At 40.6% G+C, this 142,375-nt stretch overlaps 6 protein-coding genes across 7 annotated transcripts in view; 4 read left to right on the top strand and 2 right to left on the bottom strand.

The window, feature by feature from the left end:
• The window catches only part of SH3BGR (SH3 domain binding glutamate rich protein), a 29,419-nt gene extending 23,785 nt beyond the window's left edge, over window positions 1-5,634 (bottom strand). The window contains exon 1 of the mRNA XM_076354177.1: window positions 5,366-5,634. Within this exon, the coding sequence (XP_076210292.1) occupies window positions 5,366-5,410 (45 nt within the window). The 5' untranslated portion in view covers window positions 5,411-5,634. The remainder of the gene's footprint in view (window positions 1-5,365) is intronic.
• Window positions 5,635-15,115: 9,481 nt separating this feature from the next.
• Window positions 15,116-26,246, top strand: LCA5L (lebercilin LCA5 like). The gene is made up of 6 exons (XM_076328559.1): window positions 15,116-15,622; window positions 17,137-17,274; window positions 19,203-19,320; window positions 22,896-23,005; window positions 23,307-23,439; window positions 25,136-26,246. The coding sequence occupies exons 1-6, from the start codon at window positions 15,176-15,178 to the stop codon at window positions 25,714-25,716; spliced, it is 1,527 nt and encodes a 508-aa protein (XP_076184674.1). The 5' UTR covers window positions 15,116-15,175; the 3' UTR covers window positions 25,717-26,246.
• Window positions 26,247-27,406: 1,160 nt separating this feature from the next.
• On the bottom strand, window positions 27,407-35,747 carry GET1 (guided entry of tail-anchored proteins factor 1). 2 transcript variants are annotated; one of them, XM_076354190.1, is made up of 5 exons: window positions 35,623-35,747; window positions 33,247-33,412; window positions 31,789-31,856; window positions 30,806-30,920; window positions 27,407-29,123 (listed from the first exon to the last, which is right to left on the bottom strand). In XM_076354190.1, exons 1-5 carry the CDS (start codon window positions 35,710-35,712, stop codon window positions 29,050-29,052), a joined length of 513 nt encoding a protein of 170 aa, XP_076210305.1. In that variant the 5' UTR covers window positions 35,713-35,747; the 3' UTR covers window positions 27,407-29,049. The 2 variants fall into 2 exon arrangements, with proteins under 2 accessions (XP_076210305.1, XP_076210313.1); XM_076354198.1 differs by lacking the exon at window positions 35,623-35,747 and adding an exon at window positions 35,056-35,070.
• A 465-nt stretch (window positions 35,748-36,212) lies between these two features.
• On the top strand, window positions 36,213-43,759 carry HMGN1 (high mobility group nucleosome binding domain 1). Its single transcript, XM_076354162.1, has 6 exons — window positions 36,213-36,362; window positions 36,842-36,874; window positions 36,978-37,007; window positions 37,137-37,187; window positions 40,286-40,417; window positions 42,920-43,759. The coding sequence occupies exons 1-6, from the start codon at window positions 36,348-36,350 to the stop codon at window positions 42,965-42,967; spliced, it is 309 nt and encodes a 102-aa protein (XP_076210277.1). The 5' UTR covers window positions 36,213-36,347; the 3' UTR covers window positions 42,968-43,759.
• A 4,415-nt stretch (window positions 43,760-48,174) lies between these two features.
• BRWD1 (bromodomain and WD repeat domain containing 1) lies at window positions 48,175-111,244 on the top strand. Its single transcript, XM_076354210.1, has 41 exons — window positions 48,175-48,285; window positions 48,461-48,519; window positions 48,726-48,755; window positions 48,946-49,005; window positions 52,185-52,335; window positions 53,616-53,714; window positions 54,281-54,441; window positions 55,060-55,281; window positions 58,025-58,125; window positions 59,696-59,766; window positions 60,942-61,042; window positions 62,416-62,456; window positions 64,024-64,122; window positions 65,608-65,758; window positions 66,350-66,484; window positions 67,898-68,026; window positions 69,342-69,567; window positions 70,015-70,200; window positions 70,990-71,173; window positions 72,005-72,095; window positions 73,044-73,184; window positions 75,281-75,366; window positions 76,291-76,486; window positions 77,493-77,609; window positions 77,736-77,843; window positions 78,225-78,349; window positions 78,465-78,547; window positions 79,003-79,114; window positions 85,000-85,061; window positions 88,963-89,118; window positions 89,407-89,527; window positions 91,139-91,264; window positions 91,930-92,005; window positions 93,257-93,301; window positions 93,885-94,031; window positions 95,186-95,338; window positions 95,619-95,788; window positions 97,455-97,690; window positions 98,856-99,047; window positions 99,533-100,513; window positions 108,091-111,244. The coding sequence occupies exons 1-41, from the start codon at window positions 48,216-48,218 to the stop codon at window positions 109,239-109,241; spliced, it is 6,951 nt and encodes a 2,316-aa protein (XP_076210325.1). The 5' UTR covers window positions 48,175-48,215; the 3' UTR covers window positions 109,242-111,244.
• A 1,482-nt stretch (window positions 111,245-112,726) lies between these two features.
• On the top strand, window positions 112,727-122,245 carry PSMG1 (proteasome assembly chaperone 1). Its single transcript, XM_076354148.1, has 7 exons — window positions 112,727-112,881; window positions 113,058-113,167; window positions 114,595-114,746; window positions 115,136-115,198; window positions 117,695-117,893; window positions 119,078-119,214; window positions 120,291-122,245. The coding sequence occupies exons 1-7, from the start codon at window positions 112,751-112,753 to the stop codon at window positions 120,363-120,365; spliced, it is 867 nt and encodes a 288-aa protein (XP_076210263.1). The 5' UTR covers window positions 112,727-112,750; the 3' UTR covers window positions 120,366-122,245.
• Window positions 122,246-142,375: the final 20,130 nt, after the last annotated feature.

Raw genomic sequence — 142,375 nt, 5'->3', positions numbered from 1 at the left:
AATGCAAAGTGTTCAAAAGTCATGCAGCTGACAGATCTCAAAGGTGCTTATTTATATTCTTATTTTCACTTTTTAAACAGAGGTCATTTTCTTAATGGCTATTTAGCTGCACAGTTATTTGCAGAACACATTCAGGTGGCAGAAAGGATTGCTTGAGGGACACTTCATTGGAGGAAGTGGCAGGATAACGTTTGTATAAATGGTTAATAAAATCTGCATGAGCCAGTACTAAGAGTTTCACCACGTGCTCTGAAAGCCAGTGTACTCAAGTGCTGTCAGCTGCAATTTCAGCGTCAGCTTGTCTCTTTGGACACAGGCCCTGAAGTAGATACGGCTCCTGGAATAGCTAGCGCCCCAGACAGATAGTGCCTCTGAGGAGATAATGGAAACTGAGCTATAGATTCTGTGCTCCCTTGCTTATGGCTGTAGCTGTAACTTTTAGAATGAAACCTGGATAAACAATTTTTCTTCAGCTTGAGGTTCATAATACACAGGAGGCTCAGACGGCACGAGGACTGAAAGCAAAAATTAGGAGAGGGTTGTGTGAAAAATGAATGCTGAGGAAAACTAAAAAGTTACATGCAATTATGCCTGCATAAGGAAAAGGCAAGATGTTTCTCATTATGAAAACAACGCTAAACTATGCAGAAGATATTGTGTGTCTTAAGGCTTACAATTACTAGGGTTTAGGCAGAGCAAAAAGTTGGGACACACACTAAGTATGAAACCATAAAGCAAGCCTCTGCTGTGGCTGATACTAGGTAGCTGGGCAACCAAAAGAATCTCTCCAGCAAACAGCACTCAGAGAGGGAAATCTTCCAGGACGTAACAACACAGAGGACATGCAAAGGTTTTCCCAAAATGGATGAGATTGCAGGAGCTTGTTTGTGCCCTCACTTGTGTCTGATAGCACGGGAAGAATTCAGATTACTTGGGCATAGATTCCTGATAGCATGGGAAGAATTCAGATTACTTGGGCATAGATTCCCTGGAAAGTGGTGGTGAGCGGGATGTTATTTCATCAATGTCATTTTCCCTTTCAACAAAGCTTAAGTTCCACCACTCCTAGCTGCTACTCCCTTAAAAAACTGTTTTAAATAAATATTATCTAGCTAGAGTGTAAAAGCTACAGATAACATTAGTTTCACCTGATGCATAATTAAATATTATCATCTATATCCTCACAATCCAGAGCATTCATGTTGACCAGCTGCCTATGGCAGAAGCAAACGGTACATGGTCAACAACTTACTGCAGAGTTGCTGCAGCTTCTGGTTCTAACACTGCAGGGACAACCTATTCCTGATAACTATTCTTATTTATCACACTCAAACCTCTGATTTGACTTGAAATTGATTTGAAATTTGAGCTCAGGTTTATATATGGCTAGATTCACAGTCATGGACGACAAAGCCCTACCCTGTATTTTAGAGGGCATAATTCAAATAGTCTACATCTTCCTCAGTCTTTCTGAGACCTATAGATTTGAAGGTGGGCAAGTTCATAACATGTCACCAAAAGCACGGGGAATAAAAGGATTTTAGAGGTGCCCTAACCATGAGCAGCAGTAAGCAAGACTTTGGAAGACTTCCTCTGTGTAACACACGAACCCCCTTTCTCCCGTGATTCATGGTACCCTAGAACCTTGCAGGATATTACCCATTTCTAAACACCTCTGTGGCTAGTAACAAAATTATGTTATTTTTTTACTGCTTGCTTCCAGCCAAGCATTTAGTACTTTTTAGCGCTATAAATAAGTGTCTCCACTTTTGCTTGCCTTAATGAATAGTTCAATATCAGCTAAGTTTGAAGCAGAAAGATAATAAAGCTGAAGTTATTTAAAATAAGTTTCTGAATCATTGAGGGGAAAAATACAGACTGCAGATTTGCTCTAGAGCCACAGTCATAGAATCATAGAATCATAGAATAGTTTGGGTTGGAAGGGACCTTTAAAGGTCATCTAGTCCAACCCCCCTGCCGTGGGCAGAGACATCTTCAACTAGATCAGGTTGCTCAGAGCCCCGTCCAGCCTGACCTGGAACGTTTCCAGGGATGGGGCATCCACCACCTCTCTGGGCAATCTGTGCCAGTGTTTCACCACCTTCAGTGTAAAAAATCTCTATTATCTAGTCTGAATCTATCCTCTTTTAGTTTAAAACCATTCCCCCTTGTCCTGTCACAACAGGCCCTGCTAAAAAGTTAGTCCCCATCTTTCTTAGAAGCCCCCTTTAAGTACTGATAGGCTGCAGTAAGGTCTCCCCGAAGCCTTCTCTTCTCCAGGCTGAACAACCCCAACTCTCTCAGCCTTTCCTCATAGGAGAGGTGTTCCAGTCCCCTGATCATTTTCGTGGCCCCCTTCTGGACCCGCTCCAACAGGTCCGTGTCTTTCTTATGCTGAGGGCTCCAGAGCTGGACGCAGCACTCCAGGTGGGGTCTCACCAGAGCAGAGCAGAGGGGCAGAATCACCTCCCTCGACCTGCTGGCCACGCTGCTTTTGATGCAGCCCAGGATACGATTGGCCTTCTGGGCTGCGAGCGCACATTGCTGGCTCATGTCCAGCTTTTCACCCACCAGTACCCCCAAGTCCTTCTCAGCAGGGCTGCTCTCAATCCCTTCATCCCCCAGCCTGTATTGATACTGGGGGTTGCCCCGACCCAGGGGCAGGACCTTGCACTTGGCCTTGTTAAACCTCATGAGGTTCACTGGGGCCCACTTCTCGAGCTTGTCCAGGTCCCTCTGGATGGCATCCCGTCCCTCAGGCATGTCAGCCGCACCACTCAGCTTGGTGTCATCTGCAAACTTGCTGAGGGTGCGCTCGATCCCACTGTCTATGTCACTGATGAAGATATTAAACAGTATTAAACCAGTCCCAATACGGACCTCTGCAGGACACCACTTGTCACAGTGAATTATATCATTCAAGCATCTGATCCAGAGCACCAGAATGTTACTGGGTTCACTGCATTCACTTTTAAAAAGTATTTATTAACATGAAAACCAGTTGCAATTAGTAGTGTGACTGTGTAGTACATAGAATAGAAATGTTTTTCATTCTTTACCAATGATCCTCTGCTGATTTACACCAGGGGAGGCTGGGCCCATCTTATTTTGAAATTCAAAATGAACAACTCGCATGTGATGGAGATTGGCCACATTGAAGAGAGCACCAGTGCTACTAGGAGAATTTGGACTTCCAATTTAAGCTCTTTAGGGATTAAATTCATTCTTCTCAGGAAAAGCTGTACAAGGCTGATACAAAATTTGTTTTTAATGGGATTTTAGTGATATATTGGGGTTTGTGCTGGCTCCTTGCATGAGTGAGTTTTATTTTATATATACCAAAACTCATTAAAGGTTCATTGAAAACATACCTTCCATCCATTCTCGTCAGTAAATGTGGAAAACGACTCCAGCTGAACATTGTGTTTACTTGGCATTGCAATTATGTGTCAGTAATCTGAACACATGCTGCCTCTGAGATTGCTACAGCTACATGTACCCCCAACACACCAGGAAGGACGACATACAGAGCCATATTGCCGTGTAAAGATGCCATACCCTTCCTTCCAGTGTATGTCTGGGATCTCACTAACAGCTTTTGTGGGCTGCTAACATACGATGGAGATTGGCATTTATAAGCTTAAAACCTATACAGTTCACTGGCATTAGCGATCTTTCTTAGCAGTAACAAGCCACAATAGCAATGCTTAACAGCTCAAAATGGCTGGATAAAGCTTGCATGTTGCTCAGTGTTCAGGGTAGCATACACATCCCTTCACTGCAGTCCAAGAGGAAAGGAGTTAGTTACAGCTGCTAGCTGGGAGAAGATACAAGGAATGTGTCTAGCAGAGGAAAGATCTTAGTTCAGCTAGTGCTAAATATATGATACGCTCAGTTTTAATTGCGTAAGTGATCTCTGAATGTCAGTGTTTAATCAAAGCACTCGTACAACTGCCTTGCTGAACTACAGCCCCAATCCTATAGCTGGAGTGGCAACAGTGCGTGCCTGAGGCACGCGAGATGATGATGGGCCCAACACACACATACTGAGTGTCTGCAATGGGGTTTCAGTCACAGTCACAACTTTCCCCAGAAAATGGATGAGTGGCAAAGGAGGTAGGGACAACTCTTCTTTGGTCAACCAAAGAGACCAAAACAGGAGACCAAAAAGGAGCAAAAAGACTGCCAACGCACAGCGTATGGCAATTTATAAACCCACTTGAGCAGTAACTGCTAGATTACAAATTACCAAACCTGCAGTTTCCAACCCCCTCTTCTTTTTTTCCCTTGCATCTGAGGTTTCTCATAAAAAAAGGAATGCTAAAATGTCAATAGTAAATTTAGAGTGTCAGGCTTAGCGATAGGCTGGCGAGACAAGCTGATGAGAGAACTGCAAACTTCCTCAGCTGTATTCCAATTTGAATTTTAGTGAATGACCCCCCCGGTTCATTGTCTAGAGATGATGGCCCCGTGAACAGGGTGTGGTTTTTGGAGCTTTTCAACTCTGGAAGCTTCTTAAAGACACGGAGCTGGTGTCAGAGAGACAGAGATGTAGTTACAGCTATGCACAAGCACCAGCCAGTTTGTTTAGCCATGTCACTGGGAGTGAGTGACTGCCAAAGGAAAACTGCAATCTGAGCTCATCTGGGAACTGGATATAAAAGGAAACAGTCCTTTCCCGGTTCCCACCTCCCACGGACTTCCAACCTCCCTACTATTCACATGCCCTTCCCTTCAGCTGATACACTATGCTGACAGCTACAGCAGTAGATCTCAATACTAAAAATCATCAGTAGAGCATTTCAAGACACACACACACACACACACACACAAAACACCAAGGAAAAACAAAAAAAAACCCAGAACAAAACCTAGGAAAAGGGATGGGGGTGGGGAAGAATTTTTTTCTGCATAACTTTATTCAGCTTACTTTGGCTCCAGGCTCTTTCTTAGACAGAATTCCCCTTTTGCAGGAGCAGTGTCCTAAAGTCTCTTTTAAAAAGACATGCATAAATTTCTACTGTAAACAATCTACCTTAGCTTTTGTACAAATACAATATCCACTTTTTCCTTCTTCAGTGAATATATATTGCATATACTTTTTAAAACAGAAGTAAATCTATTAAATGACAGATAATTTATATGTAAATGTTATACCTGTAGTAAAAACTCGCATGCAAGCAAGCCTGCATTAATAGGAATTCTCTACATCTTGAATAGCTTTCAAGAATAAGATGCGCAATGCAGACTAGAAGAAATCCAGTGTTTTTTTCGCCGTGCAAACTCAGGTTGTCCTGGGATCATCTAGGCTAATTTACCAACCTGACCCCAGCAGAAAGAGGAGTATGTTAAATGAGACACCTACCGCTGTAGACCCTGAAGATGTGGCTACAAAGACTTTGATCACCATGTTGACGGTGATGAAAATGAATCAGCAGAGCACGCCTGCTATCCACAAGTCACCACAGTCCCAAGAGGAATCCAAGCGTTCAGCAGCTCCTGGGCTAACCCGGGTCCTAAATGGATGCCCCCCGCCCCAGCAATCCAGCAGCTTTAGCCTCTCCCTCTGCCCGGGGTCCCGGGTTTTCCCACTCCATTGGCTTTTAGGTATTTTGGGACGAGGGGCCGGTAGAGGATTGGTTAGTAAGAGGAGACATAGCAAGGGGTTTGCACCTGCCCCTGGCCTTATTGCATTAGATTGACAGGGTGGCAGTCCAAAAAAGGCAAAGGAGAGTAGTGCACCAATGAGGCAGGGCTGGAGAAATATCTGGGAGAGGGGGAAGGGACAACTGAGAAGGGAGAAGGGACAGGGAGCCGACAACTTAGTGCTGGGGGCGATCACAAAGCTGTCAGGTAATGTTTAATGTTGCATGGGCACTGACACAGCTACCTCCTGCATAAAAGGGCTCGTACCCTCTCCCTGACCACAAGGACGCTTCGGAGTTGTAGCTGCAAATTTTACATTATACAAGGGGAAGAAGGAAGGGGAGGGCAAGGGGAGCATAGACGCAGAAGTAATTATAGCAGAGATCATATTGAAATAAGCCTCGGTTACAAACGCTCTCAGCTTTAAAGAATTCAGATCATCATCCACACTGCAGGGCTCAAGGACTTCTCTGAAATAAATATGTGTCAGTACATTTCCTAATGCTGAGGAGGGTGATTTGGCTGATTCTATGTATCCAGAACCTATTGTCATATTTTTTCCTTCTTTTTGCATCGCCAGTGAAGACTGCCAGGGCACAAGGTGTAAGAGGAGGTCCAGAATACTTGGTAAAAAATATCCCATTCTACTGTGTTATCCAGGATGCTTTTTTTCCATCTGGTTATCACCTTCTACCCCAGAGATGGTCACAATTCAGCGGCTGCCTGCATGCATTTGCTTAAGGAGGTCTCTGAGCATGAGAGGTATTTTAAGAATGTTACGTGGTAACAGATTACTTTCAGATTTTAAGGGCCAAGTTTGTTTCTGCTGTAAGTGAGCAACATGCCACTGAGCTCAGTAAAGCTGACCCAATGTCAGAGGTGAAACTGGCCTAGGTTTTAGAAAGTGCTTACACACATTTCAAATGTTAAGATTGAATATAGCAGTGTCCAATCCTGAAAATACTTAAAATTGAATATAATGCTTCTTTCCAGGATTGATTAGGTAGGACCGAATGCACAATAGTAAAGATGCTCTTGAAAGTATGGTTTTTGTCTGTGCAAACCATTATGTGAAGCTGGAAATGCAGTATTCCATGTATGGAACAGGGATCCTGAAAAACCTCACTGAAAACTAAAAATAACAGTATGGATAGTTTGCACTGTTTACTGTGGCTCACCATCTGTCATTTCTTTCTTCTTTTGAAAGGCAATAGAAGGTCCAGCAAAAAGAAAAGCCTGTTAGAATTGGGTATTTTCAGAGTATTTTCCTGTAAAACAACAACAAAAAAAACCACCTTAGTGCAAAAACATAAATTATTGCCAGACATTATTACACATGCTTGTTTCTCAGGAGATTTTGTATGTGAGTATAGCCTAGTAAATTCAACGGAAATGACTGGCCATTTGGAACATGCTGTTTCCAAATTAATTTAGTGCAAACAAAGGATGCAGTGGTCACTGGCTTCAAAGCATGCTGATAAGACTTGCAAGTATAGCGATACTAATAATAATCAAAGCGGTAATTATTTGCACCATCAAATGTCCAGGGTCAGGACTGGGACAAAATTGCCAATTAACGCTCGCTCCTGTTCTACGTCACACCTGAAATGTCCACTGAACTACACAGGGAAAAAACCAGGATGCGGCCCAAAGCCTCTGCCCACCTAGGGCTTGGCAGGTGGGGACTTCAGGGCACGATTCCCATTGTGTCCAACCTTGAAGAAAAATATTGCTCCAGCTGCTTTCATTCCTAAGGGATTTTTCCCCTTTTTCAACATAAGAATGTTTTGTGCAGCTCCAAACCGTGAGTTTGGAGCCTGTTGGGTTTGGCCTGTGCGCTCCCAGGCCGCGCACCACCCCACACCACACACGACACTCCACGGCGTGAGGTGCCTCCACGGCCACCATGAGGCTCCGCAGCCTATGGCTCATGGCGCAGAGGGACCCGCTGCCTGCACACCGCATTGTCAAATTCCCATTAAGGGTACAGAAATAAGAGGGTGGAAATATATACGCAGACATCTCTGCAGGGTGCGGGGCGAGGGAAGAGGGCGAGGGGGGCGGCGCGGGCGGGCGAGGCCGCCGCGCCGGCTGCGACTACAGCTCCCAGGGTGCCCCGCGGTCGCCGCCTGTCCCCATGGCAACGGCGACGCGCCTGTCGGCCGAGGAGGTCGGTAATGGCGGCGGGGGCCGCCGGGAGGCCGGGAGGGGCCGGGGCGCGCCGGGGTGGGCACTGGGGCAGGGGCAGGGCAGAGGTGGGGAGGGATGGAGAAGATTTCTTGAGAGGGCAGAGGGGAAGGTGGGATCCCCCGCCTGAAGGTGCCCAGTGGCGAGGGGCTGCTCTCCCGCTTTGGACAAGGAGAGCAGAGCAGGGCGGTGTCAGGCCAGGTGCCGGGCCGTGGGGCTGAGTGCCAGGGCCTCGAGGTGGCTGTCAGGGCCTGGGGCTGGGTGTTGAGGTACTGAGTTGGCTGGCGGGGCGGGGCGGGGCGCTGCCTGTCAGGGCGTCGGGGGCGCTGCCAGGGCATCGGGGGGGGGCTGCAGGGCTTCGAGGCCTCTGAGGCGGTTGGGGAGAGCAGGGTGGCGGTTGGACCCCACCAGCACCCTGGGGAACCCTGCAGTCGTGAGGGTGGTGGGGGAGCTCTGGCTTGTGTGGACCACACCAGGGAGCTGTTCGGGGCTCTTGGAGGAGCCCGGAGGCAGGTCTGAGGGCCCTGGATACGCCCTCGCCCTTCCTGCGTGAGCAGGTGGGCTCTGGCATGCAGCTTGGTTCCCCTGGGGCTCAGGGCTCAGCTGTGAGGGCGAGGGACTGCTGGCCTGGGAAGTCAGGCAGTGTTCTCCCACCAGGACTCCCCCTTCATTTACTTACTCTGTTTTTGCATGCAGACTACAATTAATTCTTCCCCGTGACGGTGTTGCAGTTTCTGGATGCTTGAAATGGCATTTTCATCTCTGACAGATAAATTTGGCCCTAATTATCCTTGTTCCTGCATCTCTTCCTTCAACATACATTCTCCCAGTGTTTGTCCATTTCAGTCCCCCTTCAGCTACTGCTTTTTTTTCTTCATTTCTATAGTAATACCTTTAATTTCTTTTCTCTGTTTCTTGTCCGTCACCTTTTGTTTTTGTGTCTTCTCCTTTTCCATTTTATTTACTTCTCAACATCTGCTCTTGAAGCCAGATGGTGAGATTCAGCCCACACTTCTCGTCAAAACAAATTAAAGCAGTAGCTTTAAGTTTAATTTAAGCTAATTTGATTTAAAGACAGTTTGGCCAGAAAGTGTTGACAGCACAAATCAAATTTAAACAGAAATACAGATCTATGTACCAAGCTAGCCTTTGCCTAATCCTCATGTTAAAATACGAGTTCTCACCTCTTGGGGTTATTGCACTGGCTCAAGTTTAGTAGGATCCTGGGCATTCCTCAGTCTTCCACAAGGAAGACTTTTTCATGTAAGGGAATGAAGAGTAACGAAACTGTTTTGATTCAACCTAGAACATTTTGTGCAATCCTTTGCACACTGTTTAATTTTCTTTGCGAGTTATGCAATTCCCCTCTCCCCTTTAAGAAATTAATTTAAAATAAAATGCCACCACAAAGCAAAAATGCCAACAAAGGAGTTAGAATGTTCTAAAAATGTCTTCTCATTTTTTTAGTGAAGGCTACTTGTTAAAATCCATCTGAACTAAAATATCATTTTAACCCCCCTCAAATTTCTTTTACATAATTGCTATGCTCCGTTTAGATGCCCCCAGATATACAACTTATTCTGCTACTGGGTAGAATTCTGCATCTATAAAACTATGGTCTGAATAGTCTTCATGTGATATTAAGAAAATGAAACAGATTGAACCATATCCCAAGAAATAATTTTTACCAGAACCCCAGTGTTTAAATAATGCTGTCAGGAGTATGAAGTAATCTGTTCTACTCTCCAGTAGCCTCAGTAGGGAAAAAAATTGAGGTATAACAGATATTCACAAAGACATAGAAAATTAGTCAGCATTCTATATTTTATGCCAAATATATGTTTTTTAAAAAGCCAAACAATTAGGAGAGTTTGTTTTGCTTGAAAATTGGACTACTGAGAAAAGACAATTCCAGAGGAAGCAGCAATGTTACTTAGAACCTGATCAAACAGAATGAGATCATCATCTCATCAGAGAACAACATCTCTGACAACAACAGTGCATTACAGGTGATATTTTCCGAGCTATATGGGTGCGTAGACATGGAGATAAGTGTCTTGCAGCATTTTCAAAAGTAAACAAATGTGTTAAGTACAATTAGGCTGTGAAGAAATTGTTTTCATTAAAAAAACACTGAAATTTTCCCTAATGTTTCTTCTGAAATTGTGCAGAGACACTTTTATTACATTGTGAGGTTTTATTTAGCAGGCTGTTTTGTTTTTACAAACAATTCTGATTTGAAAAAAAAGAAACAACATCCCAAAAGTTGAAGAAAACCTTTATTTCAGTCTCTAAGTCAGATATTTTGTTGTGCAGCTTTAGGTGTGGCTCTATCCTCTACCTATAATGTTAGTATGGCAGCTAAGATTTTTTTTTTCTATTTTAATGCATAAGTTAATTTTGTGATCTGATTTGTGATCTAATTATTGAAAAATATGACTAAATGATATTTTTATGACATGAATAGAAAGCTAAAAATACTATAAAAACACAGTTAGAAATACCCAGTTTCTAGAGACTTGAACAATTATTTTTTTAATATTGTAAAGCACTTTGTAGGTATTGAGCATAAATGCAATTACATTTCTTTTAAATTTCATTAATCATGGAGAATATGTATACATTACAGGAGACAAACTATGGTATCTATTTACATTTAAATGGTAGTACCTTGTAAATCTTTAGAAAATACCTGCCAATATCATAGTAAATTCTGAGATAAAAACTACTATATTTCATATTGCAGGTCATTCTGGAAACAAACTTACTACAGACCACAAAATTATTTTAATGGGTTTGTCGTGGTTTGACCCCAGCCAGCAACTAAGCACCACCCAGCCGCTCACTCACTCCCCCCCGGTGGGATGGGGGAGAGAATCAGAAGAGTAAAAATGAGAAAATTCGTGGGTTGAGATAAAGACAGTTTAATAGGCAAAGCAAAAGCCGCGCATGCAAGCAAAGCAAAACAAGGAATTCATTCACTCCTTCCCACCGGCAGGCAGGTGTTCAGCCATCTCCAGGAAAGCAGGGCTCCATCACGCGGAACGGTGACTTGGGAAGACAAACGCCATCACTCCGAACATCCCCCCCTTCCTTCTTCTTCCCCCAGCTTTATATACTGAGCATGACGTCATATGGTGTGGGATATCCCTTTGGTCAGTTGGGGTCAGCTGTCCCAGCTGTGTCCCCTCCCAACTTCTTGTGCACCCCCAGCCTACTCGCTGGTGGGGTGGGGTGAGGAGCAGAAAAGGCCTTGACTTTGTGTAAGCCTGCTCAGCAATAGCCAAAACATCTCTGTTGCCAACAGATCAACACTTGCCAGCACAAATCCAAAGCATAGCCCCATACCAGCTACTGTGAAGAAAACTAACTCTATCCCAGCCAAAACCAGCACAGGGTTAAAGAGTAATTACTTTTTTTTTTTAAAGGTAACTTAGTATTTCTTAGCATCGTTTAATATAGTTGAACACTGTTTAGTATTGTTTATGTTAGCTGTAAACAACTCAGTAACATTCTGATTCCTGACAGGTTATGGAGGTCAACTCCTTGAGTCTTCTACCATAACACAGTGGTGAACTCAGATGATTGTTTCCTCCATATTTTAGTGACAGAAGATAATAAGTCAGAATGTGGCACAAAAAGCCGGGATACTAAAGATTCACCGAAGCACAGAAGTATCAGCAGCAGCTGTAGCAGAGGTAATGATTGTAGGTGACGCAGTAGAGAATACAGAAGTGAAAATTCTCACGCTAACTATTCTGAGGGCTTTGTCAGTGACTTGCTCTGAAACAGCTAGAAGCAGCAAACGTTTAGAAATATCAGGAACTGAAGAGAAGAAAACACAGGAAAAGGAAAAAAAGAAAAAGGAAAAGAAGAAAAGAAGACAGGTGATATGCGTTCGGTTTCCCAGGAACACAATTATAACCTACATTTTCACCCTGTATAGACGTGTATAGATTTTACAGTATTTTTGTCAGCTTTTGCAGGAAGGTATTTTCCCATTTCTTTTACATCCTCTCATTCCATTCTGGCAAAATAAAATCATCTTCCTCCAAGATGATAAAAAAGGTACTTTGTTTTCTGGTAGTAGTAAAATGAGACTCTCTTGAGAAATACAGCTGTTCCCTTTCTTTGGCATTTTTTCAGTAATTAGGAAGACAGGGGAAACAGTTTTTCAGTGAAGAAAAGTAATAAATCATATTTCAAACAGTAGGAAGGGGAGGGAAGAGAGACAGAGATTCCCTATTGTGTTATCCCACAATACTCGGTGATCCAAGAGGCAGGATAATCACCTGAGATGTGGGAGTGCCTCTGCAATCCTTATTCCTCAGTTTTAATCTGAGGACTTGAAAATGGCTCTCCCACATATACTGCAATTTCTGGTTTTGACCATGCATCACATGATGAGTCTGAAGAAGCCTTTCCTGAGGAAAGTTACTCAAAAATTATATGTCTGCACAAAAGTGTCAGTTTTGACAAAAAAGACATGTTTTGGCCAGCTTAGTCATGGTGTATCATGTAAAATTAAGTTTGTGCTTCAATGGAATGACCATATAGCACAAATATATTCCCTTTACTTAAATGTTAACAGTGAAGAATCTTTTCATGTCTGCATGTTTTCATATCTAGACCCATACTTTCTTAAATCCCACCATACCACATCAAAAAAATGAGTGTAAAACCAACGACCCTTTTCCTGCTAGGCTTCAAAATTTCATCTAGATCTACCAAATCCACAAGATGCAAATCAACCAAAAGAAGAGAGAGGGACCACTGATTATCTCTTCTATTATATAAGTTATATGCTGCTGTGAAGAAGTCATACGGGCATGAAACTAGCAGACCAGAAAGAATAACCACATTTTTAAAATCTGTTTAGCAGAAGAATCGTTATTGGCTACTAGCTGTGTTGGATATTTTAAGTGGTTATTTTTGCTTGTTCATGGCTACTTGAAATGATTGGTTTCCCAGGAACACAATTATAACCTACATTTTCACCCTGTGTAGACGTGTATAGATTTTACAGTATTTTTGTCAGCTTTTGCAGGAAGGTATTTTCCCATTTCTTTTACATCCTCTCATTCCATTCTGGCAAAATAAAATACTAAGGTAATGGTTGTTCTCATTTTGCAAATATTTGTGTGACAACATTTGTGGTCATATTGTAGTCTTCCTGCAGTGGAATCGTATTACAGAGAACATGCAGGTGTGATGCTTGCATACCTTCCATTTGCTTTGGTTTTTAACTCTGGTGAGTTTTTTTCACAGCACCTGTTAATTTTGCTAACTGCAGAAGGTCTTGAACGTGTCTGACCTCAGCTGACAGCTATAATTTCTTCTCTGTTTACTTGAACCTCCATGATAGTCCATCTTAATCCATTTAAAACATATGTAAACAAAATAACTGCCCCACCCAAATCACAGTCTCTCCCCCTTTTGATTCCTAATCTCAGATTCTTTCTATCCTTTCCTTTTGCTATCACATTGAATTTGATAGTCTATTCTCCTTGTGTGGTTCTGTATGAGCGAGGTCCTACCAGCTTGCCCCCGCTTCCTCTCCTCTATCAGCAGAGCCAGCAGAACAAAGACCGTCTGGTTTGTATCCTGAAACGGTGGAGTACATTGGGTATTTCAGGAGTAAGAGCAAAGGACAGGCAGCGTGGTTGTTCTCCATGCCATTCCAACTTCACCCCATTATCATCAGTCTACCTTTCTGTGTAACTGACCCCCTTCATACTTTCCTCAAACTTGCTGCCTCGCACACCAGGCATGGGTGTCAGGGCCCAGGCCAGACTCCAGGCCCTGCCATGGGAAGGGGAGGAGCAGAGCTGGGCTGAAGCTGTGGAGAACCGGAAGGTTGTTGCAGCTGCTGCCAGCGGGAAAGGGGAGAGAGAGGAATAGGTGCTGCTGCGGCAGGGAAGAGCCATTTCCCCACTGAAACGACTGCCCCACGCATCTCTGTCTTCCTAGATAACACTCTTTCTGTAGCTTTCCACTATTCTGGCTTAGGTCATGGAAGCAGCGAGGCCATGGCGTGGTGGTGCCCTCAGCAGTGTCCTCCTTTCCTTTTCCTACTGCTGATTTGATGTTGCCTCCCATCTGCAATGGAGTGTTCTGGTTGGGGCCTGCTCCTGTAAAGAGTTTGTGTGCAGAACACCCATTGGATTCAACAGAAGTGCTTGAAAAGATCTGTTCTTTTCCTCTGGTGTTTTTTAAGTTAGGGCCTTGCCTATTTTATCCATAAAATGTTATGTGATCTATAAATTATTATAATCAACTTCTAGCAAAATACTCCCTGAAATGTCTTGAGAGCTATAGTGAAATTGAATATATGCCTGAAAAAGGGGAACACGCTCAGATTTACAGTCTTGACTATTTTCAAATTCTAATTATGTTTCAGCAAAGGAAAATGAGAGTAATTCACTTAGAATGCTTCTTTAGAAAGGCAAATGGCAGTAATACACTTAGAATGCTAGCCCATAAAGATTTTTTTCAATTGCTGTATAGAAACAGTGTAAACAGCTGCGTAACTGTTCTAATAAGCATGTAAGGGTTAAAAATGTAGTTCAGTTCAAAGCTGACTTGAAAATTCTAGAAAGCTGGTTAGAAATCCTAGCTGCAGAAAAAATTAACCATGTGCTGTTGTGAGCACCTTGGTTTTTGAGTTCGTGCAGACCTGTAGATTACTATGTTGGGTTTTTTTATCACGCTCCTGTTCAAGGTGTAGGTCCTCCCTCTTGGGAGTATTTCTAGATGGGGTGAATTTGGTTCATCAGTCCCCAGATCATGCCTACATTAGTGAACTGCATGATTTACAGAGAGAAAATTTGTTTCCATTGATACTGGAGTAACATGTTAACATAAACATACTTTACTAAGTTATTCCCAGAGTATTATTGCTGTTTGCCTCAGAAGACACCACCTATGTAGTTACCCTTATTAATGGAAAGTGAGCATGATGGCTGTTCCGAATGGAAATGGCTTCAGAGACTGAAAGGGGGGAACCTTGACCTCCTACAGACCTAGTTAGCTATAGCCCAGTGCAGCCACATAAATGCACACACAGAGATATAATATCTTCAATGGATTTATCTGCGAAATACTTGAACATTGGAGTCTTAGTATAGATCTTGGGCGTTTTATTAAATATACCACAGTTAAGTAGCTTGGATAAGCAGTATATGAGCTTATGTGAGCAGTAAAGGCACACAGTGATGTTGCTGTCTCAAATGATTGCTGTATATCAATGTCAGTTTACTTTGGTCTGAATGCAGGAGGAAAAAAATTGCCAGCTGAGAAGATACCACGTGAGAATTCTTCGTTTTTAAGCCTGCAGAGTAGTATGATTTCCCAGAAAAAAAATGCAGTGGCTCAGCGAATATCATCAGCAAGACTTCACAAAATTAAAGAGCTGAAGAATGAAATATTTGATTTACAACACAAACTAGAAGCATCAAGCTTAGAAAACCACATTTTGAAACAGCTTCAGCGTCGACACTCAAAAGCGATAGGTAGATACGAAAATTCAGAAAGTAACTTGCTGGATCTTTTAGCAAGTCATTATAATGAGGTGAGAGCTTTAAGGAAACTCCTGAGGATGTCTCAGGAGGACGAGAGAAACACATCCAGGAAGCTCAGAAAAGTTGAAGCAGAGCTGCTAAAAACTAAAGATGCTTTGCAGGCCTTGCATATGCTTTCAGAAGACAAAGCTCTTGCAGAGAGTGAGGAACTTGATCACAGATTATCAGTCCTTACAGAAAAAATGGAAGTGAATAATAAGAGAATACAGGTAATATATGCATATCATTGTAATTGTGGAACAATAATAGGGGAGGTTTCTGTGCAAGAGTAGTGGAAAGTTTTTAGCTGCTTCTCGTCACATTAATGATTCTGATACAATCCTGTAACATGGAACTTTCTTTTTAATCCAGAGCTGTCCTGAGTGTAAGGTACTAAAAATGGCAGTAGTATCCCCTTCCAATATTTTAAAATCTGGCAGAAATATATGAGTGGATTAAGTTTGGCAATATAGATCTTTTAGGAATTAAGTCATAGGCCTTAACCCTGTTAGGTCAGAAGCGTAGCGTACAGCCGGAGAGCAATCTTCAGCAGAGCATCTACTCTGCTCCCTGCCAGCAGCATGGGGAACCCAGGCTTGCTTGGGCCATCTAGCCACAATAGCACGGACCCTAATTTACCCTGGCAAAGCACAGGATTAGTCATACATGGAGACCACCAGGCTGCTGCTGATCTACTACCTTGAACAACCAAAGCTGGTTTATCTGGAACTAGCGCTGTTATTTTTACGTGGTGCTGGTGGGCAGTACGGACATACCTACATCTCCGGGTCACTAATTACTGCCACTCACTGTACTCAGCTGTAGGGTGGCTGCTGAATTAGGCAGCAGTCAGGTGTCCTAGATTTTAGGGTTGGTTCTACTGTTGTTTTATTATGCAACTGTAGTAAAAGCCTGATGGGAGTTTAAGAAGAGATAGTTCAGCTCCTTTTAATAGCTCATGCTTCTTCACTCTTATTGAACCTTTCACAAAAAGACAGAGATACAGTTTTTAACACAAAACTGGAAGAGTGAAATTTCCATTCTCCTCCAGGAATTAATTTCTATTTTCTATGGGGTACATTATGCATAGAATTAAATAAAGAGCCAGGTAATCTTAGAGGCATTTCACCGTCTGAACAGCTAGGTCTGAAGTACATTTATTACATGAAAGAAAATGAAAATATAAACAGCTGAATTCAGACTCTCTTTAGAAAACTTTCTATTTACAGAAGTCCTGGTGAGAAGCTATAAAAAGCTTGCAGGATTGGGTGTCCACCTTACAATTTTAGTAACTAATTTCAGTGCATGGCACTGGGTTCTGATGATAAAGTACTTGATAAAGTACTCCATAAATTACCTAGTTTTCATTTACACTAAGCCTCCTTATGCTGCCACAGTTAATAGATCTCAGCGTGAACAGAAATGTTGTCTTAACATTTCTCAAAGATTATTGCATTCATTAGTGCATCAGAAAGGTAATGGACAGCCTCATTTTTCATGTTTGAATGCCAAATATACTTTTTTTGTTTAGTAAAATTAGGTTTTAAACCAGGTTTTCCTCATTTTTAAAGTATTTTTTCAGAAACTTCATCATAATTTCATGCATTGTTTAAAACAGAATATAATTATTAGAAGTTTACTTTTCATTATATTAGCATGCTTATTTTTTAGATCTGGTAAGAACTGAGATTTTCAACAGTCATACTGAGTACCTTCATATTGTAAAATACATAATTTTTTTAAGAGCCTAGAAAAGCAGCTGAAGTTGAACAATAGCACCTTTAGTCATCAGTTGGCAAATGAGAACAAAAAAGCTGTGGAAGCTGGGATAATTACAAAGAACTTGCAAATGGAAATTAACTCTCTTCACCAAAAAATTAAGGTATTCAAGATTTTAAATGGGTTTCTGTTCCTACAAGAAGATTCAAATATTTAATGTTACCCATTCCCTTTTGCCTCTTTTATATTATTTAGCAATGGAATTTTTGTTTCCTAGCTGAGCCTATAGTCTACCAAAAAGAGTCAAAATATAAAATGATTACATTATTGTAGAGTCTATTTGTCAAAAGTTCGAAGTAGTTCAATAACTAATCGAAACAGGGATTAATGCATCACAATTTGAACAAAGAATCCCCACCAACTTGTTACCATTTTGATAGCTCTAGGTCAATATATTCATCTACTAGCTTTAAAAGAGCTCCCTTATAGAAACACTTTCAAATCAAAATGAGTCAAATATTACAATCTGCAAAACTAGAGTTTAACAGAAAGACTTACGTGAACGTTTCAATAGTTTGTTTCAAATTCCAGCTTGGTGTTTAGACAAATATTTTCAGGACAAGTATGTCTGGTTCAACACTTGCAACACTTACTGAATGCTTGTAAACCAAACATACAGGAAAACCTAAAAGTGACACTAAATAGAAATAGAAACAAAACTGCCATGAATGGTATGTCATATGAGTTGTAAACAAGAAAGTTTAAGAATTTAAACTGTGTTTGTAACACAGTTAAAATATACTTTTTTTTTCATTTCTATATGAAGTGACCAATCCATCTGTTGATTCCGCTAGGGAGCTTTCTCTTTCTAAATGGAATCAAGTGTCTGTGAAAGATGTCGTTATGGGGAGTTTTAGCAGACATTGTGAAGGGCAGAACAGGCAACTACTGAGGATTCATGGAGATCTGCATTTCTGTACTGGGCACTGTTTGTCCCTCTTACCTAAGTATCAGGTGCAGAGACTTTCCTCCTCATATTTGGCAGCAGCCAGGCTGCCCAGCTGCAAAAGCCCAGCGAGCTGTTGGGAAAGGGAAAAAGTAGAGTGCTCTTCCGGGGCCCTGTGTCAAAGACCCCCGAGCAGCACTTGCAGTGCTATTTCCCTGCCAGAGCCCCTTCTCCTCCTATATGTGCAGATCTGGGAGACGGGAATAATTATAGTCCCAGGAACACTAATGCAAAACTGTTCCAAAATGCAAATTATTCTAAAGTACAGTTCTCACCTTAACACTTCTCCAAAATATTTCTATTTTGTGTTTTCCACAGTTTTCTATGTGTGTCCAGTTCTCTTAATGTTATATTTAGAGTCAGAAAACCTTCTGTTGTTTTACCACAAAGAAGACCAGACATGCTTATTAACCTTATTTCTGTGCCAGAACAGTTTATTTTTACACAGTCATAGTTTTGGGCACCTGGCTTAGTCAGACCGTTCAAGGTATTGAAACACACAATTCCCTTTCAGATCAACCGGTATCTCCAAATTAAATGCAGCTCCTATTTTTCACACTAAAAATTGATATGGTGAGAGTGTTACTGAAATCTCTCTTCCGTGTTTAAGACAGATTTCAGTAAGGAAAGAGGACTCTTGCTAAATAAATTTTTAAAGTGTGCCTCTGACGTTTATATGTCCTCTCCCAAGCAATAGGTTGTAAACCAGAACTGAACGCATTGTCACCAAGGGCACTGACCAAATAAAAAAATTAAAAAATAGGAAATGAAGCCAAAAATTACTTAGTCTGAAAAAAACCACTAAGAACAACGAATGAAAAAATCCTTAGAGAAGACTTCATCTTTTGACCATTGTGTTATGAAAAAGGTCATGTAGGTGTGCTCCTAGCCTTAAGAAGGGAGAACTTTGATTTGGCTCATGAAAGAAAATGACAGATTCCTATTTATGTAAATGACAAAAGTCACCACATGGCCTGGCACAAAGCAAAACTGCTGACAGTTTTCTCCCAATATGGGAAAATTAAGCTGGTAAAAAGTAATTCTTAATGCATCTTAGAAGTTTAACAGTGTTTATTTCTTCTTAGGAAAAGGATCGGCAGCTTTATGTTAAAAATATCTATGCAAATCGGATGCCGAAAATCCCAAAAGACAAAGGCAATTCAGTACCTCATGAAAAAAGTATGTGTATATTCATTTTCCTTTGTTGTTTAATTATGTGAAACTTACATCGTTTTATAACTGGGACATATATTCCAAAATAAAAGCCAATATGGTACTTTTATATGGGCTAAAAATATTCTGGCACATATAATATAAAGAGAAGTGCTTGGTGTTTTGCTCATTTATTTTATGGATACGTATACATGACCTGTTTTTAATCTTTAACCCAAATCTCATCATGAATAGCATTTAGCATACATAGTTTTACTATACTAACCGTGACACTGAAGTAGTGCTGCTATTTTAAGTGTCTGTTTGCATCAAGAGCTGTTTACCTATTTGTCTTTTAACAAGGTGAAGCTATCAGTCCACAAAGCTTTTGCAGACTAATTTTTGTTTGGGCTGTTCCCTTTGACTGGGCCTGGAGAAGTGGCCACCCTAGACCTAGAATTCCCACAACATGGCTCACTTAACTCAAAGCCCGTCACAAACAGCCCTGCTGTAGCAAGTTCCTAGTTTTAGTACAGACTTTCAAAGTGCTTTTCTATGAGCAAGAATAATGAATTTAATGAATAAACTTTAAAAACAGTTTTCTCATCTTTAAAATCCTTAGACCCCGTAACTTATAGATAGCAGAGATGCTTCAATGTCCATTATTGAAGCTTCTGCAATTGGCATTTTGTTGGGGTGGAAGGAGAGGAGGAGTTTTCCGATACAAGGTTTAGGAAGTTTAAAGGCCAGTCTGATGATCATACTGTCAGCTTACCTGAGAGAAGAGAATGTTTATCCTTAGTAGTCCTTTGGTTTTTAGCGTAAGTAAATTTAAATGCGCAACCAGAGATCGTAATAGCCCAGTTATCATATATCCTCTCAATTAATTCTATTCACAGAATTGATGTTATTTAGAATAATATAGTAGAATGCTAGAAAAGAACAATAGAAAGGTAATTCTATCAAGGAAGGAAGAGAGCTCTTTAGTAAAGAGTATTTCTGTCACATGGATGCTCAGACAGGTATCAGAGAGAAATATCTATTATATGCAATCTTGTCTGTCAACCGTTCCAAGAGCAGCTACCTTGTGTGGCATTCAGCTGCCTAATTATAGGCATCCAGTGCCATCTGAGATACCCTAGCACATTCTGCCTGGCCCTGTCGTCGTTGTTCCAGAAGGACATGGCTGTCCCATCGTCCTGTGTAATACCGGCCAGCCTTATGTGGATACCTTGAATGCTAGAGGGCATCTCAAATAGCATTAGGCGCCTGTGTTCAGACAAGTGGATCCCACCCCTTGAACTGAGGGAGCAACAGCTAAAAACGATGACAAATCATACAAGCCGAGGACGGTTATGTGGCCCATGTGCTCACTGTATTCATCAGGGACAAAAATGTTGAAGACAGTTTTCTTGAAGCACTTATAAATTTCTAATTGTCAGGCGCTTTAGATGTAGTATCTAGAATTTACTAATAAATGTGTTTTATACAGAAACTAATAAACAGATTTCAAGTACTTTCCCCACATTGAAAGTAATATTTTGCCTCCTACTCGGGATTATAAACATTCTGTCAGTATTCTAAAGGAGAGCTTTCTGCACAACAAACTTACACCCTTAATTTTGGATAATGAGCTGAACATTGACCTTCCTGGGTTAAGTATCTCTTTAAAATACTGGTCAGATACTCCTGCTCCTAAACTGAAGGAGGAATTGGAACTTTCTTCGTACGGGTACAGAAGCGCACTTAAAATTTACATGGTAGCAAACATACTTGCTGGAAATATTGCACATGCCCACAGAATTCTTCAAATTACGGTATCAGTACAAACTGAGTACTATGAGTACAAACTCATAGTCAGTTGCTTATTTCTTTCCTCTTCGTTGCCTTTACAAATCCATTACTCTGCCCTAACTACAAGTGAACTACAGGGAAAAGGTTAGTAATTCAAGCTGTAAAATTAAGAAACACAAATTCCTACTTCTCATTCCAAGTCAGACCTGGTTTTTTATGAAGATCTGAATTCCAATTTTAGTTACATCACCTAGCCAGCTGCGGGTTTTTTATTTTACTCACATTTGTGCAATATTGTTATTTAAATTACAGTACTTAAATCACTGTTCACTATTTAAATTCTTCTTTTCTTTAGGCAGGATAAGGGAGCTTAGTCGGAGAGAGACCTGGTATTTTGTAATGAAAAGGTCCCAAGCAAAGTTGTCTGATCTTTCGGTATTTTTGGCCAATAAAGGTTTCATTCTCTGCCAGATAATGGAAACAGATGATTTAGAAATCTAGAGCTGGAATTACTGACAATTGTTTTTCCTTTTCACTATTGACTTGAATCTTCCTATAACAGACTTAGAAAGACCTACTGCTTCAAGTAGTTACTTTCTATTCTGCGTTTGCAAAAATTTTTCCCCGGCCGGAAAGAAAAAAGGAAAGGTGGGGCTGCATTTTTTAACGCTCCTGATGAATAGCTGAAGGTAGGCTTGCTTAGGTTATCAGAAAGCTCTGTGTACATAAATAAAATTGGTTTCTTGAATGAAGCCGTTGATTTCGTAAGCTCTCCAGGAGAGCGCAGTTGGCTCAGCTGTGGGACGATCACACGGGCTCATCTGGAGGTACAGCTCCCCCTAGTCCTGAGTCTGAGGAACGCGCCGCTGAGCTCTGCTGGAAAAGCTGCGGGAGTAACTACTTGCTGGTTCCCTCTCAAAAGGGGAAACGAACTCCCTCCACATCATCAGGGCCACGCCCTCAAGAGTAATCCTCAAATTAGTTATCAACATCCTTTTTACCACCAAACTGCAAACATTTGAAAATCACCGTTTTTATGGATAGTCTTCCTCTGATTTCAGAGATCAAAACTGGGAATGAGGTCGAATGTTCATGTAGGTAAGATCACATTTTTGCTGCTGTGCTAGCAACTTTCTCAGCTACTGTACTCATGTCAAAATTAGTCTAAAAATAGAATGAAAGAACAATATACCTTCCCCATCCCATCGCCATTCAGCTGTTTCTTTAAATGTCTCATTCAGTCACTCCCTTGGAATCTCTTTTCAAAGACCATAGATGTTTCAAATGGTGTTAAGCATTGCCTCTGAAGAGTTTGCTTCCACAAAGCCTTACCTAAGCGCTTAACTTTGAGAAAGGTGAGTAGCCAAGTCAGAAGGCATAAAAGCAAGCATGTTTATTAGGATCTGTAGGATCCGAATTTAGGAACCTGAAAGCTGAGGCCTCATACCAGACCTCTTAAATTTACATTAGAATGTTACCACACAAATTAAGGCCACATGGGCTCTAGGGTACAGACACATTTGTCTGACTTCGCATGTTCTATCTGAACAGGACTTCGTAGACCTAAAACTTAAGTATATTTACGATGTACTGATGTACAGATGAAAACGCTTAAAAGTCCGGGTAGCTATGTTTGTGTTCCAGTTTCAGCATTTATAGATCAGGCAGAACAAAGAATTTCTTTATTAAAGGGCATTAAGACATGCGGCAAAAAAATGTTTCAATCCTAGGCCACATACCAGTATGATCAGTCATCAGAGATATCTTTTGTTTATACCAACAGTACAATTCCAGAAACTACTGTATTACTAATGATTGTCCTTTTTCAATAGGTCTTAGTATAAACAGATCAGTCCAAGTAGATAAACAGAGTTTTAGATCACTGCTGCTGTCAGAGTACCAAACTCAGGAAACAGAAAAAAGTCCAGTTCGGCTAACAAAGGTATGAAAGATCTGGATCCAATCCCTTGTTTAAGCTCCCAACTAAGCTGTATGTTATTCCGTAAGTTTCAGTAATATGCCTGAATAGCCTGATCCGTCATCGTAACTTTCTAGGATGTGGATTTTGTGTGAATGTAACTGTATTACAGAAAATATGTAGGACAAACGTTGTGATACAAAATAAGAATATAACAGTAATAGAAATTACTGATCTTTTTATAAGTATTGTACTGACTGTGTATGTTTAAAAGTCACTAAACAAGTATTCCCTCATTATTTTTACCTTTAATTGCCAATTATAGGAGGAAAAGTCTTCCGAAGATAAGAATCAAAAAGCAAAAGCAAACAAAGCATACACAGATGCCCAATGTAGAACAGAAAGGCAATCAACCGAGAAAATACCAAAGCCAGAAACTTTTAATAGAACACGTAGAGGTATACTTTAACATTTTTCTCAGAAACTCATTTGATCTTTGCAGAAGTTGAATGAACCGATGGTATTGGTAATTTACATGGGTCTGACAGCCATTAGCTGGCACCTGACTGACAGGAACTAGTTCAACAAAATAATATATTAAGCGTCACTGAAATCCAGCTGCTGGCGGTGCTGCACGGGCAGCTGAGCAGCTCCATGGTACAAGGCATCTTCAGACTGCTGCACTTCTAAAAGGAGTTCCTGGTCACGTTGGTAAGAAGTCAGTGCTTTATCTGTAAAAGTGTGCTGCAATTAATAGCGTGTTAATTCCACACTAATCAAATACCGATCTCAAATTGTTGGTTGTGAATCTTCATCGTAGCCGATGTCAACATATGTTTCTGGCTCAGGATCTATTGCCGAGAAAGGAAAAGGACTTCTTCAGGGGCTGGGAGTATCTCCTCATTACAGTGATCACTGTAAATAGATTTTATGTAAGTCTTAGCCATTGATTGTGTTCTCATATAACAGTTATATGCAAGGGACTCATCTATGAACGCCTGTATTTTGCAGAGATTCTATAGAACAGAAGAAACCAATGCATCTATTCCTTTATCTGAGTTTTTCTTTCTAAAAATACCCGTGTTATTTTCATCACAGTGAGGCCTGTAGAAAGAACCAAGGTCTGAACGCCATCATGCTAAATACTTCACAAATGGTAGGAGACAGTACGTGACCTAAAGGTCGCGCATTTACAGAGGTGAAACAGATTGTTGAGGTCACTTACTAGATCAGTTACAGAGCTAGTAATCTGGAACGCGTTAACGCCCGTATTTTGTACTCCGCCTTTTCGGCCTGCAGCCTTTCCAGACCCCACCAGTTAACTGAAGTCAGCATTTGTCTTTGAAATCCCCTTTTAAAATTGACAGAAAACACAGGTCTTCTGATTCTGCCTGTGAATCTCTCTCCTCACTGTTTGCCAGACTCTCTTCTGGCTCTCTCCCACTGCCGATATTAGACTGACTTACGGAAGTCTTATTTAGCTATTTTAATAATTGCAACTTCATGCTTCTCTGTTAAGCTTGGACTCTATCTCATTTTGGCGGCACTCTAAGTCTCTCCAAAGCACAGAACCTAGTGTAATTTGTCCCCTGCGGCAGACAAATGCATTTACTGTAGGCATTCAGCATACACATACCTTTTTCTACTAAAAAGTGGAGCCAACTCATTTATAGGTTAGAGACTTGCAGTATATTCTGCTCCACGCTACAAGCAACTGTGTTGTCAATTAAGGGAGAGAAAATCATACATATATTTAGGTTCCATTTAAAAGCAAGAAAATTACAACTAGAGTTTAGATCTCATGTGGTTTCTCTGTTGCATTGTACGTGACTTTTCTGGCCCTATATTAGCCATTACTGATTATATTTGCGTGCCAATTCATTTAATAAAATTAAACATAATGAAAAAGGTAAAAATAAAGATATTTACCTGGATTCAATGGCACAACGATCATGTTTAAAAACATCTTGCCCTCTCCTGTTATATTTATTAGTAAATAGCATTGTCATAACCCTCAAGACTGAAATACCGTCAATAACAACAACTTAAGCAATGAAATAAGGAAGTAAAACTTGTTCTCATTAATGCTTCGTGACTCTTTACGTTCCTAGGCTATTTAAGAACATTCCTAAAACCCACAATATTTCATTTTAGAGTATTTAAGGGAGGGCAGACTACTGATGGAAGAATACACTTGCTTGGAATTTATGAAAGAAGACAAAGAAGAGACAGGTTTGCTTGAACGGGAGCTGAAAAAACTGATGAAAACTGAACAGACTCCTCTAAGTGACAGTGTAAAAGAGAGCAGTGAAGAGGAAGATGCAGTGGAAGAATATGAGAGAGAAGGAAAAAAGCCAGATGAACAGCTAAATAACAGTGAGAAGGCGGAGAGCAAACATGTAACTCCAGGTCCAAGGAACAAAATGCTCATTAGGCTGAAAAAAAAATACATATTCTCAGAAGCTACTGAGAATTTGCACCACGGGCTTCCTACATCAGGTACAAAATCCAAAAAAGGCAGTCTTTGGAACCACAGGCATGCAGGTCAGGAGTGCGGTGAAACAGCTGGATCAAAAGTGAAAAATTCCTTTGGGCGATACGAACCATCTTTTGGTAAAGTTACCAAAACAGGGTGGAAGGACAGTTCCACTGAAGCGGAAGGCTGCGCCCACAGGACATTCGCTGACAGGAAAAACAGTCTTATGAAAGAACTCTTTGGACCAGGCTGTGTTTGAAGAGACAACCATTCAAGTTCCAACATGAGAGGAATGGAGAAGTGAAAGGGTGCAGGATTACCCAAGCCGAATTTCAAACCACCACTACTAACCAGTTCATAACGTAAAGCCTCTAACACCAATGAAATCGTCATGAGAATACACAAACTAATTACTTTGTTTGGTAGTAGGTTAAGTACATCAACTTACCTTTACTCTAGAAGTATGGATCATTTAAAACGTTTTTTTAAAAACAATGGTTTTACCATCATTAAATGCACATTAAATCTTACAAGTACCGAGAATTTCTTTTGAAGATTTTTCCAAAATGATAGTCAAATCCGCTGTCACAAAAGAACATTCCTCTGTTCCTGGTCTGTGTGCGTGCATGTGCACGCATATGCATCTTAGTAAGGTGCCTTAACAACTACGACATTTTTACCTGCTATCAGGTGTTCAAGTTAGTCCTTGTTTTGTAATTTCCAGTTTTTTTGCATTCTCTCTGCAGTTTGAGTTTTGAAGCTGATGATTATTTGTTAGCTAGCTGAAGTGAGCAATCTGCTTTCATAAGGTTCATTATTGGGTTAGTACCAACAATGCAATAAAAGAAAATAATTTTTTATTTTCTTCACTCCTGAAATAGCTTCCAGAATTCACACATAATAAAAATAACTTGCTATTAGATTGTTTTCACTAGCATTATAAAGCTCTAAAGCTTCATTCTTTTCCACTGTTAGAACTTATCAAAGCAGCGTGCCTGGTAACTTCCACAGCTGACATCCAAAGATGAATGTGCAAGAGTAAACCATTGTTTTGGAGAAGTCAGGCATATCCAGTTCTCAAAAAGCCTTTAAAAATCCTGTGTTTAAGGTTATGTAAGCGAGGGTAGGAGGATTATGTTTTGTTCCTCATAGTAATTCATGAAACGTTTGCTAAAATGTGAAGTTAGGCAAAACTGTGTGTATTCTATTAATTTTAAAAGACAGTAGCACTTAAAAAAACCAAAACTTCAAAAAACTGTACCGCAAAAGGTGATTAAGACATTTAGATCCGAACCTACTTGCGGCATACTTCTTTTCAAAATCTCAAAGGTTTTTCTTGAAGCAGTGCTTGAGCTCTACAGCGGGCAGGTTTCCAAGAATGACTTTGTGTAGTCAGAAGGGTAGGTGTTCTCTTCTACAAACTATTCCTACTTCCACGGTGCCTTTACTGCTGTCCCAAAGCTAAGAGCAAACAAGCATACGTAATCCAGCGCTCCTGCTTGTACTGACTAGATGACCAAAAGCCTTTTTGCCCTCACTCACCCAAGTGTTTGACCACAGCAGCCAACAAACCGCGCCTCTGGTGACCCCATGCTAAGTCTGGATAAACAGCAAATGCCGCTGGGAGGATTTTAAATGCTGCTGCTTTCCTTGACTTCACTGTGTTAAACTCCGCAACAAGCTAAGTAGAAATACCATTAGCCACCTCTTTAGATTCAGAAATACGTCAATGTCATCGTTAAATAATCTGTCCTGAATGCTTCAAAGAAATAATAAATTAGGCCTGTTGATTCCAACAGTATCTCCTTATGCAAGAACATGGGGGGGGGTTGTTGGTTTGGGTTTTCAGGTTTGTTTGTGGTTTTGGGTTGTTTTTGTTTGGTTTTGTTTTTGTTTTTTTTTTTAGGAAAACTGTAATTAACATTGAAAAATGGATTAGAAAACTTGAGATGGGTTGAAAAGCTTTATTTCGTTAATAAAAACACAACTATACCTAACATTCAACCACAACATTTTTTTTCTTGATGATATTTAATGCATCTATTTTCATGTTGGCTAAATGTAATCCCTAATATAAAACCAATTCTTTTTTAGATTTAACATTTAAAAAAAAAAAACCAAAAACATTTCATGCATATATACACACACGCGCATGATGCATCATGACCTTTTGAACTAATTTCTAAAGGCAGCGCTAATTATGGAGGGGCTCTAGCCCCTTCCTGCAGGGAGGCAAAGGACCTGAAATAACGTAACAGATGCATTCTGCTGTACAGCGTGGGAAGCTGAACCAGAACTGCCAAAGCCCAGCAGAAGAGGGAAAGGTGTCCCCTAGAGCTTTGTTCAGGCTCGTGTCAAAAAGAAAAACCCAAAACAGAGGAGGTGTGGAACAAGAACTTTATAAACCACCTATTTGTCTTATGGGGCAGGAATGGCAGGGTTGCAGATACCACTGTAGCATGAAGAGAACGCAACTCTGTCGCTGTTCTACAGGCACGGTCCTAGGAAGAATTCTGTCCGCCTTTACTTTCAAAATATTGTGGCTGTTTCCTGTACCTAAATACAGCAAGAAGGATTTACTCCAAAAGAGAAAATTGTTTTCCCTCCTCCCTCTGCTTGCTACCGTTCTGTTACTACTTCAGACATTTAAATCACCGATTTGCCGTTTTACATTTACATAGCTGTTAAGGGCTATCCTGGACTGTCATTAATATATGCTAAAGCCCTTAGAAATGTACTCCTCCGAAGGAACAGCGCTGTTCCCTACTTTCTCTTTCTTAACATGGAGCTTGAGAAGGTTGGCCAGACCTTCCCTCCCAAAACACGGAAGGAAATAGTTTCAGTGATCCTCACTCAGTTTGGGAAGCACAAAAACTGTCAAGGAAGGAAAGGTCAGTTATCAATAAAAGTAGGAAAAAATTCAAGCGTTCGATGAATTTTAAGTCAGGGAGGAAAAAGTAGCCAGCCATCCTCTACTCGGCAACTGAGTGAGCCTCTTAAGGGTTGATTCTGCGTATATATCAATAACACATTTTCTAAGACAGCCCAAGAACACACCAGTTCTAGTGTAAAACGTAACAAGGAGGAAACTAATTCTGTTTTATGCTAGGCCAACCAAACCACCTACCTCTATCCTCTAGTACCACTTGACACCAAATATAATCCCACCTTTGGGTGAAACTGCCATATTATGCAGCAAAGAAACAGCAAAGCTCCCAAATTAATTCCTAATGCCAGTGCCTTTCCAACTTAAAAAGATAAATCCAGCACTTTTAGGTTTTGGTGAATATATGCTATGACAAAGTCTTATGGTTCTGCCATGAATCAGTGTTCATACTTGTCGAAATAGACACGAGGTTCCATAAACAGCAATGCTATTCTTTGAAAACTGACCACCAAACTGAAAAACTAAGGAAAGGTTAAATAAATCAAAAGGAATACTGACTGATATCCAAATGAAGTAACAAAGAGATTATCTCAGACCTAGTCTCATGGAAGACAACTGTTCCCTTTTTTTTTTTTTTGTTTTAATTCATTTAAAACAGTGATAATGAAAATGTAGTTGAGGACTCCATGGATTACTAGGATTCCTTCAGCTGAAAGGGTGTAGCATGATAGCTACAACTTTATTACAAACCACAAGCCAACATGTAATTCCAACACCACCTGAAAGAGATAAAAAAACCACAGTTTCAGTCATGGCATCAAGAACCCTGAAGAACACAAGCTTCTGAAAACAACTTTGGAAGTGTAAAAAAATGAAACTTAAGAGTTATGAGGTGAACAGGAACAAAACATCTTTCTTTTTAGATACAAATGCATTCAAGGGATGGCAGCTAACTCCACGCTGGTCCCGAGAAAACCTGAAGATTGTCTGGGGAAAAGAGCACCAAATAACACGAATGTGAGCCAAAGTGCGGTATATACAACCCACAGCTTCTAAAAACATTTGCTGTGACCTAATAGAAAATGTCTAAGGCATGGCAAGCAACAGAATACTTTGCTAGAACCTAAATTCAAGATTTGAGATAGGTAAAAAGTAAATTTCCTCCGAAATTTAAATTAGTCTTTTAAAAAGTATTAAGTCCACACTTCTCTCCTTTCCCCTTGCTCCCCATACAGCTATACAGAAAAACTCCACTGAGACCTTCGCTACTGACCCAGACGCCTTGCACTGCTGTTTTAAAGGGTCCCGTCATTCGAACTAGCAGCACAGAAATTTGCATTGGTATGATGGAATAGAGGGTGTGCCCTGACTGCAATATACAGCACATCCATATTGCAGACTATATAGAATCATGCTACATAGTATCACAGAATACATAGCTATTCATAGCACACACGTGAAGAAACTACCTTTTTGGTGATTTTTAGACTTTTTTGTGTTTATCACCTAGAATTCAAAAGCGATCTCTTTACTCTGACTATCAGCCAAGACAAAAAAGGAGATTTGAAGGCAGACATGGATGTCAACCTTTTTAAATCCCTTCAAATGCTATTTAAATAAATGTCTTCCAAGGACTATTCCCCCACCCTGCACAGAAGCAGGCTCCTCTCCGGTCCAGTAAGCTTGCGGGATACAAATCATTCTCTAGCCAGCTATTAAAGAGACAACAACATACAATTCCAACAACATATTTTGGAATTCCTTCTAAGGCAGTTGGGACTTACTAGCCTGACATGAAGATTCACCAGCAGCATTTTAGCTCGATGGCAAATTTCCACACTACATTGTCCTGGCATTCTGCCTGTCTACTTACCCCGTTAGCATAGAACCAGCACGCTTTTCACTCAGAAACAGCTATCTACAACCTGTGATACCGTTCTGATCATTAATTCGTTAAACTGCCCAAAAGAGAAGGATTTAAGTAGGTAAAAATGCAACAGGAGCACGATGGGAGAAAGGCTGGGAACGGACAAGACAAAATGGCAAGAGGGAGCATACCTAAATCGTTCTGGAGTTACACTACTATGAAACCCCAGCAGTTTATAAGAAACACACGTAAGCGATACAGACCTATGAAGTATTTGCCCATTTTTAAACCCAATTCTGCTATTTCAGTGGACTCCTTAATATAAAAATATTTCCGATTCGAAACCTTCTCCAGGGTCTATTTCATACTAAGATAAAGCTGCACTGTTTGAGAAGAAATAAAAATGTCAAATAGGCCATTTCATTGACTACATAGGAAACAGCTGATCAAATGTCTGAAACTCCTCCCTGCATTACGGGAGTTCGAAGAAACGTACAGAAGCAGTGCTTCTAATCTGTGTGTGCTCTTCATCACTACATTGTCAGCATCCACACGGGCTCGGGAAATGTATTTTTTCTACTGTACAGTTCTTACCTGCCACCCCCGTAGGAAAGGCTACCAAGCGCTCCAGCGGAGCGAGCCATTTGCTTGGAAGCACTGTAACGGGCTCAGAATAGTACTTCCAAATGAGAGAGATCATCAAGGCAGCCTAGAATTGAAATTTTTGTTAGCTTGGATAATAATACACATCAAAGTACATTTCCACCACTATTTTGAAGCAGTAAATCACAAATTCTAATTAAAGAGAATAGTTTCTTTGTTATTTTACATTGGTTTACATATTTTTAAACTTAGTATGATCTTAACTTTATACACAATATTAAGAGGTAGCAGTGAGACGCTGGAAAATACTGCTTTCTTTTGAGACCCTGGTTCCAGTCTATCACAGACAAACATAGTGATAGTAACTGTTAAGTTCTGATGATGGTTTTTAGCCATAATCCTTGCCTGCTAGGAATCCAACCAGCTTTAACATTACCCTAAAGACATCTCCAGGTTAACCGCTGTCATCCTTATTAGCAGACAGTTCTTTGGCATCAAGTCTGAACTACAGAGACAATCTGATGAGGCACCGTAGCAAAATGTGTGGCAGCTGTAAGTGGAGATTTGCATCCTCATCAAAAGCACATTTTGTTTTCAAAAACATAAGCAAAATATATTTACAGGTATCAGAACTTTCCTGGGTCCGGTGCCATATATAAATGAAAAAAAAAAAAAACCCAACAAACCAAAACAGTGATGAAAGAGCCAAGACAAACTCCTATCTTGTCATCTCAAAACCAGAAACACATAGCTAAAATGAAAACTCAAAACTCCTTCCACCCACAACTACCAGACCTTACCAGCAACATCTCTCCCTTCTATTTCAAGAAACTGTTTCAGTTTGGCATGCGCTATGTCATTGGAATATCAAACACCTGTGTGACTCACCATCAGCCAATAAATGCAGGAGAGAATTGTAACACTACTGAGGATTTGGTTTAGTAATTTGTATTCATAATAAAATATTTACTTACTTGTAAGATGTAGAACACGATATTTATAACCCACTTTATTTTGGCTAATTGGGCAGTTCGTGCTTTCACTGTTAAAAAAAAAATCACTGCATTATTTATAATAGTGAATTACACTTACATAAAACTATTAACGTATTAATATTTCACTCTTCAAATCAGGCCATTACACTGTTTAAAAATCTCTTTTCAAATGACTCATAGCTATATTGAAAGTACCCTTCTGCAAGAAAATGCTAGGTCCGTACCACACCATAGTTTCCTATTAATGCTACTATGAAAAGTTGCAAAACGCTGATATCCTAGACAAAGAAATGTCACGCATAATCAAGAGCACTATGCCCAAATGAGAACAGTCACCGTGGCTACTAATTTAAGAACCTGCTTCAGATGAAGCGTAAAGTAAATTTTTCCCTTTCCTAAAAGGGGAGAATGACGGCTTTAGCAGATGTACTTTTTGCCTTACTTCATTCAGGAACAAGGTTAAGCCTATTCCTTCACTGAAGGAACCTTGGTCAGGTTCAGTATTCAAACTTCTCATGCCTGTTTTAGTTCTGTTCCAGCACCTCAGAGCAATATAAAGAAGCCCGGCGAAGACAGCACATCTTCAAACGTAACGGTGGCCTCAAGTTTTCTAAAACAACGTTGTTGGTTGTTAAGCAAACCACTCAAATCTAGTTTAATTGCAATTATTGGGTTAAGAATAATACTACTGAAAGCAATCCAAACCTGCCAGTTGTAAATATTGTCCTTTCTCCAAGCAAGGAGCCTATAAACATCCATCCATTCCGCACAGAGGAAGCGGACAAAGCAAGTAGTCTCCTATCCTGTTAGGAGCAGTTAGTGAGTTTGGGCAAAGACAAGAGCAAAAGCTCTGGTGCCAAAGGCTTACGCGTACTTTCTACCACAAGATGATGGACTACGCTACCGTAAAATCCTAATCGAGGCAAAGCACTACAGCTCTATCGCAAAAGCTGCTGCGTAAGATCAAACAGGACTGCAAAATGAGAGGAGAGATCTCATCTGGCCACCTTACAGGCCAACGTTTTTTCTCTCTAGCATTTTGTAGCACACCACCCAAATAGCCCCAACCAAGCAGTGCATCCTTTTGCAGTGAAGATAGGCAGCAGAGGACTTCCTCGGCTTATTCAAAACATGGTTCAGTGATGAGCATCACTGAGAAAGAGTAAATAATTACACACTGAAGCCCAGGAAATTCTTTGTAAGAAAAATTTTACATCTACATCACTCCCTTATCAGTGTATGCAGAACTATGCACAACTGAAAGACAAAAGCAAGCTCTCAAAAAAGTTTAAAGAAAAAAAAGACAGAAAGAAAAAAAGAAGGAAATGGATAAGAGGGGGAAGAAAAAAGCTGAAGGAGAAATATACTTAAAATTGAAAACATTCTTGACAAAACATTTTTCAGAAACTAGAAAAGGAGGTAAACATTGCACCGTACCGTGAGTTTTAAGCTTGTCAGTCATTTTGTTAATCTTTCTTTCCAGACGGGCGTATCTAGCAAACTCATCCATCATACTAATGGTTGAGAGTTCTTGCTTCATGTTCTGAATTTCAGCTCTCATCTGGGACTCCTGCTCTGCATCCTTTTGTAACAATCTGGATATCTAAGAAGTAAAGAAATATTTATTTATCCGGAATTCCACTGATTTTCTTTAATATGTATGAAGTATGACCTCCTGTTTACATACTCAAAAGCCTCCCATAAAAAAAGGCCCTTTCACCAAGACACAGGAGAACCTTGGCTTAACATCTGCAACATGTTCCAAAAGCCAAAGAATTTTTACTCTCTTGTTCTGAGAGTTCTGAAGCAAACCAAAAAGGGTTTTACCATCCCTGCAAGGCAGATTTTTCAGCTTTTCTAACTGTGGTTGCTAACTGCCTTTTCCTTCTCTATTTCTGCTTCCATCTCCTCATCTCCCCACTCTCGATGATGCTGCCTCCCGAGACCTTTCAAACCTCCCGGGCCCCGCCTGCCTGCCGCTGCGTCCTGAGCTGAACCGCTGTCCTCCCTCCTTGCAGTTCTCATCACGCGCTGCTTGGATGACAAGCAGCCGATACGTGCAGGAGAGGAAGGGCCGGGGAAGCACTCCTTTTCATCAGTGCTCTTTCCAGCTCCAGCAATGCCCTTCGCTCATTCATCACTCCCATTTCCAGCTCCAGCAGCCTCAGCAAGGGTCTAAACTAGTTAATGTGGAAACTTTATTCACCGAAGCCCAGTTTGAGGCCTCACCAATAACGCATGGCTCACCAGTCGGGGATCACTCCTCTAGATTACAGATTGCCTAGTCCGGGCTGTTAGAAACACACGAATTGCCATACTGGCCGAGAGTTGTGATCCATCCAGCGCAGTACCTTACCGCTGCCTCAAAACCAGGAACACAAATTTGCATTAGTTATTCTTCTTACGTCTTACCCATGCGTTTAAAGGCAGTTTTCTTATAACATCTTACTGGTTTCTTGGCTAAAAATTATGTCCTACGGACAGAAACGTAAGAAGGTAATCGCATGTCGTGTTAGCAAACATTTTCTCCCCTTCTTTTACTTTCCTACTTTCTTTTCATGAGGCACCACCTGCTTGTTGGTTAATGAACTCCTTTTACCATAGAAATGAAGATACAAAGAACCTAAAATCTTCTTCTTGCTGTTCCTTCGCAAGTCTTTCTAGCTTTCTCAAGACACGTGTAATTTTCTCCCCACAAATGATGTTCTCAGTGCTGCAGTCAATGAGAACATTACACTACTTTGTCACGAACCACAGCTGAAAGTTGAGCAGAGATTTTCGTTAGTCATCTATAGTAACACCGAGTTCAGCTTCCCAAATTGCTAAGAGTAATTTATGTTTTAAAGGATTTTTATCCATTAGCCAACAGTGTGCACTGATCTGTGTGACTGCAAAGTTATTTGCGTGAAAGAGCAGAATGACAGGTATTTTCACGTGCTTGCTCACGTGCAGGTTTATTTGGCAGTCACAGAGTTTATTGGTCCATAATTCTGTTATCCACGCTTCCGCAGAAACGCTTAAGATCAGCCCAGGGGGCACCCTGATTAGCGACTGCGACTTAAGGTTTTCTCCTATGATGCCTAACTCCTTCTTCATCTCTGCATCCGCTGATCTCCCCTCTCAACAGCGGAGATGTCCCTCTGTTGAAAACACACAAGACTGAGCAAAGCTGTCCTTTATATTCCCCGCAACAACCTAAGGGCTGGAGCCTCAGGAGCTTCATTTAAGACACTGATAACTCATTACCCAGAACTTTGCTTCAAAGACCTGCTTAATCGAGGCTGCCGGAGTCACCCACTGTCACGGTGCCGGGCTTCATCATCGCCAGTTCTTCCCAGCATCAGCCTCTCGAGCTTCTCCTCAGGCAAGAGGCAGGACTAGGCCCTGCCTGTCACAGCTGGGGATGCGTTACGGGTACCGCCGGGCACCGGGAGCCCTCCCGAAACGGCATCGCCCCCCCTCCCCGCTTCACCTCATCTCTCGGCTGTCAGGCGGGGGCGACGCCACCTCCGCAAAACACCGGGCGCTCCGCAAGGGCCTCCGTAACGCCCTGTCCCGCGGCCTCACCCCCTCCTCAGCCACCCGAGGGCCGGGCGCCCCCCCCCGCTTTGTCTCGGCGGACGGCGGCAGAGCCCGGGCGGGCAGGGCAAGGCCCGCAGCAGCGCAGAGGCGAGGGCGAGGCCCGCAGCCCCGCTACCAGGGGAGAGGGGAGGAAGGCGGCGGGCGCTCGGCCGCGGCCCCGATTTAGTAACGGCCGCCGCCCCCCTCCCCCGGCCGGCACGGGGGCGGGGCGGGCGCGGTGACGTCACTTACGATGGAGGAGCAGGAGGGCAGGAGGATCTTGAGAGCGTTGCAGAGGAAGACGGAGCTCAGCACCAGCAGCCAGGCGCCGCTCTCCGCCATGCCGCGCGCCTCCGCGGGCGGGCGCGGGCACGCCCCCTCCCTCCTCCGCCTCCTCCTCCCTCCCCCGCCACTAACGAGCCTCCCCGGCGGGCGGCATCGCGTCGGGGTGGCTCCCCCGCGCACGTGGGGTGGCAGGAGGGTGCCGGGGGGGGGGGGGGGGTGGAAGGGGGACAGGTGCGGCCACGTGACGGGGGCTGGCCAATCGAGAGGCCGCCCCCCTTCCCCCGGCAAGGGGAGGCGGTGGTTAGGCGAGAGATCCCGCCTCGCGCGAGACGGGGAGGGGAGGGGGCGCGCGCGGAGCGGGGCCGCTGGCGGCAGCCGGCCCCGCCCCGCCCCGCGGAGGCGCCCCTCGGGCGGGGGGGCGGTGCCGGCGGCCGCCGGAGAGCGGGGAGCGTCCCCCCGCCGTCGCCCCCCTTCCCAGCCCCCGCCTCCCCCCCCCTCCAATCCGGCTGGATCCTGTTGCGGTGCCGCTGGCGCTGCTGGGATGGGGGGGGGGCGGTTTCCCTGCGCAGCGAGGCTGGCTCGCAGGCAGCCGCAGCGGCTCGCCGTGAGGCACCCAGCGCGCGCAGCAACCGGGCGGGAGCCGCCGCAGCTCCGGGGGTCGCGGCCGGGAGCCGCCGCCGCGCAGCCTCGCCATGCCGAAGAGAAAGGTGAAGCGGGTGGGAGCGGGCGGAGCCGCCGACGGGGAACCGCGCCGCCCGGGGCGGCCCCGCGCCACCGCCGCAGGGACGGGCGGGTGGCGGGGGCAGAGGGCGGCCTGACGGCGCGGGGACGGGGCTCGGAGGGAAGCGGCCGCTCCGCGGGCACCGGTACGGCGGCCGCCGGCGCTCGCTGACGGGGGCCGGCGCCTTCCCCTTGCCAGCCGCCCCGTGCCCCCGGACGGAGGCCCCGCTGGGGACGGCGGCGCCGGGCGCGGGCAGCCGGCGGCGGCGGTGTCTGGAAGGTTCGGCGCGGGCTCGACGGGCGCCTCGCCTCTCCGGGACTCGAAATCCGAAAGCGGCGGCGGGAAGGGGCGGGCGGGGGGGCGGGCGGGCGAGCGAGCGGCGTCGTCACGTGCCCGGCCGCCATCCCGCCCCGCCGCCGGCCTGAGGCGCCTGCGCCGCCTGACGCGCGCTGTTTGTGTTGGCAGGTGACGGTGGCGGACGGGGAGGCCCCCGAGGAGGTAGGTGCCCAGGGCAGGGCGGCGGCGGGCCAGGCGGGGCCCGCCCCGGGCCGCTCCCGGCCCGCCCGCTCACGCCGTTTCTCTCTCTTTTCCCCGTCCGTAGCCGAAGAGGCGATCGGCGCGGCTGTCCGCTGTAAGTACGGGAGCGAGAGGGGGGTGTCCCTGCCGGGCCGGGCTGGGCGGGGGCGTGCGTGTGCGCCCCTGTACCGAAAAGGGGATTACCGAGGGCTGGATCTCTCCCTTACTTGTTCTTTCTTCTCAGAAACCTGCTCCTGCCAAAGCGGAGCCGAAACCAAAAAAGTTAGCGGCGAAGGTGAGAGTCGCTGGGAAGAGGGGAGGGAGAGGAGGTGGTCGAGTTTGTTGTGCGAGTGCCTGGTGGCGTCCCATTTCGTGTCGTCGCTGCACGGTGTCTGAACGTTTTTACTCGTCTTCGCGTGTTCCTTGCGGGAACACTCGTTTAGCTGAAGTATCATTTTCAGATGCGTCCGCCGGTATCTACAGGTACATTCCACCACTGTTGGAGCAGATCCTTGTTAAGCGGTCACAGTATTGCGTAGAAATGTGGGCACTGATTCATGGGTGTCGGATGGCAGTTTGGTACTGAGCAGAACGACTTAAATGTCGAAGTAACTGTACGTAGGATTGTACTTCACTGTAACAAAAGGGGATAAAATATACTGACAATTTAAAGTAGTGTGTTAGGGCAGGAAAAAAATATTTGAATTCCTTAGGCAGCCACTGAAAAAGATCTGAGTTTCCATTCACGTAGTCTAGCTTTCAGGTGCCAGTGTGTATGTGTAAGTAAGCGCGGTTTAGTATGATCTTTCAGTTCTTCGATATAGCCTTCGCAGTGCCAATAACTGAGGTGTGAAATTCTTTGTTTCTTGGGAGAAATAAAAGAGGCTGTGTATGTGTTGGCTTGTTGGTGTATGTGTTTTTAAGGGTTCCTTTGTGATTATAAGCTTTTCTTTTTAACGTATGGATTAAGAGCATTTCAAATACAGTAATACAGAACTCCGCTTTGCAGGCTTTTTGATGTTTTCATTTTATTAATCCTACTGAACAGTTACTTATCAATAATGCACCTTCATTTCGATGGTTTGAATATCAGTGCATTGCCATTCTCGAAGTTGTAAGCCTAAAGAATTTGAGGAAGCTTTCCAATTTTACTTCAGTTCTGATTCTCTTTTTTCCCAGTGTCTTTGCGTGGTGCATCTAATTCTTAATGCTGCTAGTTGGTGCTGACTGATACGCGTGATATTGACTTGCCGCCTATAACTACTTTACTTCTAGAAAGAAACATTTCCACAGTTCATAGCTGGGAACATATTCATGCAAACCAAGTACATGACGAACAGTTGTCATCTTAGAATATGAAGTAGAACACCTTGCACGAGGCTCTTGTGGAATGCTGCTGTAATGTGAATATGTGAACAGTTGTTTGTTCTTTTTTTAATTGCTATTACCATTGGCAATTGAAATAAATGTATAACTTGTTTTACGTTTGGTCCTCTTTGTTCTAAAACTCACAGTGTCACTAAAATCTTCTGTCATTTAGAAACGTTCTCATTGTTAATATAAAAATCTCTTCTGATTGAGTTTTACTTCTCCAGCTTCAGTACTTCCTCATTTTAGCTATCTCTGGACTTTCTTTAAATGGGTTGCAGAAATATTTCACTGTTACATACCAGTCAACTGACAGATTTTTAATTTTTTTAAAAATTATTATCTTTTTTCTGTATTTGATCCATCAAAAGATGCTTCTTTGTATCAACTTTGTAACTTTGTAAAACTTCCCTGACAGTATTTTTTGTGGTTGGGAGAAGTTTGCACATTATGGAGTTACTTGGTTGTTTTTTTAAAAATAAGTATTAATGAAGAAAAATACATTTTGACAATCAAAACACAGAAGTCTGCGTGTTGTGAAATTGTCTTTTACCTGGATTTGTAGTAGTGAGTTTAGCCTTTATAACTTTTTAAAAGGAGGGGTTTTTTTCTCCATTAGCATGTTTCAACTGTTTTCTCTGTGCTCTCGAGGATTTAAAAAATTACCTTTTCTAAAAATAGGAGCAAAGAATCTCTGAAGTTTTGTGGACACTGACGATTTAGTTACCTGACATAAGATGCTTCAGCATTGATTTTCTTGGTGTTTTTTTTTACCTTGCATCTCTTGTATATGTAATGTAACTTACTGCATGTTTGTATCCAGTGGTGTAAAACATGTACAACTTCTGCTCAGTAGTTGCAATTGGTTGAGAAAACCGTATTTTCATGAAGACAGTATTTTACAGGAGCGTTTATGTAAAATAGGAAATGTACTCAGATAGCTATTAAAAAGTTGCACGTGTGAAGTAAGGAAGTTGCATGTTTTTTGTAAGGAGGAGCGCTTGGAGCGAAGATAGTATGGAATGCTTCTGACCAAATGGTTTCTAACAGTAATCTGAGATACACGTCTACAGTACTTGAAATATGCAAAAATGAGAACTTTATTTCTTGGAGTGAATTTTTAGGTCAGAGACAACAAATTAGGACATAATTTGAAGGACATGCTTATGAAATGCACACTATTTTTTAATGACATTAGACACATGTTAAGGTAGATCAGCGTAGTGGTCTTCTGCTTAGAGGTGTAAATGCATTATGTTCTCTTGCCACTTACTCACACTGTACCTGCCCAGAAAAAGTGTCACCGTTTCTCATTTATTGAAAATTTTTGTTAGTATCATAAAGTAATGTTTGACAGATGGTGTCAAAACCAGTGCGTTTATGTAATTCTGAATTGATAGAAATATTTTGTAAGTAGGGGGGTCAGCTGGAGGACAGGCAAACTTCGTAGAGTTTGGTTGCTGTAAGGAACATCTGTGAGGATGTATGACGTATTTATATGAAAGTAGCTCTTGAACAAATAGCTGCTTCTCTACCCATTTAACAAGTCATGTAGGTACAGAGGATGTGACTGAGATACTAACAAAGGAGCACTGAAAACGATACTTCTAGGTGATGCATTTATTTAAGTTAGGTTACTGAAATTCCCGCCTATCAATATAAGAGGAAAAAGAGTGTTTGAAGTGCTTTGTATTTACAAAGTGGAAGGACTGCATTGCTATTTTCTTATGCGCCACGAGGTTAAATCATACATTACAAACTGCTCTGTCTAGCCAGTAGAATCTAGTTATCTTCCCATCCCAGTTTGATTCTCTCATTTTACCGACTATCTGAAACTGTGGTGGTTTGTCTATATATAGTTTGGAAAACTTTTTTGGCAGTTGAACTATGTATTGGCTCGTGGGTTGTTGGTAGTAGCTCTTGCTGCTTAGCGAGTCCATCTTGGTTTTGTGTGGTTTTTATTATTTTCAAAGTTTACCTAGTAGGTCATAGGAATTTACTTATTGGAAATTTATGTCATCGTAGGATAAGTCTGAGGACAAGAAAGCTCAATCAAAGGGGAAGAAGGGGCCTAAAGGAAAACAGACAGAAGAGACAAACCAAGAACAGACAAAGGACAACTTGCCTGCGGAAAATGGGGAAGCTAAAAGCGAGGAGGTAAAGTTGTCTGTATTCTTTGGTGCAAAGCAGCTGCATAACTTACTGTACTGGTTTATCCAAACATCTATCAGAAACATACGCGGTTCTTACAATAGAATCTATTTCTGCCAAAAGAAAGATGTAGCTATTGAAACATTGGTAGATACACCTGGAAAATTCTAGTCCCTAAAATTAAGAAAAAAGGTGAGAATTTTACCAAAGTTCCAATACAGGATAATGTCCTTCAGAGAGGGGCCATTTTCCTTGCAGGTAGGTCTTGGCAAAGTAATACATACCGGGTATACAGAGGGGATATTGCTCTGGGGGGCGGGGTGGGAGTCTGTCTTCGGAGGGTTTGGTTTGGGTTTCAGTCTGCCTTCGCTGTTACTGGAAGAGAAGTTCCTTCTTGCTACAGAAGTTCTTTGACAAGTGCAGTATCCATTTTCTTGGGACTGGAAACAGTTTTCACTGAAAACCCAAAGTCGAAATGATTTAACCAAAGTTGAGATAACATTTACAGGAGTCGGCTGCAGACACTGCTGGTGGAAGGGACAGGTTGGTGCAGGAATGGAAGAGAGAGTGCAAGAACTACCAGTAGTTGTTGTTGCTGAAGAAATGAACACGCCAAATCAGTCTTGGCTGTAATACTCTGCTAAAATGGCCGTGTTGCTGAAGTTTGAAGTCGGTGGTCATCTAACTTAAAACATCCTCCACACTGTATTCTTTTTCTGGAATGTGGACACAATTTAGTTTTAAATTTAGGACAAGATCTGTAGGAAGAAGCAGTGCCTCTTACTAGGGCAGCTGTTAACAACTGGATGAAACGCAAGTTTTCGTGTGGTAACAGGCCTAGAATTAGTCTCAGGTTTCTGCAATATTGAATGCCTCACTCATTTTAATTAGTTCAGTGGAGTTTGCTGATCAGATAGTCAGATGATTTTTTTAATTTAAATGTGTGATTCATGCTTCCTGTCTGGTTGTTGCATTGAAAAGTCATTTTTTTTAAGATGGAAAAAAAGTCATATCTGAATTCTATCACACTGATCGATCAGTGTGCAGACAGATCTTCAAGTAGAGGAAAAGAGTATTTTTTTTTTAGGTAGATGATGCGTTTTGGTGGGTGAGGAAGGTACAGGACAGTACTTGAGTGTACAAGACAACTTACTGTGGGGCAACAGTTTTTCATTTGCAAGCTTTGTGGAAAACGTGCTATAACTAGGAATTCTTTAGTTGGTTTAACTTTCTGCGTAGCTCTGGCTCTGTATTACTGTCGCATAATTTCGTCTTTTAATTTGTGCATGTAGTATTTCAGCGATACCAGCGAAAGTTAAATTTGGCAATGTGTCTCCACTGGGGTCTAGTTAGTACACTAGTGCAGAGATGGTGTAAATTTACAAGGAACGGATGGTGACTTCTGGGGCACGTCTTCATGCTGGTCTCATGTTGGTCACACCAGCCAAAATCGCAGGTTTAATATAATACCCAAGTCTAGAAGAGGCAGAGGTATAGTCTGTCCTGTTGGACGTTACTGTTTTCAATCAGGACGATAGTGTCAGTGATGCTGTTGTTAATCCACGATCTGGTGAAGGGCCAGTGACTGCTTCTGGTGACACTCAGAGAGACGAACGCCTCCGAATGGAAATGGCTTCCGTACTTCATCCCTCGACAGCTTCCCCCAGGTGGCAGTAAAGACTGAACGGGTGTTAGGGTTCCTGTTTGCGTACTACTGTGATTAAACAATCTATTCCGCTGGTGGTGCTGCAAAGCTGTGGAATAATTAAGCATAATTTTTATGCTAATGCATAGATTGCATTCCTTTTTTTAACCTACATTGCAAATGCAGCGAGTTTTCCGATCTAAATGGGGTTGAGATTTTAATCAAGTAAGTTTGTATGAACTTGTTCTGAAGTTGAGGTACAGCATATGGAGACTTGACTTGAAGACAGCATAGCTCTGCTGCTACAGTTCAGTTTCACTGAATGTATTTTTACAAAATTACGTTCGATTTAATGCAGTAGTGTGTTTCTAAGTCTTAGTTGCTCTAAAACATGGTAGGATTTGAGAATATATTAACAGTGCCGCACTGAAATTTAAATTCATGAAGTGTATCTAGTGTCTTTTCTAAATACCCTATATGCAGGGATTTTAGCTTCATAGGTTAAAAAGCCCCCTTTTCCTGTCATAAAGGCAGTAATTACTGAAATGGGCTTTGTTCTTTAAAAAAAAAAAAAATCCTTTGCGGTGTGTGTTGAGTAGTAACAGTATTGTGAAATTCATACTGATGCATCTGAGGAGATAGATGCCTTTTCAAGACAGCTTGTTTTTAGTAGGTCATTCTCCAAGAGAAATAAGCAGGTCATGACACCGATTTATTAAGACCGTGAAGTGCAGTATGTAGAAACAAGTCGTGGTCGTCCTGTATGTCAAGTTAGCTAACTTGTGCATTAAAAATACTGCGAACTAAGAGGCTGGGTCACTTAGAAACTTCCTGCATTGAAGTGTTCTCTGTCTTCTTTTCAGACCCCAGCATCCAACGCAGCAGTAGAGAAAGAAGCCAAGTCTGAGTAACATCTGGTACCAAGTCTTCAATTGGTGGTCCTTATACCTTTCTTCTTGTACAATTCAGAGGAATATTTTTATCAACTATTTTGTAAATGCAAGTTTTTTAGTAGTTCTAGAAAACACATTTTTAAAAAGGAGAGAATCCCAAGTCAACCCTTTTTTTTACATATTTAGATAAGTGTAAATGCTTTTTTTAAGTGGTAAAATCATGTACTGGTTGTCTTGTTTTCTATGAAACCAGAAATTAATGGCATATTACATTAAGGAGAGGGCTTTGAAGCCTTGATTAGGCTTCACGTTCCATAGACTATGAGGGACAGTTTTTGTATCCTACTAAATGAAGCATAACACAGATCAGACTTTGGAATTCATAATGATATGTTGAGAATGTCTTAACATTTTAGTTATTTATCTATGGTTGTACCATCAGTAGAATTGCTTACCTAATAAAACTGCTCCCTAGTGTTGGATTTCTTGCTGAGTGATGTATATCTGTGACAGAGTTATTTTTGGTAGTTGCAGCTTTATTTTTTCCAACAACTTTGTAGCTGTGATGGGAAAGATTGGAAACCTTTATTGTATCTTTAAATACTGACTAAGTAAAAGTTTCTGCTTGGCAGACATAACTTGTTATGTCAATATTCGAGATACTGGAACTTCACATCCAGTTTTAAAGGACAGCTTGTCTACAAAGAGCAAACGAAAAATATTTGAAATAGTCTTAGGAAAAAAAACCCACAGAATTAATAGTTTTTAGATTTAAAAAACTATGTGAATAAAAACAATTGTGAAATTGTTCATAGTGTCTGTGATCACCAAACAAAGGCCAAATAAATCTTGATTATGAAAGGATGTTTCTGTAGCTCCTGCATTGACTACGACAACTCACAATCTAAGTGGTGTAATTTTTGATTCTTAACCATGTTCTTGATATTGTTGAAAATACGCTTTTCAAGAGATAGGTGGTAATGCAGGGAGTGAGTAGCAAGTAGAAAACTGTAGTTGCAGTCTTAATCAGGACTTCCAGTTTGAAAGCCGATAGCCTAGTGCTGCTTCTGTTACCTTAAGAAAAAAAAGTCAGTAATTAGTAAGCATCAGATGTTTTCATCTGTGCGATATCTAAGAGTTTGCATATGCACTCTTGTGTAAATGACTGCTTTAAGGAAGATGCACAAAGCGGTCCCCTTGAACATTAACTGATCAGATGGTGTTGCTGTTGTGTTGGAACCGTACTGGAATTTCCCCAAATCCTGCCTTAAAATCAATAAAGCTTCAGATGTTTGGGGAAAAATGAACCTAGGCTGTGAACTTCCCCAGGTAGCTGAGTTTATGTAATGGAACCCGTAAGAGGATGAGCCGTGGAACAGCCTGGGCAGGAGCAGGGAGGGAAGCACAAGAAAACTCCCCTTCTGGTGCTGATGAGCTGTTAGGTGAGCTTACCGTGCCGTGAGCAAGTGTACCCGCTATACAAGGTGGCAGGTTGACAGAGCATTGTTTCAAATAAAACGTACCTGTGCTGAGAGCCAATTCATGTAGTACAAAACTGTCCCGATTCTTCCTTGCTGTGTTTGAGAAAATGAAATCAATCTTGTTGAAAATTTAACAGCCTTTCATCAGAAGGGGGCATATTAAGTATATATTACTTAACCTTAAAATAAAAAAAATCAAATCTAGTACAGCATTACTTCAGTTCTCCCACAGAGCGCAGGGTTGTTTTGGTTTGGTGTTTTTTTTTCCCCATTTCACATTACTTTGCTGAATTGCAGCAGGTAGTAGCATGGTTTTACCAGTCCATTTGATGCCAGTCGGACAACTGTCAACCTTGTCTTGGGAGGAGTCAAGATCAAAATGTAACATTCGTTCTTTGTTTCTCCACCCCCCCGCTCCTTGACCGAGAACTTGTTTATGCTCTTAAGTAACACCTGCAAGCACAGTGTCTGCTTCCTGTAATTTTTGGTGCCTTTTTCAAATTGTCATAGTTATTTCTAAAAAACACTTCAGTTTAACCTCTAACTTACTTTCTTAAACAACGCTTTCATTTGAGAAAGCATTTTACCATTTACCTTTTCAATATTTAAGCAATGTTTACCTTTTCTTTAGCTTATATATAGGATGTCCTCCAACACTGGAGCACAATATGCTTCTCGTCCAATTCCACCACAGCTGTGTTCCTGGCAGAGCGCACCTGGCTTTGTCAGTGCCTTTGGCTTCAAGCTCTTGGATATTCCAAAACTCTGCATTCATGCCACTTTTTCTAACCCCCCTGCCTTCCCCTGCAAATCCCCCCTCCAGTTACCTTATTTGTTGGTTTAATTTAGTAGTAGCATGACATAGCTACATGACATTCTTTACTTTATGTTTTTAGCAAGTCAAAAACACCAGCTAAATGACTAATAAACTTGCAGGTAAATACCCCAAAATAGCCTCTCTTACCTCCTTTTCCTGAATGCCTACTTTTCATGTGGTTTCCCTCTCTGCTGTTGAGATCCTGTTGACTTTCAACATCTTCTAACATCTATTATCCACTGTTTAATTTATTGTAACTGCTCCCTAATATTTACCCTTGGGGACAAAAAGTTATTTCTTACTTTATTATGGAAGTGAAAGGACTCAGCAAGGGTAAATTGGTGACGGCTTCTCTCTCGCAGGATAGAGGAATTTTCACACTGGAAGGACAGGACAGAGGAAGTTGCATCAGGAGCACGGGAGCCCTGGATCTGCTTTCAGCGGTACAGCCCACTTGATGCAGTAAAGAATGAAGTAGGCTTTCCTGACGACATAAAGTATGCCTAGTAAATACGTAGGTGATCAATTATGAATTTTGACTGATTCTGCAGAGGACAGATACCATGGCCGTGACATGCCAACATGTAACTATAAAAAGCCACCAGTTTGGCTGCTGGGAAAAAGGAATTGTGTATATTGGCACTAGATGTCAATTCTACCTGTGGAGAATTGGAGTAGAAGGCATTTAAATTCGTCTGACAAGAATTTCCATGGGCATGCCTCAGAAAAAGCATTCTTTCCTGTACGATACCGGATACATTTGCTCTGTGCAACTAAGGAACGGAGTGACAGCTAATGCAGATTTGCGTACAGCACTACGGAATACGTACATAACAGAGAACCATCCATTTCAAAATACAACATGAAGACAAGAAAACATGTTTCTTTGAAGTTACTCAATCGTATTCATATGCTGCTACTAGATGTTCTGGTTAAGAGCGTGCTGTTTCATACATGTTCACGCTGCACCATTCTGGAATTCATTTTCTAGTGTCAAGTAGATCACAGCTCTTTAAAACGCAAACACAGCCAGGACGCTGAAGTACATCCAAGCTTAGCTAATGAATACGGATTTGTTTGGCAGTGAAATCAGAGGAACGCAGGTGGCCTTTAAGAATGATGTGGCTGAAGCCTGCAACAATACAGGAAGCAGAAAACCACGGATCTCTTTTAAAGAGAGATTTTTAATGGACAGGATACCTGTTTTTTTTCTTGTACCTGAACTGTGGTGCGGGAGCACTAACCAGGCAGGAGGTGGTGAAGAGCAGGAAGCAGAGGCAGCAGTCCACCTTCTAGGATGCCTCTGGGGAAACTGCCTGCTGCTGGGCCTGCGCCTCAGGTGCACAAAAGCTCTTTGTCAAAAGCTGAAAGCACATCTGAGGTAGTGAGAATAGTAAAATATTTCTACAATGATACGTAAAAATATCTTACGTCAAAGGTTCTGAAAGTGCATACCAAGCCACCGCAGGTGGGGAATGGAAAAAGAAAGGAACAACGTGGATTTAAAATACAGCACGACTATACCCATTGCTACATTTACATTAGAATCCGTGCTGGGCAGAGGTGAGAAACAACTATAAGAAGGAAAAAAAAAATAAAATCCCCCATAAATAGGCCCCCAAAGCCGGGGTGGGGTGGAAGTGGCGCTGGCACCCGTTTGCAGAGAGGCAGTGCAGGGCACCGGAGCACAGCTGCTGGTTTTGGAAAGGTGATGCCAGTGAAGTGATGCCTTCCTTGAGACAGGTGGGGAAATACCGCTCCCTGCACTGGGGTTTAGGGTAGCTGAGGTGCCCCCGAGCATCACACCCACGGAGCCTCGGTGGCACAGGAGGAGACCTGTCAGCCCGAGTAGTTGGGAGATCCGCCTGAAGTGGCAAACGGGAGCCAGAAGACCATCGGTCACGGGTGCAAACACTTTTCTGGCGATGCGGTGGTTGCAAACACACTTGTGCTGCTGCCGGAGCCGTTCCCGAGCTCCAACTCGGGAGGAGCACGGCTGTACCCAACTCTCCGGCGGCCCAGGGCACGCCAGGCAACGTGCAAGCCAACGTGCTTTAAGACGAAGGTCTGGGCCCCGCATCACACGGCGCCCGCTTCGTGTGTCCCCCCCCCCCGGCCCCGCATCGCCCCGGCGAACCGCCGGCTCTCGGCGCCTTGCTGCGGGCTGCAGCTTGTCCCCGCCGGTCCCCGGCCGGGCCGCGCCGGGCCGCGCGAGGGCTGGCCTGGGCGGGGCGGAGGCCGCGGCCCCCGCACCTGGGGCGACCGGCAGCGGCTGCGGGGCTCGCGCGCCCCCGCCGCTCAACGGCTAACGAACGGCCGCGCCGCGCGCACCCGAACGCGCCCCGTGACACCGCCCGCACCTCAGAGAGCGGCCCCGCCCACCAGCGCTCCACCAGCGCTCCGTCACCAACCGTCTTCCTCGCGCAATCCTTCCGCGCCCGGGCCTCTCGTTCCCCCACCGGGCGCCTTCTCCGCTCCCCGCCCCGCCCGCCACCTGCCCCGCCGCCCACCCCGCGCATTTTCCGCGGCCGCACGCGCACCCTCTCCCCCCGCCGCGCACCGGCCCTCGGGCGCCCGGGACGGGGACTACTTTTTCCCTCCGCCCTCCCCCGGGCGTGCCCGGCGCAGGTGGCAGCGGCGGCGCCGTGGCCGGTCGCGCGGCGGCGATGGCGGCGGCGCCGAGGCTGCGCTAGCGCCAGCGCAGGGGGAGGGGAGCCGGAGCGCGAGCGCGAGCGAGGCGTCCGGCGGGGGGCGGGGGCGGCTCGCTCCCGCGCGCGGAGGAGAGGGGAGGGGAGGGGGGGCGGTTGGTTGGCGGTGGGGGAGGGGCGGCGCTGACAGGGCTATGCCGAGCCGGGCCCTGCCCGCGCCAGGCGCTGCCTGAGCCTTAATCCCTGCCCGGGCAGCAACGGCCGCCGCCAGCAGCGATTGTGCCGAGCGAGCGAGCGGCAGCCGCCGGGCCGGGGCCGCCATGGCTGAGCCCCCGGCCTCTTCCAACTCCGGCGGCGGCGGCGGCGTGTCCCTGCCGCTCATTGAATCAGGTAAAACCGCCGGGGCGCGAGCGGCCGCGGGCCAGGGCGAGAGCTACTGCCGGTGCCGCCACCGCTCCCTGCCGCCATCTTCCTGACCGTGATTATGAATTACAGTCACCCCGGGGGCTCCCTCCCCCCCCCCCGCCCTGGACTCATCCCCCGTCTCTCCCCGTGTCTCTTGCAGAGCTCTACTTCCTCATAGCTCGGTTCCTGACCACCGGGCCCTGCAGGAGAGCGCTGAAGGTGAGTACGGGGGCGCCGCACACTCACCTGGGCGCACGGGCTCGGACCCCTTGGCCGTTCGCTGCCGCAAAGAGGATTGAAGGGGAGGTGTGAACAGCCGGTCCCCCCGTCCCGTCCGCCCCCCGAGCCCTTTTGCGGCAGCAGCCGCTTCAGAAGCCGGAGGCTTGCTCGTCCCTAATTCAGTATTTTTTCCCTTTTCTCTGCAGGTGCTGGTGCAGGAGCTGGAGCAGCACCAGGTCTGTGTGGGCTCTGATGAAATCATCTCTCTTGCTCTAGTCAAAAGTTTCCTTTACTTTACAACTCATTCAAGTTTCTTCCACTCTCCTGTCTCAACTTTTTCCGCTCAACACACGTTGTTCTGGATGTGATCTGTTCCTCCTTCCCCTTTAATCACTCAGTTTTCTTTTTTTTCCCCCCTCCATTTAGTTGCTTCCTAAAAGGTTGGATTGGCAAGGAAATGAGCATTATAGAAGTTATGAAGAATTGGTGAGACTTTTTTTTCTTTTTTAATTTTAATTAGGATGATAACATTGATGTTAGACTCTTTACCTTTAAAAGTAGGCCCAAAGCTTTACCTTCCAGTTTCATTCCGGCTCTGTTAAGACATTGGAGTTATTTTGGAAAGGGCCTTTAATTTCTTTACATTAGACTAACAAAAACACAAGTGGTGTTTTAAATTGAGGATATTGTTTACATAGCAGAGGTGGAGCTTGGCGTTGTGCATCGGTACATGCCACTGCCTACATATGGGAAAGAACCAATCCAAAGCAAGGTTTCATTTCAGAGTTTCATGAGCAAGTTTGCTAAGTGCGTTTTGATTTGACGGTATTTATTTTCTGGTTGGCTTCCTTCATCAGTCCTCTTCAACAGATTAGGAAATGAAATTGCTGTTCAGAAATCAAGGGCTGGCAGTTCTGGTGCCTATGAGTATGCTCTTTATCTCTGGCTGCCCACTGGTCATGGCTTTGTTTCTAAATATTAGAAAGATAAAGTGATCTCTTAACAGCATGTATTTTATGCCTTCTACGGCTGATGTTGTTTGCTCTAAATGTGTTAACTTATATCCATTTCAGAATGGAAAGCTGTCTTTCTCTTGGTGGTTTATTTTACTGCTTCATAAATGGCAAAGTATATTTGGCAGTTGAATCTTGTGAAGTGATGGCCTGGTGGTGCCTGCTCAGTGTGGATTTATCCTGCTTTATTGCAGTTGATCATGTTTTCTTTAAACAGATGTTTATTCTTGCTTTTTTCCCCCTAAGATTCAGGCATTCCAGGTTGATTGACTGACTTCTCCCTTACCCATCAATTTGTGTATTGTTATAGTTAAATCCCCTTGTCCCTCTTGTGTAACACTTGAAGATCTCAGAATCATATTTGCATAGAGAAGGAAAGAAATTTTGTTTAAAACACTTTCTTAATTATTTAAGTGCTGCTTAAAATGATAAACTGGAATCCATTTCTTCTACTTGTCAGTGTGGTCAGTTGAGCAAATGAGGTTTTAAAGTAATGCTTTAAGTCACTAAAAAGCCTAGTCTTGCTAAACAGGAATACTTTCAAGCTCTGACTTGAATTTAGCAAACATGAATGTAATATTAAGTTTAAAAAGGATTGTTTGGGGTTGTTTTTATTGGTTGGTTGGTTTTTTTGACCCCAGTTCTTCTGGCGAAAAGTGGTGGTGTTGGGAGATGTCATGTGTGAATTCTTTTCACTTCAGTACAGGTTTTTTTAACTGTGTTTATTATGCATGTACAGTTGTCAGATTAATTCTTCAATATGTGCTGCTTCTACCTCTTTTAAAAGAAATCTCTACACAGGGTAATAGTATTTCAGAACATCCAAATCAGTCTCCTGAAGGTTTTAGTTTCTGCTTTTGAGGGGCTTTGGGAACCTCTTGTTGTCCCACTGGTCTCACTCTGAATTTGCAGAGACCACAGACAAATGCAATCATGTGGTGCAATTATTTATTTTCCTCTTTGTTCATCATGGAATTGGAGCAAGACTTTAAAATAACCATTCCTTCCAAAATCTGAGTAAAACTACTTAAAAAGGAAATGAATTGCAAGGTTTTGTATGCATGTTTCTATCAGGGACTGCATTTGGAATATATACTTCCGGATGATGGCATGCAAACAAAATGGTTTATAATGCTTGGCATAAAGTATGCTGAGCTTTCTGTCCTGAATGTCGTGGCTGGTACTGCCCTATACCAATTCAAGAGGCAAAATTTATAATGAAGTGATGAAAAAGTGCATTTTGTAATCTTTGGATTACCAAATATATTTCTCATAATCAACCTTAAGCATCTGATGAGCTGATTTGCTTGGATATATTTGGCTGTGTGGTAACGTTAACTATTTTACTGCTATTACCACCTCTCTGCCCTCCCAGGAATACAACCTATACCCCTGCAAGCTTTATACATTACTTGGATTTTTATTATTAAAACAAGTATTAGGTTGTGGCTTAAATCGTATGTTTGCAATACTCAGTGTGCATTTGGGCAACTTTTTGTTGAACAGATCTTACGTGACAGCATGTGGTATTTTTATTCCCACTGTTCCGATGACGAGATCAGCCTTGTCAGGACTTTCCTCACCTAAGTTCAGTCAGTAGGCTGAGGGAATAGCATCATAAGCACGAGCTAGTTCTGCCTGTGTTCTGAGCTATGTGGGCAAGAGGCTACATACCTGTGTTGGTGTGGCCCTCTGCCTCTCCTGGATGTACTGGCTGGGAATAGTCTGGCTGCTGAAGTAGCACTGTGGCTGCTGGGTCTAACTGGTTTTTACGTGGCCAGATCAGAGTGGAGTAAGCATGGGGCTGTTTGCGCCTGCTGATTCAGACCTCCCCAATAGTTTAAAATTATGACTCTGATGGTTTGGTTTACTCGAGTCTGTGTAAACACTACTTTGCATATTTAACTTCTGCATTATTGTGATTGACTTTATAGTTAGATAAGGATTATTTTCATTGAACTCCCAGAAAAGAGGGGAAAAAAAAATACTCAAAAACCACACACATCTGTTCTTGACTGAGACTTCTGAGTGTGTGTGTGGGTGTATTTTTTTAGATTGTTAGATGTAGATAGTATGGGATCCTTCCTGAATGGATGGATGACTGTTTTGATCCTTTTGGTTTAAGGAAATAGGGCAGTCTTATGCTATGTAGTACTGGTTCTTCAAGGAAACTATTTCCAGAGAGATAGTACCCAAACCTACTAGTTTGCAGTTTACTGAACAAGTACTGCGCGACTGAAGTACTAGCTGCATAAATTCTTGTGCTTGATTACAACAAAATTCTCCATGATCTTGAGTTACGAGGGTTTGAATTTTATTTTTAATAAAAATAATTGGGTGAATTGGGCAAAGACACTCATTGTAGGGTGCCACACAAATGGGTGCCATACGTGTGGATATTGCAGGCTTTCAGTAGTAAAATATTGATGTGCAGTAAGTAATTTTACTGCAGTTATTTTTACTACAGCTCTCCCATTCTTGGAGAGCACTTGCTGAATTTACTAGATCAGAGCTTAACAGAATTGATTTTGTTTTGTAAGTTGAACTTAAAAATATTTAAGTAAAGTTTAATATACCTGTGAATATCGATGCTTTTAGACTCATCTGTTCTGGATGTACCATATATATTTTTAAAATTTAAATTTCTGTCAGGTGCTGTCCAACAAACATGTGGCTCCAGACCATTTGTTACAAATTTGCAAGCGTATCGGCCCTATACTGGATAAGGAGATACCACCCAGCATTTCGAGAGTGAATTCCTTACTTGGTGCAGGGAGACAGTCATTGTTACGTACAGCAAAAGGTATGGTTTGTTTATTATTTGAAATGGGTATGATACATTTTCATAAGTATATGGTGAAGGCTTTTGGCATACTTAAGTCGTGAGCTTTCACCAAAATTGGCCCCCACTTCTTCTGTACTGTGTTTAATCAACCAAAACACCAGGGATCGGTGTATTAGTGGTATAACTATACATTGATTGTTGTGAAGAGAAGGTTTTAAATTGCATCACAAGAATTACTGTAACTCTGAGTGCTGAGGCTGCTGAACATGGCCAGTTTTCAGTGTTACTGCAATATAATGAATCATCAGGACACAGGTGCTACTTCTCTAACATCTCCCAGCACTCCCAGCAGTATATTGGCCCGTGTTGGTTTTGAATGCGGTAGCTGTTGTACTCTGTTCAGTATAAATGTGAGACAGTAACACCAGTTTTCTGAAAGCTTTCTTGGTTAATGCAAATGGCGTCAAAATCGGTACTTGTGAATTGTGTACACACGCAGGAAGAAAGTCCTTGCCCGTAACTTCAAGGGAATGGTTGGCAGTGCATAAGCACACACTTTATTTGATCGGGTAGATTTTAGCTTTAGACTTACCTCTTTGAATGTTTCTGGGAGGGGGGTGTTCATGTGTTTGTATGATGTTCTGTTGGGTAGCTAGATGCTATGATGTGGGACTGGTTTATGGGATACTATTGTGTTTTCAGTTGCCTGTCCTAACTGCTTTAAAGGATGCACGCTGAATGACAGTGACTGTTCTATCCTGAAAATCAGGATTGCAATTATTTCAGCATGAGTGTGTCAAAATAACTGTCGGTGTGGGAATTTTTTTTTAAGAATCACAGAATTGTCAGGTTGGAAGAGACCTCTTGAGATCATCTAGTTAAATAATTTCATACTAATAAATATTCAATAAATACTTATGAATATATATTCATGAAAATGTTAAAAATCTTGAATGCTTTGCACTGGGAACGAGTAGGAAAAATTCAGTTGAAGAGTTAGTTTTGTATTACGGGAACTGCAGGGGCATCACTATTTAGGAGTAATTTCAAAGTTTGGTGGTTGGTTGGGTTGGGTTTTTTTCCTCCTTCTGTTACTATATTAAATGGATTTTTCTCTCCTCTGACGCTACACTGTTCATGAAAAGTTTTGGGGCATTTGGTGTTCCTATTTTTTCAGCTGTTTAAATACTGTGTTTGAGACCACCTATAGATATGTTCTTTACTGTGTTTTGGAACTGCAGCTCTCTTGGCATTTTTAACATGTACTTATGACGAACTTCAACCAATTGGTTTTAAAGATTGCAGGAACACTGTTTGGAAGGGCTCTGCATTTGCTGCTCTTCATAGAGGAAGACCTCCTGAAATCCCTGTGAACTATGGCACACCACCAAATCTTGGTAAGCTCTTTTCAACACTCATCACTGCTGCTGTGAGCATAGGATGCGTATCTTGATACTGGCCTTGCTACAATGCTGAAAATTGCACCTCAGAACTGGATCTGGAGGCTTATCTGGAGAACTTCATATGACTTCACGGGAGTTCTGTGTTGGGTACAAAGGTCTGCTCACAGCACTAGTGAGGCAGTATCCTCTAGATGACATCTTTTTCTTTTATAAAGCCCCTGTATTAAGTAGATAAACTTACAGAAAATACAAATCATTCTCCTTTGGATAGAAGGACTCTTGTACGATTTAAGGTATAGAAAGCCATGGGAAAAGAAAGATAACATTTAGCACTTCTTATTTAGAGACTGAAGTTTTGATTGGAGCGAGTTTAAAATACTGTCTTGGTTTTATACATAGAAAAAATTGCAAATAAAACAAAACCTGACTTTATGAAATCTGAAAGTCACTCCTGGGAAGTCCTTAAGTAATATATTAATGGAAGTTAAATAAAATCATGTTTTAGAATAGACCTGGTTTAAACATCAATATGTTCATTCTTTGATTTCTTTGTGTTCTAGTGGAAGTACATCGAGCAAAACAATTAACTGGATATGCAAAGTTCAGTACTTCATTTCCAGGAAGTATGTATCAGCATGTCAAGATGCACAGACGGATTCTTGGCCATCTTTCTTCTGTATATTGTGTTGCATTCGATAGGACTGGACACAGAATATTTACTGTGAGTTGATTAAATAGATCTGAATATAGTTCTAGATGTATGCAAGGAAGAGAGTTTTGAAATGCATGTTATGATAAAACTTCTGCAGGTGGATATCAGCAGTGGTAAAATGTAGCTGATTAGCGCCATCACAGTGCTTAAGTAGAACAATTTGATGTAATTAAAGGTGGGAAGCATGCAAGAAATTGTTGTACTTAATGTCAACACCTGACCAGATACTGATGTAGGAGCTTTATTCAGTGATGTAGTTTGATGGTAAGCACATCTCATATTCTTTATGAAGTGGCAGAGGAGAGATTGCTCTTACAGAACAATACTTTCATTGGCCCTTGCCATTACTCTAAGGAATCCCCTCAAACTTATTCCAGACTTTTTGCATTATATGGTATAGATCTGTGGTGATTGCAGTGTAATCCTGAACCATAAGTGAACATTTGGTTTTTTTAATGTTGGTCGTATGATTTTATTTCTTTCAGCTTAAGTAGCATACATAGTTTTAAATAGAAGTGTAATTTACCAAGCTGTGGAAAAACATAGTTAGGTTCTTTAAAGGAAACCTAAAACTTTCCTGAATGTCTTTGAAAATCCATGCTGAGCATAATAAATATTTCTTTCTAGGGCTCGGATGACTGTTTGGTAAAGATTTGGTCAACTCATAATGGCAGGTTATTTGCCACATTACGAGGACATTCAGCAGAGATTTCCGATATGGCTGTCAATTATGAAAACACTATGATTGCAGCTGGAAGCTGTGATAAAATGATCAGAGTGTGGTGTCTGAGAACTTGTGCACCAGTCGCGGTCCTCCATGGACACACAGGGTCCATTACCTCATTACAGGTATGGGGTTTTTTAAGTGTTTCTACATATTGAAGCACAAATAATGTAGATGGATTGTAAGAAGCAGCCAGTCTGTGAAACTCAAAGATAAGTTTCACTTGACAGCGTGGTATGGGAAGTTTGAAGGTATTTTAATCAAATAGTAGAAAACAAGCAATAATTTGGGCAAAAAAAAGGTGCTGTTGCACCTGATTTGAAAAGTTAAGAGTCTGCTTTAGTAGTAGGATTTAGACTGATAGGCTACCCTAAGATTAGCTAGTTGTCATATTAGTAAGAAATAACCAGTTGCCTTGGTTGCTTATTGAAATTGAGAAACATAGTTACATGAATGCTCTACACCAATAGAACCTTCTATCTTTGTGTTACGACTTCTTGAAAAGGAAGGTTAGTACCTCATTTTCTGTTTGTGGAGAAAAGTACTTTGTGGTTGCTGTTACTAGGTTAAGAAGTAACTTGCCAAGGTGCATCTTACTTTTTCATGTCCAAGTGCAAGGAACTGATGTTCTGTTTCCCATGAAGGCTGGCACATGAATGGCAAATAACTTTCACTGTGCCTGTCATTGTGGTTTTCACATGACTGAAATTATTTCTGTGTGACTGCCTGTGGAAATACTGAACTCTGAACATTTAAATACTGATGTCAAAAATTAGTCAAAACCACAGGAGAAACCTATTTAAAAAAAAAAAGGGGGGGGGGGGGGGGGCGGGCGGAGTTCCTTGCCTCCCTGAAATTCCTGAGTATTTAACTGAAGATAATGACAGGCATCCTTCTTCACTTAAAAAAGATCACTACCTGTAATATTTGGGCTGTTGGAACCAAAGAGAATTTCTGGGAAATATCGTGTCCTCCTATTGTCTGTTACTGGAGACGTGATATGCTGGTTTATGTGGGTGAGTGTTCTGATCCAGTATGTGATTCTTACAATTTCTGTGATATGGGTATTTGTCTTAATCTCAAAAATGTAAGTTATTTCAAAAGTGCAAAGATGTTCAGTGTAATATGTTGTATATTTAAATTTGAAGGCATTGTGATACTTTATGTGCTGTTGGTAGTCCTTTGGATTCAGTCTCATTTTGGCCTTTGTAATTCCTTATTTCGGCCACAACAACCCCAGGCAGTGCTACAGGCTTGAGGAAGAGTGGCTGGAAAGCTGCCCAGCAGAGAAGGACCTGGGCGTGTTGGTCGACAGCCGGCTGAACATGAGCCGGCAGTGTGCCCAGGGGGCCAAGAAGGCCAACGGCATCCTGGCCTGTATCAGAAATAGTGTGGCCAGCAGGAGTAGGGAAGTGATCGTGCCCCTGTACTCGGCCCTGGTGAGGCCGCACCTTGAATACTGTGTTCAGTTTTGGGCCCCGCACTACAAGACGGACGTTGAGGTGCTGGAGCGTGTCCAGAGAAGGGCAACGAAGCTGGTGAGGGGTCTGGAGAATGTGTCTTATGAGGAGCGGCTGAGGGAACTGGGGTTGTTTAGCCTGAAGAAGAGGAGGCTCAGGGGAGACCTTATCGCTCTCTACAACTCCCTGAAAGGAGGTTGTAGCGAGGTGGGTGTTGGTCTCTTCTCCCAAGTAACTAGCGATTAGGACGAGAGGAAATGGCCTCAAGTTGCGCCAGGGGAGGTTTAGATTGGACATGAGGAAAAATTTCTTTACTGAAAGAGCGGTTAAACATTGGAACAGGCTGCCCAGGGAAGTGGTTGAGTCACCATCCCTGGAAGTATTTAAAAGACGTGTAGATGAGGTGCTTAGGGACATGGTTTAGTGGGCATGGTGGTGTTGGGTTGATGGTTGGACTTGATGATCTTAGAGGTCTTTTCCAACCTTAATGATTCTATGATTACTTAACAGATAAACTAGTAGCTCACTATCCAGATTTCCTGTGTTTTCCAATGAGACAAACAGGCTTATGTTGAGAGGTGAAGAGTGGCTACCTGCCAGCTTGTGACGTTCAGGACAAAAAAAATTTTGCACTTTTCTCAAAAATGCTGCCTCCAAGAGTAATACTCATATTTGAAGAGTTTCTGTGGCATTCATTGCTTTTTTTTCCTGTTTCCTTGTTTTTTAATGGCAAAGCACTTATTCGTGGTGTTTCTTTTATTGTAGTATGGTGGGGTTTTTTTGTTTAAGCATTCTTAATAATACTGTAATTGCAATATGTACAATTTATATGGCCGTTTCCAATGGTAGTAGTAGTAATTGATGAACAATTTAATCAACTTGTGTAACTTGTGTTCTGTAAAGTTTTCTGAAGTGTAGGTCTGTGCATAGCAATAAATCCATGTCTTAAGTATATGTGAGGAGTTTCTACAAATCATATGTGATGCTGGGTTGCATATACTTGGACTATCTCATAACTGATGCTCTGCTTATTTATAGAATTTAAAAAGTAAGCCTGTCTAGTGAAACTTCCTTCCATTTTTTTTTTTCCAGTCTGCTCTGCTCATTGCTTCATTCATTGACAAAATTTTTAGTGAATGATTGTGGTTTAGTTAAGACTTCAAAAACAAAACAGTGAATGAATTGGTTTTATATAATGCAATAATTGAAACGTAGACCACAAACTTATTTTAAAGTGTAGATGTTATTTTGTAAACATTAAAAATGTCAGTTATCAACAACTGCTTTAGCAGTTTTAGTTGAAAAATCCGAAGTAAATCAAGGTTTTACGTTAATGTTTTTAGAAGTTCATAAACAGTTTTTAAGTATCTCTTTTTGTATGTGTCTGATTTTACCTTCTTCTCTTTAGTTTAGTCCAATGGTGAAAGGCTCCATGCGATACATGGTCTCTACTGGTGCAGATGGAACTGTTTGCATTTGGCAATGGGATACAGATTCCATGAAATTCAAGTATGTAAATGGGTTGCTGATTAACTCTATGCCATACTATACTTGATTAAAATAAGCTTTTAACTAGCTAAAAAAAAAATATTTTTTGTGATAATAAAAATGTTGTGGAAATAATCTATTACATAATTATTTTAAAGTACCGTGGTTAACTATAGCGTTTACGAATTTATGTTACTCTGTTGTCCTGGGAGAGTAGTTGGGAAATGTATTAACTTCCTACTACACTAAAAGTACAAATGTAGGACAACTAGAGTGGCTGCAAACATAAATATGTTGGAACAGTATAATGAAGCTTTTTGTTTGTGTTGAATTTTCAACAGTCCTGTAGTTTTAGGATGTCTCTTACAGAATTTGCATGCAGAATATGTTCAGGATAGTTTTTAAATGTTCTATATGTGATTGCTGTTCATTTGTACAAAAAAAAAAAAATTAGATTATTACCGGAAAGAAGAGATCTGGGATGATCAGTCTGTATCTAGTATTGTGCCATATAATGGTAGTTGGTATAAAATGATCCATTTTACATTAGAGCAGCTATTTAAAAAAAAAAAAATCAGTACTTTAGAAAGCAGAAGATTATTGTGCTTTTTAATTCAAACTTGTGATCTTAAGGTAGTAGAATTGCAGTAAAAACTATCAAAGGCACAGTTTCATCTGAAGAACCTTTTAGGGCTGTACGTTATAGGAGGAGCGTGTTTAAACTGGATCCTTAATTGTTCTCCTTCTAAAATGAATTTAGAGGACTGTATAAGATGTGAACATTGTTTAAATTAGTTTAAGCGTGGACTTAAATTGGTTTAAGCATTGGTAGGTCTCAAGCATCATTCTTAGGATTTGAATCTCTACTGTGTGTCATACAAACATGAGAAATACTCTTATACTGAAGGTTGCAACATTTAGTTTGATAAACAGAAAACACTTGAACAGAAAAGCAGTAGAACAAGTAGAAACCTATAATGCTTGTAAGTGGCACAGTTTGCTGGATTTCTCCTTCATGTAGTTCTTAGTAGCTATGTTCTGTGAGATTATGGCCATGTCAACTGGAAGAGTGTGTACATGACTTGCAGAACAGAAAACCAGTCTTTTAAATCACCATGTGCACAGTGTTGCAAAACTTCTATTTACTTCTGTAAAGTTTTTTGATTTTGCACAGCGTTCTGTAGTAATGGTATTTGGTAGGCCTTATTTCATGTACTGTTGGTGGTTTGTAATGTGAGGGCAAGAATTCAGTACTTTGTGGATATGTTATGGAGGGGGTAAATCATACTTACTGAAGGATGAGAGAGAGTAAATGTTCTTTGGCATGTCATGTTATCCTTGCTAGATAATAGCATCTTGCAGAAAAAGTCATAAGCTGTGTGGGCTTCAAATATCATTTGTGTATGTGTGTACAGCAGTTTTGAAAAGTAAACCTTATTGCTTATCCTCCTGCACAAGATTTGCAGATGTTACTGTATCTATTTAAGAAGTACCTGTTACCTAGATGTTTGAAGAAACATACCTTTATGTTTTGAAATGAAAGCCAAGTTTTGTGTGGCATGTCCTGTTTCAAGCATCTTTTCTTTTTAAGCAATCGGCCAGTGAAATTCACAGAGAAACCTAGACCAGGGGTTCAGATGCTTTGTTCTTCATTCAGTGTAGGTAAGTCATATACAGATTGAGTTTAGCATTGTGATTTCTCTTCTTTCCTCACAAGTAGTTATTACAATACTCTGGTTGTGACAGCTTTAAAATATACAAAACCAGCAGCTGTGTAGTAAGTAATTGTATATATGTGTATTGTTAGCCTGTGACATAATTAAATATTGTGACTTGCCTTAGCTAACAGTGAAAGACTGTTGAACTCAGTAATACTATTTTCCTTTTGCCATTGGTGATTTTACAGAAGTAAAAAGTCACCTGATGCTTGCTTACTTTTTATCCATCTTCACTGGATTTTAATTTTTGTTCAATCCCTTAGTATAATGTCAGGGATTTGAAAAATTAGTTCTCGAAGATACCACAGTCCACAGCAGTGGAAGTGGTTACTGCCGATAGTAGGAGCTCCTGATTCTGTGCCAGTTGTATGCAGGGATAGTCATAAAGTTCCCTTCTTTCTTAAGAATCCACAAATGCATCTATAAATGTGCTTCACTCCTGGCTTGTAGTCTTCTTTCATTCTAATCGTGGGTGGCTTGTGGGAAGGCTTACTAGTATCAGACAGCATGAACATCAGAAGAAACTTGGGAATTTCAGAAATAAAATACAAATCAAAGTGTAGCTTGTTAACCTTGTCAGGATATAGCCCTGGGTTGTGTTTGGGTTTTTTTGAGGTTTTGTTTATTTGGGTTGGGGGTTTTTTTGACAGTGCTTACAGGTGCCAAGAGGCAGATCTTAGTATTGCTGCCACCACAGCTGAATACTGGTGTAGTTATACTGGCTTACTTACGCTTCTACCCAGTTTTGAAGCAATTCATATGCCACAAATGAGACACATGCTACAGTGAAAGAGTCATCTAGATAATTCTGATGATGGCTAGCCATATTCTCCATAATAGAAGGCTTCTGTGTGCAATTAGTAGTGTTAGATGTTTCAGCGTTCCCCTAGTTATATTTTTTAAAATCTTTGTAACGCTGAGTATGACTATTTATTTTTACTGTGGCTGAGAGCTTTCTGGTGCAAGAGGGGGATTTCGTTCCACATCTGTATGTCAGTGGAAGAGCATAAAAAATGTGACACTCTTCAGATTATTTTTGTTAAACTAGGCATCTAAGAAATGTTGGTGATCTGTTTTAATTTCTTATACAGTAGCTTAGTTATTGCTTGATTTTTACAGGTGGTATGTTTTTAGCAACTGGCAGCACTGACCATGTCATCAGGATGTATTTTTTTGGCTCTGAAACACCTGAGAAAATAGCTGAATTGGAAAGTCATGCTGTAAGTAAGATTGTTAAATCTAATAACTAGTCACTTCAAGCAGTATTGAAGTTGCAAGTTAATGTTGTTAGTAGGTTTGTAGCAATGTTCTTTTGTTGAACATTTTTAGAACTTATGCAGAATTTCAGCCAGTCACCTCAATGTGACTTGACCATTTTTAAGGCTGGAATCTATCAAGATGATATTTAGAATTCTGTCTTTTCAACTGGATGTCATACATTTCTCTAATTTTAAAGCGTGTGGTTTGCTCAGTTGCTTCCCTCTGATGCAAGTGTGCCTGGTCACCCACATATTGTATGCTGTATACAGGAAGTAGATAGGCTGAGAATGTGGATTTCATTACTCAACTTATTTACCATTCAACACCTTTTGTGTTAAATCTTTAAATGGGATTGAGTTTCCAGAATTTTACTGCTGTTCATCTTGACCTTTATTCACATCTTCAGTGGCTGTGCAAACTACTTTATACTTCCTAAGTAATAAGTCAGCTTGCTGGTTTAGCGTTTTTCCCCCATGTGCTTTGTGTAATGTGTGCTGTCTGTCTTTACTTGCTTTCTTGATATAACTGATACCTGTTAGGAAAAGAACTTCTTGGATAAAATACTCTCATTTTTTATTTGTGTACCTTAGTCTAGCAGACTCTGTCTTCTAAGGAATCTAAGGGAAACTTGGCTTACATTCATGTGCTGAAGGTTGAGTCGGGTTTTTTTCAGCACTTAATGCTCAAAGAATCTGTAGTTTTACTATAGAGAATTTAGATTTTGTTGAACCCTTAAAGCTCTTTCAAGGGCAGCTCTTAAAATACTCATCCTCTTCATTTTGTTTGCCTTAATATGTTTTCTCTAATACTGAATCTGACTGTAACCATTTACGTTATAGTGATAAGGCTTGATCAATACATATTTTGTATGTAGAGAAGACTTTCAGCTCTGAAGATAAACTGATCTGAGTGTGCTATCTACTTTTCCTGTATTTTTTATTGTGATAAAAATGAATAACTAATGGTATATTTCTCTAAGGAATGTGTAAGTACACAACAGATTCCTCTCGGTTGTAGTTGGCTTAGGATACTGGAAATACATATTCAAATATGACTTAATTGGCTGCCAAGTTATTAATGGACACTTATTTCAGATGTCAATCCTTCATATTTAATTGGGACACTTTTTTAAAGCTTGCATTTTTAATGCATTAACGGTTAGTGAATTCTGGTAAGTATTTGTTGGACTTGGTTCACCTTGCAGTTAAAACTGTTAGAAATCATACAATATGCAGTTTTTTCATTGTTTCAGATTTTACTAAGCTCAGATTTGTCAAAACCGTATTTCCTGTTTAAAAATACAGTTTCTAACAAATTATATTTTTTCTTACAGGACAAAGTTGACAGCATTCAGTTTTCTAACAGTGGTGATAGGTATGTTGAAAGATGCTCAAATGTGAACAAACAATACACTATTTTGGAATTAAGAATGTATTATTGTTCTCACCTGGAGGTTTCCAGTAAGAAAATTCTACTTACTTTGAACTCAAAGGGGAAATTTGGACTAATCCAGGAGACCATGGTTAAGTTTCAGCTGTCTATCTCAGCTTTCTATTAATCTTTGTTAGACAGCGTCTTTGGACTGGCTAGGTTTTTATTTACTTGGAGGAATGTTACCACTTTTTAACATACCTGATGTATTCATGGCTTCATAAACCTCCTCTTCCCCCTTCTTTCCTTTCAGTTTCAGAAAGTATTGGATCAAAATAGGAAATGGGAAAATGCAATGAAAATGGTCTAAAATAAGTTTCAATCCTTTCCACTTTTTTCTAGCTTACTATTATTTTTTTAAGGAAATGGATTTAACAGAATTTTACAGCTGAGTTGGGGGAGAAGCGTTGTGTAAATTGCGTTTGTAAAACTTCACCCATACTTCCAGTACAGAACGGAGTCAAAATTGATCTCCGATTGGCCTATCGCTAATGAAGATGTGGATTGTAGACTTATATCTGCAACCATAAGTTGCAGCTTTATTTTTATTGGGTTTTTTCTCTTCTTGAAAGCCAGATAACTGTAACTAAGAACCCTAATAATCTACATTCAGTTTGGAAGTTGTAGTTGTCTTGCTTTTAAATGTGTTTTTCTGCAATTACACTTGTCTTTGGGGCCATCATGTTGCACTGGTCCATCCATGTTGCCTTCATGGATTACTTTTCAAGGCAGTACCAAAAAAAAAAGGGCAAAAATTCTGCTCTTTTGCTTGGTGACACTTTCTGTGGAAGATGTTTAAGATTTATAATTATTATTAAAGTGAATCATAGCAAATGAGAGCACACTCATGATATACCTAGCACGCAAACTTTTTCTGTGGGAGGTATGTCAACTGTCTTTCTCAGGGTTGCGATTCATGGACTAGGGAGATTTATCTTTGGATGTCTTACAATGTTTCAGTTCCTCTCTTCAAGAATTTCCATTCTGCTGCATTGATAGTTCAGCAGTTCATGAAATGGCAGCCTGAACTGCCGTGGTTTACACCTTGGTACCTTAAAGTAAACCACTAGTGGTCTTCTCTTTTATGCACAGTTGTGGGTGGGAACATCTCAGGTTTTGCTGTGCTGATCTGTTCTTGCCTCTACTTCAGTACCTGATACTCTACAATTTCAGAATGGATTACTTAAAATACTTCATTGAAGTATTGTAATTGAGAAAGAGTTGAGGATGAAGTTGTGAATTGAGTTTAACTTTAGAACTTGCTTCTGTTCTACATGTTCTGACAACTTTATTCAGCTTTTCAGTTCAGAAAAACTCTCTTTCCTGGGCTTCTGGAAAGAAAGTTAATGGACAGGTAACTGTAAAGAATTATCTTGCACATAAATTGAAGATTTCGCTTCTATCAGTCTTTCATTGTAATGTCTTAAATTGTGGTGGTGTGTAACTCTGACTATACTTTAAAGCAAGTTCTTTTGAAGATGAATTAACTATCTTTTAAAACTTCTTCAAGGTTCATAAGTGGCAGTAGAGATGGAACGGCTAGAATCTGGCGTTTTGAGCAAGCAGAATGGAGGAGTATTTTGTTGGATATGTCCGATCGATTACCAGGGTAGGTGAAGTGTTGCGTGTTTTTTTTTTATCTGTTGTGTGAAGTCAGAAAGTTTGAAAACCTCATCAAGTACACTTACTTACAGTCAAACTAGAGCAAGCCTTAGCAATAGTATGATCAAGTGGTGTGGTCTTTGGGGGTGGTGGTGAAATGAGTGTTCTGATGATGTAATAACTTGCTAAATTTTAGTCTGTGCTCGAATAAATGCATAAATATTTATATAGCTTTCAAATGTACGCTGTGCCAAAGTAATTACATTTCCATTGATAAGGAAAAAAGTTAACAGAAAGCGCAATAGATCTTCTCTATCTGGATTTCAGTCAGACACCTGACATGTCACAGGAGAAACATTTTTAGATTAGTAAAAATAAGGTAGATGATAATCTCTTTCCAGGAGAGGTCATGACAGGTAATAGGTGGGTTTCATCAAGGACTGAACTTGCTGACTATTTTCATGGATTCTTTTGTACTTTTCAAAAGTGTATTAATGAAATATGCTGGTGGCACACAGTTTGAATAGTATCATTACAGATGAAGATCAGGATATTACATGACACTGGATAAACCCTAAGGGTGGATGATTTACAGTAGTACAGAATGCTCAGTCAACTTTTGTACACACTAAGCAGAAATGAATTTGTAGGTGATTAAGTGGGGGGGGGGAACAAACACAAAAAACAAACCTTGGGTGTACTAGTTGATTGAAGGGTGATTGCAAGCTCTTCCTGTGATGCAGCCATGGAAAAAAAAAAAGTGGTTTTACTAAGAAAGGAGGAGGTATTAATGTTTGAGATTTGACTGTGGCACCTTTCTGGGTACTTATTAATGTACATATTAATGTACATTTATTGTAGTTGTGTATAATTGAGAGAGAGTCTTTGTAAGAGAGGCTACTAGTTGACGTGGGATATAGATAATACTGTGTGAAAGTATGTTTCAAAGAAAGCTTGTTCCTTTGGTTGACTAAGATGCTGAGGGGGAGTGTTACAGTATCCTATAAATGTATTTTGGGGAGAGAAACAAGGAAACAGATTGAGGTTAATAGAAAATATTATCTTTAATATATTTATGTTGGGAATCAGGAAAAAAATGCTTAGTAAACGTAGAGGCTAGCTTCTGAAACAGAGTTAGTTGGAAAGCTCTTGACTGTAAAAAGTCCAAATTTTTAAAGGAATTACGTTAGGACACTAATTGTAGAAGAGACAAGACTTCATGAAAAAGAAAAGCCTTTTTGCCTTGCATCTCAAATGGGAAAGAGGTTATCATGTCATATGAAATAAGTATGCTAGAAATCCGGATTTGCATTATAGTTGATTGCTCCAAAAAGAATGAAGTTTATGGACAAAAGTTTCAAAACAAATTTAATTCTTAACTTCCCTTCCCTAGTCTGATTATTAACATGGGAAAACAGGTTATGTTTCTGTATTTTGAGATTGAAATGGGCTAATTAAAAATATGTCATGCCTATTCAATTCTTTAAAATAGTGACACGTGTTCAGAAGAAGACAAATTTATGAAGCCTAAAGTAACCATGATAGCTTGGAACCAAAATGATAACTATGTTGTTACGGCTGTGAATAATCATCTGCTCAAAGTTTGGAATTCCTGTACAGGGCAATTGCTTCATGACTTGGTGGTATGTAATTTTACTTGCTCTTTGAAGTAGATGGTCTTCCTAGAATTGCAATGACACGTGCATGCTGAGTGTTCATAATTGGATCTGATTTGTTTTGAAAGCTCTATAGGAATGATAAAGCAAGTGTAGTGTTTCTTGGATTTTTTTAACGAAAACTAGCTGCTTCCTCCTGCATTTGAACAATCCTTTCCCTAGCTGCTGTGTTGAACTTGCCTCTCCTGTGGAATAAATAAAAGTTCTTGTGCAGTAACATACTTGCCTGTTGAATAGTTCACTGTCCTTTGGCAAAAGCTCCATTATTTCTAGAGTTCTTGCTTGAATCTAGAAAATTACTAAATTTAGAATGATAAAGTCTTTCTAGCTGCCTGGGGTTTTGCCCTACATATGTGCCACAGGTAGCAGTCCAGATAGATACACTGTGGAATTTGTAAAAATCCATGTATTTTTGGAGGTAGCTTGTAGGGGTCTAATTTTCCAAAAGTCTGAGTGTGAGGAGATGATAGTACAGTGCTTTAGGCTCTAATGTAAATATCCTAATGATGTGGGTTTATGTCCTCTTGTTTGCACATGATGTGCAATTTTAAATTCTAGGGGCATGCGGATGAAGTATTTGTCTTGGAGACACATCCTTTTGATTCCAGAATAATGCTGTCTGCAGGTCATGATGGCAACATCTTTATATGGGACATTACCAAAGGCACGAAAACAAAGCATTATTTTAACATGGTAAGACCTTTTTTAAACTCCCATTTTTTTTTCTCAACATATAGCAGTGTGTTCACATACTAGTTTAAGGAATGGTCATCAACAAGCACACCCCTGCACCTTTTGGGGAAAAAAAAAAACAAACCCCAAAAACCACCAAAAAACAAGCAACCAAAACCCACCAAAAAAACCCAAACCAGCAAAATTCATGAGTTTGTTTTTTCTCTGGAGCTTTTACCTTTGAATTTCTTGGTTATTGTAACTGTAGGTGCAAAGTGACCCGGAGCCCAGTTTTAACAGTTTAATGTGGCAGAAAAGGAGGGCCAGGATTGCCTCCCTTGTCTGCTCCCAGCTGCCCACTTCCGTTCTTTACCTTGAATCAGCTGCCTCTCACTGGACCTTTTACTAAGCTGAGTCAGTTTGCTGATCTTCGCAAAAGTATTCCCCACTTCCTTCCACTGCTACTTTCCTGAGGGCTTCTGAGTTTAATTTGGTCGGGGAGGTCTTGATAAGCTTCTGAGACGAGGAAGGTGAATTGTGAGGATTTGCAGTTGGGTGTGAGGAATGTGAGGTATGGGGGAGCAGAGCAGGACTTTACTTTCATCATAGTCAATGTCTGAGCTCTTCAGACTTCACCTGTTGATCAGGACTTCTTGGTCTGAGAGGTGTTGTGAATAGTTGACACCAGGGCTTTTCCACTCTTTGTTACTAAAGATCTTCTTGCACCTCATTCATAGTAACTCTTTTCCTTAATTGAGATGAGGTGCAATGTAAAAGACTGAAAGGTTCTGTTTTAGACCATCATTTCAAGAGTCTTATGGACCGATATTTGTATTCTCAGCTGCCTTAAAAATGTAATATTATTACCATAAGCATTAGTGGGTTAGCGCAGTTCTTCTCGAGAGCTCCCATGACAGTCGCTCCATTTGACAGCTCATGATTAACACTTTAAAATAGGTTATTTTCTCTGACGCTTAAGTTATGATCCAATGTTCATATTAATTTTTTAATCTTTTTTTCTGGTTACAGTCAATAGCAAAGTGATTTGTTGTTGTGTGTTTTTTTTTTTTCTTTAGCTTTAAGATTCCCTGTGCTTTTCTTGGAAGTGGTTTAACAAAATCAGTATTAGCTGCAATTTACTTTTAAGCAGTATACTAACAGCTAAAAAGTCTCAAAAAGCTTTTTTTAATTTTTTTTTCTTAACAGTAAGTTTCCATACCCTTTAGTGCATCTTTTAAAACCGTATGATTCAGGACTTAAATTCGCATGTCAAGGGTAAAAGAAATAAACTGAAGTAATTTAATTTGTGCTTTAATAGAGGTATTTAAGAGGTGCATGACTGCTTTTGATCGAGTAATTAATTCTTGATGCTGCATTATTGTTTGCTAAAAAAAAATTGGTCAAATAGTCTTGAGTTTCTTTCCTTCAATCTAGATTGAAGGCCAAGGACACGGTGCTGTTTTTGACTGTAAATTTTCACCAGATGGGCAGCATTTTGCATGTACAGATTCTCATGGGCATCTATTGATATTTGGTTTTGGCTGTAGCAGGCCTTATGAAAAGGTAAGTTCAATTTTTTATTAGAACTGTTTATTCAAGCCTCTAACTGAAATTAGATCAGTTACATTAGTTCCTCTAAAACATCATATGTAAAAAAAGTTTTGTATGGGTACGGGATCTAAATATAACGGGTTCCTTGATGTCTGAGTTCTCTTGTACGTATGGTCCTGGCACAGCAGAAACAACCAGTGTCTTAACATTCCCTTGGGAGTAGCTCCCAAGAACTTTTCTGGAATACATTTTTCATCTTCCAGCCAGCTAATTTGCATGTTAATTGTTCAACCTCAAAATTATGTTTGTTTCTAATTTCTGAAAATAGTTTAATGTTTAAAGATTGGACTGTATCACAACATTTATTGCACTACTCCCTAATTAACAAAAAAGCAGACTGTTAGTATGTTAAGAATAATTTGCTTGTTAATTTCAATTACTAGAACTTGCAGTTCTTTAGTCCTTTCCTTATTCAAACCCAAATTCACTGTAGTGGTTTGATTAAAATAAGCAAAAATAAATATTCATCCAACACTGTGGATTTTGAAATGTTAGAAAAATGTGCATGGGATAAATGTTTTGCTTTTTTGAATCTTGTCAGCCTGTTTCCTTTTTGTTTTGATAAATACATGTGTTTCTGTTTTTTCAAAATAGCTCTCAAAAGTGCAGTTCTGGCCTATGCTTTTCTTCACTTCCCCCTCAATTTTTTTAAAGTTGCAATGGTAATTCCATGTTTGTCATTTTAAAGAATTATTTTTTTCTTGCTCTACATTCTTAGCTGAAGTTGAAACTTATTCTCTACATCTTGCTCATCATTGCTAGGAGCAAAGATTCTGACTGTGATCCTAATACTTGTGTAACCGTTTTTCTTCAGCTGCATGGATTTAACAGACTGTTTCAGAAAAAAATTCTGATGGACATTGCATGATTAAGAAAGAACTTTACTTTGAGAGCTTATGTTGAACTTCAGACAATGATTTCCTTGCATGGAAACCAAGGAAACTTTACTTAATTGTGTGGAAAAAAAAACAGAATGAGATATAAAACACTTTTAATTTTTAGTGTAAAGCAGTGCTTCTGCTTTAAGTTACCTCAGTTTATTGTTTTCTAAAAGCATTTTGTTGCCTGCAAAAACACCATCAAAAATGAGAGTACTGCAACACCCATACAGGTTAACTGTAGCTATGCATAACTCTTCTTATTGGGAACTTGCCCTTCCTTTTACCTTTAAGGAGATTTTAGATATTTTAGTGTCACTTGTTCTTCTCTGTTCTTTAGCATATTCTTTTTTTCAAATTGAGAACACAAAAACTTCCTTTCTTTCTAGATTCCCGATCAGATGTTCTTCCACACTGACTATCGGCCACTTATTCGAGACTCTAACAATTACGTCCTAGATGAGCAGACTCAACAGGCTCCTCATCTCATGCCCCCTCCCTTCTTAGTAGATGTGGATGGAAACCCTCATCCAACAAAATATCAAAGATTGGTGCCAGGAAGAGAGAATTGTGCAGATGAACATTTGATTCCTCAACTTGGATATGTAGCAACAAGTAAGAACAGTATCACTAAAGACCTACATCCAGAAGTTAGACTTACTGTAGTAACTCTGAATGGGAACAAAGTAGATATGACATAGGTGATTTAAAAATGCCTTTGTTTTCTCACATGCTAACTATCGTGTATTTATGTTCACTAAAGATGCTGAAAGGCCACACATTGAATATGATGTTAAACAAGCAAAAGAAAAAATCAGTTGTTCAAACAGATGTCTTAATTATTTTCTTTTCTGGGGGCACTGACATGCACAAACTGCATTTGAGTTGTAGATGCCGTAAATGTCTCATCTGGAATAAGCAATTGGAGTCATTTCAAGAATGGTTTTCATTGTGTTTAGTTGTAGAACATGTCTCGCAGTGATGTGAACAATGAGATTAAATCATTTGCTATAGTCAGTCAGTTAACTGAACCCATTCATTTTGTTTGTATTACCTTGCAAGGTGATGGAGAAGTGGTTGAACAAGTTATAGGCCAACAGACAGTTGATCAGGATGAACAAGGCTTGGAGCCCAGCGTTCTTGATGGCATGATTAGACAATTACAACTACAACAAGATCAAAGAACTGGAGCCGATCAAGAATCTGCTTCAAGTGGTCCACAAAACGGGGAAGGAACACCTAGAAGAGGTTAGTACTTGCTGATAAATTCTTAGGTAATTGTTCTGTCTCCATTTTTATTACACTGTGTGAAATATTTAAAACAGGTTTTCATTTTAGTGTTGTTTTTGGAGACTAAGATTCCCTTAACAGAGTGATATCTGGTTAAGATCTTTTTATTCATTAAAACACTGCTACTCCTGTGATTAAATTGCAAAACAAAGCCTTTTGCTTTTCCTTTTAAAGAGTGTTAATTGTATTTCTTGTAGAGTGCTACAAATTTAATAATATTTGTACTACATATTTAATAATATTTGTGCTGCATTTTTAATAATATTTGTAGAGTACTCAAATAACATTTATAGCAGCCACATTTATTCTCCTCTAAAGTTTGCAAAATAAATATTTTACCATTATTCAAACTGGGTTCCCCTCTTCCTTCTTTACAGATTTAAACCAGACACTTCTGATCTGTGTCTTTGTAGTTTTAATTACGTAAGCTCAGCTCCGGGAAAGGTGCTTTTTAGAACCTCACTAGCCTCAGAGCTGCCTGAAATAGTTCAGAAAAATGCCTCTGTCACATTATACTTGCTTTCACTGTATTAAAATAGTAGTAGAAATAACCATTTTAAAAGTATATGTGTAATCTCACTGTATTTTCTACAAGACAGATAATTTCCTGAAGATGATAACTAGTCATATACTTACGATCGTGGAGATAAAAGTATGTGAAGTGTTAATTTTTTATCTTGTAGTAAGAAGAAACAAGGTTCCAATTCTGTGTAGTCTGAAAACAATGTTTTTGTTTGTATATTTTAGCTTTTAGAAGACCAAGTTTCGACATCCAGTCTCCTCCCAATATTGGTCTGCGACGTAGTGGGCAAGTTGAAGGCGTGCGTCAGATGCATCAGAATGCTCCACGAAGTCAGATGGCTACTGAGCGAGACCTTCAGGCTTGGAGACGAAGAGTTGTTGTACCAGAAATACCACCAAGCTTACTCAGGTCTGTAGACAGCTTACTGGGCTGCAGATACGGCTAGAGAGAACACATCATGTTGTTTGTTCTAAATCTAGTGCTATTAGATCTAAGCTAAAATAGATACGTGGTACAAATTGAAATAGTTCAGTGTTATGGACAGCCATGCTTAAAAACTTTTAATTGTAAAGTCCATTCAACAAAAATAAATGGAAGTTTCTCTAGTTTAATAGAGAATGATTCTCCCATATTCCAATATTTTAAGTCATCTTAAAGGACAGCTAGATTACCTAGATTCTTGCTTTTTCCAAAATAAAGGGATATAGGTTAAATTCATGTACATCAAATAGTTTGGAGAGATTGTGCTTTTGTGAGACTTTGAGGAGGTGATGTGTTGTGACCAGAAGCAACACTGAGCACTTGAAATGCTAAAACAGTTAGCTGCTTTCAAAAGCACTATCAGTATGCATCTGTGAAAAGGAAAATTAATATTGATAGCTAAATATTTCTTTTTAATGCCACAGCCATATGTGCTGCCGCATTTCTGAAGTTTTTAAAAAGCTTTCTTGGTGTTGGGAGGTAGAATGATTGCAAAGGGAAAAATGTGGATTAAAAATGAGGTTGAGAAAGTTTATTCTGATATTTGCAAGGAAGACTTTCTTAATATCCATGATCTTTATCTGGAAATGAGAGGACATATAGTATAGGTGTTTGAGCAATAATAACATCTGAAATCAATAATGTAATGAAATTAGGTGTTAGGGTTTTTTAGATAAAAGATCCATTCTCTTTAAAGGATCTAACTTTTCAGCATTGTCAAAACAGATGCATAATTACATTTTCATTACTTCCTTGTAGGAAGCAGGAAGAATATCGAATTGCAAAAGGGGAAGAAGAGAGAGATCTTTATGCAACAGAGAAGAAAAAGTCATTCGAGTCGTTGGAAAAGGTATGCAGCAGCTTCTAGGAAAATGGGCATTCTGTGGCCAGGGACAAGTCATGGTTTAAAAAATGAAAGCAGATATTTCTGAAGGTATGGTCTTCAAAGGTTCCTACTGATTCAGCTTCCACTTATTGCAGGGCAAGGTTTGATTTACTTTTATGAATACCTAGAATTCTTTCTTCTTTCAGTCTTGCCTCCTTCCATCCAAGGTATTTGGTAGTAATTTTTAAAGGCAGGCTTGACTTCAGGCCATTCTGGTTTTACTGCAGTTAAAGTTTAAAAGACAGTTGTTGCAGGTCCATGCTAAAGCACTGAGGTGCAAGTGAGAATGTTCAAGGTCCTATATTTGAAGAACTATAGGCTATATTGCATTCCCTTGTCATTTTACTTTAGATGACGATGTTTTGTGTATGGGGCAGCTTTTTCAGACTTGCCCTATTTTGAATGATTTTTTCATTATCTATTTTTTGGAAGAGATTGGTAAGAAGGAAAAATTGGTTATTGTACTGTTTTTATAAGATAGCGGCCTGATTTGCTGTGTCTTGCAGTACAAAACAATTTGACGCAAGAATTCTACTTCATGATCCCCTTAACTGGGAGGAGTTGAGGATTTCTTGTCCTCTCAGAATTGCACGTTGTAGGCAGCTGATGTTGTGATTCTGTAAATATATTTATCGGGTAATGTGAATGGACCCGTCACTTACAGTAGTTTATAAAGAGCAATTTCTTAGAACAACTACTAAATCTTAAATTGGGAACAGAAAATTTAAAATATTGGCTTACAGGAAAATTATTTCTTGTGAAAAGGAGTTCTGACGTGATCAGACTGTGATGTGATGAGGCCGTTTCAGTTTTTACATTCAGCAGTGCTTTTAGCCACCCTTTCACCCCCATAAAAGTTTGCCACATACATACTTTTATGTAACTTTTTTTTTCACTTCCTATATAAATTAGAGTGACTCAGAGTCTTCATTAATACAATCTAAGCGTAGACTGCATAGACGGAAATATCCCAATTACCGAACACGAAATAACATTGACCAACTGGAGTCTTCTGATGAGGAAAGAGATAACTGCTTTGGCTTGATAGAGCAGGTAAGTTCTCTTCCGAGTTCTGTATTTTGAACTTGAGTTCCTCAATAAGTGAAGTTTCATGTAAATGTGCCTTTTCTCTCTTAAAACAAGCAAGCAAACAAAAAAACACCCCTCTTTTACCAGGGAAAGTATTTCTGTAAGCATCATTGTTGTTAGCACTTCTCAAACCTAGTTATCTGTTGCTTTAATAATGGTAATCTTTCCTGCCATTTTATAAATGGCTGAACTATTTCTGCTGAGAATCCTTTAAACCAAATCCACATTCCAAGGCAAAAAACCGATGTACAATGCTGAAGCTGGCTTAAAGTGAAGTTTGGATTTTAGATGTGTTTTGCTGTTTCTCTGTGAAAACCTTCCAAATTTGTACACACACCTAAAACTGGAAGTTTTGAAGGTTCTTGATAAAGGATTGTTAGGGCCTGGTAATGTGATTCTTCCACAGTCTGTTTATCCTGGCCGAGTCCTGGCTTGGGGTGAAACAGGACTTTGCTGCGGGTGGGAAGAGCTTTTGACTGTTGTGTTACCAGATGCTGTAAATCAGTGGTAGGACTGCTTGGACTACAGTTGCCTTGCCTTGCACACAAGAAAGTAGTCTCAAACTGGGAAAGGGGGAAGAAGTGGAAGGAGTAGAGAAGGTTGGACTTGTTGGACTAGTCACTTTCTTTGTTAAGGAAGAGTGGTGAACAAAATGGGGGATGTTCAGGAGAGAAGATAATTTTGTAAGTAAGATGAAGAATTATATTCTTTGGAAATGGACTCTCCTAGCCTCTTAATAAAGAATTCCTGTGTATTTAAAAACAATAAATCACTTAAATTTAATGAAAAGTTCAGGTTTTTCTTATTTTGGGAATAGAGTGGAAGGGGAGTTGAAAGGAGACTTCTGGCACCTGACAAATTCAAAGCATACAAAGTGCAAATAGGAGAGTTCTGCGCACTATCCTGTAAATACTACACATACTTAAATATTTTTGAAGAAGTGATGTTAGATCTAATAATACTAAAACTAATAATACTATAAGAAGCCGAGCTTTGATGTAAATGTCTTTTTTGTTTGTTTTAATCCTACAAATGGTAGAATAAAAGAGAAGAACTAACTTAGTGAGTATTGTGCATCCTGTACACTGTATGAACAGGTCTTAGGGGGAAGACTGTTAATTTTGTTACTCTGAAAATGACAAACAAATAATCAGTTGGACTAATTCAAACAGTGTTGAACTTGAAGTTGCAAGTTAAATCTTGTTTTCATACTTTTTTTTTCCTTGACGACATAAAACTTGAGACATGAGCAATGCATTATGCTTAGTCATTTCAGTTATAGAAAACACATATAAAACATGAAGTTAATGCAAATAAATTGTTGAACAACAATCCGGAAATGACTTAGGCTGTAATATATTTTGATGTATCTTGACTATTTAGTTTTACATTTAAATATATGCACTAATAGACCCAATTAGTACTTGGTCAATCAGTTGATACTAAAATCAGAAAAATCACCTGATTCTAACTTGCATAACTAATGAAAAAAACCACAGAAGTGCTACTCCTGTAACAGAATATACCCATGTCGTGTGCGGATGGGAGATGTGATAGTTTTCCTTTATTTGTTCCTTTTACAATCTTTAAATTCTTCCTTTGTGTTCTAGTGAGCTAGATTTTACTGTGTACTTTACATGACCTAATTGCAGCATCATGAGTCTGGAATTTGAAGGAAACAAAATCACCTGCCACTTTGTTCTGATAAACAGTGTGAACTTAGACTAGGAAAAAAAAGAACTGTCATATGGTAGGGGGATAGAAGTATTGCTTTGTGAAGAGTGGCTACAGCAGGTGGATCCTCATGTGGCTAATAAAATGTGAGTGAATATACAGAAGTTCATGATTAATAGTGCACTCCTGAGGTTAACAGGGTAAGTTGAAATCAGCTACAAAAAAAGAACTACTTTCATTTTCATTTTAACTCCTCTCTTTTTTATCAAATTTCTTCCTAACTTGATAATACGCAGACATGAATGGAGAATGTGGTTTATGTTTCAAACCCTTAAAACGTGCTGTGAGGAAGTTTTTGGATTGACTCTGCATATTTTTAAATTCAGGAAGCGGAAGAAAGTGAGGGCTCTGGCTCATCTGATGAAGAGGAAGAGTGGAGAAGTGACAAGAAAAGCAACAGTAATAGTTCTAGGTAAAAGCGAACAAACAGATCCCAGCTTTTACTACAATGAGTTTTACTTGAATTTTGGCAAGTTAGAAGTTGTATGGAAGTTCTATTGTGCTTCGTATGGAAGTTCTATTGTGCTTCGTATGTAATAATATTTTGTAGGGTACTGTACTGACACATTGCATTGTTATTTAGTGTTCCATTTCACCAAAACATCTCTGTCTTTTAATGCAGTTTCGAATCCTTTTGCTTTTTTGCTAGATGGCAAAGAGAAAGAAGATAGTCTGGAACGTTTTTTATAGTGTGCTTTGTTCTGTTGGGTTTTTGAGGGGTGGGGGGTTTTGTTTATTTCAGGGATTTGTTTTGTTTTTTTAATAATGTAGCAACAGTTGCTTGCTCTTACAAAAATGTTTGGTTGAAAAAAATCTTAATTTTGATTAGGTTATAATTTTATTTAGAACTGAAGTTATAGATAACTTTTTAATCACTTTACTGGCTTTTTTAGATATTCTTTCTAGAACTCTATAGTAGTAGAACTAAAAAATACTGAGAGAGAGATAAAAAAGCAAATGTGTACCTGTGAGATTTGTATAACTGTCTTTAAAGAATTTAAGTAGTGTTTGGCTACTGCGTTCTTTAGGGAGGGCTCTTAACTAGTCCAGAATTTCATTGCACAACTTTCTTGTATAAAATTACTGATTTTGGAATTCACCAGACTTGAGGTTTTTTTAAAAAAACGTGCTTTGAATTACTGTGTTCCGAAAAAATTACGTTAAACATCAAGTGAAGTAATTGTTACAACAGGTCAAAATAATTTTAGTTCCTTTGATAGTGCTTTCAACAGCAATCTATATCTGCAGATATTTGTCTAAGAGAATTTAGCATTATGAAATACCGACAACTTGGTTCTATGTTTGTATTTTCCCTGACCCCATCCACTATGGACAGTGATTCTTCAAGCAGATACTCTGACTGGATCGCTGATGCAGGGATTAACCTACAACCTCCCATACGGACTTCTCGACGGAAAGCTATCAGATACTGCAGTACTTCAGAAGATGAAGTGTCAGCAGAGAAATCATCTCCTCCAAAGAGAAGAAGAAGAAAAAGGAGAAAAAAGCCCAAACCAAAAAAGCAGGAGGAGGTATACAGTTAACTTCTTCTACTCACTCTAATGAACTTCTCTCTTAGGTTTTTAGGCCTCTTCACTGGAAACTGTTAAAAGTAATTGTTATTGCCATTGGACAAGGATATTGGTATCACTACATACAGTGTACCCTTAATTAATTTGAGACCATTCCAAACGCAAGGTATCTGCTGATGTCTGTGGAAGAATCTGCATTCCAAATGAAATCACTTTCACTTTTCAAATAAAAACGGTTCTCAAGGTTGCTGGTATCAAAAGGGGAAATGTGATTATTAAATAACTGTACAGAATATTAGACTAAAACTGTTAAACTGTCTGGTTTTACATAACATATCTTCTTCAAAACTTAGGGGATATAGTCACTGTATTTATGGTGGTCATTTAGACTTGGATTGAATTTTTAATTTTTTGTAAATTACAATAATTACTCTTTTTTAAGTTACTGAAATTTTTACGTTAATTTAAATAATTATCCTTTTTTAACTTACAATAGCTATTATTTGCTGTTTTCTACCATAAAGGGGCAAACAGATTATTTTAATGCTTGGGGTAATTTTGGTATGTTTTTCCCTCCATCCTTTCACTTTCTTCTAAGTGTTCTCAAAATTATATTTTTGGAACTGTTTTTAATATGGATATTTATTGTGCAATATCTCTCATAATTTTTCCTCTTTAGATAGCTTCTTGCAGCTTGATAGATTTTTAATTGGGCACCGAGACTGCCATCTAAATTATAAAACTTTGTTTCTCTTAAGATCTGCATAGTGGTAATCTTGCTCACTCAAATCTTCATATAGGAAAGGAATGCTTAGTATTAGTACTACAAATACAGTTAGAACTAGAGCAAAGCCTTGGAGAAATTTTGCTAATAGGTTTTGGAAACGTACATTAGTCTTTTATAAGTTAAGCTTTTGTCTGCCAAATTAAAACGGAATGAGTTGTTCTGATGTCGTGTTAGCAATATGTCCATTATGTCTAACTTTGCTCTCTATTAAATGTGAAGGCTAATGCTCCAACCCAACCAGTAAACTTGGAATTGTCATATGATTGGCATCCTCCCATTTGGATAACAGACACAGCTCTTCGAAGATCCCCTTTTGTTCCTCAAATGGGCGACGAGGTAGGAATATTGATTAAAATCTTTAAATACTTGTGTTAACTAATATTATTACAGTTACTAAATATAGGATAACATCTACTGTTTGGGGGTTTTTTTTGTTGTTTTGTTTTGGTTTGGTTTTTTTAGGTAATATATTTCCGACAAGGACATGAAGCTTACATTGAAGCAGTTAGAAGAAATAACATTTATGAACTGAATCCACACAAGGAGCCATGGAGAAAAGTAGTCCTTAGGGTAGGTCTGCATTGAAGATACTGTGGGTTCAATACTATAGTCTGTGAATGAAGAGTTGTATTACACTGTTTGCAAAACATTGATTTGTGAGGTTATGCTGTTTCCCATAATGTTTCCCCATGGAAACAACAGGGGAAAGTGTCCTCAATTACCAGAGTATCTTCAGAGTTACCTGTGGGAAGCCCAAATATATAAATAGCTGTGTTAAAATTGCCAAGTCTGACAGACTGTCTTCCATTGAAATCTCAAATACAGTTTCAATATTTTTGGCTTTTTGGATGTGGGTACAATTCATGTGCTTGGTTAACTAATATTAAATTAATAGTTCTGTGCATAGTCCAGAAGGTAATACTTGCTGAAACTGTTTGTTCTTACCTGTAGGATCAGGAATTGGTAAAAATTGTTGGAATTAGATACGAAGTTGGTCCTCCCACACTGTGTTGCCTCAAGCTTGCTTTTATAGATCATGCCACCGGAAAACATACAGACAAATCATTTTCCATCAGGTATGTCCATCTTTATTTTTCTGAAAAGTATTTAAAAATATGTTTCTTTCTAAGCTTCTTCCTAAAGCCCTAAGGCGCACACATGAAAGGGGTTTGTTTTTTTTTTTTAATCTAGATACCATGATATGCCAGATGTTATCGACTTCCTTATATTACGTCAGTTCTATGATGAGGCACGGCAAAGGAACTGGCAAGCTTGTAAGTGTGTTTTCTAAGTATTTGACTAAACGATTTTGAAGTAAAAAATTTGTCCTTAGCTAATTGCTGAATATGCTAGATGCTACTTGCTTGTAACTTCAGAGGGCTCTCTGAAGGTAGGTAAGGTCCTTTTGCCCATTAGAAATTTAAGCCTACTAATTGCTGTACTAAGCATTTTGGCGGAATTACCATAGATGTAAGATACAGTCTTCAAAACATACATTGAGACTCTAGTGTTCCCTTTTCTTATTTTATAGCTAAGTAGCAAACTTATTTAGATTCTAGTATTTGTCTTTTTTGGCATAATAAGTTGTCTCATCTTTTACTGAATATCAATGGGTTTAGAACTTTAAACTGAAATACATTGATCAAAAGTTTTTCTAATTGCATGTAGAAGAAGCATAGCTAAATAACTTTTCTTAGTAGAGTATCTGAGCAGACTTTTTTTGTTCTAGCTGATAGGTTCCGATCCATTATTGATGATGCATGGTGGTTTGGAACAGTGTTGGGTCAAGAACCGTATCAGCCTCAATATCCAGATAGTCACTTTCAGTGTTACAGTGTTAAGTAAGTATAAAAAGATTTACACTTTGAATGTTAGTAGTGTGGGCTGCCTCTTATGTAGCTGGCTTATTGGTATGAGAATGTAGAAATTGTTCAAATGATTTTACTGGTTGTATTACCACTTACTAATGGTTTCAAGTTGCTAATCTAGCACAACATAAGTATGTAATAACTTGTGGCAACTTCTTAGTGAATAGTAAGTAATATGGTGAAAGAAGTTGTTGACCTCTTTCACGTTTGCGAATCATTTTCTGTAATGACTAGTGCTGAATCTCTTCCACAAAGCAAGCAATGCAATTTCTAGTGTACATTAACTATTATTCTTCATTGATAATTGGTTTTGGCTGGGGCATGCTGAATCTCTTCTGTTGTTACTGACATCTTGATCCTTATGCTTCAAGTTTTCACACTTCTGTCTTTCACATTATAGTCCACAGAGCAAGTATATGTATAAGATGATCTCATGCTATCACTTGAGACTCTTGTAGAGGATGTTTCCAAACATTGCTCTCTCTTCATGCTTGACACGTGAATGTGAAGGCAGAACTTGAGTCTCTCCACTGCCTAGTGGTATTCTGCCATATTCCCTATCGTGTAGATTCCACTTGCAATTTCACCTTTTGATTTCCTCTTTGGGTGATATTTAGCTAGATAACTGGCAGATAATATAACCCTGTGTTACCTGTAACAGACAAATCCCTTTGACCAGCCTACTTGTCAGGAGATAATACTGCCTAGGTGAAGGCATATAATATCAAGTGCATTGTTCAAAACGTGGCAAATTGGGCAGATCAATAGTATTAGAGTAGAAAAAAAATAACTGCTTAAACAGGAAAGGCCAGGAACATCTGAGTCAAACTGGTAACAAGATAGTTGGACCCATTCCTTCTTTACCAAGGTGTGTTGTGGAAAATGACTCCCTACTATCACCCCCCATGATGGTTTGACATTAGTGGTGTTCCTGTGCACCTTCCTTCATGTCAACAAAGAGGTCCTTCACACAAAGGAGAAGAAACGTGAACAAAGATCACTCTGGACCTCAGTGTTCAGAATCAGGATGTTGTCCTTGGCCTTGTCCTGCTCTGTCCAAGTTGTCTGGAATGGTTCTGGGATCTTGATTGCTTTGGATTCCCCCAGCAAGGGAGGACTGTAAGGAGAATAATCAGTGAATACATAATATTGGTATTTCTGTCACGACGAGAGATTCTTCCCATGTCTTTTACAGTATATTCGATATTCAGAGTTTCATTGTTGGAGGGCTTTTTATTTTTTTTCACTCGGAGGCTTTTGAACCTGTCACTCATCCCAAAGAAAGGAAGTACTTGTAGCTAATAGACAATTCTGTGAGACTGCCAAGATTGTGTTACGTATTTTAGTTCCTTGTCCCATCCACTTTACTTGTCATCTATCCCGTTGATTTTCCTTAGTGGGAAGGTGTAACTAACTTCCAGATTGAAGTTCTTGCCTGTACGCTTTTGGCAAGTGAATTTTCACTTTTGCTTCTACAGCTACAATTAGCAAATTGGTACTCTTGATGTGCCATACATAAAAGCGGCATCAATATTAAGTCTCTACAACAGGTCATCTGACCATAAAGGACTTCTTCATGTTCCTGACAGTGATAAAGCTAAGACTGCTCCACATATAAAGGATCTGTCAGTGTGTGTGACTACTTGTTTTTTCTTTCTGACAGTTGCTTAATCACCCACAATGAGAAAGTACATACAGATGAAAAACTGAAATCCAGACTATCTGTATGTTGATTTCTTGCCCTCATTTCATTCTCCTTCAGACTCTTCTCTTACCTTAAAAGAGGATCCTTGACAAACTAAAATAGTGCTGGATGCTTACTGACATCTTACTCATGTCCCAGGCATGAGGGATAGTACACTTGGAGCATATCTCCTGCAGGTGATGTAGGGGTAAAAATATTCAAGTTACTGGCTAGTATAATTTCCCTTGCTTTGTAAAATGATGTACAGAGTGAAAAAATCCACTGAGTCCAGATACCAGTATGAAAATACGACTAAATCTTATTTCAAAGTACTAAATTTTACCTGTTAGATAGCTCAAACCCTTTGATATGCTACCATGGGGAATATATGTTACCTTCCACATGTTATACCTTTCATATGTTTTCTTACATTACCACAGTTGTTCCTTGAGAGTAAGCTTAGATGGGGTTTTTGGTTGTTTTCTTGGCCAGGTCAAAATCAAGTTTCCAGTTATGAAAAAGAGCCTATACCCAATTTCCTAGACTCCTTTCTTCTGTGAATGCTGAAGGATATTTCAGTATTTTAATGTACCAACCTTTAACAGAGGAAAGTCTAGAGCTGCTTTGAAGTTAGCTTAATAATTGAATAGGTAAGGAATGCAGTGCTCTTTAAAGAGCAGTTTCAAAAGAGAGCTCTTTAAAGATTTGTGCTGCTTTTGTAGAGAATGTGACTTTGTTCTATCTTGGCTCACAAACAGCTCTTCTAGAGAAGATTCCTAAGATATGTATATGAAAATGTCTGGAGTGTTTTGCAGGTATAGTTAGGTTTTGCGACTTGGCTGGGTCCTTAGCTCTTTTGTAAATACGATCCTTTGTTCAAGAATCTTGTCTACCCAAGAATCTGCATGTGGTTTAGCAGCAGTAGCTTCCTAATTTGCATTCATGTGCTTTATACATTGGATGCAAAAAGATTTTTAAATAAGTTTCATTTTACATCTGTTTAAATGGGAAAAAACAACCTAAACACAAATGCTTGTGACTCTGTCTTGGAAAAACTGCAATATGCTGTCTCTCTTCTTCACTCAGGATTTGGGTTATGGTGCTTTTTTAGATGGTAGAATTTTGCTAACCCAGCTGAGTTTCAGCATCTGCAGTTGTTCTTCACCACTTCCGAGACAAAGAGCTTTACTGGAATAGAAGTGCTTTTTACTTTATACCAGAAACAACCTTTGAAAGTTGGCTTCAAAACACTGAGTGATGGAGAGTGTGGGAAACCACATTTGAATGAGATGAAGGGGAGTAATTACCATGTAACTTAATTGAAAGACTTATTGGTAACCAGGTTGTCACACACTTAGGAATCATCTCAAATTATCACCATCACTGTTGTATAGGTAATAAATAAATAGAAGATGTATAAATTGAATGTTTTGTTATTTTACTGGCCAGACAAAAATAGGTATTTGTGTAGAAGCAGCTTTATGTATTGTTGTGTTACCTGGATGAATGGAGCTTAAGTGGAACTAAATGGGGCTTAAACTGTACTAAACTGTATTGATAAAGTCTTTCATGCAATATTATGAAGTAGTATATACATTTATGAATACCAACAACTTCTGAAGTATTGTACATTAACTGGGGAGGAGAACGTGCTGGATGAACCTTCAGAACTCTGTTAGTTCATAAACATCAAACAGGCTGAATGTGGATGGATCAAAGTTTTCCTAAGTCGATGGGTAATCCAAAATAATGGAGAGGTGCTCTTGCCTGAGCAGAGTTTTAGTTATAAAATACTATGAGGATGATCATCTCAATTTTCAGTTTGTTTGAAATAAATACACAGGAGGTATTAGACCAAATATCTAAGTTTATTAAGTCATAAGAAGTAGATGGCATTCACCCAGGCATTTGAAGAACTCTCGCATGAAACTCCCGGCAAGGTTGCAAACTGTCCTACAGTTGGACCCTGTACTAGAGGACTGGCAGATTGCTATTGTAACTCCTGCCAACAGAAAAGGCTCTGGAGGGAAATCAGTGAACTGTAGACTGATATATTTGACTTCAGTTTCTGGTACGTGCCTATAATAAAGAATAATACTATCAAGCATAAGGATAAACCCAGCTGTAGGAAAGAGCCAGCACTGCATCTGTACAGGGAAGTTCTGCCTCTCTACCCCTTTTGAAGTTCTGTGAGTTTGTTAGTAAGCATATGAATAAAGTGGACAGTATATATTTGGATTTTTTTTTTAAGAAGCCCTTGACAGGATTTCTCTTCAAGAGATGTTAAAGAAACTAAGATGACATAGGATTGGAGCAAATACTTCTATGTGTTGAAAACTGGTCAAAGGATAGGGTGCAAAAGAGTGGTTCTTAACAATCATATTTCAGACTGGAGTAGCGGGCTCCCCCAGGAATTGGTGCTGGGACGAGCTTTAGTCAGTGTCCTAAGCCTCTTGGAGGGCACGCGGCATGAAATACCCAAGGTCTGTAAATATCGCAAGTCATTTCAGGTAGTAGTCAAATATCACCCTAAAGGTGAGGACTTCCAGAAGGACCTCATAAAACTGACTGGCTAAAAAAGTGCCAGATAATTTTCAGCACAGATGTATGTTGGGTAGGGGCATCTGCGGGAGCAATGGTCTTATTTATGCTTATATGACATTGAGCTCATGAGTAGATTCAGCTGAAGACAGAAATGTTGAGGTAGTCATTGACAGTTCTCAAAATGTCAGCTGTGTGTGTACTGGCGGCTACAAAAACCAACAAGGTGTTGGCCACCATCAGAAAGGATATCAAGGACAAAACAGTATTGCTCACTGCTTTTTAGCACTGTGGTGTGCTGATGTCTTGATGTGTTTTCGGTCTCAGCATCTAAAGGAAGGTGTAATGACTTCAGGAAAGGTACAGAGAAGGGCAACTAAAATGCTTAAGAGTATGTACCAGATGCTTTGTGGGTTAAGACTAAAAAAAATGTGATTCTTCAGATGGAAGAGAAGGATGAAAAGGGTGCGTTCATAGTTCACAAAATCGTAAAGGTGATAGGCAACGTGAATAGAGAATTACTATTCACCAAATTCTGTAATGGCAGAACTAGAGGTGTGTGTTGAAATCTATAGGGGGTTTGTTTTAAAAGGGTTTGGGTTTGTTTTTTTTAGCATTGGGGTAGTGAACTTTGGAAATACATTTACACAGGAGGCTGTGGAAACAGTATTAGCAGGTTCAAAAAGGTATTAGACAAAAATAAACAGATACTAAAGGAAATAGAGTTGGGATGTGTTCACAAACATGCCTAGAGGGATACAATGATCATGAATGCTGGAAGTACGAGTAGAATGGACTTGTACTAGGATCATACGGTCTCCGTACATTGAACCTATTATTAGGAGATGCTAAGACACAAATTACTGGTCTAGCTGGACGAGTAGGGTGTTAAGAAATGCCTGACTGGATCAGCTTATCTTTTGAAATACCAGAATTCGTTGGTATTTTTTTGTGTTGTTAAAAACATGTAAAAATATGCCCAAATGTGGTAGGATTTGGAGAGATCTCAAAATTATATTCATACCTAAAAGTTAAGTATCAGAGTGAATGTACAGATACACTATCAATATCAACTGTGTTTGCCTTTGCTTCCTCTTGGTCCTTACTTAACTTTAGTTTCTTCATTTTATACTTACTCTTTTCTTTGTCTTAGTGTGGTATGCCTTATAAAATGAAATGTTAATATACCAAATACCTCACTTATTGTTCTTCCTTTCTCTGAAACATTCAATGGACTTGCACAACTACTGTTGTGGTTAGCAAAAAAAATCCTCTCTCCTGTGTGGTTTTTCTTGTATCTTCCCCTTGATGTTGTTATCTCATTTTTCCATGTGTATGGCTTATTTTTATTCTGCAACTTCTTAATACACAGGCTTTGTAAAATTGATTTTTATATTGGGTAAGTTGCATATAGCCAAAATCAGGAGCTCAGTTTTAATTTGAACTTCATTATGAAGTATGTTTCCTTTTTGCACTGCGACAGCTGATTGCTAGCTAATGGTTTTGTTTATATGCATGTTTATACAGTATATTTTATTAATACCTAAAAATAGCTGTGATTCAAATATGCTTGGAGGGAATAGTTCTGGGTCAAGATTAAATTGTTACTGTTTTTTTTAATTTGGTGAATCAGATGGGACAATGGTGAAATTGAAAAGCTTAGCCCGTGGGACATGGAACCAGTTCCTGATAACGGTAGGTAGAAACTCACTTAATAAAACAGATTAATGTGCTTCTCCCTTTCCAGTTCCTTCATTTCATGCAGGCAGTAGACCTTAGATGATTCCTATCTTTCTTGTGACTCTTGCCAGTAGGTCATCCGAGTACAGTATCCATTGTGTGTATCTACTTAACAGGTGGAACTGACATGATAATAGTTATCCTTTAAATTATCGAGAATGTCAGCAGGGTGTTTTCGTGCGTTGAGGCAAAGTTCTTAAAGACAGTCTTGCTTCAGATCTGGTGACATACTTTGAATATACCTACATTTTTTCCCTTTGCATCTTCCAGAGCAATTTTGAAGGAAATACTCTAAATGTGTAGCTTTGGCTTATGCAATAAAACCTGCAACTTCCAAATGTCAAGTTGCAAAAACATCTCAAGTTTCAAAAAACTAGTTTGTTGTAATACATTTTAGTATAAGGGGGTGGGGGAAGAATATGTATAAAATAATTTCCAGTCAGCAAATCCTTACTGCATGTAGTTTAAAACCAGCAATTTATAAAGTTTGCTGGTCAAATCCAAATTAACTGTAATTAAAACGGTTGGATTCCTGGTTTGTCTTACTCAATTCAGTTTTCCAATGCTTGTCAGTACCAGCTGGGTGGAGGGAGGAAAATTTGTGAAATACTGAGAGGGTAGTTATTGAATAAGCTGTCAAAAAGATACTAATTTTCTTTGTAACAAGCTAGGAGTTAGCTTGTTTCCCAGACACCCGAAAGGCTTACGCTATATTTTTTTTCTTAAATACGAGTATAGTGTACACATGTGGATGTTCTCAGTAGCCACCTGACTGCCTAATCTTTGAAGTGTTAGCTGGCTGCTTCAGTGATACCTTGTGATGACAAATTCTGTAAAACGGTCTGAAATCAAAATGTGAAATTGAAATCTTTATACATTTTAGTTTATAGAAAACAAGTAATCAGCAGGATTTTGGTTTTACACACACACACACACACACAGAGATTTAATTGAAACATTCCATTTTCTCATCACCAACATCTGTCTCCTCCTAGCATACAGAAGCTTTTCTTACTCATTGTGAACTGGTTAATGCTTCCCATATGTGTCATTGAGAGACAAGTCATATTGTTAGAGGCTCACAAGCCTTACATGTGAACTTAAGTCAGGATTTATTTTGCTAACAGGACAAATTGTATCCATTTCTTCTGAATGCTGTATACTGTGGTTTAAGTTTGCGGTTTATATCAGTGCATTAGTTTATCACCTCTTCCTCCTGTGGATTGAAAGAGTAGTGTTCTCAACCACTTAAGTTTTGGTAGCATAAAGGAACTAGAATTCTTGAAATAGCTACACTGGCAATGTAATGAGGGAGACATACTACAGACGGTAATTTAAATCTGGATAGTATTACATGTATAAGTCATCATTTACTGGCTATATCAGAGGCAAATTGTAACTTCTTTCTTTGGCGTAATAAGTTGTTACTTTGCCATATTAAGAGCTTAAGGTTTGTTTGATCTGAGGAGCTACAACTTTACCATAGGAAAACTGGGGAGGGACACAAAAAAAAAAAAAGCTGAAAGCTAGCGTGTCTTTTGTGGACAAGGTCGAAGAATTGAGAACATCATCCTCTGAACAGGTCAAGGATAAGTACCACAGCAGCCACTAGGCTAGAGGAAGAACAAAAATTGTCTGAAGGCAATCCGGAACTCTTTATTTTCTACCTTTCTTTCCAGGCAGAAAATGGCAGTCTGTAGGGAAGTAAAGCTGTTGCAGAAAGGCTTTGTGCATTTATAGAAAGCGTTATTACGTTAACAGTATAGTATAAAACAGGGGTTAAACCCCTTCTCCTTTGCTTTCTCTTCCTTTCTTCAATTGAATGACGGATCAAATTGAAATTGTACCTCACGTTTGCAACTCTTCTTTCAAAATATTTCTTCTTCATTCAGTTTACTAAGATAGATGTATGGGAGAACAACAGCACTGAAGTTGGACTAACTAGCAGGTCACAACTTTAAGTTGTTACCTTTTCTGTCCTCCAAGCATAAGTTTTGTCTCATGTTACCAAGATACAGTATCAGATGTCAAACTCTTGTCAGGGACAATGCTGTCAAGACCAGGAAAAGCTGGTGCATATGGACCTGAAAATTCAGTTTTCAGCAGTCTGCTTACTAAACCACTATTGGTGTGGACTGGCTGTTGTATATATTAACTGTCTGTACCTGTACTGTAAGCACTGCAACCCTCCTCCTGGCAGTTCAGCTTTCTGTGACCTATTTACTCCTGAAGATTAGACCATATGGTCATATATGTGTGTGTGTATATATATAAAAAAAACATGCCAGGAGTGATGGCAACTCTTCTGTGTCACGTGTGCCAGGGTGCTGCAAAGAACACAAAGCAGAGATCTTTACACGCTTGTTGCGAAGGACAGAGTTTAGTCTGTCTTTCTGCTTTAGTTGTTACTCCTGCAGGAGAAAATCCCTCTTGAGCGCTTATGCAGTGGAGTACCAGGTACCATATTGAGTTCTTCTTGACGCAACCCTGCGTAAGTGTAGAAGCATTACTTGCTGCTTTCTCTTAGTGTTGCCTTCAGGAAGTTTGGTTGCAGAACTTGTTTCAGCTCGAAGATGAGTTAGAAGGATCATCTAAGTGAGTCACCCTTCAGCTTTTCCTAGCACCTTTTTTGTATTTTATCCATTTGTTTCTTGAAGAACTGCCTCATCTTTAGTAGTGTTTCAGCAGATAACAAATACTGTTAGGGCTCCATCAATGCAATAATGAACGGAGAACTAGAAATTACTTTGGGTCATTAAGACTAACCCTGTTTGGCTGAAGGAAAAAATAGTCCTTTTCGTAAACTTAGAAGGTCCCCTATTAAAGCTTGGGTTTTTTTCTCTACAGTAGTTGTAGCTGAAATGTATTTTAGAATTTGTATGCAACATATTCATGGATTACAGTCATCGTAACACTGACAAGGACCCTATCCTCTTTCTGGCTTTCATTTTTAATGGACAGACTCTCGAATGCTAATGGAAGTTCTTACTGTTAGTGTATAGGCTTATAGCTAGAAACTTGATACTGTTGAATTTATCTGCTAATAAAAAAACAATTTATCTGCTAATTCCAGTTGTCCTAATCAGTACAAAGAAGTGATCTTGCCTACCCACAGTGTCTGATCAGGAACCTTCACATGCTTGTTCCTTTTCAAGTGCTCAAATGAAAAGAGGAACTTAGCTTTTCAAAAACAATGAAAGTAGAGAAACTGCAGATGTACTAAAAACAATCTGTGGAGTTGAGGGGGAAAGATATCCAGGGATAATACTTTATCTACTGAATCATTCTGCATTGGCCAGATTGCATTAGTCTTTGGAAGCATGACTCTTTCCACAGAACCATACATCACAGCTTTATATTTCTGCTAGTTCTTATTGCTTTGAAATGATTAATCTGCCATGTTCAAAACAAATATTTTTAAAAATGTCCAAAAGATCACAGTTGTTAATACCAGGAAGGATGTCACAAAGTATATTGCCTATCTTGCACATGTTTAAAGGTTGGGGGCACAAATTGACTCATTAAGTTACGATCCTGTGAAGTTCAGGGCATGCATTTAAAACAAAAGCATATAAACAACTCTTCTGAGTTTAAGTCCTCTTTTAAGTCTAGTGCTTAGATGAAGAGAGGAAAGAGTCTTCTGGAAATTCAGGACTGCAGAAAAGGTGAATAAAGAATATCTTTGTTGTATGCATTTTGTGTACTTTTCCCCATAGTCTTAGCATCAAACTCCGCTTTAAGGCAAGAATTTTTTGTCAGTTTTAACGAGTATTTAATAAGCGTGAGTACTTAACAATTTATCTTGTTGTTTTGTGTTCTCACTTCTTACCCTTTTCTATTTGCTATCACTCTTCAGTTGATCAGCCTGAAGAATTAGGAGCTAGTGTTTCCGTGACTTTTGAAGAGGTGGAGAAGCTACTATACAAACCCCAAGAAGGGGAGTGGGGGATGAGATCTCGTGATGAAGCATGTGAACGGATTATCAGTGGTATTGATCAGCTTCTGACTCTTGGTGAGCATGTAGTCTAAGCTTTTAGTAGTTTCCTGCTAACATTGCATTTATAAACAGGTCCCCGGAATATCCATGGCATCCTTTAAAAATTCCCTGTGATACAGTACTGTAAATATTCATGCATTTTTATGTGCAGTTCTTTCTGTTTGTCTGTACTGAGATTTTTATATTTTTATACATCATTGGTTTTATCAAGAATAATTATACATAGCAATTGAACACCTGGCTCAATTGTCATATGCATGCAAGCCTTGAAATAGTTTAATTAATCTTGCTGTTTCTTAACAGACATTTCGGCAGCTTTTGCTGGTCCCGTTGACCTGTGTACATATCCCAAGTACTGTACCGTGATTGCTTATCCAACAGACCTGAACACTATTCGGACAAGACTGGCTAACCGATTTTACAGGTTAGTACTAGCAGTAGAAACAAGGGACAATGTGGCCTTGAGTTTGTCCGTTGTGAGAAGATCTAAACTTTTTTTAGTAAGAGCAATTACTCTTTTTACAAACGTTCTGAAAACCAATAGTCCAGTACCTGAATTCAGCATTACTAGTGTTTTGTAGCAGGGCTCTGATGCTTGATAACTGCAATGTTATATTCATTTTTATTAAGTTTCTTAGTTCTTAAGGAAATTGATTTCAGCCTATATTAGTACTGTTTTCAGAGTTACAGTAAACACTGACATTCTTTCTTTGAGAAATTTGCTATTTGAAATTAGTAAATATAAAAAAAAATTGAAGTTACTTCAGTGCTGGAGACTTAATTCAGATTTTGAAGTGCTGTACTTCAGTTACTTTGAACTTGAAGAGGGTTAAGCTCTTAAGCACTTATTACTTTCAGAAATGGGCTTAAACACAGAGGGTGAAATGTTAAATATTACCACCAGCATTTTAAATGATAAAAACTTACGGTAGAGAAAGAGGGAAGAAACTGAAGTGTAGTGATGATAAAGTTCTGATTTTCTGGATGTGCTGGGTATCCGTAGCTCTAAAAGAAATTGAAGGGTGTTCTTCATCTAGACTTGCATTCAGTGTGTCTGTAAATACAGTGAGGCGAAATTAATAGTTGTTTTCCTCCTACATAAGACTGAAATAATGTCTTGGGAAATAGTTTGAAATTCTGTAGGTGAAGAGCTGCAAACTTGGGGCGTCTCTGCTTCACAACTATAAGGAATTGGAAAAATGAATGATAAAAATGCAATTACATAGTTGTGCTACCTCATTTCTATCAAGTTACAATTTTAATTTGTAGCAGTTTTTACAAATCTGTCGTCTTACAGGGGGTGCTGCCTTGACTGGTCAGTTGGCCTCGAAGCAAGGTATTTGAGGGAAGGAGAAAAGAACATCATAGCTGAGATGTCTTTAGAAAATGCAGACTAAGCTTCTTGTCACTCTCTTTTTTTAATTGCTTGTGCCTTGTGTTTATTAGTTAAGAATTAGTAAGTTACTACACAACTTGTGTTCCATTTGACAGGGCTTTGTGACAAGCAACTTCTGATGTTTCCAGAATAAATGTTATAATTTACAGTGGTGGTTAAATAGTACTCTTTTTCCCTCCTTTTTGAATAAGGTCAGATGTTAGCTTTTTAAAAAATGCATGTGTTTTTAAAGAATCCAGGGAATCCACAATCCTCAGTATTATTTCAGTGATATTTTATAATTTAGTGGTAACAAATGCTAGTGCTTACTTGGCTAGTTGTATTAACTGAATGTTAAGAATGAAACCAAAGAGTGCTAGAATTTCACAAACTTTCTGAAGGTGAATTATCAATGAGTTGGAAAATGAGTGTTGGTTTTCCTTCCTTGAGTGAGTGTGTGTGTGTCTGTGTGTGTATACATATATATACACACATACTTCAGTTTTCCATGTGAATGAAAAGTTTGAGACTGGTCTAATGAGACTTAAAACAAAGGACATATATCTTAATCTAACATGGACAGAAAGATACAGACATAACTTTTGCAGTTTTTAAGCTTTTCAGCTTAGTATTAAAGGTGCAATGTTTTTCAATTTTAAGGAGAATCTCTGCATTGGTTTGGGAAGTAAGATACATTGAAAGCAATGCTAGGACCTTCAATGAACCTGGGAGCGCTATTGCTAGAGCTGCAAAAAAGATCACTACCCAGCTCTTAAAGTTTATCAAGTAAGTGGCATTTTGATCTAAGTAGTGCTTGAATACTCATGGTCTTAAACGGTGGGAGAGTATAAGCATCTTAATATCCCTTTGTTGTGAATCCTGCTTCTTTTGATTTCTTACTATTTTTCAATACGCTGCAGGACAGTTGTCTAATTCTTTTTGAGTATTATCTTAACCAGGGAAATACTTAAATGTTCAGCATAGAGACATTTTAACTTTTTCCCTTAGCAGCATTCACTGGTATTTATAGTATCAAAATGTCACTTGATGTGAAAGTAGCTCAACCTATAAAGTAAGTTCTGTGCTGTCTAGCACATGTGTAGAAGTTTCTGTTGCAGTGTGTCTGACTTAGTTCAGTTGAGAGGTTTATTTTTGAAAGAGGTTAGTGTAGGCAGTCTTCCTGCAGGTAGATCAGGTGTGAAGGCCCCTTTCAAATCCCTAATGCTAATTTCACCCTCCTCCCCTCACGTCTTCTGAAATGCACAGTATAGCAGTTTTTCAGACATAACATTACTTTGTTCATATTATAATCATCTTGTCATTTTTATATTTCATTTAATTCTTAGTTACTGTCTTCCAGTTTGTGTGTAGCTTTTGGTTGTGGCTGGGTTTAATCTAGGAAATAACTATGGTTTTGCTATTCCAGTAACAGATATTTAATTGCATTACAGTGATCAGGGCTGTAGAAACATTTTTGAACTATGCAGCACAACAGATGATGAACAAGATTGTCTTGATGCTGATCTGGTAAGCTTTTTTTGTGGATAATTCTAATAATGTATGGTGATAAGAAAATACCACCACCCTTCAAATATTTTTGGTAAAACTGCTCAATTATTTTTATAGAGATGTTTGTGTGTATTTATACATTTACATAGCTAATATAAACATTGAATATATTATGAATGTGGGGAATGATGTGAGGAGATGCTTTATTAAAATCATGTTGAGTTGTCAATATTCATTAAGTATAACAAATATGCATTTTGTGCTATGACTGTGTGCCATCAACTAGAACAATTCTTCTGTGTTTTGTGAGTGGCACTGTATTTCTGAAGCATGTTTATGTGCAGTAATGTAATATAAATATTTCAAGAGTACAGGAATAGCTATCTTTCATTGTATTTTAATTATATGCATCTGGTTATTTCTAAGGTCAAAATTGTCATTCATATAGTCATAAATGCTAAAAGCTGACAAGCTGTATAACTATTGCAGTGATGCTTTGGCTCTCAATTTCTCTGTAAACCACAATATGAATCATGCATCACATTTGCATGCCTCTGAGAATTTAATAAAGTGTGTTTATCTTAAATCTGATAGAGGTAAATATGCGCTGTTACGCAGTGAATGCTATCTGCAGTGCTGTATGTTTATTAATAGTGTACCCAAAACTGCCCAAACTTGATGTCTTTTTCACATTGTGGTTTCTAATTTGTCATTTACTAACAAGACTTCATGAAGTTGCAAAGTAGCTGCTCTCCCTTGCAGGTTAATATGTAGGGAAGAAATTACATTGAGTCGTATAAGTTCTTTATCTCGCTACTTCAGCATCACCTTAGTACTACCACATTGTAAGGTTTTTCTTTTTACCAAAAGTCACTTGATCACAAGATGTCTTTTCCTGAACTCGGGACAAACAAAAATCAGAAAGTTTTATGGTGTTTATTATCAGTGAATTGAATTACTGATAATCTTTAGTCATTGAGGTTCAAAGCTGATGGGTATCTTCTCATTGCAATTTCTGGTGGTGGTTTTTCCTTTGTATTAAGGACAAGTGTTGGAGTCAGGAATCTTCAGTGGTGGTATCTAGCATCTTGCTTTCCAAGTCTCTCAAATGCTGTGTTGTATTTTCTGATATGCTCATCTTCTGTCTTATTGAGAGAAATTAGAATAAAAATCTATTTTTACCACAGTATCAAATCTAATGACACTTTGAGCACCCATTACCTATTTTTTCATACATAATTTTTGAGATGATTGATTTATTTTGTGCAGGATGATGAAAAATGTCTTCCGAAAACATCATATAGAAGAAGAAAAGTGAGTTGGCTAATCTTTACCATATATACCCAAATCAGGTCTGGCAGGAAAAACTGGTTAACAGACTATATTGAAATTCTGTGGGAGTGATGCTTGGTTTTATAACAACCATAGAACAGAATTTTTCTAAATAGGTCTTGGCTGTTTTAATGCTTCTATACTCATTCTGTATAGTTGTCTAGGAAAATCTTGCTTACGAGTTTGATATCAGTGCTGTTCAGTGTAACAGTTTGCAGTTATCTGTGTGATACAGAAATAAAAGCATTATTCAGCTGAGATGCTTGGAAAAAGATATTTTGAGTGATGGATATTACTCAAATATTTTGAGAATAATTTGGTATCAGAAGGTATATTTTTGTGTGCCTTAGTTGTGTAGTATAAAAAAACCCTTGAAAAATAGTAAAAGAAAATTGTGTAATTTGTCAGATTAGGAGAAAAACCTGCTAGTAGTAGCCCTTTTTGTTATAAAACAGTATGTTTGGAGGTGCGTTTTTCTGCTACAGAAATAATTCCAGACAGATTATCAGGTTTAGTTTTTCTTGCTGTATTTCAGTAATTCTTTTTTCTAACTTTTTTCCCCAAGGGACGGGGCTTAAAAACAAGAAAAAGCGTGAAAACTGGCTATGATGAAAACTGTTGGAAGAAGCAGTGTATGGAACTGGTGAATTTAATTTTCCAGTGTGAAGATTCTGAACCTTTCAGGCAGCCAGTTGATTTGGATCAATATCCTGTAAGTTGCTCTTATTAACCTTGTAAGATATAAATATTATTTGTTTTTTTCCCTCTTAGCCTTTGGTACTGTAATAAGATCTCCACGTTGCTCTTGGAGCTCTTTGTTCTCTTTATGGCTTTAGTCCCAAACCACCGAAAGAAACTTGCTTTGCTCTGTGCTGAGAACTATGAGCTGTATGGTCTGCTGCATCAAGTTAACATCCAACAAAATACTGACACCGAACACAAAACAATTGTAGAGCAGTGGTGGTGTCTACAAACATCCTGATACCTTTTATATGGTTTGAAACCACTCAGTCTTTTTTTGCTTGCTTTCTTACTGTCCCTTACAGGGAAATAGTTTTAGATAAATGTCTATGTTCTTAATTAAAACTAGTTTCTTGAGGGACAATCTACAAAACCTGTTTACTGAGCCTGAGCTATGAACTTGATTTGTTCCTTCTGTTTCTCTTAGCTGTTCATGGTATTCTTTGGGCTCTTTTTGTCTAAAAACCCAACAAACTTTAAAGGAAAACCTCTTAACAAGCATGCAACTGTTTTCCTATGGGCTTCACATCTAGAGTTTGGGTCTCACTAGAGGTTTTAAACATCTTGAGGTTCTCTTAAAACTCATTAACAGGAGAGAAAGATAGAGGTGTTTTGATTTGGTTTGTGTTTTTCTTTTTTGTTTTGGGGTGGGGTTTTTTTGGTTGTTTTTTCCACCAGATCGGTTTGTTTCTCATAGTAAAATGCATTAGGGAAAGGATTACATGATGATTTACAGCAGTCTCATTTCTCATTTTGTTTAACAATAAAAACGTTGACGTGCATGTTAAGTTACTGGGTAGTTTTTATTGAGGGAACTCAGGAGAATTGAAACTGGAAATCTGCATGTGCAAGCATGTGATAGTGTATCAACTCACGATCTTCAGAAATTCTGAAGACCACCTTGAAAATGAGCAAGAGTTTGTATGGGATAATGTAGTGGAGACTTTACATCAACTAGTCTCAGCAAAAGCGTTGCTGTCTGCTGTGGTAGGTGCTTCTGTTTTCAGCTGATGGTGAAGATAATCTGTGGTCATCTTAGCTACCCTTAAATTATAGAAATAAAATTAAAAAGTGTTGTTTTTCCTTTATACCTTCTTGAATCTTTTTTTCATATGTTTTATCTAGGATTACAGACATATTATAGACACTCCAATGGACTTTGGTACAGTGAAAGAAACTCTGGAAGCTGGAAATTATGACACTCCAATGGAACTGTGCAAAGATATAAGACTAATATTTAGTAATGCAAAATCTTATACTCCAAACAAAAAGTCAAAGGTAGCTGTTAATATTGGGGGTGTTATGTTTTTCTTAATGAAATGAGGTATTATTTTGGAATTAGTTTGTTTATCAGTACTTTTGATAAAGCTGCTGGTTGGATAGAGAGTGGGGAGAAGTATAACAAAAATAGTTAATATGTTCATTTCTTGTTTATCTAGTGTTACATAGAATTGTGTGCCGTGCTTTTTCTATTTCTTTTCTGTAGAGTTTTTAATTTTAGAAATGTTATTCTTGGATGAAAGGTTCTGTTTTTAATACAAGCCACTTCCTTACCTAGATTTATAGTATGACCTTGAGATTGTCAGCACTATTTGAAGAGAAGATAAGAAGAATTGTTTCAGATTTCAAAAATGGTCAGAAACAGAATGAAAAACTACGAAGAAACCAGAGGTATACTAGAAGATTTCATAATCAAAGCTCAGTGCAGCATCCTACCAAAATGCTCAGGTAACCAAATTATGAAGATGTAGAGATACATCACAGCTGACTAATACTCATATTGACTGTCATATTTAGTCTATGAAGAAGAGAACAATTGGTTTATTAAATGGTTAGCAAACTCCGGTGAGACTTTTTTATAATTACTTCTCTTGCAGTAGGAAAGACATGCAAAAAAAAAAAAAAAAAAGCGGGTTTTTTTGTAATATAAAACTGGCTGTGAAACAGTGACGGGACTGAAGAGTAGAAAAAGTTGGGTTTTTTGCTTTTGTTTTTTTTTAAATATTTCAGTCAGAAATCATGAGAAATGAAACAAAGATTTACTTGCTGTATATATTACAAAGATTACAAAGCTGCATAAATTACGTGTTTTATCATGTACAGAAGAAAGCCAGTCCGATGGACTTTATTGACATTTTCACTTACTGTAGCATTCTGTTGGTAGCTAGATATGCCTTTTCTCTTTTGAAGGAAAACAAGCTTTTGACACAACTGCTGGTTGACATGATTAACTCATGTATTCTTAATTTGCATATGGGATGAAGTGAGACAAAATACAAAAGCTAAACATGGTAAATTGTTGAAACTGAGCTTATACCTTTCTGCTACTGCCCAGCCTTTCTTCTCTGGCAGTAAAAGGATAGGAATAAGAGTTTTAAGAACAAAAAAATCTAAGAATACATTTCTTCACTACGTTTGGCTTTCTTCTCTTAAAATTTCAGTGGATTACTTCTATGTTTTCAAATTTTATTATGCATACATGTTGGATGACGCTACAGGCATACCTGGCAATGAGCTTTAAGCTTTACTGGGAGTATTCCTTGGGTTCTCCTTTCTTCCCAGAGAAATAAACACACATCAGGATAGGCAGACATTTTCCTTTAAAACAACGCTTCTGCTCATGTCTGAAGAATTGTATGTGACTTGTTTACAACTCAGTGGTGCTCAGCAGGACTGAGGTTTGGGACTATTTGGGAGAGTGTTTGGATAGCAAAAAGAGCATATACATCTTGTGCGCCTAGATGAATATCTGAAAACCCGTGACTGTAAGGAAGCAACTGACAAAATAGTAGTTCTAAGTGTGAAAATAAGTGACTTATCAGGACTGCGTGTAGCACTCTAGCATGTATAGGAAGGAAGAATCGAATCAGTGAGTTTCTCTACAAACACACGTTTTATTTTAGACAGTAAACTTTCTCTAAAGATACACCTTCTTTGTGTCTTTGGAACTCAAGTTTATTGTGGAATAATGTGAGTATGCATACTACTTAATTTGAGGCTTATGCGCAATTAACAAGAGACTGGGAATTCAACAGAAATTGAGGCTGTTGTTGCAATTTCCTGGTAAACAGTAAGAGGACATTGCTGTCTAGAAGGCATTCAGTATTAACTTCTTTGTTTCTCAGAGCAGAGAAAGAATGTCTCCTCTTGTGTAACTTCACTAGGAGTCTAGACTATTATTTTAATGAAAGTACTTAATGCTTATCTTTGTCAAAGTTAAAATTGTCCTACACCATGTTAGCTCACAAATCTAACTACCCTTCCATAAATCTAAAATCGTATGACATACAGTTAGTTAAGCTTTCAGAGAGAAGTATTGTTAAAATACGTAATTGCCTTTAGTTCTCATAGTTTTACAACCTGTGTTGCTTTTACTTCTTTCCCCTTTCACTAGAAATTTGAAGCAGAAACCATTAAAGTCTCAGGCAAAAATTGAATCTGAGCAGGAAGATTCTTTTACTCAACCTACCTCAAGCAGAGCTGCCTGTGTTGCAAGCCATAAAACGAATGCTAGCAATTACAACCATAGTTCTTCTGGTGAATCCTCTGATTCTGCATGCCTGGCATCCTTTGAAAGGAATGGAAAAGCTAGATCCACAACACTAACGAATTGTTCTGCATTATCATCAGGTCAGAAATGGAATCTGTTTCAGATGAGGATTTTCATCTTGGTCTTATCTGAATTGTCCACTAATGTTTCCTTTCCTTTATAATTGCCATAATTTGCAATTGCATTCTAAATTGTTAAGCGAGGTTTGCATTTTTAATGTGAAATTTTAGACAAATTTTTATGCGGTTTGGGGTTTGTGTAATACAGAATTTTGTGTATTTTAATGAATTTTGGACACTTACTACATTATCAAATGTTATAAAAACATCTGTGTACTAAACATTGAAATTTCTGCTTTAAAATCCCATAGAATGCAGTAAGTTTACTCAACTTTGTTTAATGAAAAAGCTTGCACCCAAGCGGAAGTCTATCAATAGGATAGTTTGCTTCTTAGAAGCAGAGCTGTCTTGGTTGTAGATCCATTTTGCAGTCAAGTGGATGGTATTTTTTTTGCAGCTTTTACATGGGGATTCACAACAAAGCTGAATTGGGTAAGATTGATGATAAGAAAAAGTTGACCTGCTAACTACATGGTTACTTGATGCTCTTTAAGTCTTACCAAATAGAATAATAGAATTTCTTCATTTCAAGCAGCTGTTCTAGGAAAGCGGTTGTAGTGAATTAATGTCTCTTATTTGAGAGGAAAATGTAGTGTATTCGATAAATGGTACTATATAAAATACAGGTTATACACCCATATATGTTACATAAAAATTGTCATCCAAAATTAGCAGAAGTGACAGAAGTTCCCCGAGACATAAAAAACCTTCCTGTCTTTTCCTTCTTTCCCTACACTGCACCTTGACAAAAATTCAGCTGCTTTCAAAGTATAAGAATGCAAGTCCTGGTAAAAAAAAGACCTGTCAGAATATGTTTTGTGTTGTTTTTTGACATGCTTTTCTCTTAATTCTGTTATTTGGAAACAGCTGTGTTATTTTACTTGAAACTTAAATACAGGTTAAAGAAGCTTCCTGTCACTGAACACTGTATAAATATGGAGTGGTATATTTTGTAGAGCTATCAATTTCATACGTGTAAGACATTAAGGCATGATAGTGTATTGTAAGATAATACCGTGAGGAAATTTTGAAGGTTTCCTGGTTCAGCAAAATGTAGCTCTTAACCGGAAGCTAACTGTATGTTTAGAATTTTAATTGACAATTTTTTTTTTTTTTTTTTAAACAGAAAGTGAGATAGAAGGTTCTTTGGTTTCTTCATCTACTTCCTCCTCATCTTCATCCTCTGGAAGTAGCTCAGAAGACAGCAAAGAAAGCTCTGCGGCTCTTGTCTCACCTCCACTACACAATGGTGTATGTAGAAGAAAGAACAGCAATCGCAGGATAACTAGAAATCGAGCTGCTCAGAGAAAACAAATAGGTAAGATTTGAGTAGTTTTCTTGTGAACGGCAAATAACACAAGTGTGTATATATATAACTAAATGTAATTAGTATTTTTAAAATTGTTGTATATGTAAGATACTAACTTTTTGATCGGTGGTAGTTCTGAAGCTCTCAAAATACTACACTCAACTTTTAAAAAGATTTTTTTTTTTCCAGTGCTTAGGGGAGGAGGGCAGAAACCAAGAGCCGAATGAGACGGAATGTGTTGCAACATTTTATATCTTAATGAAAGCAAAAGCAGTAATTCATAAAGAAGTTCTGATTTTCACAAAAATTAGAATGAATTAGAAATTTATGATATAGCTAAATAATTTTTCTTGGCAGACAACAAAAGCACGTAACTATTACTAGGAGTATATTTCATTTGTCATGTCCGTGGGTTGAACCTGTTCCAGATTTGACAAGACTTAAAAAGCTGCTATTTTTTTGTTTAAGATACTAATCTATCCTTTCCTTTACAGGAACACTTCTTCAGGAAAATGGGAATACAAGAAAAACTGTCAGGAAAAAGTTATATGGAAGTGACTCTGAAAATACTTCGGTGGTGACATCCGAGTCACTCAGTAATAGTACTGGTAGACATAGAAAAACTCCACGCAGGAGTGCTGCTGTGGCTGCTAATAAGTTAAGGCTAATGAGTGATGTGGAGGAAGAGGTTTCAAGCTCAGAAAGTATTGGCATTGGATGCAAGAACAGGAAACTGCCTCACCGAAATGCCTCAGCTGCAGCCAGGCGAATGTTACTGGAGGGGTCTGAGGATGATGTAGGCTTAAAGTCTGAAAGTGAAAAAGAAATAGAAGAGCAGCTTACCAAGAGGAAAATTCTTTCTCAACCTGGTTCATCTGCTGCACGAAGAAAATTTGTTAGCGAATCTGAAAATGGAACTTCAGATTCGGAGACGGACACACAGATGAAGCAGAAAAACTGGCAAAGCAACGGTCATAAACAGTTACGTGGGACAGTCCATTCCGTATCTCCCAAAATGAAAAGTCCCACCCTAGACTTTTCGGAGGAGGACTCCAAAAGCCGTAACTCAGAGGATGGGAGCAGTCAAAAAGTTTCTGATGAGTCAACATCAGCACATAATAAGCCTGCAGTGAGCAACTCTGAGGATGAAGTGGATTCTGAATCAGATAGATGGAATGGCAGAAAAGCAACTGGTCTGCAGCTTGCTGCTCCTTTAAAAAAAGCAAAAGTCTTGAGTGAGTTAGAGGACACAGCAGAATCTGAAACAGAAGACAGAGAGGATGGGAGAAGTTTTGTGTCAGAGAGCTTGGTGCCAACTAGAATTGCAGGGAGTTCAAAATCTGGACCTGGTGCCAGCTTCAATCACTCTTCTGATACAGAATCTGAGACAGATTCCAATAACAGTAATTACTGTGAAACTTCTTCAAAAACAAAAAAGAGGAAGAGAAAAGGAAAAACAAAAATTGTTAGAAAAGGTAAAATTTTTAAAGTTAATGTATCTAACTCTTGAAACTGATTAGATGAAGGAGGCAGCATAAGATTAATGACTGGGAGGATTTGGACTATACCAAGTGTAACAGTGTTCCTTGTTGTTCTAAAATAACTATAAATGGGGGAAGGAGAAGTGTAAGGTGTGATGACGGTGTCTAGAAGTCTAGACAGGTTTGGAACTGGGAGGTTAGCAAACAGCACTGAGAGAAAACTATTACAGTTTGGTGTAGTTCTGTGGTATTTAGAATTCAGACTGAACGCTGGCCGTTCTTGTGCAATTCAGGCGATACATTTCTCTATGAAAAACTTGTCATTAAATCATGATTGCTCTTTCCATATTTAACTTGCACTTGCTTATCTATGTAGCAGTACTAATGCTAAAATACCTATTCTGAAGTAATATTGCTGTGCGTGCGTGTTGTGACAGTTAAATTTGAGAAACGCTGGCTTTCAGGTTGTTGGCACAAAACTAAGCAATATTCTGAAGGGTGCTTTGAACGAGTTCTATGGTATGTAGCTCAAGGTAGCAGAAAATCTCAAAAGGAGCAGTACGTTCTCTTTCTTTGGCCTGCTCCTTGTTTTGAGAATTTCAGTAGCAAAAACCCTGTGGTTTGTAGTCCTGTTACCTTGAGTTTGTGGGTGAAGTAATAGTTCTTACTGTAGATTATCTTAATTTTCTGTTGAAATTTTCTGTGCTAAAGCAGGCTTACAACCATTATTTTCAGTTGAAGTAACTTTATAGTCTTTCAAAATGAATTTGATTGAAGGATGTTTTATTTATTCTTACTTCTGTGGTGTACACTGGAACCTGTAACTTGATTCAACTTTTGGATTTTATTCGGTCAGTGATGTGTAGTGTCCTTAAGACAGAGAGGCACTTTGATGGTGCATCGGTAGTGTCTGGCTTTTCCCAGATTTAACATAGAGGGGTTTGGGTGGTTTGCAGGGGGGTGCTGTTACCGATGCAGTGGTGACCCTCCTATTCCTTGCTTGCTTTAGTTTCGTAGGTCCATGGGTGTCTAAGCAATGTTGTATCTAATTGAAGCATCATGTCACATGCTCTAACTACATTATCGTACTGATAAGACATTATGTCTCTGTAAAGCAGTTAACAACAGCCAACTGAAGGGCAGAAATTCCAGATAGTTGCATTTTTATTTTCAAGACTTCATTATATAGCTTTTGTTTTATTATTATGGTGCAAAGACTAATCTTTCCCAGCGGTCTTCCTCACCCACCTCCCTCAAACAAAGCGGTCTGCATTGTTTAGCCTTAACACGTGGGTTTACAGGAATTTACTTATCAAAAGGCTTTAAGGGAATTAAAGAAAAAAGGTACTCAAGCTCAAGGGGGTTGGTTTGGCTGTTTTCCATACCAAGCATACAAAACAGAATTGAACTTTCCTGGTTCACATCGTATTCGATCAGAGTTGAAGACTGTCATGTTTGGAGCAAAAATTCCTATCAGTGTTTTCAGTTACTTCCTACATCACTTAATTTGGCAATTGAGAAAAGAAAGAGCCATCTTCAGTACTGCGTTATAAAAGAGTAAAATCTTTCTGTGTCTAAGCTGCTTCCTTTCCACTGCTCAGTGTCAACTCAATGCTGCCTTGCCAAAAAATGAGGTGGGTGAAAGGATTATTTTTGACAGCATTTTTTTTTTTTTTTTTTTTTTTCCTTCCAGACTGAGTAAATTTTTAACAGCCTCGTAAGTTTGATTGTCTCACATTTTTGTGCCCTCTCAGGTAGTGGCTTTGATACACACTTGTAATGCAGCAGTTTAAGAATCTTGAGGAGAAAATGATTGTCTCTTAAGATGAATCTGTCTTGACAGTTTTCCACAAGGAATACTTACTACTTTTTAGTACAAAAGATCTTAGTATTTATAGCTACTAAACTTACTGAAAACATTTCTTAACGTTTTAACATTAGCAATGTGAAAGGGTGCCAGGTGGACCTGAGGAGCAGCAATAAAGAGCTGCTGAGTTCTGTAATTGGCTATTGAACTCTAGACTTGTCAGAAGTATGATGCCATAGTCACCTTCTAAAACTTAAGAAAATTGGGGCGGGGAATCTTTTAATAGCTTTATAGAATTGAAAATCTTACTTGAATGTCTTTCATATGTAAAAACTCCCAAGTCAAATATAAAACTGTTTTGGGTTTGGGTTTGTTTTTTTTTTTTTTCCCCCCAGACTTGTGCCATTACTTTGAGACGATTTGAAGAGACTTTAAATATGGCAAAAAGGGAAGGTATTTGTACAAATACTTCATCTAGTGGGAATTTGTAGCTTTTGGAGTAGGCAGTTAGTAACATTTCCCTTATCAAGCTTGTGTAACACCTCATTTTTAAGGGGAAAACAAGACTGGTTAATTTTAAAAACTTCCCTTACACTTTCTGTGTAAATGTTTCAAGTTAAATGTGTAGAAGCTGTCACACTGGGTAGCCAACACTGTGCTTTTGGTCTCTTTAGCTTGTCCTTTGAATGTAACATGGATGTTTTCACTGTTTATATTGTAATGTTGTAAAGCTTGATGAAAATCTGGTTTCTCTTCTTGCCAGTTCTTTAACACTGGTTAAACTGTAGCTTCTGCTGTACTGTACCTTTTATGCCCATGGGTGTGAAATGTTAATTTGTCTTCCAGCTCTAACTTGGAGCAAAACTCCTCTTACTCACATTTTGTCTCTTAAACTCTTTGGATGATGTCTTTTTTTTGGTTAATTCTCATCCTTTTACTTTGGCCATAGCTTCTTTAGTAATCAATGTTCATCCACTAGGTAGAACTGCCAATCATAAAAGCAAATTCAGCATTGTTTTCCATGTGTGGTTGGTGCCAGATGTTGGCAAGTATCAATATGTGTTATCAGTTAGTTGCCAAAGGCTGCATTTGCTTAATGATCATAACAACATTACCGAAGATTTTAATGAGAATCAGTAAGAAAATAGTATATTTTTTACTTTAATATCTACCTTTTTGCTTTAAGGGGGGCTCATTTATTATGGAACAGTCTTACTTTGCACAAAATGTTTAACATCCCCTGCCCTGTATAACCACCTGAATGTTGAGGTGCGCGCACAGCAGAATGTCGGTTTTTTGTTTTACCAAAATTTTTAAGCTAATGCCCTTTTAAAACTCTCAAATGAAGAGAACCCATCTAAAGGAAATCCTTAAGGGGCAAGAGCGAGTATGACTAAATTTCTACAAGGCCATGAAATATGCTCTTTAAAAGTCAGTAAGGACAAAATACAGTAATGAATACTTGCATTGTTTGGGTCTCATTGCACAGTCGTCTGCCAAGAGAGCTCAGTATACTGTTAACTTAGTGAAAAACTTAATGTTACGTTCCCAGTATGTACAGAATCAGGATGGTTAAGGACATAGGGCCAAGTCTGAGATTTCTTTCATGCGGAAGGTGAATAGGTCATTGTCCTGTACAGTGTTCCTTATAGGCAAGTAACTTTCGGGCATTCGGTTTTCTTTACATTGTGAGTTATTCCCCCTGTTCTGTTGAAATGCTAGTTGTCCTGATAGCTAGCTTTGGACAATGTTTACTGCAAAACACAATATTTATTTTCTGTTTCGGTTTATCTAATCTTTAATCTAATTTGGGATATTACCGCAGATCGTCACATAATTATTTTTAAATTAGCAGATGCCCTTTTTAGCTCTTTTTTCTCCTCAACGGTCAATAGATCCAACAACAGGTGTGCTATTAGCACAGTCTAGTTTACTGTGGTTTGCCAAACTGATGCATGTGTTGCTCTTTTCTAAAGAGACTGTAAGTAGGAAGCTAAAGTTGTTTGTACTTCTAAAAGTTACTGTTAGGTACTGCTGGAGTATATGCATGCTTTTATTTAAATACATACATATAGACACATATGTATTTATGTAATATCTGTTTTCAAATAAATATATATTATCTCTATATATAACTCTATGTACTACACAATTAACCAGCTAAGCAATTTATGTGGAAACTTTGCTTTGGTTATTTTTTTAATATAGATACACTATATATAAAATAGAGTATATTTTAATATATAAAACATATAATATACATTACAGTACTATATATACTATTTTATATAATATACATTATGGATATATAGTATATAGCATGTTTTTGTATATATTTAAAAAAAAACAAAACTAAAGCAAAGTTTTCACATAGATTGCATGGCTGGTCAGTAGGGGTTGGGAACTACTTTGTGGACTGTAGTACACCCTGCAGATCAGCTGATGTCGTGGTTTAACCCCAGTCAGCAACCAAGCACCACACAGCCGCTTGCTCACCCTCCCCCTGCAATGGGATGGGGGAGAGAATTGGAAGGGTAAAAGTGAGAAAACTCATGGGTTGAGATAAGAACAGTTTAATAATTGAAATACAATAAAAATTAAAATAATTTTTTAAAATGCAATGAAAAGGAAAACAATAAAAAAGAGAGAGAGGAATAAAACCCAGGAAAAACAACTGATGCAGTTGCTCACCACCTGCTGACCGATGCCCAGCCAGTTCCCAAGCAGCGGTCACCGCCCCCCAGCTAAGTCCCCCCACTTTATATACTAAGCGTGACATCGTATGGTATGCAATATCCCTTTGGGCAGTTTGGGTCAGCTGTCCTGGCTGTGCCCCCTCCTAGCTTCTCACTGGCAGGGCATGGGAAGCTGGAAAGTCCTTGACTAGTGTAAGCACTGCTCAGCAACAACTAAAACATGGGTGTGTTATCAACATTGTTTCCATCCTAAATCCAAAACACAGCGCTGTACCAGCTACTAGGAAGGAAATTAACTCTGTCCCAGCCAGAACCAGGACAGCTGACTGGAGGTATGGCTAGATATTCCTGCCCAATATTGCAGCCTGGACTTCCAGGTTTAGAGTTTGATGGCCTGAACTCCAGGACAGCTTGTCACAGTGGTAAACTTGGTGGACAAGGCCTTCGTATCTTGGTGCCTTTCTTTTAAATGCTCTCCCAGTTTTTGTGGGTAGTGGAGTTTGTTTAATCCTCCCTCTTCCTGCCTGTGCAATCTCTTTGTACCTTTGCAACATTTAATTCAGGATGTTCGTTGTGTAGTTTCATTAAGCTTTAATTAAAGCTTTAATTGAAAAATAGGGTGGACTTTATACAATTTTCCTCCCAATTTAAGATTTGGATACAAAGTATAGATTTAATATTCTGGGAGCGTGTTGCAGAAAGGCTGGACTCCTTTTAGTCTTGTATTCTATTTTATGAATTAGCTGCTGAAACTTTGAAAATATACATAATCTGCTTATTATGATACAGGCTTTTTTCTCAAAACATGCATCTATAAACAGCTGAGCACCTATCTGTGAAAAACTGGCTAAAATCATTGTGTGCATTCTTTTTTTTTTCTATTTTTTTATCTGCCTTTCTTGGAATAGTTCCAGGTGATGTCTTTAAGTTTTAAACATTTAGTTCTTCAGATGGCCAAAGGGGATTAAGTTAGCACTCAGCATTAAGGCTGGGCAGTCTTTTCCACCTTTCCAAACTGCCCTTCTAGAATGTGAGTGTAGCTCAAAGCAGATGTAGGGGAATCTTAATCCTAGGGTTGGGTTATACATTTCCACACTTACTAACTGGTCAAAATGTCGCTTTATACCAGTAACTTGTGTGCTGCTGGTTGCCACCACTAGTATGTTATGATGTACCATTATATTTACTTACAGTATTTTCCTGTTTCAAGTGTAATTTACCATGTTAAAGTTCTTTGCTCCTGCCCGTTCAGGCTTACCTCATAACAGTTATTAGCAGCAGCCGTATGTTGTGTACGTGTCTACTTGATAGTATTGGAGGACAGAGTATAATTTAAGCTTTAGCTCCTCATTTTTTTTATTCTGTGAATTAGTTCACCTTTTATACAGCATTATGCAGTATTCAGCAGAAATGTGTTATGTTTTGGCCATAAAATCACAAAGTACAAATAGTAACAGTAGTAGTGTTCATGTATAATTTCTGGAAACTGTTAGAAAAGACAGTAAATTAATTATCCTTTGGAAACATCAAAATAGAAATATACTTGAGTAGTACATAAAAGGATTTACATTGAAATAATGACCAGATTTGGTGTCTGAAGAGTTTTAATATTGGTACTCAAGCTGGACATTTGAATTTGTATCCCATAACTCTTCTTTTTACTTTCTATAATACATCTTCATTGCATTTATTCTTGTCAGAATTTAGGGGAAATGTTGCCCTGTCCTTACCTCACAGGTGAGGAATTGGGGAACAAGAGAGTACAAATGACTTGTAGTGTTAACACTTCTGGTTAAGCTGGCCAGAAGGAGCAAGGAACTGAACCTTACCCAGTTTTAAGTCTCAGGCTAGTGTTCCTGTGTCTGGGTGGCTGTCGTTCTGGGAAGGCATTTGGCCATTAGCAGTTCAGACAGTGGAAACAAAGTTAGCAAGGCAAGCTTGTTTCATCCCTCTGTAAAGGAAGACGAGAGAGCATGCCCTCTATAAACTCCTCGTTTCCCTAAACAACTTCTTGGAAAAAATAGTCAGTTGCCTAGTGTTCTGCAAATACACAGCAGCTGCCATGATTTTTCCCTTTGCTGAGTACAGGTAGAGAATAATCAAAAGTAATGAGTTTAAGCTAGAACAAATTTGACTGTTATCAGGAGATAATAGGCTAATATAATGTAGGGGCTTTAATGGAGCACGTTTATCCATTTTGCTCATGAAATCAGTAACAGCTACAAAGAAATAGGAGATGGACAACAATCTTGGGAAAACTCGCTATTTTAGCAGAAATGTGTTTTGCAAAGTTAAATTTGGTTGTTTTTTTTAATCAAGTCTATGCAAATAAATCTACTCCAAGAACAACTGCTTTTAATTTTTATTGATACCTATGAGTAATTCTGTTTTATTTAGAAGGTAAAAGTTTAAACCATTGAACTTAGTAGCATCATTCACATTATTTACAGATTGGATATTTGTTTTAAAACCCTACATAAGAAGCAAGTGCTGTATTAAAAATACTGAATGAAAGATTCACTGTTAGAAGCGATCTTACTGTTAAGTCGCTAAGGAACTGAACGGTTTAAATGTTTTCTATGTATGTGAAACAATTCTAAAATTGTGAAATCCGTCCGGGGCTTATGTCTACTTAAAATATTATCATCTCTTTTTTAGAATTAAAAAAGTCTAAAATGTGTAATAATTCATTTTGAAAGTTCATCCTAGTAAGAAAATGATAGCTTCTAACAATGTAAGCGTTAGCAAACAACTGCTTTCATATTACTAAGTTAGGTAATTTGTAATTTCTAAGCTAATTACTAAAGTGATGCTAAAGAATGTTACTTTCAAACCCTTTCGTTATCTCAAAGCAAGAGAGTAATCCTGAGAGTTAAAAATAGGCCTGGGACTGGCTGACTGTATTTTTAGTAAAGGCTTAAGGTAAATTCCACATAACAGTTGAAATTAAAAAAAAAAAAAAAAAAGCTTTTGTGTATTTTGTTACAGGTGGTAGGTTTGTGCTTAATAAAGTAATTATTTCAGGAATGTCAGTTATTAAAAAGAACTTTTAAATCTTTATTTTGTAGAATCAACACCTGAGGAGACTGGACAAAGTGCAAAAGTGCTCAGGAGCAGGACATGCATCATTAACTACAAGAAACACATAAAGCTGTCTAATGTGACTGAGAAGAAAAATCCACGCAGATGTGCCACTTTGGCAGCTAATAAGATTAAAATAATGAGCAATACAAAGGAAGAATTATCAAGCTCTGAAAGTGTTTACACAGTAAAAAAGAATAGAAGGCAGCTTCATGGCAATGTGTCTGCAGCATCCAGGAAGAAACTGATTGGCAACTCAGAGACAGATGCTTGCTTAAAGTCTGAAAATGAGAAAGAACAGCTTTCTGGCAGAAAAAAACTTTCCTGCCCTGATTCATCTGCTCCTAAAAGGAAATACATTAGCGAGTCTGAGAACGAAAAAACAGAATCTGAGGCAGAGATAAAAGTGACGCAAAAGGAGAATGATGATAACCACAAGCAGGCACACAAACCAGTCTGTGCTGCAGCTCTCAAAAATCTCGAATACGACTCTTCAGAGGAGAATTCCACAAACCACAAGATGGAAAACGGGAGAAACTGGGGAAGTTCTGGTCAGTCAGCTTCAGCCCCCAACCATCGTACGAGCAACTCTGAAGAGGAGGTAGGTTCTGACTTAGCTAAACACGAAACTAAAAATATCAGAGAAGTATCAAATAAAAAATCTAGAGCATCTTTCAAAAGATCAAAATTATTGGATGACTTCAAAGAAGCAGCAGAATCTGAAATGGGGGGGAAGAAAGATGAAAAAAGCTCAGTATCGGAGAATGTGGAAGCACCTGGGATGGCAGGAAGTTCAAAAGCCAGTTTCAATTGTTCTTCTGATTCAGACTCTGGAACTGATAACAGTATCTACAGTGATGCCACAGAAACAAGAAAGAGGAAAAGGAAATCGGAAATCGTTAGAAAAGAAATTACCAATTCCAACTCGCCTAAGCCTTCCAGAAGACCCCAGCGAAGGAAACGTTGGAAACCTAACCAAGAAAATGACTCTGAAGATTTGGATTACACCAAATACAGAAGAGCTAATCGGCGTTCTAAGATAAGAACTCGGAACGGCGGTAGACGGACTGTGAGATACGACGATTGTGACGACGACGACGATGACAGAGGTTTAGATGATGTAGATTGCGAAACGTAACCTTAAAAGGAAAAGCCAGCCCACTTTTTTTTTTTATGGTAATAGCACTAGAACTCACAATGGATGCTGGCTCTTCTTTGTCCTACATTTCAGGGAATATATTTATATTTTTCTATGAAAAAGTTATGAATGTGATTAGATGATGACTTTCTCCTTTTCATATTTTGACTTGCACTTGCCTGCCCATGTAGCAGCATTTAGCACAGATGCCAAAATGTGCCTCATTATAGGGGCAATTTTTTGTCTTTACTGGTATTTTATTACATATAACGAGTTAAAAAAATGTTAAAACACTGCGCAACAGGTTAATAGCAGTATGTTGAGTATTATTGTTATGGGTGCTGCAATGGAATACTACCTAGGTCATACAACATTCAAGAACAGATTGCAAACATCTCTAATGCTGTACGAAATCAGACACAATAGCAACAGGCTTATAAATAATACTGTACACTATAAAAATCTGGCAGATGCTAGCGTTGCATCAAAAAAGTAACGAACGGTCGCTAGGCTGATAACTTTACAACTGGTGTGAGTACAGATGTTAAATGTTCTGTACTTCCATTATTGCTAACATGCAACTAGAACCAGTTACCAGTGAAAAAGCATGTTTGCCAATTAAAAAGGCATATTGGTGCTGGTGAAGAGAGAGTTTATGCTGACAGGTAGTACTATCATCATTAATGTGACTTCTATACTGTAAACTTAAGAATATGAAATGCAGGTGAACTCTTGGGCCTAAGGGGTTTTGTGTGTTTTCTTTATAAAATAGAAAAACAAACAAAACATTTGTTCTGTTTTCTTTATGCGTGAAAAGCTTGAGGTGCAGGATTCTTACATTCCAGACCTTTTTGCTACATTTCTGTTGTTCTTCCATATTTAAATTTTTAAGTGCTTTAATGTTAGACTTCGCATCGATTAAACCTTCTCAGTTTCTGATTATTGCAGTACATCTCCTATTTTTGAAACGTTTGAGGTGGCTGTTGTTGACAAGAAATAATTCTTGCATAGAAGAGGGGAGAAAGTTTCCCCAGGAAAAATGTGTACGTTCTTGGTTGGCCGCGTATCGACCGCAAGGACCCATAGCGGCTCTCAACCCTTCCCTTGCTTTTCCCTGCAGCTGTGCGGGCGGAAGCCCCACCATCGCTGCCTTCATTCCAACACCAGGCGCTTGGTGATCTCCGCTCCTTCCCCACGCTCCACTACAGGTTTCCTCCCGCTGCTCTGCTGGTTCCCTTTCTCACGCTTAGTAAGACTTAGTGATTCCTGGCCTCGTTGTTCAATAGGAGATATGTTAGAATCTTAGGTTTATCCTAACCCAGCTCATTTCAACTGAAATAGCAAGTTTGCAAATTAGTTTTCCAGCAGATTGGACTTGGTAGTAGCATATGGAAGGGGTTTGGGTGGGGGAAAGAAAAAAGTTAGTGCAGCTGCCTGATCGCAGTCGTTAATGCCAGAACTGCTTGTACAAACAGAAGTGAAGGAATGGAAAAGGGAGTCCCACACGCTGCCTACCAGCGGTCAGTGAGAACCACTCCTCTGACGGCGTCGCTGACCTTACGTGCCAAAAGGTGTACTTACCGTCACGTCATTTTGGTATCAAGAATGTTAGCATAGAGAAATAATTCCCCCCACACACACACACACTTAAAACTTCTATATGAACTCTGAAAATAACCTAGTTTGTATCATTCTTGCCCCAGGAATTTTCTTTCTTTAGAGCATAGTCCTCAATATGATAGGGTAGAATTTTGTAAATTCAAGATACGTGTCTGTCTGAATTCTTTAAGTTGGTTTCTAAAATATGAACACAGTTATGTTTAGTGATGAAACTTCGAGGTGGCTTTGTGTATCTTACCTTTTAGGGGCAACTTTGTTAAAAGAGACTATGTCAACTGGTATTTTTATATTATCCATAAACTGAATGTGTTGTTCAGCGGCTGCTTGTGATCAATGTTCTATGGAGTATAACCTCCAGTATAGGAATAAATACTGGTAAAATAGGTCTTAAGTGAACGTCAAGAGTTTTCATTAATCTTAAGTTTAAGCAGCTAAAATTGGGCTGGTAGGTTTGTATTTCTAATTCAGGCTTAGACTTAAAAAGACTGTTTTCTTTCTCGCCCTTTTTCAGATGCTGTATTCTCTGTCATACCGCACTCATGCACTACGTGTTCGTGGTGAGCCCTGAAAGCTGGGAGAAGGTCCTGGCCTCTGCATTTAAATATCTGAGAGGGAACTACCGGCTTAGGGACCGGAACGCTTTTATTTTATAAGCAAAGCAAATGCTGTTTTGTATTTCCTAGTTTTATACATAGAGACGGGTTCCAAAGAGACGGGTTCCAAAGAGCCAGTAGGAGGAGACATGATTAAACTGGAAAGGGACTTGTACTCTTTTCACCCTCCGAGTTTGGGAATTTATTTATTTATTTATTTATTTATTTATTTATTTAAAGGCGCATGCTTACTCTTTCTTACCGGGACCAGCTCTTTCAAGCTTTGCAGAAAGCAGTTCTTCCATCTTCCTTGTAACTTTAATCCTTCAGCATTCTTTATTTGGTCTAGCTGTACTCAGGGAAGTAAAGTGACTTAGACGACCTGTAAAAGTAGTGTCTTTATTTAAAGCTGCTTAATGCGATGCATTTGTAAGCCGGGTTGGTTGTTGGGGTTTTTTTTCGGGGGGGGGGGGGGAGGGCCGGGCCGCTTTTGTTTCGGGGTTTGTTTGTTTTTTAAAGCAGGACCTGAGTCTGGTACAGTGACTAGGCTAACGGGCAGCACGGAGAGAGGAGGATACCGAAAGTGCAGGACAGAAGCGTAGGAGAATCAAACTCTTTAGTATTGAAGACTTTTATGATGTACTTGTAGAAGTGGACCGAAGTAAAGCTATACATCAACCTGTAACGTCGCTGTACTCTTATTTGCACACGTCTGGTACGTTTTCCCTTGCTGCGTTGGGGTTTCTGTCCCTGTCCCCCGGCCGCCCGCGCCAGCCCTCGCCCCGTCCCCGGCCCGCAGGCGGGGGCCGGGAGGCGCTCTTCGGGCCGCTCCGTCTTGAAGAAGGTAGAAAATGCCTCACGCCTGTGCCGCCTCGGGCCCTTCGCCGCTTCACCAGCGGCGGGCAGGGGGAGGCCTGCGGGGCGCGGAGGGAGCGGGGGCTGTGCCCTCCCTGCTGGGGCTCCTCCGCCCCCGCTCCTGTTCCGGGACTTCACCACCGCATCGCAGGCTGCGCCGGAGGCACGAGGCCTGCTCTGAGGCCGGGTGCGGGTAGGCGGTGGGAGGCCGGCAGAAGCCGTGCAGCGGGATGGGGGTCAGCAGGCCGCCCCGCCGCCGGGCGGGCCTTCCCTGGGGGCCCGGCGGCGGTAGCGGCCACCGCGGAAGTCTCCGGGGGCCGGCTCCATGGTCTGCGGGGCCAGAGCGTCACCAGGCGGAGCGGAACTCGGTGGTGCCGGCGAACCAGAGTGTCTCGGCGCGCAGGCGCGCTGACCGGCGGCGTGAGCGGCGGGGCGGCGGCGATGGCGACCTTCTTCGGCGAGGTGGTGGTGGCGCCGTCCCGCGCCGGCGTGGACGACGAGGAGTCGGCGGAGGAGGCCCGCGAGGAGACGCTCGAGGACCGAGAGATCCGCAGGGAGCTGGAGAAGAAAAGGTAGCGGTCCGGGGGCGGGGGGGCAGGCGCCGTCCTCGCCGCTGTGGTGCGGCCTCCCCCGCGACGGACCTCCAGGGGCGGCCTCGGCCTGGGCTGGGGCTGGGGCTGGGGCCGGGGCCTGGGCCTGGGCCGAGTAGGGGGAGCGCTGCTCCACTTCCCTCTTCCTCTTTTGCCAGGGAGATCGACGTCCTCTGGACCTTGAAGTCGGGCGCGTCTACGGAAAGCTCTGCCGACGAGCCGTTTGTGTGCTCTAAATTTATAGTAGCGATAGGACATAACGCTGCAGGTGGGTGGTGCAAACCGCAAAACCAAACCGTCTGAGACTCTGAAACGCTGTTGTTCTTTTGCTGTTGCCTAAATTTGAGAAGGCAGGAGGCTGGAAGAAAGCGTAAGTGTGCTAGGACGCTCCCTTTGCCATCGTCTGTTTTGACGTTGGTCTCTGCTGTAAGAATGGTCTTCAAGGGTATCCAGCTCTTCATTAGGGAGCGAAGTTTTAAGCCTGAGGCAGCTGAGCTGTCCAGAGAAAGCCAAAGTTAGTCTGTACACGTAAAACACAGTTTTTGTTACAGCTGCTTATTCCTCCTGTCAGGTCGTGGTAAAACGATATGTTTTCAGTTGAAGGGCAGAAGCAAGGCATGTTTTGGTTTTGGATTTTAGTTGGGACAACCCCCCTTTTCCTTTATCTGACTTTCGTTTGGTAGACTCTCCTGGATTGTTTGTTAATTGGCAAAAGTTTCCTTCTATTAGTAGCAAGTTGCTCAGTGCAGCCTAGTGTTTTGAAATAGGGATCTGTCAAAGATGTAACATGAGTCAATAAGCTGTAATTTCTTTAAATTCTAATGAACGGTGATGGGTTTGGTTTGGGTTTTTTACTTTTTTTCTTGATTAGTCAGTCCCTTTTTCACATTTTAATTCCACACTTGTTCAAAATGCCCTCCTTTGAGGTGGTTATTTACTCATTAGGCCTAGAGTCTTGAAACACCCTCTCCCCTTCCCACACACACCTGCCAAGGTCTTGAGTTTTTTAATAGCTGTTTCCCTGTGGATATAAAGAAGTTTTAAGTCTTCCTTACATTTAGGTCACATCTAGATGACATTTAGATGACATCTAAGTTAACTTTGCTAACTTGTTTTTCCTTTGTTAAGGCATTTCCTTGAAAAATAGTTACAGATATTTTAGATCTGTCTTCTGTTTAACAGTAACTTTTGACAGGAATTTGATTTATGAACATTTGATTTAGGATCTCTTTGTGCCACTAAGTCATGCATACTCTTGTCTCTGCTTCCTAGAGCCAGTGTAATAGTTCTGCCTTGCTGGTTCAGTGATTATTTTTGTCTGTTTGTTTGTTTGCAAGATCTGTTATATCTGGTATGTCAAAAAGACATATTAGAGGCTTAATATTTACACCCTTAGTGTATACTAAAGGAATCAAAGTTGACCGTAGTGATATAATTCCTAAGAATACATGTCTTTGATGTTAGGGATCTCTATATGTAGAACTGCTCTTTATCTTTTAAGTCTTGATACGGTGAGGTTACTCACATTGTTGATCTTTTCTGGATTTGGTCAATAAATGTATGTCGATAAAAATAAGTTATTACTTTTTTTTTAACTTGAGATTGCAAAGAAGTAATTTAATTCAGTTCGGGTATTTATTTGTAGAACAGAGATTTTATTCTTTACAAATTAACAGTGTTTATTGTTTTTTGCAGCTTTCCTGTCTTCTTTTATTCTGGATTCTGTATGTTGGGAAGTAGTTGGAGTTGCGAAGCTGTGGAATGAGTGGTGTCGAACATCCAACACAACAAATGTCCTCCCGACAGATTCTTTCTGTTTGTTTTACCGATTAATATCAGATCCGACAGTAAGTGACTTACACGTGAATTCCCCTATATTTTAGCTTTCTGAAAAAGAGAGCAACCTTCATCCACCCCCTACCCTGCCCAGGGCAAACAAAGCATTAAGGCTGCGGTATTCTGGATTAATGTCATCAAAAATCTGAAGGGTCATTATGCTCACTAAAACTAGTTGAAGTTCTGGCATGTGAAGTTCAGTACAAAGAAGATGTATGACAGCCTGCTTGCTTCATGTCAGTTGTGAATGAAAAATTCTTGTTGAAACAGAGTTGAAGAAGCCCAAGAAGACTGAACAAATTGTTGGCTGCAGTCACATCATCTTCACACGTGATTATGAGCTGCTGTTGTGCTCTTTAAACCACTTGCTTATTCAACTTTTGTTTTGGTTTTTTTTAAGGTTTTGTTGTGCCAGTGTAGTTGCTACGTTGCTGAGGATCAACAGTTCCAGTGGCTTGAAAAGGTAAAACTGGCAAGGCAACAAATTGAGCAATGAAATCTTAGGGGTGGGGATCTTCAACTTGGTGTAAGTGCCTCTTCCTCTCTGATATTCTAAACCTGACAGCATTGTAAATAACTGTTTTCCCTGGGGCTTTCTTTTCTTAAATATTCAACAAGTGAAAAAATTTACTATCTGCCGATTCTGTGAAATTCCTTTCTAGATGCTGCCGGTTGTATCTGCTGTAACTTCCCAACTTTGCGCAATTATTTCTTTTGGGCAGTTTCAATTTTGTTGCCCTTAACTACTTTCAAACCTCTTTCCTGTTTGGCTTAAATTTTCTATGGCTTATTTCAGCTCTGGGAGAATCCTTCCTTAAAAAATAATAACATAACTGCATTTGTACATCTGCCACAGGATCACCAGACAAACCTGTTGTGAAACTCATGATGGATGGTATCTTTACCAATCGGTGTGTTCTGTTCCTTTCACAAGGAGGAACTCTAAAGGAGGGTGCCTCCAAAGCAGTGTCTGTCTCATTTGTTCGTAGACTTAGTATGCTAAGTGCCTTACCCCAGCATCGTTCAGGTACACGAGCGCTGCTAGGTCATTCAGGTCCCTCCAAATACCATGTTGATTTTAATAAGATAAAGCTGGGGGGGGAATGCTCTGGCTGTTGATTTTCTTTATGGATTTGGGTCACTGCTTAGCCTCAAGGAAGTATGGCTTATTTTGTCTTGCTGTCTGTCTGCTAACCTGCCTTCCTTTAAATCTCTGCTGATCTGATGAACAAGCAGAGATTCTAAAGCTGTTATGTTACGCTGAAGTTGTGTAAGGCTGTGGCTAGAGACACAAAGAGTGAGACAAAAAGCGGCGTGTCCACTGAGAGCGAGTCCTGAGCCTGAGCTGAGTGATACCTGCTCAGTCTAGCCTGCCAGCTGGCCCAGCCAGCGCACGAGAAGGATTACTTGGTCGCGAGGGAGAACCATATGAGCATCTCAGTGTGAGGGAGCCAGAGAGATTATGGGAAGGCAAAGAGGATGGAAAACTGGGGTAACTTCACTGAATGATACAGGGTTTTCAGACCCAAGTTTGTGGAAAACTAGCCTTTTGTGGTTCCTTGGCTTGTTGAAGAGTTTAATTCGCTTTGGTGGGGGGTAATGGTTCACTTTGAAGTTTAGAAACCCTAAGACCTAAACCATTTGGGTTTTGCTGTATTCCATGCATTCTTGCACTTCATTTAAACTGGGATTACAAAAGAAAGATGATTGTGGTTTTGCTGTCTTCCCCATTTGTGTTTTTCCAGCTGTTTGCGCATATGTGTTACTTCAAATGTGGGTGTTCGTGAACAGTAGGAGTGTACAGTTTTACCAAGTCAATGTTCTTGAGTATTTTTAGACTTCATGGTTATTGGTATTTTTAAAAGTACAGCAGAAACGTTGTGCTGGTAATCTCTTGCTTTTAGTGTGAGTTACAGACCTGTTCTGCATGCTTCATAAATTCTGATTCACTGAGCATCTTCACAGTCTCCATGAGTGAGATTTTTACTTCTGTATGTGTTTTCTCAGTAAGTGATCGCTGACAAAATGAGAACATACAAACTTAAGTTTCGCAGTAATGCATACCAGCCAGTGTTTCCAACAACGTAAATTGAAAATATGTGTGCTTCTGAAAAGTTATATCAGTTTATATATTACAGTGGTAACACACTGATGTGAGGGAACGGTCAGCTTTCTTTCTGTGATTGGTACCATATACAGAAACAGGCGAGTTTCTGTAATGTTTACCAAATTCTCTGTTTCCTGATTGATCATAAGTCTGAAGAGGACAGTGTAAAGGGAAGGTGCAGGTTTATCATGCTTCTGCTCATTTTGACATGTTCTTCAAAAACAATGGAACACTGTGCAGCACGTTGGCGTTTTGTGACGGCATGCAATGGATCCAAAAGTATGTTTTATACAATGTTTTTGAAACTCTCTTCTTTGAATTTGAGGAATACTGTGGAAAAATTAAGGTTCTCTTGCTCAATTTAACTTGAGCAATTTATAATTAAATAGAATCTGAGTATTTAAAATGAAGACTCTTTTTAAGTACTGTAGAACATCTGGGGAGCACGATTTCTATTTCAAATGTCTTGCAGCTTAGCAAGCTGCCTTCCTGTCAGAAGCAGCCTGGTTTTATTTTGAGTCCTTTTTCTTTCTACAATCACCATTAGTAAAAATAGTAAGTCTTAATATATTTGCAGGTGAACAGAAAGTGCTGAAAACCTAAAGCCTCTCAAGAGAATCAGTAGATTTGGTAAATATGTTAGCTGTTCTTTTGGTTTTTTTAATCTCTGTCCCAAGAGCAATGCACGTGAAACTTCTACCTGAAGGTTGTGATTCAAATTTTACTTAGTCCTGCAAACCTGAATTACGCTGCTGTTTGCCATCTGCACTGAAATTGAAATGAATCTTTGTGGTTTTACACTGTTATTGTGAGAAGATAAATTTCCCTTATGTATTAACATTTTTATTTCAGGTTTTTGGCTGTATGCGAAAGGAAGACTTGCAAGTAACCATTCTTTCAACGTGTCCTGTAGCTGATTATAAAACTCAGGAATCCACTTTAACACTTCCGTCTCCATTTCTGAAAGCCTTGAAGACAAAAGAATTCAAAGAGGAGGTCTGCTGCCCACTGCTGGAACAACCTAACATTGTGCGAGATCTTCCTGCTGCTGGTATTTTGCAATTCCAATTATTTACAAGGCTGCTGGTGGCAACACAAAATTCACTTCAAAAAGCATCCCATTGCAATTAGAATTTTTACTTAATTGTGTGAACTGGCTACCAAGTTAGCTTTTTGAAAATTAATTCCTAATGGTTTGACATCTCACGTGTTGCCTTATAGAATCATAGAATCATAGAATCATTGAGGTTGGAAAAGACCTCTAAGATCATCGAGTCCAACCGTCAACCCAACACCACCATGCCCACTAAACCATGTCCCTAAGCGCCTCATCTACACGTCTTTTAAATACCTCCAGGGATGGGGACTCAACCACTTCCCTGGGCAGCCTGCTCCAATGTTTCACCACTTTTCAGTAAAGAAATTTTTCCTTACATCCAATCTAAACCTCCCCTGGCACAACTTGAGGCCATTTCCTCTTGTCCTAAAGGATAAGAAATGCCTTGTAAAATAGGGACAAATTTCAAAACCACCCACAAATCTTTTACCCCTTATGTGCGGAACATAAGTACTAGCAAATTCTTCAGTAGAGCCTCACAAAGTGTATTGTATATTGGGGTTTTGGGGCATTTTGCTTATGAATATGTTTTATTAAAAGTTATTTTCATCTAAGCATCTAAACTGAGGCTTATAAAGTCCTTTCTGCGTATCACAGTAGTAGGTTTCATAGTGCTACTGATTGACCTCATGTAAAAGTTAGGTTCAGTTTTATTATGTAATGTAATAAAAACCCGAGGCTTTTCATTATAGAGTGCCAAATTAGTGGTAGCATCATGAGGAAAAACTTGTCTGGCAGGAGCTAAAAGTGGATGATTTTTCTAGAAAAAGTTTATCTTGTTTGCACTTTGAGTTTTTATGTTTGGTTGGTTTGGGGGGGTTTGTTTTGTTTTTTTAACAGAAGCTCATATTATTTTTGTTTACCAGTAGTATACAGTTTCCAGTTAAGGTATGTGGCAGGACGAAATACCAACTGCATTTTACTAATTTTTGGTGGTTTGTTTTCTTGTGTACCTGAGGAACGAGGGATGGCTGGTCTAGCAGTCAGGAGCCTGAGTAGTTAATTTATAAACTTTCATGCTTTTGAAGTTCTGGCCAGAACAAATGTGATTTTACACACAGAACTGAGATTCCTTCTCTGCTGAACATAACACACGTTTTCTTTTGACTTGTATTTAGTTTTGAGTTATTGTCAAGTATGGCAGATTCCTGCAGTGTTGTATCAGTGCTACACTGATGTCATCAAACTGGACACGGTTACAATTGAAGCGTTCAAGCCTCTGCTTTCTTCTAAAATCCTAAAGAGTTTAGTCAAGGTAAAATTTCATATTTAAAAATTAATGGGAGGTTTGGTCTATTGTGGTCTGCCTTTCATCTCTTGCATTCTGCTGTTGATGTGCCCCTATGAGGATTCCACCTGAAAAGGCTGATGTATGTAATGTACAGAGTTTATTGGCAGAGGACAATGATTTCTGGGATAGTACCTGCTGTAACTATTTACATCTGTTTATAAGTTGCTTAGAAATAATGAATCTACAGCTTCCCTCAAAACTTCATTTTGACTTTTCAGGCTCTTGTAGTGGTATTAGTATATCGGGGAGTAATTTCTTGTGATTGTTTAAGCTGCAGTTTTCTTGGAGGTGTCTCGTGTTAAAACCTTTAAGTATATTTATTTTTTTTAACATTCTACATTCATATGCAAGATGGCTCTGTTCTAGCTCTGTATCTACCTGTCTTGTGCAATACATGAAAGCTTCTTAAGAAATTTATTTTGACCTGTAGCTTCTTTCTGGAATTAAAAGACTGAAATTCTAAAGATGATTCTTAGCAGTTTTGCACTAATCAAGCAGCTCTGAAATCATGGCATTGTAGCTACTAAAGTGAATGTTTTGCTTCTTTCTGAAACATTTCTAATTGAAGTATAGTTGGTTCAAAACACTCTCCTCAGTTTTGCCTATTGAACTTACATTGAAATGACAGAAGAGGTTTGTGTGTACTGAAGTATTTATTTCAGCTTTAAATGTGGGAATTGCGAGTTAGTTTTCATTACAGCTTATACTGGTCTGCTAAACAAGTCTAACAGACTAGTACGTAAATGTTTAAACTCTGAAGGAAAACAACAGTAAATATGCAGGCTCTTCCTCTCATATACAAGCGAGGAGGAACGCAAATTAACAAATCCCATTCTGTGGTTGAACTGCAAGTTCGTTTGGAGCCTTTAGCAGGTCTCTGGATACCTGCCTTCGGAAGACCTGAGTTTTGTTCACAGTTAACATTTTAATCAAACTGATATTCAGAGTAGTAAGAATCGGAATAGAGGACAGTGAGGCTTTTTTGTTTTGTTTTGTTACCAGCAAGGTAGCTAATGCTGATCATCTCTTCCTTTCCCTAGGATGTATCTGAAAGCACAAAGATTTTGAAGAAGTTACTGACAACCAATGAAACTCACAATAATATCTATATCTAACGAGGACATTTATGACGCAGACTGCACTTTCGTAAACTCCAGTTTCTTCTGTAGAGAACATTTTGGAATTGTAGTTGTCTCCTTAAAAGAGGAATAAATTCCAGTGGATTTTTACTTCTGCACTCATTTTTGTTACTTTCAAATTCATCACTACAAACACACATTTCTTCTGCATGGCTTGAGAGACTTTCTTCTGGAGCAATTTTAGGAAAGTTATCTTGAGTATGAAAAGCAACTTCTTTTTCTCCTCCTGAAGGGATTGTCTTATCTAAATGTATACCTTTTATATGTAAAAGAGGAAATGCAGTTAAGGTATTCTATCTATATCTAATGAGAACACCTTTTTTTTACTTTATTTTGAGATACAAAAGTTTTCCTAATATTCGATTCTCTTTAAAGATTTGTCTGTGATGGAGAATATATGCTCTGCATCTTTTTACATACATAAATATGTATAATTTTGTGTGTATGTATGAATGATACATATATATGTATGTGTGCACATAGATTTTTTTGTATATGTGTTGATACAAAATATAGTAAGTAAAGTACGGTAAATACCTTTAAAAGACTTACTGGTGGAAAATAATCTTAAGTTTGCTTTACAAATTAGTAGGAGGCAGGAATGTGGAGCTGTTTTGAACTGCATGGAAGGGCTGTGACTTGGATTCACTGAGTAGATAGTCACAGGTGTTTAAGGTGCTGCTGCCTGCAGATCTGGCAGGAAGAGAGATGTGCCCACACTCAGACGCTGCAGCTCCCATTTGCAGTGCCTTGCTGAGAGCTCACCTTTGTTGGCAGTTTCAGCTTCGGACCTTGAGCAGGAGCCGTAGAGGCACGGGAGCATTCCCTGCTGTCAGATCTCACAGTGGTGGGAACCTCTCCCAGTGAAACAGGGTGGTAGGCTCGCAAGCTGCTTCAGCTGGGTTTGCCAGGGCAAACTGATTTAATCTATCCACTTTAAAACTCCAAACTGCTGGCAACAGTAGGAATAGTACGAGATCTCTTATGCAGAGTATGTGATTTTTAGAGGAAAGTAAAAGTTCAAGTTTTAAAGCGTCTCAAAAAATTCTCTGAAAGTTGGTAACAATTTCAGCAGTGTATTTAAAATATTTATTAGGATTGGCATGCAGTTCTGACTTGTATATATCCTCTGTCTAATTTAACATTTTGTTTAAGGAAATGGTGTTAAAGATAGTATTTCTGTTGCTACCAGGTAATTCGCTGGTGTTGTCACTGCACAGAGGTCTTTAAATTGCACGTAGCTTATCCTTTTGGAGCAAAAGGATAACAGCTTCAAAGTTCTCTATTAAGTTTAACTTTGACTTACACTGGATGCCCAGTGGACGTTTTTGAACAGTGTATTCCTTTAACGGAACTATCATCCCTTCAGGTTTGAACGTGGTTGGCTTAGTCAACATCCACTGAAGCAAGTAACCCCTGGCTTCAGCAGGCCCACTACAACTTCTGCTTTGGGAAATTCTTAACTGCACGCTGTATCACAGTTTCAACGGTAGTAGAATATTCTTGATGTGGATATCAAGTTGCGGATCAGTTAAGACATTGATTTAAATTTCTGTTAATATAATTACAGATAAGTAACTGTTTTAAGTGGTACTGTATTTTGGAACAAACTCTGAAGCATGAAGTGCAGGACATGGTTCCTTCTGGGTTTTTTTTTCCATTTCTGTGCAGCATTTTAATTAAAACCTGTTTGTATGCGTGATCAGAGCTAAGAATTCTGTTGCTCTGAAAGAGTTGCACATTGGCTGCACCGTTTTCTTACTTGTGTACTGAATGTGTTTGATTCATAATAAATAAAGTACATAACAAGAAATATCTTCAATAATAAATATGCAGGCTCTTATAGGAACTGTAAATACACTTCTAGTATTGGTTTTATCACCCATGCACTTTGCAATGTTTCAAAACAGTTATCCATTAGAAGTATAATTCAGTTTTTACTGCCTGGGTTTATGCTGAGGTGTGAGAATACTCTTAAACACTTTGAATAAAAGTGGCAAACAAAACACTTCAGCAACTTGGAAGATGAAATTGGAAAGACTGAAAATTGGTGTATTGGCAGAATGCTCCGAAGGCCAATTATTCTTGCTTCAAAGGATGTGATAGCTCTCTGTAGCTGGAAATGTTTATGTAGGATGTGGTGCTTTTTCTGTTGGATACTACCGAGCTAGTGGCTTCACCCAGTGTATCCAGGTGTATTTCCGTGATCCACATTACAGACGAGGTCAAGCTTTGCGCAGTAGCAGTTCTCTCTGGCGTGAAACTATATAGGCCAGGGCACGTGCACACCACGTAGTCAGTAAGAATCTCCTTCATCAGTGGTCAGCTGGATTGTGCTGTATAAACTTGAAATGCCAACCTTTTCCAGTACACAGTAAGTACTATAGGGCAGTGAAAGAAGATATTTTCATTAAAATTCCTTCTATGTTCTTCCATAATTTGATGTATGAAGTAGCTCATATTTGCCCCTTAAAACAAATAGTTCTGGAAGCATCAGAACTAGTGATGCCCGAGTATCTCATAAGATGTGAGCATTGGCTGAAGAGTTTTTCATATTTGAACATTGTGAAGTTGTTGGGGGTTTTTTTTCTGTTCTGTGCTCTCCAGTATCTAGTAAGAGCCTGCAATAAGGTTTTCTTTGTTTCTGACAGCTGCTGGTTTTTGTAATACTTGTAGGAGCATATAAGCTTAAAACTCTTTTGTCAAATGTGGCGGATGGCTTCAAAAGCTTTGGGGGAAGAAGTGCATTCCTGCCTGCATGTCTGAAATATGATTGTATAAGACTTGTTCCCTTAAGGTATTGTGCTAAATGCAAATAGTGAAACCAAATAGAGTAAACTATTAGACTGGAATAGTTTTCTTCTTCCAGTTTTCAAATCATTTAAGCCACTTGCTACCCATTTTTTTTTTTTTTCAGCTAACACCGAGCTGTCTTCTGCTGAAGAATGTTGTCTTCCAAACCAAGGGCACAGCCTCTTCTCAAGTCTAATCTGCTTTATCATGCTGCAGAATATATTTGGTGGGCAGACATGGTCTGTCTTTCCTCGAAGGCTCTGACTCAAAGGTGATGTGCCTGACCTATTTCTTAAGTCCTGGAATCTCGGTGCTCTTTAATGAGGCTCCTTAGCTTTTGGCTTGTAATGTGTTGGTGTCTGTGCAGTTCAGGTCACAGAGTACGAGTACAGGACTGTACAGACATAGTTAGAAGGTAATGTCCAAGCCAGGAAACTGGGTTTTATTTGAATTTGTTACAAAACCTCCACATTTGAATGCCCAAACCAGCAATATTGCTGCTATTCTGCTTTCATTTTCCCTGTGGCTGTTGTGGTCACATACAGTGCAATGACTCTCCAGTAATAAAATCCTTGCAGTCTTTTGAAAATCCAGCATGAAAACGTTATGCCCTGCTCTGCTTCCTGAGCACTTCTCTATCCCATTGCATTCCTTCTGGATTTGACATGAGGTACTGGTTCTCCTTCCTGTACAGTTTCTCTTTCCTGTGTACCACCAGCAGAAACACTGGTACTGTGCACAAGAGCGTGAGCCCGAATGTTCCTGTTGGAGCCCAAGCCTTTTGTGGCACTAAAGCAGGGGATGTTGGAGCTCATGTTCCGAAGGTTGCTTTCAGTGTCTGCCTGCCTCCTATCCAGTAACGTGCTCCCTGAACCTTGTTCATGTACCTCTGTGTTCCCACTGCACAACAGAGATGAGGTAGAAAAGAGCTTTATTCTTTCGTCAGTCCATTGTTGGCGCCGACACATGATGCACGTCTCTTCCCCCTTCCTATGGGAAGGTCTCCTCATCTTACTGCATGGCTCTAGCAAACAATTTAAGTCTTGCTAGACTCCAGCCTTCTCATACTGGCAGCAAATATCTTAGGCTCCACCCTGCGCACTGCTTTGTTGCCAAAGCCTCAGAGGAAGAACCTCACGACATGTAATTTTACAATTTCTATGCCAAAAACTGTATTAAAACATTTGGGAAGTCGAGTAGGCAAAATTTAGGAAAATCCTGGAAGTTTGCCCTGCGAACTTTAATTTGTCCCCACCCAATGCCTGAAGACATTTGCATCTTTAATTACAATGTTACGCTCTTTTTCCCAGGTAAAGCTACCCTGCTAAAGGGCAGTACTCAGTTATGACAACGTGGAGGGGAGGAAGCTTAGGATGAGATTGCTGGTTTCATTTCTTCTCCATGTTGGAGAGTGTGATAACTGAGCCAAGTGAGTACTCTAGTGGCCCATAAAGGAGGAATTTGGTTTTGCCTCAACTTCAGGCAAGAGTTTCTTTAGTAATGCTAGGCAAGCCTGTAAATGGCAATTTGACATGCAGCTGGTATCTGTATATTTTGTGGGTGAAAAAGCTGGGGTACCCGGAACCTGATGTCCTGACATGTTGAGTGCTCGCAAGATGAGTTGGAAGAACAAAGCTGGATCAGGATGCTGAAAGTAGAAATAGAATTATTATAGTGAAACTTGAAAGTGTTTGAAATGTTGCAGGTAATGAAAAAGGTTTTCAAAAAAAGGCAAGCATTTTGTTCAACCTCGGATGTTCTTTCTGATTTTTTTTAAACGTTCTGTTTTGTGTCTAAAGCATTGAAAAATCTAAATGAGCTAAGAATTAGAGTAGGAGAGATAAATGATTTTTTTCAGTGCAATCAGAACTGCATTTTTTTTCCCTTTAAGTATTTTAGACTAAAAGTTTTGACAGCTGCTGCAAATAGCAGCAACCAACATCAATGGGCACCTCTATCTAGTAGAGTGAGATCAGAGCTTTGAGGTAAGACCTTCTTACTTTATAGGAAACACTGAGATGCTGTTGATGGATATCCTAGAACAGTTGATGAGCAAAAGTACTTGAGAATTCCATACAATAAATACCGTGGGAAGCCATTAACTCGCAGGGATAATAATGCAAAGCATTTGTTTCGCTTTGATAGCAAGGTATCCTGAGGTGTCTTCAGTGAGGGAAGAACACCACAGACCCCAAACTATGTATGTGGAAGAAAGTTCAAAGGTTGAATGGCAGGCTGTAGTCTCAAGTTTTTTACTTTCAAATAATTGTATAACCAAATGTTTAAATGTTCTTTGTATGGGATGTTACGTATTTGCCTGGGTAATTGCTTTAAAGTAGAAAATGTTTTGTAAGAATGGTGATGTACCTTCAAAGGGCAGTTTCTTAACATAAGCATTTACTGAAGAGACCATGGGTTCTTACCCTGTGTTTTAATCAGAGGATTACAGCGTGCTGTCACATGCTAAAACCACTGTATTTCTTATGTTCAGGATTGATACTTGAATTCTTCTGTTAGGTCTGATTTGGACTTGGATCCCTTTTCATGGTCTACTGAAATGAAAGCTGTCTTTTTTCCATCGGCTCTATAGACTTTAAAGCCAATCTGCTGCTTTATAGGGAATTAACAAAAGGGGGAATTAACGTAATAGAGTCACGATCACTAAAGGCAGCAATTTGATTACTGAACAGATGAATGGTGAATGTACAGCCTTGCTTAAAAAAAAACGAAACCAAACCTGTGGGTAGAACGGTTGTAGCTGGAAGGTTGTATGAGAACAGAGGCAGCCAGTATGGAAAGGTGAGAGCACGGTAGAGAAAACCTTAGCGCTGGCCATCCTATAAAATTAGGGTTTGAGACAGTTGTTGTGAAATAAAAGTAGGTTGTAAGGTGGGTTAGCTGTTCCCTGCTGGCCCGAGTAACATTCTCGCAGGTCACAAAGAATGCCTTTGTGCTGCTCCACTTAACTCGCTTCCAAACTGGATTGAAAAAGATATTTTTTGTGCAGAATAAGCACAGTGAGCAAGTACAAAATGCTGTGCGTGGTTATTTGCACCCTTAAACCCTGGAGGACACTTGCAAGAAACCCTGCGGATGCTGTCAGAAACAAGCAGCTCTTCTGTTAGAGAAGAAAGTGCTGATGCAAAACTCTTCAACCCGAAACCAGAATTAAGAGTCCCTAACGTCCCTCCGTCAGGTTGTTGGGTTTTTTTCCCAAGTGGCAGGAAGCAAGCACGTTTGAGAGAACCTTGTAGTGCAATGTGTGAGGAGATGCTCTGCAATAGTGCATTCAGCAGAAAAGGCGATTCGGCACCTGCCCTTACAGTTTTTACTTTTTTATGTTCTTCCACTTCTCTATGAGCTGTATGAGAGTGTATGTGAGGAATATTTACTTTTAACAACTACTGAAGTTTAGTAGGGTTTTTTTAACAAAAAATAATTCAGTCGGAGGAGGGGTGTGTGTGTGTTATAAATAGGCTTATACCCAGGTGTTGTGGTAAGTGCATTTTCTGTCTTTATGAACGTGAACTTCGTCTGCTACAAGGCTTGTTGCAGAGATCTTATGAGTAAAAACCAAGTATGAATCCCCACAGTTGCCAGCTGACACCCTGTCTGGCAAGTAAAGAAATTCTGGATGGTGCAGGTTTGTCTAGCATAATTTTCATTGAAGGTTTTGTTGGCTCTAACTGCAGATGCTCTGTTTTGTATCCTACTGGACAATGATCCTATTATTTGCTTTTCTGAGCGTCCCAATATGGAGGTGATTGAGAGGTCAGATAATCAAAACTGCAGCTGGTTTGTTCTGTGCTGCTCATTCGTGGCGACGCTGCTTTCTAAGGCTCATGTAAATTTTAGTTTTTCACTAACTTTTTCAATTAATTCAATTGTCTTTAAAAAAAATCTGGTCGGAAATATTTCTACAAGTCAGTGCCGGAGATCAAATTTCCTCTCGGCTCAGTTCTGAGATGGTTTTTGACTCTGTTCTGATTCCGGCTCAGCTGTGTCTGACATTCTACTTCAAGCAGTAAGAGTCCTGTACTTGATGTGGTTACTCTGAATGTGCTCAAAATTATGTGTGTTGGAAAATAAAACATTTATGAATGGTATGGCTCACAGCAGGTGGGCCCGCAGCATAAGGCTCCCCCTTCTCTGAGTGTCATCCCAGCTCCCCTTCGCATATGTGCTGTTCCCTTTCCTGACCGTGGATTGTGCCTTTGCAGGGATCGCCTGGAAGCACAAAGACATACGCCGGCTCTTAGGAAGTAAAACAGCAGATGTGCTAGCTGAGATCTCAGACCCAAGGAGCTCAGGTGGTGCCGTAGGGTGCTTCTCGAGGTAACGGCATCCACTGCTACACCATGGGACGGAGGGAATCGAGTAAGGCAACTCTTTTCTGTTGCAGCAGTATAGCTCATGCTTCCCCCAAAGAAGGCGCAAAAGTTCCTACACTAAAAACCACCTTCTGTGGTCTTCAGAGCAGCCCAGTAAAACCACAGGCTGCAGAAGTGGGTTTCCATGTTGCACATGCTGGTGTGAATCATATACTTCCTTCCAGCCAGGACCCAAACTCCCCAGCTGCGTCCCCAGAGCTCTGCACCATGTCGGTGCATCAGGCAAGAGGTTCCTGTTCATTAAGAAGCAACTCACTCAAAATAGGAATAAATACTGAGTCTTACTCAGTAAGAGTAAGTAGGGCTCTTTAATATGACATTTCTTTAGCTTTCCCTCCTTTAGCTTTCACAGTACTTTATGAACAAAGAAACAGGATCAAAAGCAGTTGTTTGACTTTGTATGTCTCAGTTTTCATTCCGCATTACACTTGCAGCGTGCACTTCAAGTTAGACGTTAGAATTAAGACCAGTTGGTAAAGGTCTTGACTTAATCAGTATGGGGTAGAGAAAGTAATGCTGTAACGCTCACAGAAACGGTCACCTGTCTGAAAGGAAAGTAGCTTGCCTTAACTTTTTACATCACCTCTACCTAGGGGGTGCTGCTAAGTGTTTCTGCAGAGCAGCCTGCTGCCACAGCTGTGACGCTGTGTAGCAAGTCTGTAATGTTTTGCAAATGGCTTCTAATGCTTGAACTTCCAGCAAGCCAGCCTTGTGTTTTCTAGTGTTGACATGTGGCTTCCAGACTTTAAAATTCAATACATGTTATGAAAATGCATGAGTGTTGAATTTAAACCATATTTTAATAATTTGGCCACCTGTACAATATCCTAATAATCTTAAAATAGAGAACTTGAGATCCTCTGTAAAATTATTTGTAGCAGATGTTAAATCTTTGGTGTATTCTACACATTTACACGCTGGGGGACAGATATGAGACATTACCCTTACAAAAATAACCCAAAACATATTTATTTCAAAGAATTAGAATGGTTCATACCAGGAAGTGGATGCAGGAAGCTTCATCCATTGTGGTTTGTTTTAAAGGTGTGCTCAAAACGAGATGAAAAAAAGTTTCAGTCATTGCTGCAGTTGGACAAAATTATTTGAGTGTTTAAAAGATAAAAAGCCTTTTATTAATATTTTGTTCCAGCAGCTTCCTCAGCTGTTATTTTTCTAGCCCAGCTTTCATTATTTTTTTTTTAGTACATTTCAACTCTCTGACCTTAAAGACATAATTATGGGGCACTAAATCCTACATGTCAAACCCATTCTCTGATGATTGAAAAATTACCCTTTTGGTTAGAACTTGAAAGCCAGAAATTAAAAACTTGCTGGCAAGAGGCAAACTGTGCTGGTTGTGGCTGGGATAGAGTTAATTTTAGTAGCTGGTATGGGGCTATGTTTTGGATTTGTGCTGAAAACACTGTTGATAATACAGGGATGTTTTAGCTATTGCTGAGCAGTGCTTACACAGAGTCAAGGCCTTTTCTGCTCCTCACCCCACCCCACCAGCGAGTAGGCTGGGGGTGCGCAAGAAGTTGGGAGGGGACACGGCTGGGACAGCTGACCCCAACTGACCAAAGGGATGTTCCACACCATATGACGTCATGCTCAGCATATAAAGCTGGGGGAAGAAGGAGGAAGGGAGGGATGTTCGGAGTGATGGCGTTTGTCTTCCCAAGTAACCGTTACGCGTGATGGAGCCCTGCTTTCCTGGAGATGGCTGAACACCTGCCTGCCCATGGGAAGCAGTGAATGAATTCCTTGTTTTGCTTTGCTTGTGTGCGCAGCTTTTGCTTTGCCCATTAAACTGTCTTTATCTCAACCCACCAGTTTTCTCACTTTTACCCTTCCAATTCTCTCCCGCATCCCACTCGGGGGGAGTGAGCAAGCGGCTGGGCAGGGCTTAGTTGCTGGATGGGGTTAAACCATGACACATGTTATAGTGTGACGTGACTGGGTAACTAGTCTCTTTAGTAGCAAAGTGAAGTGCTGTTTTTAAAGATAAAGACGTTGTTGACAAGCAAACACGTATATAGAGGCTCCGTTGGTGTAGCTAGCTCCAATTGTGCAAACTCTGAATCGGCTTCAGAAACCATGCCACTTTTAAAATCTGAGTACGTTTTGGGTTCTTTTTACTTCCTCCTGAGGTTCTGAGTTTACCCTGTAACTATGAGGGCTAGACTTTTTCTTTTCCTTTCTTTCTTTGCCAGAACCTTAACTTTCATGACAAAGTCGTATGTTTCCTGGAGCTAGGCCTTTTGGAAAATCAGTAAATGTGTCTAACCCAGCAATAAAAGGACGGCAAGCCCCTACCCACTCCCTCAACTACTGCCCCTTTCTCTGCAGGAAACACCACCCCTGGCTTCTTCAGTTTGGAGTAAATATCACTTTACACACTTGCCCCACTCTTCTACTTTCCCTTCTCCAGTTGTCTCTCTTGTCCACCTCCCAGCCTGCCCACTCTTCGCTGGCATCCTCCTCCCTCCCCTCCCATCCTTGCATTTTGGATGTTTTCCAGCCTCAGGTGTAGGGGCAGCCTCTAGACTATGTTATTCTATGGGAAGTCTCCCAGCCTTTCCCCTGGTGCTGCCAAGTTTATTTGCGCTGGCAGCAATGGCAGTAAGGACAAATTCTGGAATGAAAAAGTTGATGGAGGGCTGTTAAATGCAAAGATTAAATGCTAGATTGCCAGCAACTGGTAGGGCAGACCCAGGGGGTGTTGCTGCAGGCTTTATCTGAGCATCTGCTTGCTCTTTCCCTCATCATCTGCCACCAGCTGCTGTGAGATGGGGTGCTGACTGGGACCTCGCTTTGACCAGCTTCAGCTCCTTTAATGTTCCCAATGATGAGGAGCAAGTGGTGGGCACCACCTCTGAGGTGGGAGCCGAGCAGTGCCGTCCCTGCCCTATCGCAGCCTGTTGCTAGTATTTCCCACAGTAGGAAAGCGTGGTACAGTCACAGAAATGATGTTGTGGCTGTCAGCTTGAGACCCTAACAGGGTTAGGAAAGAGAACCAAATTTTAGAGAAAAATCACGGGTTGTAGGGGCTTCAGTTTTGCGTACATTTGTCCAAAGACAATTTGGCCATAACTTTTGGAAAAGCAGGGCATGCACAGGTCTAGCTGGGTCGTCTCACCTGCTTCAACCTCAAGGAACTAATCAACTGATCCAGGGTGAGGAATGAAAAGGCAGGTGCTCAGTCTTGGGCCAGGGTCGATGTGCTTTGCTTAAAGAGCAGAGTGGAATACTCTAGAGGCTGTTGACTAATTAAAACTAGAAGTTTTGCTACGTTTTCTGAGTTCACAAAGAAAATAGGAGCATCAGTCAGTGAACTATGCTGCCTGGTGTGTTTAGGGGTTGCCAGTGAAAATCTGGCTTAGGGAGTGAAAAGTATGAGTGCCATTGCTGCTGGAGCTCATAAAGGTACGTCCGGTTGGCTTTTCCTGCAGCATATGTCATGTCAACCTGGATGTGACCTTTCTCTTTCTGGAGGAGACTGGAGCATGGGTGTTAGGCATGCAAAAAATGTTTGCAGCTGGAGATAGGGATGGGGCAAACTTTTCCTCTTTTATCATAAATCAGTGCAAAACTTTTTTCATGATTAGAATAAAAATGCATTGTGCTGTAGCTTTGTGGTGCCTGAGGTGATGTTGAAATATGTGCTAACCTGTGCTTTATCTTGAAATAAGCTAAAACTCATCCCAAAGGCTTTTTTTGGTTCTAAATTATAGTGAATGTGACCATACATGTGTCTATATGGACTTACATACTCACTTATGCACTTCTGACATGTAAACATTAATTTGCAGTTGCTGAGATTGTATTGAGAGGCCTTTGGACACTTCTGATCCTCCACTCCGGGGAGGGGAGGAGTGGGCGAGCGGCTGGGTGGTGCTCAGTTGCCAGTTGGGGTTAAACCACGACAGTCCTGACCGAGAACTGCCTGGCTTCTGCCCGGTCCAGTCAGGATTCAGCAGTTACCCTAACGTAGTCTGGGATCTCTGATGGATGTGTGGCATGTCCGGGTTTCTCTGGACATCTCTCTTACCCTCTCTACCTTTGATGTTTCTTGAACGTTTTGGATCTGGTGCTGTCATTGTTTAACCTCAGCTGGCAACTAAGCCCCACCCAGCCGCTCACTCACTCCCCACCGGTGGGGTGGGGGAGAGAATAAGAAGGGTAAAAGTGAGAAAACTGGTGGGTTGAGATACAGACAGTTTAATAGGTAAAGCAAAAGCTGCGCACGCAAGCAAAGCAAAACAAGGAATTCATTCACTCCTTCCCATGGGCAGGCAGGTGTTCAGCCATCTCCAGGACAGCAGGGCTCCATCACACGTAACGGTTACTTGGGAAGACAAACGCCATCACTCCGAACGTCCCCCCCTTCCTCCTCCTTCCCCCAGTTTATGTACTGAGCATGACGTCACATGGTATGCAATGTCCCTGTGGCCAGTTTGGGTCAGCTGTCCTGGCTGTGCCCCCTCCCGGCTTCTTGTGCACCTCCAGCCTTCTCAGTCGGCGGAGCATGGGAAGCTGGAAAGTCCTTGACTAGTGTAAGCACTGCTCAGCAACAACTAAAACATGGGTGTGTTATCAACATTGTTCTCCTCCTAAATCCAAAACACAGCACTGTACCAGCTACTAGGAAGGACATTAACTCTATCCCTGCCGAAACCAGGACAGGTGCTTATGCTCAAACCCTCTGAGCAGGACACGCACAGGCACCTGTATCCAGACAATCATGGACCCAAAAGGTCAGGGCCCGAAGTTCACCAACAGTACGGCTGTGGGTTAAGATGGTGCTGTTAGGGACTCTGTGTTTCAAGTAGCGCCAGCCCCGGCATTAGCAGTAGGAAGGTACGCAGGGTAGGAGCACGCAGGAGTCTTCCTACAAGGGTCTTCCAGGAAGAGTGAACGGCGTGTTTGGGGCTAGTCAAAGCTGTAGTGAGATATATTATTTTCCCAAGAGGGTTTTTCTCAGAGTCAGCATAACTGCCGTTGATTTGTGTGGGCTTTGGAACAGCTTTCCTTGTGTGTAAATTGTATATGAATTTAATAAACGCAAAATCACTGCTTTGGTCTTAATATTACTGCAGACACGAACTGAGTATGTAGAAATACACAGTACCGGTGAAACAGTTCCCGAACCGTCACCGGCAAAAGGGAAAGCTGTAAATCTTGAGAGGTTAATGTGGAAAAGCTAATGCCTTTTCCACAGACAAAGGTTTAGAAAAATCTGTACCCTATATCTTTAAAATCATAAAATTACGAAATGAAGAATCAGTTAGTAGCTCATGAGATGAGAAAACAAGGGATATTATTCCCGAAAGACCATGGTAGCGTAACCTATATCTAATCATGTGCTTTAGCTCTCTGGATACTGCTTTTGCACAAAATGCTTCTGTCCTGGAAACATTTCAGCAGCTAATTAGCAGTACGAAATGTGGCCTTGGTGACTGTCAGGTTGCCGGATGGACCGTGCTTCGGCACGTTCAATTATTTCCTCCTTCTTTTGCCCTCAGAGTTGAAACTCTTTTCTGCTTTACTGACTCAAGCAAAATAACCTTGGAAACGTGACTATTTTGGGTCTATAAAAAGCATGAAAAAATTCTGCTTTCTCAACAAAACGAAGTGAGAAAAGGAATTTAAAGTTGGGGGCTTTTAATAGAAAAGTTTAATTTGTTTAGCAATTAAGTATCCATTTCCAGTGTTTTTTTTTAATTTTGGTCTTTAAATCCAGACAAATTTGGGCTTATTTTTTGTTTTACAAAGAAAGCAAAACTAAAGGCATCAAAGCAGTCCAGGCTGAAATGCTCTAAATGTGTGTGTGTGGGGTAATGTCTCCTCGCTCTCCTGTCCAGGCGATGAGTAAATTCAGGCATTCCTTTTGATTTCATTCCTGCATTGTTTTGGTCCCCCCTCTCCGAAGGTGCCCCCCCCCCCCCCCCCCCTTTCGCTCCCGGGCGGGACCCCCCCCGGGTGACACGGGGGCAGACCCGGCCGAAGCCCCGGGGGGGCGGAGCCGGGGGCGGGGCGAGGCTCCCGGGGGGGCGGTGCCGTGGCCCGGCGCCAGGCTGTTGCTGGGCAGCGCGGCGGCCCCGCGGCGGCCGGCCGGGGGCTGCGGCCGGCCCCGGGCCTGCGCGCAGGAACCGCCGCGGGAGGAGGAGGCGGCGGCGGGGCTTCGCCGGCACCGCCCGAGGCTCCGGCCGTGCTGCCGCAGCAACGGGTCGCCCCGTTTCCCCGCGGGACGGCGTGCCCGGCCGCCGCGACTCGGCGGCTGCGCCTCAGCGGGCGCCGCCGCTGGGGCCGCGGTTCAGCCCCGAGTAAGGCCCGGGCGCTCCGGAGCTCGAAATTGTTTTCCCCAAATGTAAACGTTCGCACTTTGGGCTGGTTTTATGTCACTGCTCTCAGGAGACGAAACGATCGCAGGTTTCTTCAGTAAGGTCACGACCGTTTGGGATTTTTTTTTTTCCCCCTTTTTCGGGGTTTTAGGGGCCCTCGGTTTGTGGGACCAACTGCAGCGCTGAACCAGGAGAGCGCCGCAAATACATCTGACTAGTAATGCCGGCCTTCGCCCTGCCGCCTTCCCGAGTGCATCTCATCTGCGCGTTTTCCCTCTCCAGCTCCTACAGTATTTTATCTAAAACCTGCTGGTACGTTAACTCTGTTAGTTGTTTATCAGCACCATCCATCAGCAATTTGCTGCTGTGATTGGCACCGGTTTTACAGCGCTCCGCTTTTTCTGTTGCCGTGCTAACATATATTGTGCCATGTTTTTAGATCCTGGCCGATTTCCCCATATGGTTTCCATATGGGAACATGCTGCTCTTGTTAGCCACCTTCGAAGCGGCCCGTCAGCCAGGTCCCCGCTCAGAAACAAATAAATTGTCTAGCGTCTACTGTATTTCCTTTCAGGCCGCACTCTCCACTTTAAACTTGGCAGCGTTTCAGAACAATCAAAATCCAATCAGCGGCCGTGCTAACTCCATATGTTTTATTTCCAGACTACGCGAGGCGGAGGAAGCTGAAACTATTTTCGGTGTGTAGCAATGTTTAGGGTGACGTGCCACAGATCGCGCTGCACGTTTTCCGCTGACTATTACCCAAAGCCTCATTCAGTGAAGAGGTGCTTGGGTTTCGTGCAGAAAGCTGTGGCCGGCCAAGTGCTGCAGATCAAATTAGTTTTCCTGGAAAGTGGAGCACCTCTAATAGAGAGTGAAACAAATGTAAACTACAGTTAGTTCGATGTGTTGGAAATACGACGGAGTCCTCTGGGGCTGAGCCTTACAACATAAGCAAACTTGACAGGTTACCTTTCTTTAAACGGTGTTTTAAACACGGTGATTACCCCTGTCGCGGGTCTGTTGGCATGTTCTGTTGGGCTGTGAGCTGGATCCCATCAGTCACGCTCCTTCTGCCTCTACAGACGGTGCAGCCTGCGTCTAGATGTAAAATAGCATGCTGGGAGGAATGCGTGTGCACAGGCAACAGTAGTTGCCTGGCATCCCTCCGGGATCGGAATTCTCCCCGCGAGTTTGAGCTGTGTCTGTTTATTTTGCCCTGATGTGTACTGAAATAGTTGGCGGGTGACGACTGCCGTGCCTGACCTGTGTTGGCAGGATCGCCCACGTTCGCAGCAGCTCACCTGCCCGTGCTTCGTGGAGGTGGAAGCTGGATGTAACAGGGTCAGGTTAGTGCCTGCGGTCTTGCAACACCCCGCATCAGAGGCGGGGTTGGTCCTGTGCAAGGCACCAGACACAGCAGCAGATGGCGAAGAGGGACGCGGAGCTGAGGAAGGATCTTGCTTAAAAGCAGGCAGGAGGTACGAGGTGGTGTTGGGACTTGTGCTTGCATCTTTGGAGCGCAGGCACCGGGAACCAGCTCTCAGAACAAATTGTTCCTGCTCGGAGAAGTGCTCATGTTACGGTGCATAGAGGGAAAAAGTCAAGCAAACATAAGGGAGACTCACCTTGCACACAGGAAAACCAGTCCCGATCCCAAAGGGATCACAGTTCTTACTTAGGAGCATGCAAAGAGGAGAGAGAGGGTAGGTTTGGGTTGGTAGCAACTCAAGCACATGTTTTGCCTTGGGCTAGCCACGTAAGTAAAGAGTTGCAGGCTGATTTCACAGAGGCTGAAAAGCAGCAGCAGTCTCATCTCCCAGCCTGTGGTCCTGTTGCATTGCTCCATTTCCCTCTGGCTGCGTGTTGCGAGTCTGGCGTAGTGCAAGCGAAGCCCTCCATTTTGAGATTTTTTTCCTGAAAGGGAGTTGTAGCCCTTTCCGCAAGCGTACGACAGAGTGGGGAGAGCTTGCTGCCGAAGTGCAGGAAGCACCAGCAGAGCTGTTGAATGTTAATCCAATATTTAATGTTCAGTGGGTTGCCAGTAGTTATAAAACCGTTCATATGGTTTGATGGCTGTATACAGCTTTCCGTGGTTACTTTACATCTGGCTTCAAGAGGGATGGATTTGAGAATACCACTAGGATGTCTGTTAGGAAACACTGTGAGGCCTTAGGAAAGGCAATAAACCAAAATTTGTCATTGTCAGGGAGCTGGCTTGAAGGATGCTTTGAAAAAGCACTCTGCATGACCTCTGAGTGCAGAACAAAGTCGAGCTCCCAGGCATCAAAGTAATGCCACATGTCAGGAAGACCCGACACGTATGGAAAGCCTAGAAGGTGATAGCCAGCATGAGGCAAATGTGCAGATCAGTGCTAATTAAGTGAGTAGTCATGTTCAAGTGACAATAGCTGTCGGACCCTTCAGCTGTGGTGTTCGACGACGCAAAATGCCGGCGAGCGTGGGGGAAGCAACACACAAGCGAAACTCCCAGACCCCCTCCTCTTCCCCAGGCTCTCTGGAAGGAAAACACGGTGCTGCGCACGCGGCTCTCCCATCAGGAGAGGGGAGACCGACACAGGGGTGAGAGGTCTCCGTGATGCCTGTATGGCGCTCCTGGAGGGCGTGCGCTTGGCGGGGGCTGCGGGCTGCACCAGTGGAGAGTGTGGCCGTGTTGATTCCTGAGTGTGCTCACAACCAGAAAAAGCTTTGTCCAGGTCAACGATGAGGGAGGGTAAAGGAGCTGTGGGAGAGAGCGATATGCTCGAGTGGATAGTTTGGGTATCCGTAAATTGGTAATGTTTTGGGTTCAAATCAGAAAACCGTAAGGGCTTTGGGGTGACAAAATAGGCAAGACTAGTGCCTACGTCTGCTTTTTCTAGAATTTTTTTCCTTTGCAAGCAGAAACGTCCTTCCTCAGGCGTAGAGCACACAGACAATTTTTACCGGGTAAACCTTCACCTTTTAAGTGTGAACATTTATGTGACAACTGAGGGGAGTGCAAAGCCAGCTTTGCACTCTCGAAGGAGGACAGAAGTCTGGGGGAGTTTGGGACACGTGAACACCAGGGGCTCAGATTTGTCAGCAGCAGTACCCAGTTCTACAAGAACACAGAAATAAAACAGAGGGGTTTTTTTTCTTCATAAATCTCCTTTATCTGGTTTTGTTACTCAGTCTTGTTCACCTCCTGGGTTCAATAAGCCTTTTCAAGCTTTTTTTTCCTGCACCTTTTGAGTCTTTCCAATCTTTTCTAAATCCCGACCCACGTCCTCTCTTTGTGAAGCATTTTCTGTTCCTTCCTCATTACCTCTGTTATTTGTTTTTCACAATCGCCTTGCAAGCTGTTCCTTCCTTCCCTCCAGTTTTCTTGGTTTATTTGCACATCCCGGCTTGTTTTTGTTTCTGGAAGGAAAAAAAGCAGAGGCTCACGTGAAGTATTACACAAAATAAAAGGTACGGTTTCCATCATTGTTTTCCTTTACAGTAGTTAGCTGCTTCATCATACGCTTAAATTAACCCTCTGAGTCGTCCCGTTGATGTGCTCAGGCTTCACCCGTTTCCTGGAGCAGCGTTAGCTGCAGGGCCTGTCCTCGGGCCGCGGGACGTGTCCTCTCTTCTTTTTCTTGCTTTCCTCGGTAGGATCTTTGCTCCGTTGGCCTATAGAGGACGGCTGTTTCAATAGGAGCAGATAGGAGCAGGTCACAGGGATTAATATCTTTCACTGCATTTTAAATTAATTAATTTTTTAAATTTTAATCTGGCCAGGGTTAGAGTATTGCGCCTTTCCCTCCCTGCCATCACCCAAACGCCGAATGCAGAAAGAGCAGGATTAGTCCGGTACAATCCAACAGTCTATTGCCCCAATTTTTTTAACCTTTTCCATTGTGTTTAACCTAGTGAAAAGAACAGATATAAACCATTTTCAATTCTAAGATGAATTAATTATAATTTTATTGTTTGTTGTTAATTCAGTTATAATAAATATAAATAACTAAGCTGAGTTCTAAAGCCTGAAGCTGAACCCAGAAATCAAACAGTGGATTTTGAGATGATTTTTATAGCTGCGTGTATTTTCCCTGAGAAAACCAAGAAATTAAAGCTTTGGGCTTTTATTATCCTCTTTTCCCTAGCGAGATGTGTCTTTGCTGCCTGCACAAGGAGATTTGAATAGGCTGAAGGAAAAGCAGAAGCCCCTCAACACTTTTGTGGTGGGAGAAACTGCCCGGGACATCTCTTAGCCCAAGGTATGTTGAATATGAGAAAAGGGCAGGAATCGCGAGGAAGCAGGAGGGCAGTGTTGCCACATCGTACGAGTTTAAGTGCTCTGGTGCTTGCTGCTTTACTTTAAATCCCTACATCTCTCTAAGTGGCGGTATTTACTGCGATGGAGCACCGTGTGGGGGAAACCACGCTGCCGAGCGAAGCCCTGGCGTTTGCTCCCTGTTCCTCTGCTGTAAGTTCAGCTTTGGGTCCCTGCCGGGGCCTTTTCTTTGTGAAATGAAATCGTGGTTTACGACGCACGACCACAAGTCAAAGTTTTTCTTCCTGGCAGCATTTGAAAATGGAGCCATGTTTGTTTTTTTCTGTAGTACAAAATGATGTTTTTACCAACAATTTTGTTCACGCTGGATTTTTGGTTTTACAGATTATGCTTTTGAGCAGCACTGCTGTTAGCCTAAGTGCACTATTTCTAATTGTGCCCCAAATGAATTTGGTGAGTTCCTGCAGAAAATACATTCAAAATAGAAAAAAAATTAAATAGGACCTACTTCATTTATATGCTTTTGCCAGAGGCTTCATTTGGGGGGGGGAAATAAATAACCTGCTGTTCAGTGACAGCATTTTAACTCACGCTAAAAATAATATATTAATTCAAATAGCTGGCCTCCAGCCTGTGCGCAGGCATATACGTAAGCACGCTTGTGCATACCTATTATGATAAGGCATATTAGGCTGATTTATAGAATTATTTTTTTATTTTTTGCTTGCTGCAAAGTGTCAATTTTACAATGACTCACATCCTAGAGAAACAGAAAGCCAATATTTTAAATTATTGTTGCTGTCTTCCTGCTTGAATTCCCTTCAGCGTCGGTGAAATCAGTAAGAACTTGTGTTTGACCAAATGATCTAGGGTTGGGCACTCAAGGTCCCAGTGACTCTAGCTATATTTTCCTTTTTCAAATGGGTCCGTGATATATTTGATATTTAATCCGAATGTCCCACAAATTTAGACGCAGAGCAAAATACACGTGCAAATGGGATAACAGTAAAACCTGGGAAATGCTTACAGCTTATTTAGTGCCTCCAAGTGTGTAAGGTGCACACTGAGTAGAAATAGAAAACTAACAAGCAAACCCTCTTGGCGCCCAGCCCTGTGATAGGATGTGTCTTGATGCTTGAGGATGTAACCGCTGCCCTCACACCACACAGGCGAACCAGTCCTGCACCTGGTGAGTGAATTTTGTGGGGAGCACGAAGAATGAACTCTGAGTTGAAGTGGCAAAAGGTAATTTTCAGCACCAGCTTTTCCCCCCGCGGGTGCTGTCCTTCTGGGCTTGGCGGGGGTGTTGGCACCTCCAGAGGTTGCCTGGGTTTAGGACTTCTGGTTGTTGCTTTTCCAGGTGTGGTGAGAACTTTGGAGCGACTAGCCTGGCAGCCAGGGGCTGTTAGCAGAAACCATTGAAGGCTGTGGCAGAATGTAGCTGTCTGGGGAATCGGGAAATTTATACGCAGGATATAGAGGGAGAGACCAGAAGTCCATTACAATGACAGGGTGCAGACAGAGTGGAGGAGAGAGGGGGAGAGCCAGCCATAGCAGCTGGGTTTTCTGGCCAGGACATTTCAAGCCAGAGGAAAGTCTAATGGGAAGGGCAGGATCAGCAGCTGAGCTTCAGCCTTTGTTGACCAGGCACTTGTGCTGTACGCACCGCCTTTCCCTACAGACCCTCAGACAAGATGATTTATCTTAATTTTCTCCTGATTGTGTCCCTCTGTTTTTAAGAGCACAGTCTTCGTGGTAACCCCATGGTTCCTTGCTCCCCTAGGGTCCCTCCATCTCCCCCCGTCTCCCCTGGCTGCTATTTGATATAAGCACAGTCCGAATGCTTTGCTGAGCTGGGACCTTGCTGTGGTGGAGATGAGGGGTGGCTCCACAGAGCTGAAGGAGCGACTCTCGCAAGAAAGGGTCTGGTCTGAGGTACGGCAGGTGGCACTCTGCGTTTGTGTAGCCCTTCCTTATTTTGCACACTGGAGTAAAGCACGAGTCGTGTGTCTCCTTCCCGTGATGGCCTAGCCAAGAACAAATAACGTGAGCATGAACGAGGGCAAGGGAAGGGGTCGTCTATCCTTGGATATAAGGTTGTAGCAGTTGCACTTACTGTTAGTGAACCCAAACTGTAAGAAATGGGTGAGTCAGTAGCACAGCTGTTGAATTGTTCCTTCTAACATTTGCAAGTGAGTGAAAATTTTTGGAAAACCAGGGAGGGCTCACTCTTGTCTTTTGGGCGTCTGCAGAAAGCGTCTGAGGGGATTGGCACCCCTGGGAGAAGGTAAACCTGATCCTGGAAGCGTACTCATCGTGCCTGCTCACTGGAAGCATTTGAAGGGGAACCTTAAGAACACAAACTGTTTTCAGAAACCAGGAGGAAGGTGGCTGTGGATATCTCAGCAGAGACGATGTGTTTGGTAGCCTGTCCTGACGGGGAAGAAGAGCTGGACTCACTTGGAGGGGCTCAGTGTTCAGCACCTTCCTTGTCCTTGTCTCTGTGAGACAAGGATAGGAGAAATCATAAGGAGAAAATGGTTCTGAACCTATTTTTTCAAACTTTTGTTCTTGGTTGTGTTTCTGTGGCTTCTCGTCACAGCTTCTGGTCCTTACACAAGTTAAAGTGATGTATGAGCCAGAACTGCTTTAATAAAAGTGCTGTTAAGGGTCTTTTTTTTTTTTCTGATTCTCAGCTGTTAGGACAAACGGACAAACAGCGCCAAGGGATCCTAGTAGACTCGTATCACACCAAATATCATTATGTACTGTCTCCCATGCAGCCATTTACGCCACTGCCAAGCGAGCAGCAGAGGCTGGGTGTCCCTGGCGCCACTGAAAACGAGCGGGGGATGACTGGCCACTTTCCCGAGCCCCCGCAGGGCTGCGGTAGGGTGGACGCTGGGAGCCGTGGGTGTCTGTGGGGCCCCGAAGGAGGCAGCCGGGGGCTCGTGGATGCAGCTCTGGTGACCGGCAGAGCTGGCTGCCTCTGGCGGTGCGTGGCTGGGCTTGCTGGGGAGGCTGCCAGTGGTGCGCTGGCAGCTGCCTGACGTCGATGGGCCCCTGGGGACCTGTGGGATAATTTTAAGAAGTAACTTGTGAAAAGTGACTAAGAAAAGGAAGCCCCGTGTTCACTGAACGAATGAACAAATGAACGAATGAATGAAAGAAGAGGGTGCGTAGGGGCTGCAGCCACAGGGGTCTGAGCCTGGTCTGTGAAAATTGATCGGGTGGCTGCTGCCTGGACTGAATACTTTAGCAGTGACCTTCTGCAAAGCTATGGCCAAACTATCTCAGAAATACTATCCCTGATGTTTTTGGGGTGTTAAGAGAGGCTTGCTAAGGAATTGCTTGAGCTTTTGTAGTCCGCACCCATGTGCGGTTTAGAGAGGAGAGGGCAGAGCCAAGAGGATGCACACAGCGGAGGGATGCTTTTGTCCCCGCAGCTTTGTGAGCAGCCGCCAGCTTTGAGGATGCTGCCAGGGCGAGGGGTAGGCATCCAAGCAAGGGTGTGGACTCCCAGCCCCAGAAAAGGTTACGCCGGCATCATCAGCCCTCCGCCCTCACCCCAGAAAGGGGGAGGCCAGCAGTGCAGGCATCAACTTGTGCCCCTTGCACCTTTCTAGGATAGAGAGACACCCGGCAGCGGGAATGAGGTGGCTCTGGGGGCGGGAGGGTGTGTGGCTCTGCCTGCCTCAGGGTGCAGGCCTCCTCTCGGTGACATTCCTGGCCACCTTTTTTCCCCATCCCCTTCCTTGGTTCCCCGTGCTATTCCCAGTCCTTACAGCTGCCCTTTTTGTCTTGTCTTTTTCAGCCCTGCTGCTAAGCCTGGGGAACGGGGGTGCTCACCCCGTCTCATCTCCAGAGCCCGGGCTCCCCTGCAGGGCTCCTAGGGGCTTACAGCCTCTCTGATGGTTTTGCTGTATTTTTGTGTGTCTCCTATTCAATGTGAGCAGCACTGGGCCTGTGGGCTGTAAAAAAATTTTAATGGAAAGAATGTGTTCCACACTGTTGTTTATTATTATTTTTTAGTGCCTAACATATGCTATTTTGAATAGCAGCAATATTTTTGAAAGTGTGTGTAAAGTGGGGCGGAGAGACATCTCATTTTGGTGCTGTAAATTTGCCTCTCTGTATAGAAAGAAGAACAAACAGCAAAACCCTTCACTGGTTTAAATCAGTGCAACTTTTTGGCGT

Source organism: Aptenodytes patagonicus, chromosome 1 (genome assembly GCF_965638725.1).
Source record: "Aptenodytes patagonicus chromosome 1, bAptPat1.pri.cur, whole genome shotgun sequence".
Lineage (NCBI taxonomy): Eukaryota > Metazoa > Chordata > Aves > Sphenisciformes > Spheniscidae > Aptenodytes > Aptenodytes patagonicus.
Note: the sequence above shows the minus strand (reverse complement) of the source record. Positions and strands in the feature narration are given on the sequence as shown.

Excerpts from the sequence above, each read along its gene's own strand:
- BRWD1 (XM_076354210.1), top strand. The coding sequence starts at position 48,216 with ATGGCTGAGCCCCCGGCCTCTTCCAACTCCGGCGGCGGCGGCGGCGTG. Across the intron at positions 53,715-54,280 it reads TGGCACACCACCAAATCTTG|TGGAAGTACATCGAGCAAAA; the intron begins GTAAGCTCTTTT and ends TTTGTGTTCTAG. Across the intron at positions 97,691-98,855 it reads TTGTTCTGCATTATCATCAG|AAAGTGAGATAGAAGGTTCT; the intron begins GTCAGAAATGGA and ends TTTTTTAAACAG.
- PSMG1 (XM_076354148.1), top strand. The coding sequence starts at position 112,751 with ATGGCGACCTTCTTCGGCGAGGTGGTGGTGGCGCCGTCCCGCGCCGGC. Across the intron at positions 114,747-115,135 it reads GATTAATATCAGATCCGACA|GTTTTGTTGTGCCAGTGTAG; the intron begins GTAAGTGACTTA and ends GTTTTTTTTAAG. Across the intron at positions 119,215-120,290 it reads TCCTAAAGAGTTTAGTCAAG|GATGTATCTGAAAGCACAAA; the intron begins GTAAAATTTCAT and ends TCCTTTCCCTAG.
- HMGN1 (XM_076354162.1), top strand. Across the intron at positions 37,008-37,136 it reads GATCGGCGCGGCTGTCCGCT|AAACCTGCTCCTGCCAAAGC; the intron begins GTAAGTACGGGA and ends CTTTCTTCTCAG. Across the intron at positions 37,188-40,285 it reads CAAAAAAGTTAGCGGCGAAG|GATAAGTCTGAGGACAAGAA; the intron begins GTGAGAGTCGCT and ends ATGTCATCGTAG.
- LCA5L (XM_076328559.1), top strand. The coding sequence starts at position 15,176 with ATGATTTCCCAGAAAAAAAATGCAGTGGCTCAGCGAATATCATCAGCA. Across the intron at positions 15,623-17,136 it reads TGAATAATAAGAGAATACAG|AGCCTAGAAAAGCAGCTGAA; the intron begins GTAATATATGCA and ends AATTTTTTTAAG. Across the intron at positions 17,275-19,202 it reads CTCTTCACCAAAAAATTAAG|GAAAAGGATCGGCAGCTTTA; the intron begins GTATTCAAGATT and ends ATTTCTTCTTAG.
- GET1 (XM_076354190.1), bottom strand. The coding sequence starts at position 35,712 with ATGGCGGAGAGCGGCGCCTGGCTGCTGGTGCTGAGCTCCGTCTTCCTC. Across the intron at positions 30,921-31,788 it reads TCGTGTTCTACATCTTACAA|GCTGCCTTGATGATCTCTCT; the intron begins GTAAGTAAATAT and ends TTTCAATTCTAG. Across the intron at positions 29,124-30,805 it reads CTTTCCTACGGGGGTGGCAG|GTGGTGTTGGAATTACATGT; the intron begins GTAAGAACTGTA and ends TATCTCTTTCAG.